A 144179-nucleotide genomic window follows, 5' to 3' on the forward strand; every position below is an offset into this window, starting at 1 on the left:
CTTTACTCCTCGTGTGATTCTGATGTGCACCCTGGGTTGAGAACCCCAACCCAGGTTAAGTTTAGGTTGTTGTCACTTAATTGAATGTTAGTATACACAAGGATCCAAAGAAAAGTGTGATAGTGGTGAGGGGATGTAAAAAGACAGTAGCACGTGAAATTGAAGAGATGTGAGACAGTCAGTCGTAGAGAGAAGCACAAAAGCTTGCAACTTCACCATTCTCCCAGGGCCTTGCCTGTAGAGATTATAAAGGAATAAGATGTATGAAAATATAAATATACCTTTTGGCCAGGCACGATGGCTCATGCCTGTAATCCTAGCACTTTGAGAAGCTGAGGCAGGTGGATCACCTGAGGTCAGGAGTTCAAGACCAGCCTGGCCAAGATGGTGAAACTCTGTCTCTACTAAAAATACAAAAAATTAGCCAGGTGTGGTGGCACGTGCCTGTAATCCCAGCTACTCCGGAAGCTGAGGCAGGAGAATTGCTTGAACCCAGGAGGCAGAGGTTGCAGTGAGCCAAGACTGTGCTACTCCACTCCAGCTTGGGCAACAAGAGTGAAACTCCATCTCAAAAAAATACATATATACCTTTTAGGGTGTTTCAGCTTATCGAGGCAATGAAACCACCATGTCTAGGTCTCAGAGAGGTAAAACACAATGAAGAAAAAGAAAGAAAGGGTTTGAATTGCCTGATGAACAATGTAAAATCATCTTGAATTTGTCTCCTTTTTGAAAGCTAATTTAGGACTAAAAGTCATAAGGGGGTCACTGTAGGTATATGCAGAGGGTAGGATCTGGGTGTCTCCAGATATCATTAAAAATTGAGACTATAACTAACAATAATTTATTGTATATTTTATTCAAAAATGTGTTAAATTATCACATGGTAGCCCCTAAATATGTAAAATTATTGTGTGCAAATTTAAAAAATAATAAAAGCCAAAAAGAAAAAAAAAAAAAGGAAAAAGCAAACAAAGAAAAGCTGTGCTAAAAACAATGAGAGATGGTGTTAAATACAGGGTACCGCTTCCTCATGCTATTTAAGGGACATACCTGGGGGCCATCGCAGTTTCAATACAGAGCCACATTCTGTGCCATGGTTTTTATAAACAATTCCCACTACAAATGGTGTGTATATATGTCAGGATAGGTCATAGTCTCCATCTTTGTTTCTCACTGACAAAGGAAGGTAACTATACAAATCATTTTCTCTTTTATATCTTGCTAAAACAAAAGAAGATCTGTCATGGGCCCTAAATAACCAGTGGTTTATATTGATAATTTTTTGAAAGCTCTTAAAGCTCTACATTCCATTGTGTCCCAGTAATTTCTTCCTCAATTCTTAATTAGAGTATTCCTACTTGAAAAATGAGCATATTTTTATTGCAAGAGGAATGATAATAAATCTTATAATTTTAAACCAGAAATAAAAGCCCCTCTGAGTGAGGAGGAAATCAAAGGACTGTAAAATGTATTTCATTCGTTTTCCCCAGGCGGTCTGATTCTTCTAATGTCAGACTCTGCCTGCTATCTTTTCATAATGGGCTGAACTATGCAGATATTCAAGATGAGACATTACATTTGTACGTTACTAATTATACGCATAGAATTCTGATGCTTACAAACATTTAATGCATCGAAGGGGAAAAGTATCTTATTACACACTTTTGAGTTTGTGTCAGCTTCTAGGACTTAACATCCTCTTGGATTTAGTTTAGAAAGCTTTAGCTAACTGAAGAAGTAATTTTTTAAAAAATCAGAGTTAAAGAATGCTAAGGAATTTTCTAAATCCAACGTGATGAAACTTAGAATTCCTTGTGGGAATGGGGACTGATTCCTTAGTGTCCTGGTAAGCCTACGTATTTTCCTTTACTCATCCCTAGAAACGAAAGAGAATTACCTCACAGAAAAATGGTCATTCTCAATTCTATCCAGAGAAGTAATTACCATATTAAGTATTTGTACAGCACAGAGCACTGTATTATTGCTGTTACGTGGATATTTTACTTTATTCTCAGTAAAAACTAAAATCTTTTCCTTGATAGAAGCACCAAATTAAGTATTTTTTAAAAATCACAGAAAAGCAGGTTTTTTTGTAAGTGCAAGAAAGAGCTTTGTGTTACAGACTCCTACAGAATACTGAAAATGGTCCAATGTGATTTTTTGGAGGAAAACAAAATGTACTTTCTCCAGTGGCAATTCTTCCCACAAAAGGAAAGTGAAGAAAAGGTTGTAGTCTCACAATGAATCATTGAACGCTAATACGCAGTTACAGGTTTTATTGCTGTAATCTCAAAAGGCCAAAGACCAATATCATTTCCTACCACATCTGTAGCCAGGTAACAGCCTTTCCGAAAAGATCATGGTCTGAGAACACAAGCCAAAATAACCGATGTATTCTGCAAAAAGAGATAGTACTCTGCAGTGCCCATCAGCAATCCTGGAGAGGGATAAATAGCCTCACTCAGCCCATGCCACCACTTCTTTTTTTTTTTTTCTTTTTTTGAGATGCAGTCTCACTTTGTTGCCCGGGCATGATCTCAGCTCATGGCAACATCCACCTCCTGGTTTCAAGCGATTCCCCTGCCTCAGCCTCCCAAGTAGCTGGGATTATAGGCATGTGCCCCCGTGCCCAACTAATTTTCATATTTTTAGTAGAGATGGAGTTTCGCCATGTTGGCCGGGCTGGTCTCAAACTCCTGACCTCAGGTGATCTGCCTGCCTCGGCCTCCCAAAGTGCTGGGATTACAGGTGTGAGCCACCACTTCCGTCTGCAAAGCAAGCTCTGCTATGGTAGGGCACCCTGTATAATGATACCCAGCTAAAGTTACACATTAGTAATCACTGATAGTCTTTCTTTTTATTTGTTCATTAAAAAATGCTAAGTGTGTCTCTTCTTGAAGCTATGAACAATTTTGTAGTTTTCAAGAGCTATCAAGCTATGTAATGTTTTTTCATCTCCAATTAAATAGGTGTGTCCCAGAGTCATGCTACAGCACACTTTGCCTGCCTAGCACTGTGCTGGGTACATTGCTCAGTAAGTTCTCACTGAAGGACAGTTCAATGACTGTGGTGTGGTGGCTAATGCCCAGTGAAGGATAGTGACCTCACTTTGAACCCTCATTGGCAGCTAACCAAGGAATTTATGTCTCACCCGTTCCAATTTCTGCAAGTTATTAATATAATGAAGCACTTTCTGAAACTCATTAAAGTGAGAAAATACTTCGATTTTTCTCTGCTGGCATTGCCGTTTTCCTTTGCTTCCTTTTTTCGTCTCTTCCTTCTTTTTCACTACTTCCCTTCCTTTTCCTTTCTCTTTACACTCATAAGCATTTATTGTTGCGCACTGAGCTAGAAACTGGGGCATATACAAAGAAAAAGATGTGGGTTTTTTTTTTCCATAGCCTGCCTTAAAAGGATTCCCAGTTCAGTGAGTTGCCATTTATAATAACGATAGTTCCATTTATTCCCTATTCACTTCATTCAAGATACACTTCATACATTGTTGCATTTAATTTTCATAACAGTCTTGAGAGGAAATTGTTATGGCCACCCTATTTTACAGATTAGGGAAAAAAGCTCAGAGTGGTTAAGTAACTTGCTAAAGATCACACAGCCAGTAAATAACAGATTGGGATTCAAACCTAGGTCTGAATCCCAAACCTGTGCTTATTCCACAATATTTCATCTCCAGAAAGGAAAAGATGAGTTCCAAGTTGCCGACATATACCACTGAACTAACAAGGTATCTTTCCTCTTCTGAGACAAAATGTCCTTGAAAAGGTTTGCATCTCAGTTTGATTTCAATGTATCCAAGCATATAAGGATAAAGGCAATGGTTCAGGTCCTGTTACTTAAAGCCTGACCTAGAAACCTGCACCAGCGGGTGAACTATGTCTCTGTCATGAAATAAATACAGAAATTGAGAGTAAATATTTGAGAACTTTTATAGGAATTTAACACAGTATAATAATAATAAATGTGGCATCGTACTATGAGCTTTTAAATTTTTAATTAATTAATTAATTTTTATTTATTTATTTATTTATTTTTATTTTTTTTTTGAGACGGAGTCTCGCTCTGTCGCCCAGGCTGGAGTGCAGTGGCCGGATCTCAGCTCACTGCAAGCTCCGCCTCCCGGGTTTATGCCATTCTCCTGCCTCAGCCTCCCGAGTAGCTGGGACTACAAGCGCCCGCCACCTCGCCCGGCTAGTTTTTTGTATTTTTTAGTAGAGACGGGGTTTCACCATGTTAGCCAGGATGGTCTCGATCTCCTGACCTCGTGATCCGCCCGTCTCGGCCTCCCAAAGTGCTGGGATTACAGGCTTGAGCCACCGCGCCCGGCGTATTTATTTATTTTTAAGGCAGGGTGTCCTTTATCCCTTTGTTGCTCAGGCTTGACTGCAGTCCATACATGATCATAGCTCACTGCAGCCTCAACTTCCCAGGCTCAGGTGATTCTCCTGCCTCAGCCTCCTAAGTAACTGGCACCACAGGCACACACCACCAAACCCAGCTAATTTTTGTATTTTTTGTATAGATAGGGTTTCATCATGTTGCCCAGGCAGGTCTCGAACTCCTGGACTCGAGCAATCCACCTGCCTCTGCCTTCCACAGTGCTGGGATTACAAATGTGAGCCACTAACCGTGCCTAGCTTCTTTTTTTTTAATTTAATATTTTTAGTAGTTCATTTTCATTGTGTTTTATGAAAGTATGAGTGTACAATAGATTGGGCATTTTTAAAACTTGTCCTTTTCCACAAGTAGTTTGTGAAGCACTAGTTTATATAAGTATGTAACATTTAAGTAATGTTAATAAATTGCCAATATGATTTTCCAGTGATACCACTAGGATTCCCAGAATAGATAATTTCCTTTTCCTGGGCCAGCTACTGTTGTTCTTGAGAACTCTAGGAAGCACATTTGCCCCAGAACTTCTTTAGCATGGAACCTGAAACAAAGGCTCTGTTTTCAAGAGGTGTTTGATGAATGTTGAGTGGACCAATCAGGAACCAGTGACCCCTGAGATAAAAATGTTTCCTGAGTGTTAATGTATATTTCTCAGTGAAAAAAGAAATAAATGTGGACACATTGGTGCACCTTCCAGTAATTTTGATCACGAGACTGAGTGACAGACGTTGAAACCAGTTTTGAGTGGTGTAATTTACATACAACATTGACCCAGAGTTCTGTCCTTTACCCTACCACGGTGGAGTATGTCAGGGAATAATACACAGTGATAAGATTATCTCAGGGCTCTTCTCTGAGCAGAATATAGAGGTATAATTTGGTACTTGGAAGAGACATCCCGGACAATTTGTGTACCCAGGAATCAGAATTGGCTTATTCATGACTTCTAAGGGAAGTCATGCATTTAAGGAGTTAGTTATTGCAACTGATGATAAAATGCTGCTGCTGGCAGAAAATGTTATTTTATGAAAGCTTCTAACAGAATTCTTCCCCCAAACCCTGAATGATAATGTATTTAAGATTTCAACTGCATGTGTCATTTCCTTATTTTCACAGGCGTGTCCTGGCTGTGAAAACATCTTCTGCCTACAGTGACACCTTAACTGGAGTTGATAGGGTTGATTTTCGGCTGGTTGGTGACAAACATGAAACCATGGAAAAATCCGCAGTTGCGTGGCTGGCCCTGCCCCCAGAGACCAGCAGTGAGAGCACAAGACTGCTCTTTCATCTGTGACTAAAGAAACTAACAGGATGACTCAGAGGCCAAGGGAAAACATGCTCTAGGGAATTCTTCTCTCAGACCCCTAAAATGGGAGGAAGATTAATGGCTGGCAAAGTCACACTGCAGATTATAATTCTCTTCCAGCAGGTTATAAAGGGACACTGACAAACTCTGCAAGGTGGGGGAGATGAAGAAAGGCAAAGGCTATATGGCTGCTTTCAAAGCCATTTATCAGAAAAGAAGATATCTCTCAATAAAATGACACCATATCTAAAAATGCTTGCCTGGCATCCCTATCTGTTATATGCTGGAGTGTGAACTACATGTGCCTTCATTGTAATCAGAAAATAAAGTGTATGCCCATGAAATATATAAATATCAGATATGAACGTGTGTTTAATACAACAAACTGGCTATAAACTTTGAAATAGATCAAGACTAAAACTTTATATATGAGCTTGCCCTTCTCTTTGATGAATTGTATAGACTGGCAGCTTTGTGCATTCTATAGGTATCCCAGCTTTCTCATAAAATGTGGAATCTTTATTATGTAATACAGACAGCAAGCTATTAATATTATTCTAAAAACTACATACAAATGATCCTTGACTTATGATGGGGTTGTGTCCCAGTAAATCCATCATAAATTGAAAAGATCGTAAGTCAAAAATGCATTTAATATACCTAATTTACTGAGCACCATAGATTAGCCTAGCCTACCTTAAATGTGCTCAGAACACTTGCATTAGCTTAGAGTTGGGCAAAAGCCATCTAACACAAAGCCTATTTCATAATGAAATGTTGACTATCTCACGTAATTTATTGAACACTGTACTAAAATTGAAAAACAGAATGACTGTGTGTATATTTGAAATACAGTTTTTACTGAATGGCTATCTCTTTTGCACCGCACCACCTCTTTCTTTCTCTCATATATATGTGTATATATATGGTGGGGCGGGGGAGAGAGGGAGAGAGGGAGGTGGAGAGCGGGGAGAAAGAGAGAGAGAGAGAGAGAGGGAAAGAGAGAGAGTTGTCCCCCCTGGAATAGTTCTTTGTTATCAAAGATAAATTTGTTAGGTGGGATATACCCTTTAGCAGAACAGGATAAAATAAATCAGTTCAGCTATTGACTGAGATGTTATGACCAATCACAAACCAGATATGAACTTTAAGTTCCCATGGTACAGATTAAGAAACAGATCAAACCCCAGGAACACTGAGTTTTGAGTGTGGTCTATAAATGAACTAAGAAAGTTCTTTCCCTTTAGAAACTCTGTAAAGTAGAAGTAAATAAGTAAATTTTATTTCTGAGGCAATAAAGGATCAGGTGTTCATGGTTAATTAGTGCTGTTGAAAAGTAGGAGAGTAGAATATAAAAGAAATCAGAAAATAACATGTATTGTGGATATAAGATGTGAGTGTAGGTCAGAACTTATTCTTGAGTTTCCTATTATGAAGTTCATAGAATAATAATCTGCAATCCAATGTGAAGAGTAAAAAGTAATTTTAGGGTTTGTAATCAAGATTTGCTTTTTAAAATATTTTTCTCTACTTACAGCTAACCATAAAAATCAAGACACTTAGGCAGATATGCCTTGGCTCCAAGGATGAGAACATATTTTTTATTTTCCAACTTGGCCAAAACATTCAGATGTTTTTTAAATTGTGGAATAGATACTAAATCAGATTCGAAGGAACATATCCAAACCTTCTCCAGCCAGCACCCCCACCCCCATCAATTTTACATTTAAAAGCCTCTAAAATATTTAAAAAGAAGATCATGATTTTCTAAATTCAATTAAGTAGTAATAGGAAAGGTTGAAGCTTTCAGTTTTGAGATGAAAAATGACAGAGGGTAAAGCCTGCTTCCTTGGTTCGCCTCTAGGCATAGACAATGCTAAATAAAAGGCTTTTCATTCAACCTGGTAATGGGAGACATCCATCACCTCTGTCTCTGAAGCCAGCCTTAAACCCTTCCTCAAGTGGAGAATATTACTAAACGTTTAAAGAAAACTGAAGTCACAGAAGGACATTTCCCCAACCTATGACAGTGTAGATTAATCAAGGAAGACAATTTGTATGTTATCTTCAAAATGTGAGTACGAAATGGTTTTAAATATTCCAAATCCCCAGAGCCTACTTAAAAACATATTGATAGCACTTCCCCAAACTGTTTATAAGAATGCCTCTGTTTGCAGCAGTGCTCAATATTAAAGTTATCTCAGGTGTCCATTTCTGAGCAAGTGCATAATAAACATTTGTTATGCAAATAAATGTTAAATAACATAAAAACAGTCATAGCTACTGTGTTACTTTGGCAGCATTAAAGACAACATTTGACCAATTCCAGAGTAGTCTGTTCTATTGTATTCGTAATGTATTCAACATATATAATCATACATATTTAATATACTTATGTTATAAATATTTATATTAATGCAATTTAATAAAAATTCAATATTTGTAATTGTATATATCCATTTCATTTGAGACTTTATTAAATGCCCTGAATGTCCCTGTACAACATTCTGTACATTGTAGAGAATCAATTATGCCCTGCGAATGAATGTTCTGAGGGCTCAGGAGTAATTACAGGGATTTCTTTATGGACTAAAAAGGAAAAAATTCTAGTACTCGTATTTGCATATATTGTAAAATACTTTCATCCTCCCAGGCCTCTGCATCCCGTACCCTCATTTCCACCTCTTTGCCCTTTAAAATGTTCACATTTGTCTTACTCCAAACTCCTAGGTTGAGGGCGAGAGGACATGCTGTCTCTTTTTGCTTATTAATGTGAAAATGTGCTGTATACTTTTTGATAGAGAGGTGGTGCAAGCCAGCGAATGCACTGGCAGGTGGACTAGTTTTTGCTGCCAAATGAGTCAGCTGAGATAGAAACTGTAATTTATTTGAATGGACATGGGTTGACAATGCCATAAAGAGGTACTGGTATAGCTTAATGGAAGAAACTGTCAAGAAAATGTAGGTTGGGCTTGGTGTGATTCGGCAAGCATCAGAATGTTTCCACGTCCACAAGTGTCTGCCCTTCCTAATCCAGGCCACTGTCTTCTGAATTCCTCGGCAAAAATGCAAATACCCCTAGAGGAGTGACACATCAAATGATTATCAGGTGTTAATATTATGTTGAAATTACTAATATTAATTTTTTTTTTGAAATGGAGTCTCAACCTGTTACCCAGGCTGGAGTGCAATGGCATGATCTCGGCTCACTACAACCTCTGCCCTGGGTTCAAGCAATTCCCGTGCCTCAGCTTCCTAAGTGTCTGGGATTACAGGTGCCCGCCACCACATTCAGCTAATTTTTTTGTATTTTTAGTAGAGATAGTGTTTTACCATGTTGGCCAGGCTGGTCTCAAACTCCTGACCTCAGAATCCTCACACCTCAGCCTCCCAAAGTGCTGGGATTACAGGTGTGAGCCACCGTGCCCAGCCAAGATGGCCTCTTTAACAAAAGTAGAGGACAAGGCGTCTTTGAGACAGAGAAAGACCTGGAATATGAACTGTTGCAGAGAGTCAGCCATGTTATGTTATCAGGACCTGATAACAACGCCCTCATTCTAGACGTGGTGATTCTGTTATTGCTGTCAAGATCACATGAGCTGCTCTGGTGGCCATTTTATATTCACACAAAGGTATATTGCACACATGTAAGGCTCATTCTGGACTGAAATCCTCAAGACTTTTCATTTAGGTTGATTCTAACCTATATTTTCTTTTTTTTTTTTTTTTTTTTTTTGAAACGGAGTTTCGCTCTGTCACCCAGGCTGGAGAGCAGTAGGGCAATCTCGGCTCACTGCAAGCTCCGCCTCCCGGGTTCAAGTGATGCTCTTGTCTTAGTCTCCCGAGTAGCTGGGACTACAGGCATGCGCCACCACGCCCAGCTAATTTTTTTGTATTTTTAGTAGAGACGGGGTTTCACCATGTTAGCCAGGATGGTCTCAAGCTCCCGATCCGCCCACCTTGGCCTCCCAAAGTGCTGGGATTACAGGCTTGAGCCACCGCGCCCGGCCGATTCTAACCTATATTTTCTATGACCTGATCTTGAAAATTGTTTTTTAGCATTCACATGTGAGGGCCTAATGGTCGTCTCTGTAAAAATTCAGTTGCATGTGGCTAAATGAGTTGTGCTAATCACCACAGCTGACATATGCTAGGTGCTCAGAATTTACCATTCTGGAAGGTCTTTCTGTTCTCAAATGTGCTTACTCTTTTTTCCTAGCTTCTTGTCAATGGAAAATGATGTACACATACTTTCTATAGCTTCATCCAAGTCGACAATACCTACATTTTTGGTCAGAACAGGGCCCCAGATGCTGCCCTGTTACACACTACCAAAAATCTCTTTTGAGTGACATTAATCCATTGAACAGCATACTTTCCCAGTGGTTAGTCCATGTAATTTTTCCTACAATGCCCACATTTCATCATCTTGTTCTTAGGAATATCATTATATACCTTACGAAATAGTTTGCTTAAGTGCCAATAAACCATACCTACTGATTTCCTTCACTTACCAGTCTAGTGAACTTATCAAAGAAGGAACTGTGTTGGTGTAACACGACTTGCTTAAAAGGAGTTCTGAGGGCAGCAACTTTTCCTTTTACATCTAGCACAGAAGCTCAAAACACATTTGCAAAATTCCAAACTCTATACTGCTAAATCCCCAATGCTTTATACATAGTAGATTCTTGATAAATGTTTGTGGAATTAATAACCCATTCTGGTTTTTTATGACCACAACTTCCTTTCTATACAACTATTCTTTTTTCTTTTTCTTTTTTTTTTTTTTTTTTGAGACAGAGTTTCACTCTCGTCCCCCAGGCTGGAGTGCAATGGTGTGATCATAGCTCACTGAAACTTCTGCCTCCCTGGTTCCAGCAATTCTCCTGCCTCAGTCCCCTGAGTAGCTGGTATTACAGGCACCCGCCACCACACCTGGCTAATTTTTGTATTTTTAGTAGAGAGGGGGTTTCACCATGCTGGCCAGGCTGGTCTTGAACTCCTGACCTCGTTATCCACCCGCCTTGGTCTCCCAAAGTGCTGGGATTACAGGTACGAGCCACCAGGCCCAGCCTATACAACTATCATATAAGGAACTTATTTTGGAATTTTGCCCAAATTTATTGCTTGTAGTTCACTGAATCTGGCTTCAATTCCTTTTGAAAATTGAAATATTTACCCTATTTGTGTCTTCTGCAATTACTCCAGAGGCAATTCTTCATTTTTCCTCTAAGATCTTTGGCAGTGGATGTAGCAGGCTTTGAAGGATTTGGAAGAGGCAGGGGTTCCAGTGCCAGCTTCTTTACTGTGCAGTAAAGAGTTAAGGCCGTGTGATGGTTAATATTAAGTGTCAACTTGATTGGATTGATGGATGCAAAGTATTGTTTCTGAGAGTATCTGGGTGTTTCTGGGTGTGGCCAGAAAAGATTAACATTTGAGTCAGTGGACCTGGAGAAGACTCACCCTCGCGAAGCCCCACCCACACTGTGGGTGGGCACCACCGAATTGGCTGCCAGCACGGCTACAAAAAGCAGGCAGAAGAAGGTAGAAAGAGCCAACTTTCTGAGTCTTCCAGCCTTCATCTTTCTCCCGTGCTGGATGTTTCCTGCCCTCAAACATCAGACTCTACGTTCTTTGGCTTTTGGACTCTTGGACTTACACCAGTTGTTGCCAGGGCCTCTTGGGTCTTTGGTCACAGACTGAAGGCTGCACTGTCATCTAGAGAACCCTGATTAATACAGACAGTAAGCTTGGGGTACTCAAGTTTTGCACATTTAAAAGAAATGACCGACCCTTTACCAGCTCCTGGGAGACAACCTCTGAGCCTATGGAGTATCCTGCCTGATAAAAATGTTTTTGTGTACCTTTAGGCCCTGAGCTACTGCTGTATCAGTTTGATCTCTAGGGGACTAGAGACTGAGTACCTAAGGTCAGTCATGGAGGCACTGTGTCTACATGACTGATCCCTAATAAAATTTCTGGATGTCAAGGTTTAGGTGAGCTTCCCTAATTGGCAGCACTTCATACACCTTTGTCACACTTCAGTGCTGGGAGAATTAAGCACTGTGCATGTGTCAGTTTAGAGAGGATAACTGGCCTTTGTCCCACATGCTTTGCCTTTTGCTGATTTTAATCTGTATCCTTTTACTATAAGAAACTATAACCATGAGTATTATACCTTTTCTGAATCCTTGAGTTTTTCTAGTGAAGTCGGCCAGAGATTGGTCTTGGGAACTCCTGACATATCCACTTACTGTACGTTATCAATGTGTCCTTGGTCATATTACCTAATCTCATTTAGTTTCAGTTTCCTCACCTATAAAATGGGGATAATAATAATAACATCTACCTTGTAGTGAAGTTCCAGCACCCAGCCTACACTTTATTTTCTCCACAAGTATAACTTGAGAATTACTGTAGAAATTATAAGAAAATGCTATGTCAGCACACAGTGTATGTTTAGCAAAAGTCTGTTTCCCTAAGCAGTATCTTTTGTAAGTTCTCATATTTCCCCTCTCCCCCAACCCTAAGATATAATTGTTGAGACCAGGCGATCTCATCTCAGCTAGTCTAGGGAGATGTCCTCTTCCAATCTTTTCACCCTTATGGACACCATTCTCTTTTTATTAATTGTTTGCTTTTTCCATTTCCATCCAAAAACTGTTCTCTTTGATGAAGAGTACAGGAAAAGTCAGAGCTTTGCTTGGCGTTTGTCTTCCATCACCTTTATCTTACTGGCCTTAAGCAGTAAATCTATCTCTTTTTCTATCTTTTTTAAAAGTTCAGTTTTGTTTTATTCTACTATCTCTGGAATGTTTTCCTATTCCCAGATCAATTGGATGTCAGCTTTTCTGGCCTTACTCCTACATGTTTGTGATGATTCCTAGTATTAGTTTTTTTTTAAATCTAACCTTCCTTTTTCAAAAAAATAAAAACACATTCTTTGCTTAATTTTAAGATTTATTTTGTTGCTATTATTTTTCCTAATTACAGAAGGAATGTATGGTCAAAATCAAAACATTACAGATATTTGTACCTTAGAAAGTAAAATTTTCTAGACGCCTACTTCTAAAGATGTCATATTTCCTTTAGACTCTTCAGTTCATATCAGCGTTCTTGTGCAACCAGCCACTGGTTTCTTTAATTACCTTACCATTTTCTTCCCTGTTAGGAGAATTTTCAATTGCATAACAGAAGATATTTTTAAAAGCGCTCCAGCTCTCTCAAATTTCATTATGGAAATCCTGAAAAGATGGAACATCTTTTTCTCTGGACTTTAAAACTATGTCTTTCTCAAGTCTACACACAGGTTTGAGCATACTCAGCTTTCTCTCCCTGGTTTTTAGGAATACCTTTTCGTGCTTTTTTTTTTTTTTTTTTTTTGAGACAGAGTCTTGCTCCATTGCCCAGGCTGGAGTGCAGTGGTGTGATCTCAGCTCACTGCAAGCTCTGCCCCCGGGTTCATGCCATTCTCCTGCCTTAGCCTCCCGAATAGCTGGGACTACAGGTGCCCACCATCACGCCCGGCTAATTTTTTTGTATTTTTAGTACAGACAGGGTTTCACCGTGTTCACCAGTATGGTCTCGATCTCCTGACCTCGTGATCCACCCGCCTCGGCCTCCCAAAGTGCTGGGATTACAGGGGTGAGCCACTATACCCGGCCTGTACTTAATTTTTTAAATGAAGGACTTGGACTATGTGGTCTAAAAGCACTCATCATTGCTACTTTCTCTGATTCTACCATCCACAGAAAGCTGCAGAGGTGAACAACATTTGAATAAGCCTTTGTGAAGACCAGCTTTCCCAGGCATACATGCCTGTGACAGCAATCAGAGAAGTGCCCCAGGAATGCAGCCATGGGGGAGCTAGTGACAAATTTGGAGTCCCTAATTTTTGAATCTTATTAATTAACGAATCTTTGAGGTACATGGGTGGTTGAAGGTCTAGAAAGGTGGAGTCTTATTATATGACTTTAGGTGATTTTATTCTCTTTACCTCTGTTTCATATGTGTAAAATGAGATAATGGAATTTGAAGTCAGGTGTGGTAAGCTACACTTGTGACTCACATCTGTTATTTTATGTGTTCAGCACTCCACTTTTCTGGGAACAGGCACTAACTCGCTGTTTCAGTCAGAGTTCTTTCAAGGGACAGAACTAATAGGGTAGACGTATATGAAGGGGAGTTTATTAAGGAGTATTAACTCACAGGATCACAAGGTGAAGTCCCACAACAGGCTGTCTGCTTGGCTGAGAAGCAAGGAAGCCAGTCTGAGTCCTAAAACTTCAAAAGCCGACAGTGGAGCCTTCAGTCTGTGGCCGAAGATCTGAGAACCCCTGGAAAACCACTGGTTTAAGCCCAAGAGTCCAAAAGCCAAGGAACATAGAGTGTGATGTTTGAGGGCAGGAGGCATCCAGCACAGGAGAAAGATGAAGGCTGGAAGACTCAGCAAGGCTGCTCTTCCATCTTCTGCCTGCTTTATTCTAGCTGTGTTGGTAGCTGATTAGGTGGGGCCCACCCAGATGGAGGGTGGGTCAGTTTCTCCCAGCCCACTGACTCAAATGTTCATCTCCTTTGGCAACACCCAGGAGCAATACTTTGCATCCTTCAATCCAAGCAAGTTGACACTCAGTATTAACCATCACACCCGCCTTTATAGAAGTTTCATTCATTCATTCATTCATTCATTCAACAATATTTATTGGCTGGGTGCAGTGGCTCATGTCTGTAATCCCAGTACTTTGGGAGGCCGAGGCAGGCGGATCATCTGAGGTCAGGAGTTCAAGCCTGTGCCAACACGGTGAAACCCCATCTCTACTAAAAATAGAAAAAAAATTAGCCAGGTGTGGTGGCAGGCACCTGTAATGCCAGCTACTTGGGAGGCTGAGGCAGGATAATCGCTTGAACTTGGGAGGCGGAGGTTGCAGTGAGCAGAGATTGTGCCATTGCACTCCAGCCTGGGCAACAAGAACGAAACTCCATCTCAAAACAAAACAAAATAAAACAAAACAACCCAGTATTTATTGAGTGCTATGTCTGACACTATTTTAGGCCTCGGAGATATAGCAATGAATACAACATTCCTGTCCACATGAAGCTGATATTCTGATAGAGGGCATCGGACATTAAACAAAATTAGTAAAATATGTGGTATAAATTAGTCCATCTATGTTACTCTAAAGGAATATCTGAGACTGGGTAATTTATAAAGAAAAGAAGCTCAATTGGCTCATGGTTCTGCAGGTTGTGGAGGAAGCATGGTGTGGGCACCTAATTCTGGCGAGGGCCTCAGGAAGCTTCCAATCATAGCAGGTGAATGGGGAGCAGGCACATCATACGGCCGAGAGTGGGAGCAAGAGAGCAAGGGCAGGCAGGTCCCAGACTCTTAAACAACCAGCTCTCACATGAACTAACTGAGTGAGAACTCACTTGTCACCAAGGGGATGGTGCTAAACCTTTCATGAGGGGTCCACTCGCATGATCCAATCACCTACCACCAGGCCTAACCTCCAACACTGGGAATCACATTTCAACATGAGATTTGGAGGGAACCAACATCCAAATCATATTCATGGTATGTCAGGTGAGATGTGCCATGGGAAAAAAATAAAGCCAGAAAGTTAGCTAGGAAAGTGTCATGGTAGAGGGACAGAAAGAATGAGGTATTATGTTCTACAGGTGGTCAGGAGTGACTTCATCCAGACGATTTTTGGAATTGGATCAAAATAGGATGGTTTAAAACAAGGATGTGGAATGAAGAGTTAGAATAAAAGGCCTGTTAGAAGAAGGAAAGAGGAATAAAGACACAAGTGGACCCGGCACAATGGCTCGTGCCTGTAATCCCAGCACTTTGGGAGGCTGAGGCAGGCGGACTACCTGAGGTCAGGAGTTCATGACCAGATTGATCAACATGGAGAAACCCCGTCTCTACTAAAAATGCAAAATTAGCTGGGCGTGGTGCCACATGCCTGTAATCCAAGCTACTCAGGAGGCTGAGGCAGGAGAATCCCTCGAACCCGGGAGGCGGAGGTTGTGGTGAGCTGAGATTGCGCCACTGCACTCCAGCCTGGGCAACAAGAATGAAACTCTGTCTCTAAAAAAAAAAAAAAGATACAAGTGAGTAGCATAAAAGAAGGATGTGCAGCCAGAGACAGAGAACTTTCTAGGTTCTGAATGGTGTACCAGTGTATTTCTGATAAATCATCTCCCCCTGTGCCCCCCAAGCTGGTATGAATCAGTTTTCTGTTGCTTCTAACCAAAATGCCCAAACTCATACTTGTATTGGAGCAAGAAAACCTGTGAATTCAAGGCATGCCCAATGTGGGAGATGTTGGTTACCTTAGAAAAACAAAACTTGGTGCTTCTGATCCCAAGAATGCCCATATGATAGCAGAGTAGAATTAATTTAGTTGTGTCCTAGCATCCCAGAAATCAAACGTGCAAGAAATATCAATTTCTTCATTTTGTTTAAATCAAATTAACTCTGGTCCTACACTGGGCTGATGGAAAATTCGAATATAAGCATCATTTGTCACCCCTAGTTCTGCTCTCCCTCTGCATCCCTCTGCATCCTTCACCCCCATAGCCACAACAGAAATAGGAAGGCTTGCTGATGTCCGGACAATTGGGAAAAGGCCTCTAATCTCCAGGTCGTCATTGGTCAAGCCTTGCAACCTTCCCTGCAAGTCCCTGGCTCTCTGCTTCCATGCCACAAGAACAGAGAACTCTTTCCTGAGGCTAAAGGACACCATGCTCCTTGGGGTGCAGTCATCTCTTCTGAAGTCACAACATCTTCCTGGAAAAATGAACATCTTGAAGCAGGGCCAGGTGTCCACTAATCTTGTGATATGCCAATCTTTTCAGTTAGCTTAGGCTTTTATAATAGACCACAAGAGTAGGTGGGTGACTTCTAGGAGTTACAGCTTTCCGCCCTGAAAAAACTCCCTCAAATATTTTTTTTTTCCTTTTAATAAATTGTTCTGCCATGTGTTTGTTGCACGAATGGGTGCAAGTTCAAATGGGATCCCATAACTGGTGATTGTGAGCAGCTAAGGGGCATCATTAAAATACCAGATGTTAAAGTCCAAGAGTATGATGAGGAGAAAGAGTGGTTGTAAAGAAACCTAAAATCAATGAGGACAAACTTTATCTGTCTCACAATACTTATGATAGCATTTAATGTATCTGGTGCAAAAGTAATTTTTCTCCACTCTGCCTTGTGCTGGGATCAAAACAATATTCCTCAGTCTTGTTGGGGAGTGAATAACTTTTAGGGAGAAGGTCTCAAATGGAAAGTAGTTTAAAGTTTACGAATTGCAAGAATGCCTTTTGATATCTAAGCAATGTGTACTAAGGAATGCAACCTACAGAAAAGCTGGTATTCAAAATCGGAATTATTAAAAATTGTAGTGGAGGCAGTGGGGGCTTGGAGGGCGGTGAACAGGAGTGCATGAAGAGCACCAAAATAAGCCCAAGTGATTTACCATTGGCTTGGTTTCTTCGGGGAATTTGAAGAATTCATACTTATTTATACGTTTTCAAATATTTATTTAAGTGCCTACAACGTGTGAGGCATCTGGGATGTCTCAGTGAACGTGGTACTTAAGTTCCTTGCTCCAATAGAGATCACATTTGGATGTCTTCTAATTCTGAACCTGAATGCAAGAGCACAATACAGTCAATGAAGCAGTGAGTCCAGGAAGCCACGGATCTTCACAAGCCCCAGGAAAACTCAACATTTAAAACTTTCTATTTAAAACACAAGGGCACAGCAAGCTCTTGGTCTGTATGGGAAGGTCATGGACTACAATTCCCACAAGCCCTTGTGACCTCTCCGTTCTGCGCAGCTTCGCGGTATGAGGAAGAGGGTCCTGTCAGGCACACTCTTGTTGCATCATCAGCGTGTGCCTCCACCATGAAACTGGTTTGGACTACAAAAGTATGGCCGCTTCTGAGGCGGCGGTTATGTCTTCGTCGCCTTTGAAAACAGACACATGCCCTGTCCTTGAAACTGCAGGAACGGTCGCAGCAATGGCTGCGACCCCGCCAGCAAGGGCTGCAGCCTCGGTGGTTGCGGCCGCGGCCAGGACCGGATCCGAAGCCAGGGTCTCCAAGGCCGCTTTGGCTACCAAGCTGCTGTCCCTGAGCGGCGTGTTCGCCGTGCACAAGCCCAAAGGGCCCACTTCAGCCGAGCTGCTGAATCGGTTGAAGGAGAAGCTGCTGGCAGGTACTGCAGCCCGGGTGGGGACCAGGCTGAGGCGGTCGCTACGAGAGGGGAAGCACATTAGGCTTTTTGCGACGCTCGTGATTCAAGAGACAAAAGGAAGGGAAAGGGAGAATGACCATTGAATTAGCTCTGGACAGAAATCTCGGGCATCTCGGGCTTGGACTTGCCCTGGCACAAACTCTTGTAGCCTACTTGGCAGTTGTAGTTCTCAGTGGGAGAAAAAAACCCCATACTTACACAATAAAACGCTGCCCTTGGGCGTGCAGACCTATTTTCTGTAATCTGATCCCTCAGGAGGCTTTTGTTGGGTTCATGTGGATGAACCCCAAAAGGAAGTACTGGCACTTACCCCCAAAGTTGCATTCCTCAAAATGTATTGGAAGTGCAGATATACTTCGTTAACCAAGACTTAATAAAGTCGTTTTCATATTTTAGTGGGCCTAACAATTACTTAAGAGTCTCTTGTACAAATACAGATTCCTAATCCCTGCCCTGTCCGAGATTGTGATTCGGATGGTTCGGGGTATTTTTAGGAAACTGCAATTCTAAATAGTTGCTCCAGGTGATTCCAGTGTAAGTGGTTTATGGACCACGTTTGAGGAACACTAAAGATAACTTGGTCACTAAGCTGAGAGTGTTCTTTTTATTGATTCGTTTATTCACGTATACTGGGAAAATACTAGAAAAGCCTAAAGAATCACCCCATTAATCAGCTCGGATGATTTCACACATAAAGCATCCAGGATCCTTAAGTTCATTGGACGTATACACTAAACCAGGTCTGTGCTAGCCTATAGAGACTTGAAGATAAAAGATACTGTCTCTTACCTTAACTGAGCTGACAGCCTAGTGATTTCTGCACCCTGTGGTGGTAAAACTAGTTAGCTAGGGCCCTCCAGAGTTTGGCCGTATTCTCTCTCGCCATTAAACCAGTACAGGGACTTTCTTACATTGTTTAGTGTCCCGTGGAAAACTTTACACTTAAAAAAAAATGCAAAAACAAATTATTCTCATGGGAATTATAACTGACAGTACAGATTTAAATGTTTACGGGCAAATAGGCATGCTCCTGCAGATGTTTCATTCCAGTATCACGACTACTCATTCTTTTATTAAAGTTTTGCTTTGTTGCCTGAAAGGATGACTCATTCAGAGGACATCAAAGTGAGGAATTGCATCAAGGATATGTATTGTGGTGTCATCACAGTTGTTTAGTTTTCCTGCATAGAACTGCTGCTTTCCTGATTTGTTAGCTAAACTCTGGGTTTCTCTTTTTGTTATTCTTAAGGTAATGATTCTTTCAGACAAGTTTCTGACAAAGCCATATTCTGGCTTTCTGGCTAATCTCTCTAAGAACTGAATTTTCTTGTTGAATCTTGGTTAAAATGGTTGTTTCAAGGCTGTTGCTAGGCTAGAATCTTTAGCTAGAGACATTCTCATTATCCTTGATTTCTATATTGCTTGTGATTGGCCTATTCTGTATTTATGTTAGTTAGGCTATGGCTTTTCAGATGTCATTATAACTGGCTGTCAGAATTACTTGGGAAGTATTTGAGACGGAGTTTCGCTCTTGTTGGCCAGGCTGGAGTGCAATGGCGCGATCTCGGCTCACTGCAACCTCCACCTCCCGGGTTCAAGTGATTCTTCTGCCTCAGCCTCCCAAGTAGCTGAGACTACAGACATGCACCATCAACTCTGGCTAATTTTGTATTTTTAGTAGAGATGGTGTTTCTCCATGTTAGGCTGGTCTCGAACTCACGACCTTAGGTGATCCACTCGCTTCAGCCTCCAAAAGTGCTAGGATTACAGGCGTGAGCCACCGTGCTCGGCCTTGGGAAGGTTCTTAAAGATACCTACATTCTAATGCTAGCTGTGTTGGACAACCACAGTCAGTGGTTGTGTCCTCTAATACCATTCCTTGTCTTTCTTTGTGTTGATTCCTGTTATACTACAATCCCTAATCTTTGTCTGTTGGGATCCTTCAAAGCCCTAAGTGTACCAGAATTTTATAGCTAGAAAATACTTTAATAAAAATCCACAAATACTTAGTTCAGTGGGGTGAACCAAATTCCCCACTTTATATAGTAGAGGCAGTATGTCTGCAAGTTAAAAGGAGGTATATTTGGGCACAAAGGGAAGATAGTATATTTATGGGGCCTTCTTACTCCAAGGGGTGTCAAGTTGAAAATACAAAGAGTTCCCCAAAAGGTTTCTGTTAATTTATGGGTGAGAGATCCATAATGGGTTGCAAGTGACAGGTCAAGGGTTTGAAACCGAGGTCTGGCCTTTGAAGTTTATGTCAAAGCAGACAGCCATACCCTTCTAAGTACAGTGATGTCATAATTAGAGAATGATGCCAGGGTGTTCCAGAGACCATGGTTCTGACTCAGTAGAGTGATAATTTTGTTGGGAGGCCAAGCCATCCAGCATATCCTTTTGTCCATTTAATCTGGCTTCTGCATTTCCATTGTTGCTTTGATTTCCCTCCTGCCTTGTCTGTCCACTCATTTCGTTTTCTTTCCTTTATTTTCTTTCTACTCTGCGTCAGTGTTGATAAGGAAGGTTTAATGGGCTTGGGGGCAGGTATAGATCAATATAGCAGTTCCTGCTTTTCTCTTCTTTCTCACTTGATGTCTAATAGCCAGTACTCTCTCAATATGTTATATACCATCATCAAAACAATTTGCATTTACCCAGAAGGAAGCACTGGCCCTGTGTCCCCAAAGTACTTTCAAGTAACATTATTTTGCCTTATTTATATTTATTTATTTTTTTAAACAGGACAGGATCTCACTCTGTTGCCCAGACTGGAATACAGTGGCACAGTCTTGGCTTACTGCAACCTCTGCCTCCCGAGCTCAAACAGTCCTCTCCCCTAAGCCTCCCCAGTAGCTAAGACTATAGGTGCACGCCACCATGCCCAGCTAATTTTTGTATTTTATTTTGGGTAGAGACAGGGTTTCCCTGTGTTGCCCAGGCTGGTCTCAAACTTCTGGGTTCAAGTGATCCATCCATCTCGGCCTCCCATGTCTGGGATTACAGACATGAACCACTATGCCTGGCTCACTTTATATTTACAACAGGAATATGAGATAAACCAGGCTGGCATCCTCTTTTTAAAGATCTAAATGCTTAGGAAGTTAAGGTGCAACTTAATCTTAGCTGCTTTCCACATAACGTTTTGTTGAGATTCATTTCTTTAATGAATTGAAAATTTTGGTTAGGAGAGGGAGACAGCGAATACAGGGAGTTTGGGAATTTGGTGTATTTAGAAATAGCCCTGCATGAGATGTACTCCCAGTGTTAGGTGCTGGAGATACCAGCAAAGACCATGGAAGAGATTTAGAAATGGAAATTGAGGACTTTTAAAAGTATCTTTGTATATAAAAATTAACTTCTTTTCATGATTCTCTAAGAGCCCACCACTACCAAGAATTTACTAGATTTTTGCAGGTTAGTTTGGATATTTACCCACCTTTTAAAAATGCCATTTTTCTCTTAGAGAATGAATTCTAGTGTCTTGATAGCTAATTTTGGAATACTCTTTCTTTATAATTTAGGGAATATACCTTTTAAAATCTTTTCATTACTAGTAATGAGGTCATAGTCTCTTAACATGTAAAGTTTGTATAATACTTTTTGTTTGTTTTGAAAATGCCATTCCCTCTTCCTGCCAAGTTTATGGAAATCCTACTTAATTTGTCGTGGTAATCACCTTTTTTTCATCCCCATTACTCTCGTAGAAGCTGGAATGCCTTCTCCAGAATGGACCAAGAGGAAAAAGCAGACTTTGAAAATTGGGCATGGAGGGACTCTAGACAGTGCAGCCCGAGGAGTTCTGGGTAAGAGATATGAAAGGAAATTAAGTGTCCACTGTCACTTAATATCAGAAAGAAACACTGGTTGAGAACAGATAGATTGACTAAAGCCTTGTATTTTTCACTCCACTTTGGAATGTTTCATATCTAATGGATATATATAGTGCCGTCTTTTAAAGAAGCCTTTAAATCGTACAAGGTCTATAAGGCTGTTAGAAATAGCTACTTTTATGTGTGGATGGGACTTTGAAAAAAGGTTTCTCTCTGTGCAGAAAAGAGTTAACATAGCAGGCCTGAAATTACTATCTTTAGAAAGGTCTGCTTGCACAGCTTGCCCTTGGCTGGTATCTGGAAACTTGGATTTTAGGAGTGTTCCCACCCTTCTCTGTCTGATAAGGCTGGTTGGCTGTGCCTCACATGTTTCTGAGAACACCAGCTTTCCTTCTAGGAATCTGGAATTTTGCTCCACTGCTAAGGCAGAGGGTGCCTGAGTGATCATCCTCTCAAGTCCCCAGTAAAAGCTGTGGGCACTGGGGTCAGGCATGGTGGCTCACGCCTGTAATCCCAGCACTTTGGGAGGCTGAGGCAGGCAAATCACGAGGTCAGGAATTCGAGACCAGCCTGACTGACATGGTGAAACCCTGTCTCTACTAAAAATACAAAAATTAGTCGAGTGTGGTGGCATGTGCCTGTAATCCCAGCTACTTGGGAGGCTGAGGCAGGAGAATCGCTTGAACCTGGGAGGTGGAGGTTGCAGGGAGCTGAGATCACACCACTGCACTTCAGCCTGGGTGACAGACAGAGACTCTGTCTCAAAACAAAACAAAACACAGCTTTGGGCACTGAGTTTCTAATGAGCTTCCCTGAGCAAAACATTGCACATGTGTTACCGCTTTTTTTTGTTGGAGAAAGCAGCATGCTCGAGCATCCCCTCACAGGAGGGAGAGAGGATAAGGAAGCTTATGCCCAGATTTCTCTGTGTCTTTATCTCTTATCGTCCAGCTGTGTATTCTTACTACATCACTGTAAAAATCTGAGCTATATATCAGTCTTTGAATGTGGGCTGGTCTTGGGGATTCCTGAAAAGGTAGAAGGCTCTGTTTGTCTGCCTATCTCTAATCTAATCTCTGAAATCAACTCTCTTGAGAAGGGGAAGCTTGAGAGGAAGTCATTTTCTGCTAGAGATGTATTAGTTGACTATTTTATTGCTTGTGAAGGAAAATTAGTAGAATTGATCAAAGGGAATAAAAATATTTTATCCTTTTTTATTCCATCTGTTTTTTTTTTTTTTTTTTTTGCACCTGGTGGAGATTCTGAAGTGCAAGTGTGTTATACACAGGCTAGGGTATATTTTACTCTGTAACTGCATCCTTAGTCACAGAACTACCTGCATACATTGGGATCCCTCTCAGTGCCCCCTTCCTCACATACGAGAAACAAACTTTTATGGAACAATACTCATCTTTTTACATGCTCTTGTATTTTATATTTTATTCAGTTTCATTTACAGCAAAAATTAGGTACAAAGGAACAACAGCAAACCTTGATCTAAGCTATCCAAAGTAAATGAGGATAAAATTGGTGAAGAAAATGGTATGCTTCAAGAACATTATAAACTATATGATTTTTGTATTTTCTAAAATTACAGATTTATGTTGGTGATAATATTTTTACTTGAGGTTAAAATAGAAAAAATCAGTTCGAGACCAACCTGACCAACATGGTGAGACCCTGTCTCTACTGAAAATACAGAATGTAGCCGGGTGTGGTGGCATGTGCCTGTAATGCCAGCTACTTGGGAGGCTGAGGCAGGAGAATCACTTGAACCCAGGAGCTGGAGGTTGCAGTGATCTGAGATCCCACCATTGCACTCCAGCCTGGGCGACAAGAACGAAACTCCGTCTCAGTAAATAAATGAATAAATAAACAAACAAAATAGAAAAAATCAGGCTGGGCACAGTGACTCATGCCTATAATCCTAGAAATTTGGGAGGCCGAGGTAGTTGGATTGCTTGAGCCCAAGAGTCCGAGACCAGCTTAGGCACTATAGTGAAACCCCATCTCTATAAAAAATTTAAAAATTAACTGGGTGTGGTGACACATACCTATAGTCCCAGCTACTTGGGAGGCTGAGGTGGGAGTATCACTGGAACCTGGGAAGTTGAGGCTGCAGTGATCTGTGATTGCACCACTGCACTCCAAAAAAACAAGCATAACAAAACAAAAACCCCAGCTAATAAGCATTTATTGAGCACTTACTGTATATAAGGTCTTCAGTTTTGGGCATTCATAAGTTCTATAGTTTAATTCTCATTGTAACCTGTAAGAGAGGTTATTACCATCCTAATTTTACAGAAGAAGAAAGGAAGACCCTGAGAGATAAAGTAACATGTTCATTGTCATAGAATTAGTGAGTGACAAAGTCAGGATTTGAGCCAGATCTGCTCAGTTCCAAAGCATCTGCCCTATTGTGGATGGCAGATACCTGGCGCTCCTGCTTTTGTTCCTCATGCCCTGTGCTCTTGGCAGAAATTGGGGCTTCATGATTCTTATCAGCTTAGCACTTCAGTAGCCTGTACCGGTTGATTAGAGTTGGCTTCTGAGTTGAAGCCTATGTTCCTAACCCTTCTGCTTTACTGTATTCCAGGCATAGCACCACAAATACAAGAAAAGAGAGGATAAGATCTGTTGCTTGTTTATGAATAGATCAATTCTATTAATTTCTAGTGGCGGTTCTTCATTGGCATGCAGAAAATAGTCATATTCAAGGCAGTGAATGAAAGTTTATTTTTTACCCTGAACCTAAGGCTAGCTTGTCCAGCCTTTGGCCTGTGGGCTGCATGTGGCCTAGGGAGGCTTTGAATGCAGCCCAACACAAATTTGTAAACTTTCTTAAAATATCATGAGTTTTTTTGTGATTTTTTTTTTTTTTAAACTCATCGGCTATTGTTAGTGTGTTATGTGTGTGGCCCAAGACAATTCTTCTTTCATTGTGGCCCAGGGAAGCCAAAATATTGGACACCCTTGGCCTAAGGGATCTTGTTGAAGCTACCATTTTAGTATTATGAAGGGGCTGAGATTTGTATGTGTGGAAAAAACTGTATTGGAAACAGTTTTCTGGTTGGAGGCTTAATTTATATTTGATCACACAGGGACTTTTATGATGATATAATATGTTCATATGTCAGATGTATTAATTTTTCTTCTAATGCATGTGATTTCCAAGGAGAGAGAAAGTTTAAAAAATTGTTGGTGTTTAGTCACAGAGTAAGGGATGTTTGTTGTCCAAGTTAGCAGTTCTGGAAACTTATGAGAAGACGATTTTTGATTGTGTGGTAAAATAAACACTGGACTCTAATCATACTTCGATTTGTACACTGGCTACTGGCTGCTTTAATTACTAACTTATATACATCCTAAGAAAATCCCATAACTTCACTGAATGTTTCTTCATCTCTTAAAAGAGGATAATGTCTACCAAAACTGAGTCAAAAGGTTTTCAAAAATATCTTACAAAATACCTATAGTATATAGATGTATACTTTATCCTGTGAAGTGTTGTATACAGGTCTTTTTTATTTTTATTTATTTATTTTTTTGAGATGGAATCTTGTTCTGTCGTCCAGGCTTGAGTGCAGTGGTGTGATCTCGGCTCACTGCAACCTTTGCCTCCCAAATTCAACTCCCAATCCCTGACTGGCTGGGATTACAGGTGACTGCCATTACGCCCGGCTGATTTTTGTATTTTTAGTAGAGTCAGGGTTTCACCGTGTTGACCAGGGTGGTCTTGAACTCCTGATCTCAAGTGATCTGCCCACCTTGGCCTCCCAAAGTGCATGGTGAGCCACCATGCCCGGCCAAAAGGTCTTTTTTGAAAACAAACAAACAAAAGAAAACAAACTAAAACTGGACCTGTGCAAAAAAAATACATTTTTACTTTCAACATTTTTTTTTTTTGCAATATTAATGGTGCAGTTAAGAATTTAGCTGACAATTTAAGATTATAACCTGAAATTCAGGTTTATAATTCTATAGCATGATTGCTAGAGGGTTCACAAGTTTCTCAAAAATACACGGCAGGCAGGCCGGGCGCAGTGGCTCACGCCTGTAATCCCAGCACTTTGGGAGGCCGAGGTGGGTGGATCACGAGGTCAGGAGATCGAGACCATCCTAGTTAACATGGTGAAACCCTGTCTCTACTAAAAATACAAAAAATTAGCCGAGTGAGGTGGCAGGTGCCTGTAGTCCCAGCTACTCGGGAGACTGAGGCAGGAGAATGGCGTGAACCCGGGAGGCGGAGCTTGCAGTGAGCTGAGATTGCGCCACTGCACTGCAGTCTGGGTGACAGAGTGAGACTCTGTCTCAAAAAAAAACATGGTAGGCAAAATAATGGCCCTCTAAAGGTGTCCGTGTCCTAATTTCCATAACCTGTGAATATATTAGGTTACATCACAAGAAGCATTAGGGTTGTAGATGTAATTGATGTTGCTAATCAGCTGACTTTAAGATAGATTATCCTGAAATTTCCAAGTGGACCCAATGTAATCATAATATTCTTTAAAAGTGGAAGAGGAGGCAGAAGAGAGAGAGAGTCAGAGGAGATGTGGCAGTGGAGGCAGAGGTTGGAGTAATGTGGGTTGCTGGCTTTGAAGAGTGAAGGGGATCACAAGCCAAAGAATGGGACAGCCTCTAAAAACTGGAGGAGGCAAACAAACAAAAACATGGGTCCTCTAGGGAGGCTCTAGTGAAGGATTCTCCCCTAGCACCTCCAGAGAAGAACACAGCCAAGCCAACCCTTTGATTTTAAGCCTAGTTAAACCCGTTTCAGGCTTCTGACCTCCGCAACTGTATGATAAAAACTTTGTATTGTTTTAAGCCAGGTTGATAATTTGTTACAGTAGCAATAGGAAAGGAATACACTTGTTTATCATAAATCACTTAAAATGTAAATAAAATTTCTATATACCATTTCAAAAATTATTTTTTTAACTTTAGAGGTTATAGAAACAGTGGGAAAATTTAGAAAATACAGGAAAGTTGAAAATAAAATAAATAAATAAAAATTATCCATTTTCCACCTTTCATCAATAGGCAGTTAAAATTTTTGCCATACTTCCTTGTAGCTTTTTGTCTATGCAGATTTTTAAAGTTGAGCTCTACTTCACTGTGTGTACTTATATATCCATTTTTTAAACTTAACATTGTAACATAAACATTGTTCATGTTGATAAGCTCTTTGTAAACTTTATTTTTAATGGCTATAAAATGTTCCATCATATGGCTAAAATACAATGTTAATCATTTCCCTATTTGAGGTCACTGAGGTTATTACCAGAGTTTTATCAGAACTGATTTTGTGAGAGATGTCTTTGTAGATAGAGCTTTTTGTTTGTTTTGTTTTTAGTTTTTATTTTTTACCCACACATCTGTATCAGCCAGGTGTTTCAGATTCTTAAAATAGATTCCTACAATTGGAAAGACACGGGCCTTGTAAGATGATCCTATAGAAAGCTGGAAATACATGTATGTAGTCCATGCCTGTCCTAGAGAGACTCTCATCATAAACAAATTCTATCTTTTTGATTTGAGAATAGGATACTAGGACATTGGATAAGTTTGGAGATAGTTGTTTTTGTTTTTGTTTTTTAACAGAGAAGACATTTGAGTGAGCACAGAACACTTGGGAGATAGAGTAGGAGAGTAGTGATTGTGCAACAGTGCATGGAAAACCCTGTCATTCATCCACTCTCTAAATTTTCCACACCTTTTCAAACGTGGTGCCTTTGCTCATATTTTTCTTTTATAAGCTGCTCATCTCTCTCAGCACCTTTGGTTGTAGAGGTCCTACTGGCCTTTCCAGGTTCAGCTGAAATGCCATGTCCTACCTTTGAAGCCTGCCTGCTTGCTCTTCTATACTACTAATGTAAAATTTCATTTTGTTCTCCTGGTTTTTGTTAATATCTGTCTCTCTATTAGATTGTTAAATCACAGCTGAAGCCAGGTCTTATTTATTTCTGTACCTACACAATAAGTATTGAATACAATTTTGAATGATTGAAGGCAAAAAATGCTAAGTAAAAATTCTGTCCGGGAAACTAACCTGTGAATGAAAAGCTGCTGGTTGGCTAGGTCCCAACTCCAGATAATTTTTCTATATGCCACCACCATATTAGTCTTCCTAACATTCTGCTTTCACTAATCACCTCACTTCAGTGGCACTTGGTTATTTTTAGGTATAAAATGAGAGGATTAAGCTGGGTAACTCTAAGATGCCTTCTTTTAAATTTTATCCTTCTGGGTCACTAAACTAGCTCAGAAACCATCGTGAGTTCAGGATTTCAACCATGTTAAAGTCAAACATGTCAGCCTGCTTCTAAGATACCCTGTGTTCAGTTGATAAACCCACTGTTCTCATGCTTGTATCTGAGAGTTTGTGCAATTATTTTCTTTTTTAGAACATGCTTCTCTTCTCTCTGTTGTGTTTCCTATACATCCTTCAAAGGCCTAATACAAACTCTGAAATGCTTGAATGAAGCATTCTCTGGCCTCTTTAGTCATTTAGAATGCTCCCACCTTTGCCTTGCTATGGCAACTGTTCTCTCTCTATTCATTTTGACACTTAATCATATACTATCATATTGTTATTTAGCATTTTTCACTCATTAGGCAACATTTCTTGAGCACTGTATTTTTCTGTTTTTAATTTTCCTGATGAGATTATAAGCTGTTTTGAAATTAGGAAATGTGTCACAAGTTTCTTTGCTTTTCCATTGGAAGTATTCCTCTTGGGATTATGTTCATAGTAGTTGTTCAAAAAAATATTGTTTGGGGATTTATTTGATTGGAATCAAATTGCATTGAATCTTTCCTGTTTGCCTCATCAACAGCAGTATCTACAAGTTCTGTCATTTGAAGAGCATTATGCTCTTCAGAGGATTACTGAGGGCAGACTGTTTTGATCTTAGACCTTGAACTATATGACTTAGAAGGATCAATACAGATGACTGTCATAGAAGTTTCGAGGGGGTTGGAATAGACTTTATGAATGAGTTGGGGCTTGAGCTGGGCTTCAAAGGATTGACTTTGAATACTTTAATAAGGAGTTGGTACCGTAGGCACTGGGACCCTACTAAGGATTGTTTGGGGGGCTTTGTAATGTGAAAAATAGGGTTTCAGAAATGGTTAAGAAGTGGTATGAATTGGAAGAGGAAGGGATAGGATGTAGAACTGTCAGGTTTGCAGTGATGTAGGCTGTTGGCAGTGAAAAGAAAGCCTAGGTGAGTTAAGGTGGCAGAGGGAATGGAAAGGAAGGGGGTCAGCTCTTAGACCATTTGGTTTGAATTTTACCTCTACCAGGTACTGGTTGTGAGATGCTGGACAAAGTTCTTAGTCTCTTATTCCTGTTTCTTCATCTGTCTCATCTGTCAACGGGGGTAATTATACTATCTTTTAAAGTTTTTTTTTTTTTAGATGGAGTTTTGCTCTTGTCGCCCAGGCTGGAGTGCAGTGGAGTACAGTGGTACGATCTTGGCTCACCGCAACCTCTGCCTCCTGGGTTCAAGCAATTCTCCTGCCTTAGCCTCCCGAGTATTTGGGATTACAGGCATGCACCACCATATCCGGCTAATTTTGTATTTTTAGTAGAGATGGGCTTTCTCCATGTTCGTCAGGCTGGTTTCAAACTCCTGACTTCAGGTGATCTGCCCTCCTCAACCTCCCAAAGTGCTAGGATTACAGGTGTGAGCCACCATGCCTGGCCTTTTAAAGTTGTTATAAGGATTAAATGGGATAATGAAAGGAGAGCATTTAGAGTAGAATCTGATACATGGTAAACTCACTGAATGATATTTGCCGTATATATTGAAGATATATTTTCCAGTTTGCCAATCAGTACTCCTTGTTTGCTCTTATAATTCTGAATTGTGGTGGTTGTATTGTGTTCTTATGCACAGTTACATCTGTTGATGACAGATATTTCACTTCTTACAAAAATGTGGCTTCTTACAAAAAGAGAAGTGACTAAATCCTCTCACCCTCACCGAGTGAAATGTGTTGTTGTGTGAATAATGTTTGAAATTTAAGAGAAAGGTAGGCCATTGTACTTTATATTTGGTCTCTGTTAAAATACATTCTTCAGCCTTCATTTTACCTTGTATTCTTCTGTGTGTTAGACTGAGTTGTTATGTTTCTCTTTTCTTGATTGTATATACTGCTGGGTGCTAATCATCTTTAAATGGTTCATTAGCTATGATAATGGCTTTTGCTTTGTTTAATAATGAATTCTGTCAAAAGACTTTATCTTACCCACTTGAACATGGTTAATTGTGCCATGTGTTTTTCACTGGTGCCCATATAAAATTCCAGTGTGTCCTTTGAGATTGTTCTAAGGCTTCATTATCTAATGGGCTGGGTTGAGGTTTCTACTGAGTTTAATGCTTTGAGAATGGGGAGAAAGGTCTTCTCATCCCTTCTTTAGAGTTTCTTATTTGCATGACAAATTCAACTGTTTGGAGTAATAGGAGCCCTGAAATTTTGCTAAATATATGCTCTTTCCCACTTCACATTACCTAAGCCGGGAAATTATGACCAAAATATATAGCTATTTTAAAAACCTAGTTTTCAGAACAGAGTGTCATAATATTTCTTTCTTTGATTTGTAGTTGTTGGAATTGGAAGTGGAACAAAAATGTTGACCAGTATGTTGTCAGGGTCCAAGGTAAGAATACTGAAATAGTTCTGTTTTTCTTTAATGTTCTTAATGACTTACATGTATTGGATTTTTATCAAATAGAAAAATAAACTGAGTAAACTGCATGAATGGGTATCATTCCTGAGTATTAATTATGTCTATAAACATATCTGAGATTGAAAATATCGAGACCGAAAATTGGAAATTCTTAATTGAAAACCAATTAGACTTAAAGAAACAATGCTACAGTGCTCATCATTTAATAAAATTATATTTGGACTTTTAAAATATCATTTCTTAGATGATTGGGACTTAGAGATCATAAACGCTAGTGGCAGACTTTTACACTTTGGAATTTTTACAGAAACAATACCATTTTGTAAACCTGCGCCCTTTTAGCAAAATTATGCTTTGTTCAATGGTTATAAAATGTTTATTAAAGAAAAGAGTAGGGCCTCTTTAAGATGATAAAGTATGTTCATCTATGAGAGTAACCTTGAATAGATCCAAAAGCACTTTTCCAGGCACTTGATAGAAGAGAGAAGGGGTTATTTGGAGGCAGGAGAGGCTGGAAAGCTGTGAACTGCTGGTAGAAGGGGTCTCTTCCACCTCTCAAAGAGATAATGTCTGTATCCATATGAGTAATTAGGTGCTGGTTATAAGTGCTGGGACTAAGGGCCAATGAAAATGCATATGCAAAGAAGATTAGTATGCCAAGAAGTAGCAAAAAATTTCATTATGTTCCTGGAATAAACTTTGTTTTAAAACTGTTGCTCTAAATGTAATATAAATTAATTGATAAAATGACTTTTGTTTCTTTAAAAGAATCTGTAGTCAAAGACCATTTAAAACAATTTTCAGTTCATTGCGGACTGATTGATGACTTTTGTAAAATATAATTAAAATATTATGGCAGTGTAAAATTGCTAAATAAGTTTCTACGCAATCTCATTTTCTGAACTTATTGTAGATACTGGCCTGTGGAAAACACTTGACATAGTAGTGGTTTAAGTATTAAAATAAAAGCCCTGGCCGAGCATGGTGTCTCATGCCTATAATCCTAACACTTTGAAAGGCCTAGGTGGGCAGATCACTTGAGGTCAGGAGTTTGAGACCAGCCTGGCCAACATGGTGAAACCCATCTCTACTAAAAATACCAAAAAAAATTATCCAGGCGTGGTGCTGCACACCTTTAATACCAGCTACTCTTTAGGCTGAGGCAGGAGAATCACTTGAACCCAGGAGGCAGAGGTTGTAGTGAGCCAAGATCATGCCACCGCATGCCAGCATGGATGACAGAGTGAGACGACTCCATCTCAATAAATAATAAGTAAGGTAGGTAGGTAGGTAGGTAGGTAGGTAGGTAGGTAGATAGGTAGATAGATACATAGATACATAGATTGATTGATTGATAGATTTTAAAAAGCCCTGGAGAACATCCTGCATGTGATATCTCATTTTGGTTATCAACTGGCATAAAAATCTGTGTGCCATTCACTTGGAAGGAATCTTAGTACCTCTGATAAATGAAGTGTGGCTTGCTTTGTAATCTTCAAAATATTGGTGTTGAAAAATTATAGTGTAAACATTGCGTTAGAATGAAGGCGTTTGACAGTTTCTCATTAATATGTATATTGTGCTTAAATACTGACACACAGAGTTTAGAATCTGTTTCTGATACTGGTTTTGGCAGTTGTTTAATATTTGTTTCTGTACTCCCAAAGATGAACAATGTTTATTTTAATATGGGATTGTGGATGATTTTTTTTCCACATTATTTGATATTTTCTAAAATCTATACAATAAACAAGGCACTTTTATGTTAATAATAAAAAGGTTATGTTTACATTAAGGAATTTATTTGGGTTTTTTTTCCCAAGGTAAAATATGTTGAGTTCATTGAGATATTCATTGTTCACCCCGCCTTCCCCAAACCACAAACACAGGCGCAGTATATATTACTGAAAGATTTTACTTGTAAATTTCAGGCATATTTTCAGAAATACTATGACTGAAAATGTAAGTACATCACTGACTCAGGAATAAATTTTATAACAGCCAATTTGCTGTTCAGCTACAACACCTGACTGTCATACAGTGAAATCACTGATCCTCAGATGACTGTAACATAAATAGAATACCACAGGTGCATCTTGTTACAGACACCTAGTTCTTAGGTATTTCGTATTTCAAAAATAGGCATCATTGTCTTGTTAGCTATTTATATTTCTTATCCTTTTAGTTTTATGTACATGTTAAAAGAACTAAATCATTAAGAGTTTAATGATGAAGACTATTTTTTAATAAAAAGTAGTTAAAAACTGTTAATATTTTTTTCTTTTTTTAAAAGCGTTGGAAGGAATCTTAGAGATCATCCTACCTTGTGACTTTCAAAATTTTTTTGACTAAGACCCATAGTAAGAGACATATTTTATGTAGTGACCCTATAGATACATACATTTATGAAAAGGAAAAATTTCATGAAACAACTTTGTGTTAGTCTGTTTGTGTTGCTGTAAAGGAACAGTCGAGGCTGGGTAATTTATAAAGAAAAGAGGTTTATTTGGCTCATGGTTCTGAAGTCTGTACAAGAGACATGGTGCTGGTATCTGCTTCTGGCGAGGGCCTCAGGAAGCTTACACTTGTGGCCATGTCACATGGTGAGAGAGGGAGTGAGAGAGAGAGAGGCGGAGGTGCTACGCTCTTTTAAACAGCCGTATCGCGCATTAACTCATTGCTGCAGGGAGGGCACCAAGACATTCCTGCAGGATCCGCTATCATAACCCAGACAGTTCCCACCATGCCCCACCTCCAACACTGGGGATTACATTTCAACATGAGATTTGGAGGGGACAGACATCCAAACTTTATCCAACTCTGACCCTATGTATGATGTATTCTTGATACTTTCCCTTCTATTTCATTTAAAAAAAAAAAGGTGGCTGCAGCCCCTAACTTGGCCCAGATCTAATGTCTACTTTTTCTTCACTTCCTGTTTTGACAGATGAATTTTTATTTGCATCACAGTGCAACTAATAAAATTAGACTTCTGGTATGTGTAGGATGGAGTTACATCAAGAGTAGAAATATTTAGTTCTAGGATGGCAAATATTCAGTGTTCTTGTTACGGCCGTATTTACAGTACAGCCTTCTCTCCCTAGCCAGTCCTAATTGGAGATATGCTAATTGAACATGGCCTAACATTTCTTCTTGCTGAATCAAGAAACACCCTTAGAATCTTCTTCAGCATCGTGCCACTTCATACAACTACTGTCACTTAATAGGTGAAATTCTGGCCTTTTAAATAAAATCTTTGGGCCATCATATTATTTTGCTTCCATCTATGAAGACCAGGCACTCATCAGACCACCCAAATCATTTCTTGCGTTTCTTCCCATTCAGATCAGGGTAAGAGTTAAGAAAAGAGCCACTGCCCTGTGTTCCTCATTGTCTTCCTCTCTTGCCTTGGAGTGAGCTTTGTTCTGCCAGTGATCATATTTCTCAAGTCTTTTTTTTCCTCTGCCTGATCATTTAGTATTATGTGTATAATATGTAAGAAAAGCATGTAAGCTTTTATACAGTGCCTTGTATACAGAAATTGCTCATTAAATACTGTTATTACTATTCCCAAGTATTTTACCTATCCCCCAATCTCTCTCTTGAGGTCCAGGCCTGTTGGAGCTCTCTAGCTACGTGTTCTGTAGACTCCTGAAATTAATTTTACTTAGGCAAGTTGTGTTGGAACTCTTGAATACAGTTAACTTCATTTTTTTTCATTGCTTTTTGTGATTACTGGTGACGTAGGAAAAATAGTGCACTCATCAGAAAGAGAAAGCATGCCAGTTCTTTAAGGGAGAGACAGACTTTCCTTGGACATTAAACTCAGAAAGAAGTTTCTGACAATAAGGGATATTAAATGACAGATGGCGATTTTCAAAAATAGTTTTACAACAGATGTAGAAATGGAGCTACATAAAATACAGTTTAGGTAAAATTATTCGGAGAGGTTAGTCTGATGTGTTCCTTTGGCCTAAGTTGATCTAAGTATAAAATGTAGCTTACCTAGAGAAGGGCAGTAGTCCCTCTCCTATCATCCCTAAATTACACTTTCTTTGAGCCAGTCGTTCAGCAAAAGCTGGATACCAGATGTTGTACTTTGAAGGAACAGACTTTGATGAGGTTTTGGAATGCTGTCTTTATTAGTTTTCTATATTGTTAATCAAAGTTGGTTACTTTATAAATGCTTTAGAAACCAGACAGAAAGGTTATGAAAACCCAAAGAATCTAACTAGTATGTCCAGATATAAAGGTACCTCCATATCTCTGTGCAGGTAAACCATAGTGGCACCTGCAGGCAAAGCCAGCATTTCCTCAGAAGGCAACTTTGTATCCGCCTCCAGTAATTAAACAAGTGTTGTCATTGGAGTGAATGAAGTTTCCCCTTCTTGGTGTGGTCAAAGGATAGTAACTTTCCCCAAGAACACAGTAACATTTTTAGGTTAACCAGTTATGAGAACTCTATAGTGTGACTTGAATAATGCTCCTATGAAACTTAGCCAACTCTTGAAGATTTCAGAATTTCTAATCAGTTTTCTCCAGAGGCTAGTCCAGTTTGTACCTTTTCTGTATACTCTATTAATATTCATATATTTCAGAAATATTGTATTGAAAATTTTAAAGGGCTTATACTTATGAGCTATAAAAAAGAACTGTTCCTTCTTAATGAAGACATTCAAAGCCACATGTTTTTGGTTTGATAGGTTTTTAAAAAAGTGTTCTTTCTCATCCTCAGTAATATCCCTCTTTTGTTGGTGAAGTTTTAAATCACAAGGTTTCAAAATCACACCTCAGTTGAGATCCAAGGAAATGATTGTGTATACTTTCTGTAATAGAAACATTTTTCTTTCTCCTAAACAGTACAGAAGCTGATTTGCTGCTAGAGATGTCTAGTTCATATCTGCTGTGGGGTTCAGGGAGCTTGAAGATGAGTAAAGTAGAGAGTAGAATAATACCAGTGAGAAACTATGAGTCCCACAGAGTACACAGGTCAATGGAATGTTCTTCAGGACTTCTCTTTGGTGCAGTGGAATTACATTGTAATGAATACAGTAGTAGAACTCACAATTCCCAGATACACGTCTTGGAGAATTAACAGCTCTAAAGCACAGACTCTATGTAGAATTTAAGCCAGTGAAAATAAGTATTTTAGACTCCATAAGATAAAATGTTAGGGTTGAATGTATACGTCTCCATGTCTTTTTTCTTCTATCCCAGTATCTTTTTGGTCGTGAGACTTTGTTTCAGCTGGAGGCTTAACTGTGTGGGTGAATTTTTCTAAGTGGTTTGTGGATAATTGAATAAAATTGAAGGATAATTATTACTAGATGCGAGGACAAGGGAAAGCTAGGAAACAGCTATGATTTCAGTCATCGGTTCACAGGGTGTGGTCTAAGGACTCCTGAGGCTCTTTCAGGGTGCCTGTTGGAATTGAAAGTATTTGCCTAGTTTTGCCTTTTTAACTTGCAATCCCACGAATACATGACAGAGTTTTTCAGAGGTTACTAGATGTGCCATGGCATCATTGCTGTGATGGCTAATGGAAGTTTTAAACATTTTCAGCTTTAATTTCTAACATAATAAATCTAGGCAGATGGATTTTTTAAAAAAATGTATGACAGAGTTTCTCAATGAGTTTTAAGTGTGTATAGGGGCGCTGAAACCAAAATGTTTGAGAACATTTTGATTTGATTTAAGAATGTTGATTTAGATATTGTCTCCCCTAAAAAGAATCCAACACATAGCTACATACAATATAATTGCAGACCCTGGAATGGGTTGAGACTTAGCAGATAAAATCTAGATATTCAAAACTATGGTGAAATGTGAAGAATTGCACACATAGGCACTTCTCTAGCATGTGTATCATTCTGTCAGCAACTTTTTATTAAGCTGCTACTGTGTTTCTATCTAGTAAAAAACACAATAGAACAGCAGTGGGAAACTCTAGCTAGGAGTTCATGCTTCAAGAAAGGAAGGATCAATAAAATATACTTGGAAAACAGTGAACATCTCTATAGGTCGTCATGTGCTAAGCCGTGTGATATGAGAGCTCAGTGAGATAAACCAGAAATGTCTGTTGTTGCCATTATACCCAGTCCACTCTGCAGTAGTTGTCTTTATTGAAGTCTTCCCGTTACACCATAACCTCTTAGAGGGAGAGGACTCTATCTTATGTATCTGTGTGTCCTTCCCTAGCACTTAGAAGAATACTTTGGACATTCATAGTCCTTAAGAAACATGATTGAATTTGTGGATTTGATATGGGCCTTCCTTCTTTCTATGTACGGAATTTGTATCGAGCACCTACTCTTAGTCATGCTGTGGAGATGGGTAATTGGAAGTTGGGATGGATTAAGGGGTGGCTCTGAAAGCTGAATAAGGTTTGATCCTTAGAGAAGAAAGGGATTTCAAGGCAGGGAAGTGGCATATGTGCCCCAGGTGCATAGAACACCAAGAGTCCAGAGACTAGAATGGGCATTGCATACTTGGGAAACATGTTAAGGTTCGTAGTTGAATCTTGTTACAGAGCGGGATAGTGCAGATACTTTCAAGGCTCAGTCTGCAAGATTGCACTGTGGTTTTCTTATGCAACTAGACTCTAAAGGCAAAAAAAAAAAAAAACACATTTTGATGCTTTGCTTTCCTTATGGGAGCTCACTGTAACCAGATGAGTCAACTGTAGCCAGTGTTACTGTGAATCATTCAATATTTTCTTTCTTAGAAAATAAAAATGGTGATGATATTATTACCTGTTATTTACCAGGGCTAGATATTGTTGCTCTAAACTCTTTGCTTCTTCTCATGAGGCATTATTATTTTCCACATTTTAAGATAAGGAAATTAAGCTCCAGCAGGAAAGACTAGCTTGATCTACAAATTGTGGTAGAGTCAGAATTCAAACCCAGCCAGTTGACCCTGGGCCCGTGCTTTTACCATTGTTGTACTTCTCTCGTACTTCTCCCTGTGGTATGCTTAATCAAGGTTGATTGTCCCAAAATACAGAAGCAGGAATGGGTGTCTCAGGTGATGAGACTGTGTTTATTTACAAAAAACTAATTTTTGTCAATACCTATGAAACTTTAAAAAAATTAATTCAAATGTGTTGAAATATTCCCTTCTGTATTATATTTATTTTTTAAAAAATCTGAGCTATATAATATTAAGGTGATTTCATCAAAGACCCCTTAAGCTGTTATAAAATGTCTGCATATTTAGGAAGTCTTGAAGTTTTAATATTTTTCTCATTTTTGTGTTGGGTCCCTTCACTAGCCTAATAAATTTGTAATTAATAAGCTTGTATTTCTGCAAAGTACTTTGAACTTTCTTTTATAAAATTGCTCACATAAATACAGATTATTTTCAGTGGGAAATAGAGTTCTTGCACTTTTTTCACTGCTTCATGTGATGCCCCAAATAAAATTTGCGTTTGACCAAAAGAGAGTAGTGAAAAGAATATGTACTACAAGTGTGTCCTAAGATGAGAAATAAGACAGTCCTCATGTAACTAAGAATGATCTAATTCTTCACTTGTGAATAAAGATCAGTTCTTAGAAATGATTCTTGTTCCTGAGATCTTAAGTAGTAATTTATCTTTATTAAGAAAATACATGGCCGGGCGTAGTGGCTCACGCCTGTAATTCTAGCACTTTGGCTTTGGGAGGCCAAGACGGGTGGATCACCTGAGGTCAGAAGTTCAAGACCAGCCTGACCAACATGGTGAAACCCCATCTCTACTAAAAATACAAAAAATTAGCCAGGTGTGGTGGCGGGTGCCTGTAATCCCAGCTACTCCACAGGGTGAGGCTGGAGAATCGCTTAAACCCAGGGGCCACTGCACTCCAGCCTGGGCAACAAGCAAAAACTTCATCGCAAAAAAAAAAAAAAAACCCACATGTAATAGTTAAGTCACTAACTCTGTGACTATACTGGTTTTGCTCTTTTTCTACAGATCTAGCTTTTGTTTAAATGCATGACCTAGTTACTAAGAATTGTCTTAGTATTTCATGTAAGAAGTACTAAGTTGGTTTATTTGAAGTTAATTTTAATTATATGTGTGGGAAGATTCTTGAAACTTAACATGGCCATGGGGTCAGGGCTATTGTACCATTCTCTCTACTCATGGATAGACTTGAAAATTTTCCTTAAACAAACTTCTTAGTATAAAGGTGGTTTGAGAAATTTGTTTACAATAATGACGGTCATAATTATTAAGCCATAATTATCAATAAAATCGGGTTTTTCTTTCTCGTATTGGCTAGTGTGAGACGTTTGTGAATGCTCTTCAGTTTACACAATTGCTTTCCACATATTAAAAACAAAACCATTTAGCCTTTATTTTGTACCAGGTTGGTAGTATTAGTAAAATTCTGTATAAACTTCAAGACATGCATAACAGTATTTCTTTGTCTCATGGCCCATTTTCTCTCTTGTTTCCCTTCCTCTAGAGATATATTGCCATTGGAGAACTGGGGAAAGCTACTGATACACTAGATTCTACGGGGAAGGTAACAGAAGAAAAACCTTACGGTATGAAGCTCATCTAATGTAGGCCTGTTTTCTAACATTTACGGAAAGTTTCTGTGAAGGTAGAATTTTAAAACAGATCTAAGTGTTCAGAATTATTCTTCCAAATAACCTTCTTGCTTGCAAAAGCACTTACGGCTAGGATTTACGTTGTTTTCCCTAGTAAATGAGCAACAAAGCGGAGATACTCTGTTAGATTTTATCTGTCTCGCCATTAAAAAAAAAATTACCTGTCAGCTGTTGAAATAAATGTACCAGGCTTAGTACTTTAAAACTCATCATGTTTTTGTGCTTTTGGACTATGTAAAAAGAGGACAGAGGGTGAGCTATTTCTCTGAAAGTAAAGCAGAACTCACTGGGGCCCACCCTAAGTTTCCTACTATCCCTTCTTTCACTACCCTAAGGAAGGATAGATAAATGAAATGGTCTCCTAGCAGCTTTCACAGTACTTATGCTGTTTATAATGCAGCAATTGCAGTTTTCTTTTTTTTTTTTTTTTTTTTTTTTGAGACGGAGTCTCGCTCTGTCACCCAGGCTGGAGTGCAGTGGCCGGATCTCAGCTCACTGCAAGCTCTGCCTCCCGGGTTTACGCCATTCTCCTGCCTCAGCCTCCCGAGTAGCTGGGACTACAGGCGCCCACCACCTCGCCCGGCTAGTTTTTTTGCATTTTTTGGTAGAGACAGGTTTCACCGTGTTAGCCAGGATGGTCTCGATCTCCTGACCTCGTGATCCGCCCGTCTCGGCCTCCCAAAGTGCTGGGATTACAGGCTTGAGCCACCGCGCCCGGCCGCAATTGCAGTTTTCTAAGTCAGTTCACCTGTATGATTATGTCACCAATTTGTGGACTTTCTGGGTTTTTTTTGTTTGTTTGTTTACTGTTATCTCTTAGTCGTAGGCAAGCCAGCATTTGGCCCCCTCATAGTTTTGTGTTGATTATCTTTATTACATATTGCGTATTGCCCCAGTAGTGAGGACAACCTTTTTATTGTTCATAATAGCTTCATTTATTCTGTTAACATTTATATGTAGCTTAGTATCTTGCTCAATTAATCAAGCAACATAATGAAAAGAAAAATTGCTAATTTATTTCAAGACTTTTCAAAAACAGATGTTGAAATATTCTTGGGATTATTATTATTAGCATAGCAGACCCTCACTTAATTGAAAACCAGCTTTAACCTTCAACCAGAAGACTTGTAAGATTAAGGAGACATAGGGCAATAAGAGGACATCAGAGATTTTCAGAGTATACTAAAGTATTCATGAGGACTTATGTAATTAAGTTTCCTGTATCTCTGACTCTATTTACCAAACCATAATAAGGAGAATGATTATTATTCAGAAGAGTAGTCCTGGGGTAATATAATTAAGGCTGGGGGGGTACCACGTGGTGAAAAATATAAGGCGCACTAGAGTAAACAAATCTGGGTTTAATTTCTAGCTCTGCCCTTATCTAGCTGCGTAAATTTGAAATTTTCTTAGTCTCTTTATGTTGCAGTTTTTTCATCTCCAAAATGACAATAATGATAGCAACCTCATAGTGTGATTATGAGGATTGATTGGAGGAGAATGAATTTGGAGGTCTCATAGACAAGTCATGAGGCTCTTACAGTAGTGCAAGCAGAGATGATGGTAGGTTGGACCAGGGTGCCAGTGGTAGAGACAGAGTTTTCCTATTAGAAAAATTTCCCATAATTAGGAAGTAAAACTGGCAAGACTTGCTTTTTAGTTGATTGGATGGGATAGTGAGGAAGTTGTCAACCATGATCTAGGTTTTGGGGTTTTAAAATTGGTTACGTGATGGTGTAATTCACTGAGGATGCTGAAAGTGGGGGACCAGGGTGACAAAAATACTTAAACATAGCCTTTCTTCCTATTCTTAAGCATTTTAGAATTTTAAAAAGCTCTATGCTGTGTTAGGTAATTTGTAACCTTATTTACTTATCTTAAATAAAGAAAGCTCAGTTTGTTAAATCATCTCATTGTAGCGACGCAGTAAATCATAGCAAAACTAACAACTTTTTTCGACTGTGAAGAGAAGAGCTTCCTACAGTTTATTGAATAGTATTTGTAGTCCCGGAAAATGAGAGCTCAGAGAATTTTGCTGATGGGTGTGATTTTTCTGTGTGCTTACAGTAAATCAACAAATATTTTTTTATTTGTTGAAGCTGCTATAGCAGGTACCAAGGGAAAGATAGATAAATGTAAGACCTAGCCTGTGTCCTTAAGGAACTTACTGTCTAATGGAGAACTCTGATCAATATTCTCAACCTTCTGAGACCTAATACAGAGACCTATGACCAATATCTTACAATGCCTTCTTTACTATACTGAAATAAAATTCAGAGATACTTGAATTTACTTATACATTTAGAAAAATCAATATGATATTGTAAATGGAATATAAGTAAGAAATAAAAGTAATTTATAATAAAGTAGGTGCATTCATATGTAAACACACAGATACTAGCACACTAAAAGTCTTTTGGCTGGAGTGCAGTGACGTGATCTTGGCTCACTGTAACCTCTGCTTCCCGGGTTCAAGTAATTCTTCTGCCTCAGCCTCCTGAGTAGCTGGGACTACAGGCATGCGCCACCATGCCTGCCTATTTTTCGTATTTTTAGTAGAGGCGGGGTTTCACTTTGTTGGCCAGGCTGGTCTTGAACTCCTGATCAACACTCAAACATACAGCATAATTGTAAATAGTGAAAAGTGCTATTTAGGAATAATAGAGTGTTATGATAGAGAACAAAGGGAAAGGCCTTGTTACATGCTTTGATGTTTGAGTCTAAGCCAGAGACTCATTTTCTTACTCCTCTGAGATAGCTTTCAGCTATCTGACATAACAGTTAAAAATAGTATTTGTCTAGATAGGACAAAATGACTTAACATTAATTTGCCATTGACTGCATACTGAGTTACTTTATCCAACATCAGTTGTTCTTGACAGGTCAATTAAAAACTGTGTTTCTAGTTGTTACAATGACTGGGTGTGGTGGTGACACCAGCTGCCTTCAATGGGTGGAGACCAGGGATGCCAGATGTCCTGTAACACAGAGGATCGTAGAACACAATGAAGAATTGTCCAGTGTACTGCCAGACTTCAGGATGTCTGCCGGATAGTCATGCAGGTGTATTTCTGCATGACTGAAACCATGGGGCTGAAACCATGTCTGTTTTGGTCCTCAGTGTATTTGTGTTGTAGTATATAGCATACAGAATGACATATATGACATATAGAGTTTGAATAAAAAAAAGATAGGTAGCAGAGGCATTCTCAGAAAAGATCATTGCAGTTAAGCCGGGAAAGGCACAGCATCTTCCTGCCTTTTGCTGCTGTCTTCTCATCCACGTCTAGGTATTAAGTGTCTGCTACTATTGCTGGTGTCTCTGAGGACACACAGCTTCAGTGTGCTCATCTGTTCTCCACTGAGCTCAGGACACTAGGACCATAGTTTCTCAGGCTAGATGTGGACCAAGCGTCTGGGAAGGCCTAACTGTCCCTGTAATGGGAGTAGTTTTTTCTGTCCTTCCCATGAGGCAAGAAAGGCAGAAAAAAAAAGTGGAATCTCATGCTAATCTTTTATTCTAAACGCCACCACCCCTTAGTCCTGAGATCAGATGTTACCAAGGACTTCTCAAATGGATGTAGCTAATGTTGTATCTAACAGTACTGGCTCCTCTTGGACTGTATATGGTTTGGCTGCTGAGACTTATCCTGGAGTAAGCTCAAGAGTTGAATTTAGTTTCAAATTGTGATGTAAACCAATAGGGTATATGCTATAATTGGACTAGTGTGTAGCTGGGTATAAAAATTCTTACAGAGCTGTTTGTATTTAAACTTTTCATTATAAAATGTTGTACAAGTAAAGAAAATGAAACAAAAAATAAAGGTACAGCTCTATCAATTTTCACAAAACAAATATCTGTGCAGCTAGCTATCACCCTTAGTCAAGAAATAGAAGATTTCTAGAAACCACACTTGTGCCCTATCTGTCATTACCCTGTCCTCCTTTTGCAAAGATAACTACTATTCTAACGTCCAACACTATGGAGATGATTTTAAAACTAAGGCATAGTTTTGCCTGTTTTGAATTTAGTATAAATAGAATTAAACACTATGTGTCCTTTTGTGTCTAAATTCTTCCACTTAGTATATTTTTGAGATCCATGTTGGTACATGTGTAAGTATTTTGGACTTTTTTATTGCTATGTAGTATGCCACTGTGTGAATATACTACACACATACTGTCCCAGTTTGGGGCTTTGTGAATAAAGTGCTGTGTATATTTTATACCTGCCTTTTGGTAGACATATTTCTACCGTCATTTCTCTTGGGTATATACCCAAATCGAATATAGGTCATATATTTGTGTGTGTGTGTGTGTGTGTTTGTGTGTGTGCGCGCGCATGTGTTCCTGGGTTATAGAATGGGTGTATATTTAACTGTACTGGAAATTGCCAAACAGTTGTCCAAAGTGATTGTACTTGGAACACTTTGCATTTCCACTAGCAGTGCATAAGCATTCCACTTGCTCCACATCCTTAGCTATTAATAGTGTTTTTAATTTTGGCTGTTCTGGTGAGTGTGTAGTCGTATTCCATTGTGGTTTTGATTATTGATGAGATTCAGCACCTCATCAAGTGTTTTTGGCTTACTGGCCATTTTCTTTTGTGTATTATCTGTCTGTTCGGGTCTCTTACCCATTTTTTATTTGTTCTTTCCCTTTTGAGTTGCCTTTTTCTTATACATTTGTATGAGTTTTTGTTTTTTATTAAGCACCTTCCATTCGAGATGTGTAGGTTCTTTATATACTCTGGATATGTTCTCTTCTTTTGGCTATGTGTGTTGCAGATATTTTCTCCTAATTTGTGGCTTGCCTTTTTCCTCTCTTATCTTTTGAAAACCACAAGTTCTTAGTTTTAATTTAGTCCAGCTTATCAGGCCTTCTCCTTTATGGTTGGTCCTTTTGGTGTCCTGTTTTAAGAAAACTTTTCTGACTCTTAAAGCATGAAGATATTTTCCTATGTTCTAGAAGCTGTTATTGGTTTGCCTTTCATGTTCCCTCTGCAGTCCACCTTTTTTTCCTGCGTGGATGTCCAGTTGCTTCAGCACTTTCCCAGTACTCTTGTGTACTCTCCTTCATTACACTCAAGTACCCACTTAAGCTATTGTTTAAAAAAAAAAAATCTATTTTTTTTACGTTGATCAGTTTGTTTATACTTGTATGTACACCAGACTATATTAATTGCTGTAGTTTTAGACTGTCTTGATATCTGGAAGAACAAGTCCTTCCTACCTTATTTCTTACGTATTTTTTTCTGTAGGTTTTTTTTTATTTTTATGTTTTGAGGCGGAGTCTTGCTCTGTTTCCCAGGCTGGGGTGCAGTGGCACAATCTCGGCTCATTGCAAGCTCTGCCTCCCAGGTTCACGCCATTCTCCTGCCTCAGCCTCCAGAGTAGCTGGGACTACAGGCGCCCGCCACCACACCCGGCTAATTTTTTGTATTTTTAGTAGAGACAGGGTTTCACTGTGTTAGTCAGGATGGTCTCGATCTCCTGACCTTGTGATCCGCCCACCTCGGCCTCCCAAAGTGCTGGGATCACAGACTTGAGCCACCGCACCCGGCCCTATAGGTTTTTAAAAATAATTTTCTTATCAAAGTAAAGAAGTTGCCTTTTATTCCTGATTTGCTGAGTTCTGGTTTTTTAAAATCATTAGCAGACATTAAACTTTATCAAATTTTTTTTCTGTATCTCTTGATTTTTCTCCTTATTTACATATTAAACTAACTTTACATTTCTGGAATGAACCCAACTTAGTTGTAGTGTGTTATCCTTTATATAAATTGTTGCATTTATTTTGCTAATATTTATTTTAGGATTTTTGCATCTGTGTTTGAGTGAGATTACCCTGTATTTTTCTTTTTATGTCCTGGACTGGTTTTGATATCAAAGTTATGACGACCTCATACAAGAGTTTGGGTGGTGTTCTCATTTTTTCTATTCTCAGGGCGAATTTCTGCTGTTTTTTTCCTAATGTTTGGTAGAATTTACAGGGTGACATCTGTTCTTGAGTTTTCTTTGTTAGGAAGGTTTTAAACTATGGGTTGGATTTTTTTCTACCAACTATTGGTTATACTATTTTTTATTGCTTATATCAATATAGATAATTTTTTCTCCTAGGAATTTGTCATTTCATGAAAATTTCAAAAATATTGGTATAAAGTTGTTTATAATAGTCCCTTATAACCTTTCTTTTATTTTGAAATATCAAACTTGGAGCAAATAACTTTTCCTAAATTACCCAAGAGCAAGCTCAGCCATGATGTCCCACCACCCCAAATACATTACCACAATTCAGTTTGAAGACCCTATTTATTTTTTAAAAACAGCTTTCTAGAAGTATAATTGGCATACAGAAATACTGTATTTAAAATATATAATTTTAAAAATTAATATACATTCACTTTTAAAATCATAGCTATAATGAAAATAGTGAACATATTTATCATCATAAAAGTGTTATACCCCTCTCTCCATTGTGAGTTAATTTTTGAATATGATTTCAGATATGGATTCAAGGTCATTTTTTGCATATGTACATCGTTTTGTAACCATTTTTTAAAAGACTATCCTTTCTATGGTTGCCTTTGGACCTGTGTCAAAAAACGGTTGTCCATATCTGCATACTTTTATTTCGAGACTTTTAATTCTATTCCATTGATGTATTTTATTTTCAAACCACTACCACACTGTCTTGATTATTGTAGCTTTATAAGTCTTTAAATTAAGGAGTGTTAGCCCTCCAACTTGTTCTTTTTCAAAGTTGCTTTCTTGGTTCTTTGCATTACCATATGGATTTTTGAATCAGCTTGTCAATTTTTATACACACACACTCAAAGCCTACTGGCAGTTTGATTGAGATTGTTTTGAAGCTGTAGATCAATTTCAGAAGAATTGACATCTAAACAATATTGAGTCTTCTGACCCATGAAATAAGATATCTCTCTTCATTTATTTAGGTCTTTTATAGCCATAGTTTTGTAGTTTTCAATATCAGATCTTTACATCCTTTGTTTATGAAATCTCTGAGTACCTCAAATTCTGAAGTTTCGGTTTCTAGTAGTTCATTGGTAGTATATAGAAATGGAATTGATTTTTGTAGATTGATCTTGTGTTTTTCAACCTTGCTAAACTCACTTATTTGTTCTAGTTGTTTTTTGTATAGATTTTATATTAGAATGGCTCTAAAGTAGACTTTTTCCCCAGGTCTAGATTAGCTCTGCTCCTAAAGCATGACTTTTCTGGGATGTCTGTCAAATGACCTGTGCATTCAGCAAAGTTTCTTCATTCTGGATGGTTAAATTAAAACATCCCCCAGCCTTGTAGGAGCTTTGGTAGTACTTCTTTAGTTAATTTTGTAGAGACGGTATATATGTATGTGCAGCTTAGAATTTAGTCAGAGTATCGAGGGGGCCTTCATTAACATTTCTTTCTCTGTGTGTTTTCCTCAAATTCCAGCTGCCATTACTTCCTCAGATTCTGATCTCTGTTCAGTGAGATCACTGTGCTTTGACTATCCCCCTGTCTGTCCCACAGTTAAGAAAGCACCTCCAGACAAAAGCAAGTGATCATGGGACTTGCTTTGTTTCTCTTTCCTCAGGGATTACGGTCCTTGCTGCCTGTTGTCTGTCTAGAAATTGTTGCTTAATATATTTTGTCCAGTTTAACAGCTGTTTATGGTGGCAAGATTTGTCCAGTCACAGTTACTCTATCATAGTCAAATATGGTTTTTAACTCAATCATATTGGTTTTAGCTCTATAGTCCAGTTAAGTCTCAACTATCATGTTGTGAGTTCACTGGAAAAGTAAAATTTTAAGGAAATAATGATGTATAACATAATCTTGTATATATTCATTTTATGAAAATGATTTTAAAAAGTTAATTTCAAATGAATGCTGTCACTTTGATGGCTTATTAATTTGCTAAACAAAAAATAATTACCCAAGTCCTACAACACTTGTACCTCTTTTACCAAATATATTTATTCTGCCTAATTATTGGATATATTTACTGTGGACATTTTATTCTGTTTCTTTTTAAATACTTTGGAAGTAGAGTCTTTATTCTTATGTTATAAGAACAATTATTATTATTTCGATTGGACTTATATCATGTTTTGGATATAGCCATTTTGTACTATATACTCATGTACCACAAGCTTAGATTTTATTATAAGATAACTTGCTGTGTAGGCTGCCTAGTAATTCAAACATCAGATGGATGATTGGCCTAGGTGACTTTTAAATGCCCTTCAGCCTTGAGATTCTATTATTCTTCAGCAAATTAAATTCAGTAGATGTCCTGAGTGCCATTTTAATAGTGTATGTTATATAAGAAAAATTATCTTTGTCTTTGAGAAGCTTAGAATTTCATTAGTGAGATAATACCTACGTGTGTGTATGTGTGTGTGTGTAGAAATAGAATATGTAGAAAGAAGAGAGAATAAATGTAGAAAGAGAGAATAGTTAAAAATTATGTATGATTAATTACAGAGTGAACAGCACAAACCACAGATGCTTGACATGTTCAGTCAGAGAAAGAGACAGTATGGCAGAAGTAGAATGAGAAAGAACACATCTTGTCATCATGTGTGTGGTGATATCAGCAAAAGAGGGCCACCAAAGCAGCACAAAGGAGTACACAGTTGCAGGAGTGTCAGTAAAGAGACCAGCTTAGCAGAAGTAGAAAGTTGTTTGGCCTTGTTTTAAAAAATATGTGGCTAAGTTGTGAACTATTGCAATTTTGTCAACAGTGGCATTTCCTTCAGCAAGTGCCAGCTTGGTGACAGCCTTGGCTGTCTAGATCTGGAAATCTTACATTTGTATAACTAAGGTTCCACTAGTAATAATGTCTTAATATTGCCATAGACTAAAATTTTTTCATAGAAAAATCCTCATCTGTATCATGAGATATATCTGAGAAACAGTATGCTATCTGAGGTCTGCCTTTTTGGATTCTTTTGAGTTTTATAGCTCTTCTGTCTGTTTGAGTCTAGTAGATTCTAGTCTTTTGTTTGTGTTTAGCTTTTAAGGGTCAAGGTCATACTGAGGTTAAAACTGTCTTGCTGGATTGATATTAAAATCTGGACATAGTATTCCATGCTGACTTTTAATTCTGGTATTGGAAGAGTAATTCAAAGCATACTCGTTTTTATTTAATATTGTTCAAATAAAATCAAATTTAATACACATATACCAGAATAAAAAATTTAGATAAATTTTCTACAAAATGGTAAAAGCACTGAAATTTCTTATCACTGGGTGTGAACTAAACAGATAATAGAATACTTCTGTGATTTAGTTTATTACTAAATAGGAAATATGTATGAAGACATCTTTGAGTATGAAAATTCTGAATTTCAATGTATCATAGGTTTTAGTTTTTAAAATTGCAGAAGTGTACTTTTTGTCTTTTTTTTTTTTTTTTTTTAAAGTATGGAACACGGTCAGGTACGGTGGCTCATGCCTGTAATCCCAGAACTTTGGGAGGCTAAGGCGGGTGGATCTCCTGAGGTCAGGAGTTCGAGACCAGCCTGGCCAAAATGGTGAAACCCAGCCTCTACTAAAAAATACAAAAAGTAGTAATGTGTGGTGGCACACGCCTGTAATCCCAGCTACCTGGGAGGCTGAGGCATGAGAATCACTTGAACCCAGGAGGCAGAGATTGCAGTGAGCCAAGGTCACACCACTGCACTCCAGCCTGGGCAACAGATTAAGACCTGTCTCAAAAAAAAAAAAAAAAAAAAAAGAATAAAAATAAAATGTGTAAAATATGGAACACTTCACTAATTTGCATGTCACCCTTGCTCAGGGGTCATGCTAGAACTCTGCTTTAATATTGCATCATTTTGTTTGAAGCAATACCAAACAAAAGCTGAAAACATGACTAAGTAACAGATATTAAAAGCTTTATGCATATGTCTTCATTCACATTTTCTAAAATCATTGTTTAAAAAATGCTTGTTTAGTAAGCATGCTAAAACCCTTGCTTACGTGTGTTCTTTTTTTGCACTGGCTTATTTTTGAGGCTGGCTGTGAGTGTTCATGTAAAACGAGAGAAATTCCAACAATAGAGAAGGGGGAGGTTGGGGGGGACAGATAAATGCAATTTTACTTGACAACAGAGTTGAATGTGAGTGTGTAAAATTTCTGCCATAACATAAAACAGATTTGAAATCTTACCAGGTAAAACTGAAAATGTGGATAATGCCTGTTAATGTTAAGTACCACATTAAGTTATTTACAATATTTGATCCCTAGAGAAACTTAGAAAAGAACTTACGGGGATTATTTTGCTGCTTTTATTCTGATCACTTCATTATTAATTACTGCAGGATCATTTCTATAGCTAATGTGGGATTTTCCTCAGATCTTCTTAAGGCCATAGTCAGAACCAACTGAGTATATATATAAGATGATTGCATTATTTTTATTGGAGAAAAATTGAAGCAAATGAAATTGTTTTAATAAAGAATATAAGACTTTCTCCCTCTTTTATCTCATTAATGTATATTTTATTCTTTTTAACAAGGTAGAATTTTGGCTATAAAACATATACCGTAATACATGCTTTTTTGGAAAAAATTGTAAATGAATGTTCAGGGCTGTTGGTGCTGTGAATATAGTACATGTACTTCTGTGGTTGTTTTAGTGTCTTTTTTGTTGATTTTTGGCAGATAAAATAACACAAGAAGATATTGAAGGCATTCTACAGAAATTTACTGGGAATATAATGCAAGTTCCCCCCCTGTAAGTTCAATTAGTAAATTTGGAAAAATGTTTTCTTTTCCAATGGGTAACATGACTCTAGTTAAAATACACGAGTTTCCTCTTAGCATATGGTGAGGCAGGTTTTAAATCTGATGTGCCAAATGTTCAAGTAAAGGTGAGACAGGATGTGGAGCTTTTAACACCCTCTAAGAGGGAGTGGAATGTGGTCTCCTTTGTTTCTGAGTGTGGCCACAACCTGGCATCTGTACTATTACAGTGTTTATTGGCTTTTCTGATTCTATCAACAGACATCAGGGCAGTTCTGGAGCCCAGAGATGTCTCTTTTCCTAGAACTGTTGTGGAGGGACCAGTCCAGTCTGGGAGGGAATTCAGAGCTGTGAGTCAGAGTCCTAACGAGCACTGCATGTCAGGTGCTGAGACCATTCCTATTGGGCACGATCTTTTGCTTCACTGTTCTCTGTAACCAGCAAAACCGATGAGAGTTACAACTTATTAAAAATATAAGTAGATTGCTTTACTGCTTGTCTTAGTTTCTTTGGGCTGCAGTAACAAAATAACATAAACTGGGCAGCTTATAAACAACAGAAATGTATTTCTCACTGTTCTGGAGGGTGGGAAGTCCAAGATCACAGTGCAGTAGGCTCAGTGTCTGGGGAAGGCCTGAGATGCCTTCACAGATGGCACCTTCTTACCGTATCCTCTCATGGTAGAAGGGGCAAGGCAGCTCTCTGGAGCCTCCTTTATAAGCATACTAATTTCTTTCATGAGAGCTGCACCCTGCGACTTAGTTACCTCCCAGAAGCCTCCACCTCCTAATATTATCACCTTGGGGGTTAGGATTTCAGCATATAAATTTGGAGGTTTGGCATTCAGATCATAATACCATGTAGCCATATTTTCATGCACATTACCATTTCAAGCAAATTGCCTTTTTTTAAAAAAAATGGCTGAATTGGTTAAAGGATATGTCAGGATAAGTTTCTGACTTTTTTTTAGATTTTAGTATTTATTTTGTATTTAAAATCTTGGGGTTTTTTAAGGAACATTAAAATATCTCTGAGGAGATGCTTTTTCATGATTTTTGCCTCAAATGTAAAAATTTAAAAATTTTGGCAAGATCTGCATAAATATTATTTTGGATCATTGTTAAAATAAATTAAACATTTATATTTATGTATAAGAATTGTTTAGTATTTTCTATGATTATTGCAAGGATTTTGTTTTCTAGTAAAATTTTATGAAAAGCTAAGGTACGCTAAGTAGATTATTTGCTTATTAGCTTCTTAGAAATGTTTTGGTAACATATAAAAATGAATATTATAGTAGAGATTGTTTCAAGGAAATATAGCTGAGAGTATTATGACCAGAGTCTACTAAATTCCTTGTGCCTTTAACACAGAATGAGGACTTGTAAGGACAAGACATGAATAGATCATCTCCAGAAAAATGATTGAAGAATAAAATTGGTTACACTGCTTATTGTGTGCCAGGATGAGGTTATATCAGCCTTAGAAATATTTAGAAACTCTATCCATGACAGCATTATGGAGTAGGTTAGAATTAAAAATTCATTCATTTTTCAGAAGGATTTTCATTGTCAAGCACTGCCAGTCATCCTTCCTTTCCATGCCAAATCTGGAATTATAATCTCTCAATCTTTCCAAATCCCTCTCAATTCTTGCTCTCCTTTCGTTTCCTTTCTCCTTCTCTCATCTCATAAGCTATTCTGCATTAAAGAAAGATGGACAGAGACTTTCGACTTTGATGAAGAGAGGTGAAGTTGTAGAAGCAAAACCTGCCAGGCCAGTGACTGTGTACAGTATCTCCCTTCAAAAATTCCAGCCACCATTTTTCACATTAGGTAAGATGGAGAAATTTGAAATCATTTGTATTTACATGTACTTTTGATTTGTATTTGGCTACTTTTGTGTCATTTTAATAGATCTGTAGGATGTTGGAGATTTTTTAAAATTTGAATTTAAGGAAAGTTAGGATTTCTTCATACTTTTTTGGTAACACATTTAATGAGACACCTGTAGCTATATGGAGGTTCAGAAATGCCTTTCTAACTAGGCTGTTTCATGTATTGTACTATGTTATCTTACTAGAAAGTTGAAAGTAACATACTTTAGATCTCTATAGAGAAGAGTAGGTAAGGAGTATATACTTTTTAAATTTTAGTTTTTATTATCTTTTGGATGCTTTTCCTTGGCGAGTACCCGATACATTCAGTTTTAGAATTGACGTTAGTTTTCCATTGAAAACAAAGCATTTTTAGTTTTTGGACAAGAAACCCCTCACCCCCTTCTTCACCACCTATAACTTATTAAAGATCCTGCAAATATGGAAAAAACGGGTAAGTCAGAAATGTATTCTTGAATACATGGTCACACTTTAAATTCAAGTTATGAATTTTAATTTCTAATACATATTTGAAATAAATGTAAACACTAAAAGTTCATTTCTGTTGTTTGGAAATTTTATGATCTGACTGCAGAAAGTTATAAACATGTAAGATCTGTGAAGAATCCAAAGCTGTAGTTCTTAATCCTCAGACTCCTTTAAATTGGTCCTACCCTTAATTTCACAGTGGATTGAATAGGATTCCTTTTAAAAATAATGTCCCCAAATCTTTTAATCTAAACTGTATTGCTTTTTCTGATTGGCACTATTGTTTTATCTGTGTTATGTTTCTGAAGGATATGGTTTTGTATCATTAGAAAAAAAAGTCACTTTGTCTCTTCAGGTTCCTGCTTCTAAAATATTTGACAGATAATGAAAAAAACACACTTAAAAAGGTTGTGCTCCATTCCATGAAAATGAAGCAGCTGGTTTGGCAGAGTAGATATTCTCTATGAAAGCAAGAAAAACTCAGATTTTTCAGATTGCATTTAAGTCAGAAATACTTTATTGACTAGGGAGAGCGTAACAGGCCAAAAGAGCTATCTTTTCACTCAAGTCAAATATCATGCAAGAATGCTAGCACACCTGCATTTCATCCCAGTGCCCACTTTTAATCTCAGCCGTGGCCCCCAACCGTGAGCTGACTGAAGAAAGCGGGGCGTGATTAAAATCCCCAGATGGTGAGTTTTGATTAATTCCCCCAAATGACTTTATTCGTACCAGTAAGACTTGAAGCAGCTAGAATGTAGTCCTTTTGTGTGGAAATGTGGCAGCTCTTTTCAGGAAGATGAATAAAATAATTATTCATCTTGTTGCTGATGAATAAAAATAATGGAGAGCCCTGTTCTTAACCAATAAACTTATGTTAAGAAGATATTTAGATTTACATTCAGTTCTGGGACATTGTATAATTTTAAGTTGTTTTATGATTTCTTCAGGAGTATTTCCAAGAGAACATTTAAATAAACTGAGTTCTTCATGTGTAGTGCAGTACCCCGAACATAATTCTTGTCACTGTGAAAAGGGGTTTTTGGTTGGTTGGTTGGTTGGTTGTATTTTTTTTGAATGTACAAATCAGAAAATATTTTAAAAATCTACAGCTCATGATGGCAAAGCTACCATTTCTAACCGTTTACAACCTATTAAATGAACAAGGCATACAGATCTGAAAATATTTTTAAAAATCTACAGCTCATGATAGCAAAGCTGAGATTTCTAACTATTTAAAGCCTATTAAATGAACAAGGCTGAAGTATTAAAGTGGTATGACTTGCCAGTTAATTTAAAATGTGTTCATGAGTTTCTGCTGTTTGCTTTCTCCACACTCTGACTTTTCAGTCTCACAAACACATATGCTACTGGATGAATAATTTATGTTTTAGTGCATAAATATTTTATCACTCAATTGTTTGCATAGTGCATTTTTACATTTGTTTAGGGGCATCATTTCTGTGTAAAGTGGATTTCATAGGAGGTTAGCAATTTACTATGTCACTGTTAACATTCCAGATGTTGAATGTGGAGGAGGTTTCTATATCAGAAGCTTGGTCAGTGACATTGGAAAAGGTAAGCATAAAAATGAATTATGAATTATCATTTAGAGAGCAATACTCCTTTACAATGGGAAGAGGGAATTTTCCGTTTTTCTTATTTCTGAGTACTGGCCTTAGGAACTGAACTCTTGCTGCCTTCAGCTTTAAAAGCATTGTAGGTTTCTGGCTTGCAATTATCAGCCTCAGCAGCTGCAGTGAAATGCTTGTAATGGGAAAGAGGAGAAAGAGAGAACAGAAAATGAAGACAGGAATAATGAACTTAGGGCCAACATCTTTTCAAGTACAAAAGATTTTAACTCAAACTAGGGATAGGAAAAAAAAAAGATTTAACCTTCTAAAAGTTATTTTCAAATTGTTTTAAACTGGAAGCCGTAGTCTTTATAAAAACAGCCAGAAGGTTTCGGTTCTGGCTGTGCCATTTACTGGCAGCTGTTGCACTGGACAGGTCATACGATCTCATCTGTGAAGTGAGGGTTATCTTCATGGGATTGCTGTATGAATTAAATAACAGAAACGTGTGCAAGTTCTTTGTTGATTTTAAAGCAGCTTATAAGGTGGATTATTAAGTATTATTTTGCTGTTTAATCATTTCTTTATCTCAGGGCTCTTGGTTCTTGGATTATTATACTCGTGCTTTTAGGTGATTTTGAGAGATTTGAATTGAGTACGGTCATTTGAGCAATTATAGACTATGAAATACTGAATCAATTATCTTCTGGATTTTTTCTCCACCTTTTGTTGCCATAGAACTGTCTTCCTGTGCCAATGTGCTAGAGCTGACCCGAACCAAACAGGGACCATTTACGCTAGAAGAACATGCCCTTCCTGAAGACAAATGGACAATTGATGACATTGCACAGTCTCTTGAGCATTGCTCATCTCTTTTCCCAGCAGAGCTGGCACTTAAAAAATCAAAACCTGAGAAGTCTAATGAACAGGTTTTGAGCTGTGAATATATAACTCTAAATGAGCCAAAGGGAGAAGATGATGTAATTAAGACGTGTTGAGATGACCTGGGAATATCATCATTTTCTAGTTGACATTTGAATCCTGTGTGCAGATGCAGAATGACAAGCTACATTCAAAAGACAAACAATATTTCTAACTTTTCTTTTTTTTGCATGAAGAAAAACCTCTATCATTTACAGTTTCAATAGCATATAATTTATTTGCTATGCATTATAAATGGCCTTGCAGTTGCTCAGTTGTTTGCTGTGTTGTGGAATGTTCTTTTAGGATTTTTTGTATTGTGAAAATATGAATATGATTAGATTCAGAAAAAAATTAACTTTCTGAATTTGATCTGGCTTAAGTCTTGTGAAAAAGTTGAACAAGTTTCTAATCAAAGAAAAAATATGTGAGCTCCATGTTTCTTTAGTTTCACAAAAATGAACATAATTTAGTGTTATTTTTACTTTATTTAGGCTTCCTGGTGGCTTCATTTTATTGAAATTCTTTAAGTTGTTTAAACTGGCCATTATTGATCTCTTTCTTGTGTTTTGGAGAGTTTATTATTAAAAACATTTCTTTGATAAAATGGCCATCATCTAGTAATACCTGTGTTAGTTTAGATCTTGGAAATGAATAAACTTTGATAATATTTGTAAATGAACCAAATTATTACTGCTACCACTAACAGGTTGTAAGTAGAAGACTAATAATTGAAGTCATCTTCCTACCGTTAGAGCAGAAGACAGCTCCTATAGTTTTGTATTTTGGCAGCTATGAGATATGTTCATGGTAATTTCAACATGGTTAAGCACTTTGTACCAAGTTACTAACATCATTTTTAAAATGTAAAGAATGTGTCTTCAACTAAAAACTTTATTCTTTAGTATTTATTTAAATCTCTCTATAGGGCGTTATCCCTGTGACATTGTTTCTTTTGTTTGCTCTGTCCAGAGATATTTATAGATGTTGAGATGGCTGCCCTGCATTTCCAGCTAATCTCTTCTGCTCTAAATATTTAAAAACAGTTCTTCTCAAACATTTTCATTCAGATAGCTTTCTGAAAGTTCCCTATCCCTCTTTACCATAATTTTTTAAATGCAGCCACATTATAATAGTAAACTTCATATATAATGAGTGCTTCATATTTTTGTTGTGGGAAAGCAATGCAGCCAGTCTGTGGAAACATTCTCCCTCTTCCTTTACTCAAATATGGTTTCAAAAGGAAGACTCATGAGAAATTTCATAAAATACAAGTTTTTAGATGTTTATGCTTTGTCTTTCTTTTTAAAGGTGTTTTCCTGCTTTGTCATCTCTAACTCTGAAATTTAAAATATGTAAACTAAAGTAGTTTTATTTGTGCTTAACCCAATTTAAACTCAATGTAAAATAGTATATATGCATCAGTACAGCATTTTCAGCATATTGGCAACATATTTTAAATGAAAACATTAAAACAATTCTTAGTATGAGACAAAATTGTAAGGAAAAAGAATGTTAATACCATGATGCATTAACATAACATACCAAACACACAACGTCATAAAATGAAAATGTGCAGTTTTAAAACTGTTCATATCTGGTGCCCCACAGTGTGTGTCAACCAAAGGTGGCAGTGGCTGCGCCTGCCTGTTGGAATGGTACAGGTTACAGTATGTCCTCTTCCATTGCAAGTTAAAGTCCAAATAGAAAAATATTTAGGTTTTAGAACGCATCGGAGGTATTTCTGCTGTATTTTTCAACTTAAAAATTGACACATAGAGTTTACTAATAGAGGAGTAGAGATTGTTGACAATTTTTAAAAAATGATAGTCACCCTTTTTCTTTTATATTTAAAACTGAAGGAAATTTTGCCAAATGGGAAAATTACTCTTATCTCTACCATCTTAATGTAGTAACTTTAGAATTTAAATTTTTGTATTACTATTTTCCTTTTTGTTGTTCACATAGTCTTAAGGCACCTATACTTTTAAATTGACTTTTTCATTTGGTATTATCTATATGTATTTAGTTGTGATAATGATTATTTTAATTATATTACTTCATACGCTTAATTTATTTATCTATTGCTGAATACTTAAGTAGTTTTAAATTTTATTATGATAAATTCCTGGGAGGGGGATTATTTAGTGAAATAATATGAAGAACGTTATGACTTATGTTTGCCTTATTGCATTCCCAAAGAGTTGTAACATTTTACAGTGTTACCATTTGAGTAGGGGTTTTATATGTTGTTTCTAATTTAGTAAATATAGGAGAAAAATCAAAAGTTTTTCTGATTTGCTTTTATGTGATTTATATGTATACTTTGTTCATTTATATAAATAAATATCTTAATGATTTCTGTACATATTTGCATGAGTTATTTGTGTTGTAAATACCTGATAGAAGAATTTTTCAGTCTGTTGTCCTTTTAGTTTTAATTTTCATTTTTGCTAACTAAATTGCTAATTCTAATAATTCTTCCCCTTTTATCGTTGTCAGATTAATAAGTATGAAAAGTTTAAAATTTATTGAAACTTTAAAATCTTATCAGCTCTTATAAGCAGTTGAAACTGATTTGAGATACTCTGAAAAGTTCAAGACTCATTCATAAAACAAATTAGTTTTCCCTGATAGTCTGGTATTTAAATACCAACTCAATTTTTTTTTCATTTTTGTCAAAATATTCAAGAAATTTCTGGGTCTTATATTTTTTTAGGTCTAAACCTTCATGATGTAATAAAGTTGTTTTACTTGTAAGAAAACGGTAAAAGATTTTAAAAATCTGAAAATGTTTCAACCTGGAACATACCAAATTACTTCATTTTGACACTTTAAGTTTTTTATATTTGAAAAATATTGTCTTAAAAGTTGTTAAAAGTCATAGAATTATTTTATTTATAGTCTTAAAATCCAGGACCTTTATGTAACAGAGATTTGCTCTTTGCAAATTCAAAGTTTTGAAATGCAAATAAAGGCTAAACATACTTTCCTCTACCTGTGCTGACTAGGTCCTTTTTTTCTTAAATACTTGAATTAAAACAGGCCATTGACTCATCATCAGAAATGATTTACTGTATTAAATAAGAGTGCTTTGTATCAGATCTTCAGTACATTTTGTGTCCCCTGACCAGTTTGAAATTTGTATCAGAGTTACAATGAACGTTTTGAGGTTCAATTAGATGGTGAATTATTCTGTTTCAAAGAAAGTAATTTACCTTATATCATGATGTATATAATAGAAAAAGATGTAATTCAAAAGCACTGTAAAATGCTGAAACATTTAAATAGAAGAAAAGATAATAGATGCGAAGTTTATGCACTGAAAAGAGTATAATGGCCTTGTAGTTAAATTTAAAGAGGGATTGTCTTGAAACAATTGCTTTCTCTAAGGTATGTATGGGCAGAGCTCTAGTTTGTCCTAATTCTTCATTAAGTACTATTTATTAAGCAAATTTGTTAAGGCAGTTGAATCAGCAGTGCCTTCAATTGTTAATGTGTGGGCTAAATTCTCTTTATGAACAGGAATATCTTCACATTACTGCTATAAATAGTGATACTGGTCGGAAAGTTGAAGTTGGGGAATTATTTTGCTCTTGTTATCCATAACCCTTAAAATGCAGCATATTGATTTCTATCTTTACCATTAGTCAACTTTTTGATCCTAGGTGAATCACTTAATCTGTTTGGGTCTCAATTTCCTTATCCTTACAACAAAGGAGACAGACTAGTCCATCTCAAAGAATCTCTCCAACACTAAAATATTAGGCTTCCAAGTGTAGATAATTAGTAATTATTTTGCTGAGGAACTCATTCCTCATGAACCTGAACTTTTATATTTATCAGTTCTGGAGAATTCCCATCCTTCATTTCTTTGGATATTGCGTCTCTTCCAGCTAGTAATCCTATTTAAGTCTTTTTGTTTTATTATATCTCTAATTACTCTTTCATATTTTCCATCTCTTTATCCCACTATGCTGCATACTGGGGAATTTCCTCCAAGCTTTTTTCCAGATAATGAATGCCTTTTGCTATTTTTATTTACTGTTTAACAATCATATATTTATTCCAGTCACTCTTGTGTTTTATATGTATATATTTATTTATTTTGAGACAGAGTCTCACTCTGTTGTCCAGGCTGGAGTGCAATGATGCAATCTTGGCTCACTGCAACCTCCACCTCCCGGGTTCAAGCGATTCTCCTGCCTCAGCCTCCTGAGTAGCTGGGATTACAGACGTGCACTACCATGCCCAGCTAATTTTTTTATTTTTTATTTTTAGTAGAGGTGAGGTTTCACCATGTTGGCCAGTCTGGTCTTGAACTCCTGACATCATGTGATCCTCTCACCTCAGCCTCCCAAAGTGTTAGGATTACAGACGTGAGTCACTGTGCCCCGGCCTTTTGTTTTTATTTCTACACCAGGTTTTTTTCCTCCAAAATCTGCCTCTTCTTTTTTCGTGTGTTGTCTTACTCTTTAAGGTTTTAGAAAAATGTATTTTTTTTTTACTTTGGTATTTAATATACATACAGAAAGTCACACATAACTGTATAGCTTAGTGAATTTTCACAAACCAAGCATGTCTATAATCAAACAAGTCAAGAAACAGAACATCACTAAGGCCTCCAGAATCCTCTACTGCTTCATTAAGATTATAGATGAGTGTTTCATGTAACAATGTAGATTAGTAGTTTTGTCTGTTTTTGTGCTTCATATAAATAGAAGTATGTGATATGTATTCTTTTATGTCTGGCTTCTTTTGCACAAAGTTACAATCATGAGGTTCTTCCATATTTTGGCTGTCTTAGCTTGGGCTGCTATGATAAAATATCATAGATTGAGTGACTTCACATACTTGTTTCTCAGAGTTCTGGAGGCTGGAAGTCTGAGATCGGGGTGTTAGTGTGTGGTTGGGTTCTTGTGAGGGCTGTCTCCCTGGCTTGGAGAGGGCTACCTTCTCATTGTGTCCTCACATGGCGAGGGAGGAAGCTTTGTCTTTCTTCCTCCTCTTGTAGGGATGCTGACCGCCATCATGGTGGCTCCAACCTCATGACCTTGTCTAAATTTAATTACCTCCCAAAGGCCCCACTTCCTGTTCATTGTCATTGTTTAGTATTATTCAGTTATTACCACTATCGATCTATTTTACTGAATGATGGACACTTGGTTAGCTTTAAATTTTGGCTATTTTGAATAATGCCTCTATGAGCAATCTAGTACTTGTCTCCTGGTAAACATGCAGACATTTCTGTTGGAATTTTTTTTTTTTTTTTTTTTTTTTTTTTTTTTTGTAGACAGAGTCTCGCTCTGCTGCCCAGGCTGGATGGTGCAATCTCGGCTCACTGCAACCTCTGCCTCCCAGGTTCAAGCAATTCTCATGCCTCAGTCTCCCGAGTAGCTGGAAATAAAGGCACACACCACTACACCCAGCTAATTTTTTGTAGTTTTAGTAGAGACAGGGTTTCACCATATTGACCAGGCTGGTCTCAAACTCCTGACCTCAAGTGATCTGCCTGCCTCAGCCTCCCAAAATGCTGGGATTACAGGCATGAACTACCATGACCTGCCTCTGACGGATTTTTCTAAGACTGGAATCTAGGTTGCAGAGTATACATATGTTAAACTTTAGTAGATACTGCAAGCAGTTTTTCAAAGTTGCTGTACCACCAGTGTATGAGAATTCTGATGGTTCCACATCCTTATCACCACAAAGTATTTTATGTTTTCGTCTTAACCATTTAGGCACATGTTTACTTTATCACTATATGGTTTTAATGAGGTTTTCTCTGATTTCTTAGAGTTTTTCTTTATGTGTATTTTTTAGTCTCATTTTCTATATAGTCTATTAGTCTATTTAGTCTTATTGTCTATTTAGTCCTAATAGTCTCTGTTAACTCAGTTATCTGGAATTCTCAGGGAGTATGCTCTAATATTGCTTGTTGAATCTCCCCATTCTCAGCCAAGGAAGATTGTGTCCTACCTTGTGTTCTTTGTGTTGCAAACTTGGATTATGAGTTAATTCAGTGAGACTTTATGGGAGTGTGTGTGCATGGGTTGAGAGTGTCCTTCCAGAGAGATTTTGGGATTGTTTCTGCTGGGCACACCAGAGATAGTGCTGTTCCAAAATCCTTATCGTAAATGATCATTGCAGAGATGTTATTGTTGTGTTGTATTTTGTTTAGTTTAAAGCCTAAGTCAATAAAAAAAAGCTTCCTTGTTTTTGCCCTATGTTTGTGGTCAATTGTATTGTAGTCTACCATTGTATTAAATGTATAGTCCTTTAAGGGTACCAGTTTTATGTCTGTGTTTGCGAGTATCACAGTTCCAAAACCTACCTCTCAAGATCCACACTTCATTTCCATCCCCACTTAAAATGCAAACCCTTTGGTTACAGAGAGGAGTAAATCTTGCCTCCCTTCCCCACTACTTGGATTGCTGTAGCATCAACAAGTGTGTTTATCACTCTGGTTTTCAGAGTGTTCTTTATTTTGGACCCTGGTGAATTTCCTTTTAAGTTCAATTATTTTTTAAAGGAATTTTTTTAACGTCACATTTATAAGCAATGGAATTCACCATTTTAAGTGTATAGTTCAGTGAGCTAGCTTGAGGTTTAACTTGCTCTTTTTCTAGTTTTAAAGTAGAGGCTTAGGTCACTTCTTTTCAAACTTAAGCATTTAATGTTACCAGTTTTTCTTTGAGCACTGCTTTAGCTGCATCTCATAAGTTATAATAAGTTGTCATTCAATTTAAAATAATTTCCATTATGATATTTCACTTTACCTATTACTTAGAAGTATATCATTTACTTCTGAATATTAGAGGATTTTCTATATAAAATTCTCTAGTTGATGTTTAATTTCATTACAGTGAGAGAATATAAAATACATGAACATAAAATATGTGATTTCCATTCTTATAAATTTGTTAAGACTTGTTTCATGACTCAGAAATGGTCTACCTTGGAATTTGTTCCATGTACATTTGTTAAGAATGTGCTTTCATGGTTGTTGGGTGGGTCATTCTGTAAATATCAATTAGGTCAAGCTTGTTGCTTGTGTTATTCAGGTCTTCCATAGCCTTAATGCGGGGTTTGTTTTGCTTTGTTTTGTTTTCTGTTTTTGGTTTACTTTGCCTATCAGTTACAGTGAGAGGAGACCTGCAACCTCCAATTACAATGTTGGACTTCTTCAGTTCTTTTTTTTTTTTTTCCAAGAGGGAGGCTCACTCTATTCCCCAGGCTGGAATGCAGTGGCGTGATCTCGGCTCACTGCAACTTCCTCCTCCTCCTGGGTTCAAGCGATTCTCCTGCCTCAGCCTCCGAAGTAGCTGAGATTACAGGTGCCAGCCACCAAGTCCAGCTAATTTTTGTATTTTAGTAGAGACGGGGTTTCACCATGTTGTCCAGGCTGGTATCGAAATCCTGACCTCAAGTGATCTGCCTGCCTCAGCCTCCCCAAATGCTAGGATTAGAGGCGTGAGCCACCGCACCCAGCCCTTCTTTCAGTTCTATCACCTTTTTTTGCTATATTTGTATGAGAGCTTTATTATTAGGGGCATATACATGTAAAATTGTAATGTCTTACTGATAGATTGATCTGTCATTATGAATGTCTGTATTCATTCCTGATAGTATTTCTTTTTCTAAATATTTTTCTGGATGTGTCTGCTATTAACATAACCACTCTGGCTTTTTAAAATTAGTGTTTTTATGGTATATATTTTTCCTTTTTTTTTTTTTTTTTTACTTTTAGATGTTATGTTTCCTTATGCTTAAAGTCGGTGTCTTACAGGCAGCATATGTCTGGGTCTTAATTTATTATTTAATCTGATAATCTCAATCTTCTCGTTGGAATGTTTAGGCCATTTACATTTAATGTAATTATAGACATGGTTTGATTTGCTATACCATCTTTTCATTGTTCTTTTTTCATCTTTGACCATTTTCTTTAGTACTGAATACTTTTGTTGTATTTCATTATATCTATTGGCTTTTTAGTTATACCTCTTAAACATTTTTTCTGTTTTATAATAGGATTTATAATATACATATTTAACTTATCACAGATTACCTTCAAATAGTATTTTACAACCTCATGTGTAATATAGAAACCTTACAATAGTGTATTTTCATTTCTGTCTCCTAATTTTTATGTATTGTTTTTATACATATCATTTTACATGTTAGAAACCCTATAATACATTGGGTTTGTTGTTGTTTGTTTTTACCTTACTGCTGTTGGCTGGGGTCAGCAAACATTTTCTGTAAAGGGCTAGCTAGTACAGGCATACCTTGGAGATATTGTGGGTTTGGTTCCAGACCACCCCAATAATACAAATATGCAAGAAGTGGATATCACAATAAAGTGAGTCACACAAGTCTTTGGCTTCCCAGTGCATATAAAAGTTTTGCTTATACGACACTGTAGTCTATTAAGTGTGCAATAGTGTTATGTCTAAAAAAAAAAGTACCTTAATTTTAAAATGCTTTATTACTAAAAGATGCCAACAGTCATTTGAGCATTCAGTGAGTCATAATCTTTTTGCTGGTGGAAGGTCTTTTCTAACTGATGACTGATCGGGAGTCAGGTGCTGAAGCTTACGGTGGCTGTGACAGTTTCTTAAAACAACAGTGAAGATTGCAACATCAGTTGACTCTTCCTTTCATGAAAGATTTCTCTATAGTGTGTGATGCTTTTTGATAGCATTTTATGCACAGTAGAACTTCTTTGAAAATTGGAGTCAGTCCTTTCAAACCCTGCTCTGCTTTAACAACCTAAGTTTATATAATATTCTAAGTCCATTGTTGTCATTTCAACAATTTTCACAGTGTCTTCAGCAGTAGATTCCATCTCAAGAAATGAGATGGAATCTTTGCTCATCCATAAGAAGAAATTCCTCGTCTGTTCAAGTTTTATCATGAGATTGCAGCAATACAGTCATGTCTTCAGGCCTCACTTCACTTTTAATTCTAGTTCTCTTGCTATTTCTACCACATCTGTGGTTCCTTCCTCCACTGAAGTCTTGAACCTCTCCAAGTCATCCATGAGGGTTGGAATCAACTTCTTTCAAATTCCTGTTAATATTTATATTTTGCCCTCCCACGAATCATGAATGTTCTTAATGGCACCTAGAATGGTGAATCTTTTCCAAAAAGGTTTCAGTTTACTTAGTCCAGATCCATCTATCCAGAGGACCCACTTTTGATGCCAGTTATAGCCTTATGAAATGTATTTCTTCAATAATAAGGCGTGAAAGTTGAAATTACTCCTTGATCCATTTTCTGCAAAATAGATGTTGTGTTAGCAGGCATGAAAGCAACAACCTTTTTGTACATGTCCATCAGAGCTCTTGGGTGACCAGGTGTATTGCCAGTGAGCAGTAGTACTTTGAAAGGAATTATTTTTCTTGGCAGTAAGTCTCAACAATGGGCTTAAAATATTTGGTCCACCATTCTGTAAACAGATGTGCTGTCATCTAAACTTTGTAGTTTCATTTATAGAGCACAGGCAGAGTAGATGTAGCATAATTCTTAAGGGACTTAGGATTTTCAGAATGGTAAATGAACATTGGCATCAATTTAAATCACTGGCTGTATTAGCCCCCATAAGAGAGTCAGCCTATTTTTTGAAGCTTTGAAGCTAGGCATTGACTTCTCCTCTCTGGTTACAAAAGTCCTAGATGGCATCTTTTTCCAATATTAGGCTGTTTCATCTACATTGAAAATCTGTTGTTTAGTGTAGCCACGTTCATCAATGATACTATCTAGATCTCTTGGATAACTTGTGCAGCTTCTACATCAGCATTTGCTACTTCACCTTGTACTCTTATGTAATGGAGTGGCATCTTTCCTCGTACCTCATGAACCAACCTCTGCTAGCTTCCAACTTTTCTTCTGTAGTTTCCTTGCCTCTCTCAGCCTTCATAGAATTGAGGATAGTTAGGGACTTGCTTTGGATTAGACCTTGGCTTCAGGGAATGTTGTGGCTGGTTCAATCTTCTATCCAGACCACTAAAACTTTATCCATATCAGCAATATGGCTGTTTTACTTTCTTATTATTTGTGTGTTCACTGGAGTAGCAATTTTAATTTGCTTCAAGATATATTTCTTTGCATTTACAACTTGGCTGACTGGTGCAAGAGGTCTAGCTTTCAGACTACCTTGGCTTTTGACATGCCTTCCTCACTAAGCTTAATCATTTCTAGCTTTCAATTTAAAATGAGAGATGTAGGCCAGGCACAGTGGCATACGCCTATAATTCCAACACATTAAGAGGCCAAGGCAGGAGGATTGCTTGAACCCAGAAGGTGGAGGTTGTAGAGATCACACCACTGCACTCCATCTTGGATGATAGAGCAAGACCCTGTCTCAAAATAAAATGAGAGGTGCACTTCTTTTTGTTTGAGCACATAGAAGCCATAGTACAGTTATTAATTGGCCTAATTTCAATACTGTTGTGTCTCAGAATAGGGAGATCTGAGGAGAGAGAGAGGTGGGGGAATGGCTGGTCAGTGGAGCAGTCAGAACACACATAACACTAATAAATTGTTTGCTGTCTTATATAGGTATGGTTTTTGATGCACCCAAACAATTACAATAGTTACAGCAAATATCACTGATCACAGATTACCATAACAGATATAATAATCATGGGAGAAAGTTTGAAATAGTTTGAGAATTAGCAAAGTGTGACACAGAAACAAAGTGAGCACATACTGTTGGAAAAAATTGGTGTTGATAGACTTGCTCCATGCAAGTTTGCCATATGCCTTCAATTTATAAAAAACACAGTATCTAGGAAGTTCAGTCAAGTGAAGTGCAATAAGATGGGGTATGCCTGTAAATATTTTAGGCTTTTCAGACCATAGGGTTTCTGTTGCAACTGCTCACCTCTGTCATTATAGCATGAAAGCAGCCATAGAAAATACACATAAATGAGGACTGTAATCCCAACACTTTGGGAGCCTGAGGTGGATGGATCACTTGAGGTCAGGAATTCGAGACCAGCTTGGCCAGCATGGCAAAACCCTGTCTCTACTAAAAATACAAAAATTAGCCAGGTGTAGTGACGCATGCCTGTAGTCCTAGCTACTTGGGAGGCTGAGGCAGGAGAATCTCTTGAACCCGGGTGGGGGAAGTTACAGTGAGCCGAGACTGTGCCACTGCACTCCAGCCTGGGCAACAGAGTGAGACTCTGTCTCAAAAAACAACAACAAAAAAAGGGAAAACAAAATACACATAAATGAATGTGTGTGGCTGTGTACCAATGTAACTATATTTATCCTCATGCTCTAGCTTGCTAGCCCTTGCTTTACACTGTCAGTTACCTTCTAAAGAGGTTAAAAATCTTAACAATATCTATTACATTTATTCACATTCTGGTGCCCTTTCTTCTTTCTTTATGTAAAATCAAATTTCATTCTGGTATCATATTTCTTCTTTCTAAATAATTTCCTTTAATATTTTTTGTAGTACATGTCTAATAGCAATGAATTATGTCAGTTTTTATTGTCTGAAAAAGTGTTTTGTTTTTGAAATATACTTTTGCTGGGTATATAAATCCATGTTGGATAACTTATTTTTTCTTCAGCACTTTAATGAAGTCACTCAGTTATCTTCTGGCTTGTATAGTTTCTCTGGCTGCCTTCAAGATTTTTTCATTGTCTTTAATTTTTAACAGTTTGATGTGTCTAGAGTGATTTTCTTTGTATTTATCCTTTTGGGGGCCTCTTAATTTCTTTGATCCTTTTTTTCTTTTTTTATTTTTATTTTTTTTATTTTTTTATTTTTTATTTTTTATTTTTTTTTATTTTTATTTTTTTATTTTTTTTTGAGACGGAGTCTCGCTCTGTAGCCCGGGCTGGAGTGCAGTGGCTGGATCTCAGCTCACTGCAAGCTCTGCCTCCCGGGTTTAGGCCATTCTCCTGCCTCAGCCTCCCGAGTAACTGGGACTACAGGCGCCCGCCACATCGCCCGGCTAGTTTTTTTGTATTTTTTTTTTTTAGTAGAGACGGGGTTTCACCGTGTTAGCCAGGATGGTCTCGATCTCCTGACCTCGTGATCCACCCGTCTCGGCCTCCCAAAGTGCTGGGATTACAGGCTTGAGCCACCGCGCCCGGCCTCTTTTTTTCTTTTTTTAATCAGTTTTGGTCTGTCTCCTCAAGTGGGCTGCAAAAAAAAGAAAAATAAAATCATAGTTTAAAAAGTTAATTTTGGAAAATTTTTAAACATCATTTCTTCAAATATTTATCCTACTCTATGCTCTCCTCATCCTCTTTTCCTTCTGGGACTCAAATTACAGGTATATTTAACCATTTTATTTCTTCATGGCACTTGGATGCTCTGCTTTCTTACTTTTTGTGTTTCATTTTGGATAATTTCAGTTGACCTATCTTCAAGTTCACTGATTCTTTTCTCAGCCATGTCTAGTGTGCTCAACGCCTGTTGAAGAAATTCTTTGTCTTTAATATCATGTTTTTTATTTCTAGCATTTTCATTTAACTCTGTGTTCTGGTTTCCATCTCTCTACTCAATTTTTTTTTTTTTTTTTTTTTTTTTTTTTTTTTTTTTTTTTGTGATGGAGTCTTGCTCTGTCACTTAGGCTGGAGTGTAGTCGCAGGATCTCAGCTCACTGCAACCTCCGCCCCCTGGGTTCAAGTGATTCTCCTGCCTCATCCTCCCGAGTAGTTGGGATTACAGGTGCCCACCACTGTGGCTGGCTAATTTGTGTATATTTTTAGTAGAAACAGGGTTTCACCATGTTGGCCAGGCTGGTCTTGAACTCCTGACCTCAGGTGATCCACCTGCCTTAGCCTCCCCAAGTGCTGGGATTACCGGCACAAGCCACTGCGCCCAGCTCTGCTGACATTTTTTACCTTTTGATGCATTTTGTCTACCTTTTCCATCAACTCCTTTAACATATCAGTCATAGTTACTTTCAATTCCTTGTCTGACAGTTCTGACATTCAAATCTAAGTCTGTTAATAGCTTTGTGAGTCTATCAACAGCTTTTCTTCATTCTTGTCTGTGGGTTTTGTATTTCTTGACTGTATGCCAAATATTGTCTTTGAAATAAACTTAGATAAGTCGTTCTTCTATCCAGAAATAGGCACATTTTTTGTGTCCAGTCATCAGTGTGGAGGGAGGTTGGGGCAGTCTAGTCAGTGGCTGAACTAGGTTTGGATTTGTTGATGCTATACTTACAGTGCACCAGACCTCCAGTCGCTGCAGGAGTGGGCTGCTGCTGCTTTGTGCTTCATGTGAGGCCTGAATTGCGGAAGGGTTTTTCCTTAGTGTTTCCCCCCATGCTCAGATTTCAGCAAGTCTTCATATCTGTGCCACAGAAGGAATCTGACCCATGCTCTTTTTGACCTTCCCTGGTGATCGACTGTTGCTTGTTACAGCTCATCATGGAGTAAGAGGGTGTTTTTTAGTTTTCATCCTCCGGCCTCAGTCTTGGGCCTGAGCTCCTAGACTCCAGGGGTGGATAAAATCCAGTGATTTCTCAGTAATTTGGCCCCTTCCCCAGTAGTGGCAGCTCTCTGCTTTGTATCAGTGCAATATCCTGAGCTGAGCTCATTTTCTGACCTTCCTCGAGTGGCAGAGAGCTCTTGCTTTCACCCTTCTACCAAAGGCAGGGCATCTTTTCTTGGGCCTCTCCCCTAGCAACTTATGACTTTCACGTAAGAGCAGGGCTCATGTATGAGGGAATTCTCTGCCTTTGTGCCTCATACAGTCTCTCAGTTCTCCTGCCCTGCCCCAATGTTTTTTGTGAGCACCTAGTAGAGACCCTTGGAGAAGAGCAAGGAAGCAAGTATGGGCTTCTCTTGTGTCTGTTGATCACTTTGTTTCTCAACTGCTACTCCTGGACTTTAATTATTCATTACAATTTCAGCTGTTTTCTTCTTTCTTCTTTTTTTTTAGACGGAGTCTTGCTCTGTTGCCCAGGCTGGAGTGCAGTGGCATGATCTTGGCTCACTGCAACCTCTGCCTCCCGGGTTCAAGTGATTCACCTGCCTCAGCTTCACGAGTAGCTGGGATTGCAGGCACCCGCCACCTGCCCGGCTAATTTTTGTATTTTTAGTAGAGATGGGGTTTCACCATTTTAGTCAGGCTGGTCTCGAACTCCTGATCTCATGATCTGCCTGCCTCAGCCTCCCAAAGTGCTGGGATTACAGGCATGAGCCACTGCGCCAGGCCTCAGCTGTTCTCTTTTTAGCTGCTGGAATGGTTAATTTTTCTGTGTCAACTTACTGGGCCATGGGATGTCCAGACACCTAATTAAACAGTATTTCTGGGTGTGTCTGTGAGGGTGTCTCCAGAAGAGATTTGCATTTGAATTAGTGAACTAAGTAAAGCAGAGGGCCCTCCCTAGTAGGGGTAGGCATCATCCAGTCTGTTGAGGACTTGAATAGAACAAAAGGCAGGGGAAGGTTGAAATTACCCCTCTCTGCTTGAGCTGAGACATCTATCCTGCCCTTGGCACTCCTGGTTCTCAGACCTTCAGACCTGAATTCCAGCCTCCTATCTAATAATAAATCACACACACCAACACACACACACACACATACACACACACTATGTATCCTTCTGTTTATCTGCAGAACCATATCTAATACACCTGCTTTTATGGATTCAGTTGAAACTTTATATACCTAAGTGGAAACTTGTTTTGAGGTTATTTTCTCCACTTACTTTTGCTAGAAATGGAACACTCTGTATCTAGTTAAGACACATAAACTTACTTGTGATACCATAATGTTGTGTTGAATTTTATATTCTTAGAATATCATCTGTCAAGGTGTTGGCTAATGGCAAAGCATTTAATAAATCCCCATTCATGTATTCAGGTGCTCTGAATTATCTGACTTTTAAATTCTTACTTTATAAATGAGAAAATTGGGTTATGGAAAAGTAAACTCCCCTAACCCCAAATTATTACATTATTAAGGACAAGACTTAGAGGCCAGTTATCTTAAGTCATTAATATTCTTTTGGCTCACAGAATTGGCAATATAATCTAAAGGTAACAACTAGGTGATTTTCTTTTATATCGGTTAAATATGTTAGTTTTCAAATATTCACAAGTGCCTACTGTGCAGGGAAAGAATGCACGCCATACAAAAGATGTAGTCTGGGCCTTTAAGAAACTTCCATTTGATGGGAACTCAAGAAGTGTACCTATAAGAAGGTAAGTAGCGCCCATGCGTGGTGGCTCACACCTGTAATCCCAGCACTTTGGGAGGCCAAGGCGGGTGGATCACAAGGTCAGGAGATCGAGGCCATCCTGGTTAACACAGTGAAACCCCGTCTCTACTAAAAATACAAAAAATTAGCCGGGCGTGGTGGCGGGTGCCTGTAGTCCCAGCCACTTGGGAGGCTGAGGCAGGAGAATGGTGTGAACCCAGGATGTGGAGCTTGCAGTGAGCCAAGATCGTGCCACTGTACTCCAGCCTGGACGACAGAGCAAGACTCCGTCTCAAAAAAAAAAAAAGTTAAGTAGCAGTGAGGTGCAAGACAATACATACATATACGTATCAGTGAATGATATTGCCAAAAAGTGCTACTGATAGAGCAATAATTCATTTCTGCAAACATCTGCTGATCTCCTACTGAAAACAGAGGAGGGAGAACAGGACGCCTGGTGGTCAGGATAGAAGAGAAAGACCTTGAGTTGAGCCTTGAACAGTATTTAATTTTCAAAGGGTTAAGAGAGGAGAGCAGTTGAGGAGGGGAGAATAGTTCCAGCACAAATGACGGTGTACAAGATGAACACAGTAAAGAGCAGACTGGTCTGGATGGAGAGGAGGATTTGCATCATTTGGGATTACGTCATTTAGACCCTTGAAAGCCAGGATTGAGTAAAGCGCAGCGAAGGGACTGGCTCGTATGGAAGGTTTATTTTAAGAAGATTAATCTGGTAGTGACATGTGCCAAAAACTGAATAGGTAGAAATGAGATGCAGAGAGCCCAGTAAGAACTGAGTCTGGTGCAGTAATGCAGGATTGAGGCAATAAACACCAAACTACAGTATCACCAGATAATGGATGTTTGAACGGACAGTTTAAAGGAAAATTGATGGTATTTGGTAATTTATTAGATAATCCAGAGCCATGGAATTAGAGGGGAAAAATGACTAGCCGTAGTCATCAAATGGTTTTTCTTAAAAACAATGAATCTGAGTTTTGGTGTAAGAGCAGCATTTTCTTAGGCCTTGCCTAGTTGGTACTGTTGTCTATGATAATGACTCCCACTATGCTTGTTCCTCTTTTAACAGCTGTGAGTCCCTCACCAGCCAAATAATGAGCCTCCTGAAAAGGACAATGCCTTTTCACTTCTCTCCACGTACTTGGCAAATAGGAGGCCTTTTGCAGCTACTCTATAGTTAGGGGTTCCCAGTTAGTGTTTGAAATACTAAGTCATGCCTGTGGTTGACAGCATGGGCTCTCGTGTTGTAGATTTTCCTGGCCCTACTGCTCATCATCAGCTATTAACCTTAGGCAAGTTAACGAACTTCTCTAAGCCCCGCTCTACTCATTTATAAAGTGGGATTATTAATAATGTCTACTTCATATGAAGCCTGAGTTAGGTCATTCAGATAGTGTTTAGTCTAATTGTTAGAACCTAGTAAGTAGTCAGTAAACAGAAGCAAATGCCACATGCCTGATTTATATCCAAGAGGAGAAAGGTAAATCTAAAATTTTCATGATTTATGGATTCAAATTATACATTTCAAAGATGCTTTATAAGCTATTGTTTTGGTAAGAAGAATTGAGCTGAAACAATTTTCTGACAGCAATGATTATGAAATGGTGAAATAGGCTATTGATGTCTTTAAAGAATATAGATGTTCACCTTTTGCATGTAAGTGTACAAAAATAGACTAAGTAGATATATCTGTCTACACAGAGAGAGAGAGAGCATTAAAATTAGTAAACATTCCCTTCGCTTTTTTTTGGTTTGAGACAGGGTCTTACTATGCTGTGCAGGCTAGAGTGCAGCGGTGCGATCGTGGCTCACTGCAGTCTCAACACCCTGGGCTCAAGTGATCCTCTCACTCAGCCTCCTGAGTGGCTGAGGTGTGCACCACCACACCCGGCTAATTTTTTAATATTTTTTTGTAGAGGTGAGGTTACCTTGTTGCCCAGGCTGGTCTCAAACTCCTGAGCTCAAGCAATCTGCTCACTTCAGCCTCCCAAAATGCTGGGCTTACAGGCATGAGCCACCGCGTCTGGCCAGTAGACCCCATTCATTTACATCATCTTATTTGTCCCTCCACCAATCCTATAAAGTAGGTAGGATCTATCTTTATTTGTTATTTAGGTGAAGAACTTGAAGTGGTGTTGAGGAATAGGTGTTTTGCCAAGCGTCACGCAGCTGGAGTGGCAGAGCTGTATACGCTTTGGGTTCTGCCAGTGCTGTTTACATCACATCTGGAGAAAGGTGCTCTGAGACACAGATGTTTAGTGGGAAGAATGAGACACAGGCTGCGATGCCAAAAGATAACCAGGAATAAAATCAGAAAACAAGACGTTTGTTTCTGTTAAAATGAGACAGAAAATAAGGCGTTCGTGGTTTGGGATTGAGCACTTGGAGAAGTGGGGAGCGATTTGATTTGGGTGAGACTGCTCTTGGAATGCTGCGTCTGGTTCTGGGCTACTCATTACTAGGCTTATAGAAACTAGCTGGAGGAGGTTCAAAGAAAAGCTCCAAAATGGTTAACGGGCTGACAGGATTGGTTTATAAGAAATATTAAAAGAATTAAATGTGTATAGCTCAGCTAAGCCAAGATGAAAGAGAGACCAGCTAAATGTATACAAATATCTGAAATGTGTAAACTTTAAAAAGAGGGATTAATTATTTAACTTGATACACGGGGGTACAATATGCAGTCATAGGGTGAAAATTCAGCTGAGTATCTAGAAGAATTCCCCAATCATGAATCTGTTAAGGCTGTCTGTAGCATGGCCTTTCCCTGGAGAGGCCATAGAAATTTCAAGCCTCACGATTTTAAAACTTTCTTGGGAACTGGGTATTAGATGATGTTAGAGAATTATTAATTTGGTCAGGTATGATAGCGGTATTGTAGTTCTATAAGAACAATTTTATTTTTTAGAGTTACATACTCTGAAATATAAGCATAGAATATGATGTAAGAGATTTACTTTAAAATACTACAGTAAGGACAGAAAGGAGGGAGGAAGAAAAGGAAGGAAGGGGAAGAAAGGGGAAAAGAAAGAGGCAAAGAAGGAGGAGAAGGTAAGAGAAAGAAGGAAGGAAGAAGGCCGGGCGCTGTGGCTCATGCCTATAATCCCAGCATTTGGGAGGCTGAGTTGGGAGGATCACTTAATCAAGCCTAGGAGTTCAAGGCTGCAGTGAGCTGTGATTGTGCCACTGCACTCCAGCCTGGGTGACAAAGTGAAACCCTGTCTTTAAAAAAAATAAGTTAAAAAGAAAGCAAAGGATAAATGAAGTGTGGCAAGATGTTGGTAATGCTGAACCTGAAGGAAGTTAATATGTAAGTTCACTTGCCTCTTCAATCTTTATGTTTGCCAACTTTCATAATAAAAAAATTTAAATTATATTTTCCTGATCAAAATCTAGTAGCAATATTAGTCCCTGGGCTTCATGACTAGAAAAGCCTCATTACCACATGGGCAGAGTTCTGGCCGACCAGGGACCACAGTGGTTCACCATCTTGCTCTGGTAATGTAGTCTGGGCTGAAAGGCCCTCTCCAAGGTTGTAAATAGAAATCCAGGAAACTTCTTAGAATTGCAGACCTCTCAGGGTACCTGCAGGGGGTGGGTCTTCTAAGGTGAAAAAGCAGAGGGCAGAGGTCGTGATTAGCAGCTGACCCCCCTGCTTTTCTGTCCCTCATTGATGGAAAACACTGGACATTCAGCAGAGCTCTAGGTGTCTTTGGAATAGCAAAACACTAGTTTTCTTTCTCTTTTCTTTCTTTCTTTCTTTTTTTTTCTTTTTGGAACAGAGTCTCGCTCTGTTGCCCAGGCTGGAGTGCAATGGCGCGATCTCGGCTTGCTTAACTCCGCCTCCCGGGTTCAAGCAACTCTCCTGCCTCTGCCTCCCGAGTAGCTGGGATTACAGGTGCCCACCACCATGCCCAGCTAATTTTCATCTTTTTAGTGGAGATGAGGTTTCACCATGTTGGCCAGGCTGGTCTCGAACTCCTGGCCTCAAGTGATCCGCCTGCCTTGGCCTCTCAAAGTCCTGGGATTACAGGCGTGAACCACCATGCCCAGCTGCAAAATCCTATTTTTCTTGAATGGAGCAACACTTTCCCCTTATTTATTGAGTATGGGAAGCAAGAAGAGGGGTAATTCATTAACTGAAAGCTTCCCAAATCCAGAAAACATCGATAAAGCTGAGGCTTTATTTTTTTAAGGAAGAATTTTTTAAACTGTCTTCTTTTGAGCCTCTTTAGGAAGACCTCACATCCTTGCCTTGAATGTTGAGAGTGGGAAATCCAGGGAGGTTTTGGAATGCATGCCTTATGTCTGCTTTTTTGTTTGTTAGAGAAATATAAATATTTTATCTAGATGTTGCTGATGACAATCAAGCATGAACACAACCCACTGTTTGAGGAGCTGTCATTTCTGAATTTCTCCAGAGTGCATATCTAGGCCAGCAAATGGCAGTAAGAGTGAGGTGGATTTAGCTCAGTGAAAGGATGAACTCCGGAACTGTCAGCGCTGACTGAAAGTGAAGCAGCAGCTGCATTGTGGGAAAGCTGGCTGGAGTCTCTCTGATAAGCAGGCATTCTTTTTCTCCAGCCCTTCACTGTGTTGGTTCTGCCCACGGTAAGCCTCCTGGCCTCTAGGCTGTAACCCCACCATCCTCCTCTGATGGCCTCCAGAGTGATTGTTCTGAAGCACAGCTGGGTGTCATTCCCCTTCCTGAACTCCTAGCACCTACAGGGACTCCATCCCTTGTGCCCCACACCAAGCCCCACACAGAGACATTCCTAATGAAGATTTGATTGAATTCTCATAACTCAGTGCCTCCCACTCTTCTAGCTGCCTCTCTGCGTGCCTTTGTACATTTATTTATTTATTTATTTATTTATTTATTTATTTATTTATTTATTTTTGAGCAGAGTCTTACTCTATCACCCAGGCTGGAGTGCAGTGGCACCATCTCAGCTCACTGCAACCTCTACCTCCCAGACTCAAGCAATCCTCCCATCTCAGCCTCCTGAGTAGCTGGGACCACAGGCGCGTGCCACCATGCCCAGTTAATTTTTTGTAATTTTTGTAGAGATGGCGTTTCATCGTGTTGCCCAGGCTGGTCTTGAACTCCTGGACTCAGGCGATTCGCCCACCTCAGTCTCCCAAAGTGCTGGGATTACAGGTGTGAGCCACCATGCCCAGCCGCTAGCACTCACCTTAATCATACGTTTACTTGTGTGTCTTTCCCACCAGACTGCGGGCTCTTTGAGAGTAAATGCTATGTTTTCACCTTTATTCCCCCCGTTTGTGGCACATTCTAGACACTCGCCATCATCAAATAAACCTCTGGAGCTGTGATATTACAAACGTGGAAAGATGATGTACACTCAACAAGTTTCAGTGAGTAAACAAAGGCTTTCATTCAGCACATATTTATTGACTGTCCTGACTCTGACCTGCCTTCCTCTCTGTGGCTCAAGGAGAGCATAGTCCACAGAATCAGAGACCTGGCTGCTCTGGAAGTTAGACTTAAGCCCACCCCTGGTCCTTGAATGGGGAAACATTTCCCTTCATTCCTGTGTTTTAGGGATGGAAAGATGAGTAATGCAGTGATACATGCTGGAAATGTTTATTCCACTACCCTAAGCTGCCTCTCAACTTGAACAATCCATGAAAGAAACAAGATGATATATAACTTATTCTGATTTGTGATGCCTTTGTTTATTTGTTTCCAGTTAAAAGAGGAGGTGGCATTGAATTGTTTGTTTGGTTTGGTTTCTTCTTCAATAAGAAGCATCTTAATATAACTAGTCTGGACATCTGTCCCATTTTCAAAAATTACAAGTTTCGATCATTGCTAAATTGTACAGATCCCAATCTGTCTGCTCTGCATACATTTGCATTTATAAAAGCAGAAGCAGACTAGCAGTCTTTCTAATGCAATCCCCTAAATGCATGAAGTAGTAGATTGCTTCTCCCTATTGGTTTATGCATTGCTAAAGGCTTAAAAGGATCATTGATTTGAATTATTTAATGTGTACAGCAGGCTGAGCTTCCTTTCTTTTTTAAGAGAAGAACCTTCAGGGGCATTGCTTTAGTTTTTTAGTGTTAAATCTCATTTTTCTTTGAAAATAAGAAGTTAAAGCTGTATTCACATCAGCTCCCAAAGTGCCAGATTTTCATTGTGTTTTTAAACCATCTAGGAAATGTTTGATTCTAATGAAACATTACTGCTGAAAATTGGGCTGAAATTGCTGGGCTGAAAATATTGTTACAACTTCACATGATTCCAAGGTTGTATTATTATTTTTTCTTTTTCTTTTCTTTTTTTGACCTGATATAGATGAAGCAAAGAGACAAGGAGCAATCCAACGTATAATAAAAAAAGGCAGCCTGGATTGTTGTTGCTGTTTTTGAAATTTAAGCTGGTTTTCAATTAAATTCAGTAAATGGTCCAGGACTGTAAATGTTGAACATTTTTTACTGTGTAATTTAAATTTTAGTCTTATTGTTTTTTGTTTTTTTTTTTGATGGTTTACATTTTCCCCATGGAAAGCAGCTATGTCATATCAGCACGATTCATGGTGGTAACATCTGGGGGTATGGGCTTATTTTGGTTTGTGTTATGTTCAGAAAGCAGGATGCCAAAAATAAAGAGAGGTTTGTGATGTCTAGTGTGTCTTCCTTTAACAAATCAAAGGCTCTTATTTAATCCACTTAATGGGACACTGCAGAAGTTTAAAAAATGGAAGTTCCATCCACAGAAGGCAGTCCTATGATGTAAAAAGCTTAGTGGGGGGATTAATAGAGTGATCATATAATTTATGAACTAAACGGAGACACTTTTTTTTTTTTTTTTTTTTGAGATCGAGTCTCACTGTTGCCCAGGCCAGAGTGCAGTGACGTGATCGCAGCTCACTGCAACCTCCACCCCCCGGGTTCTAGCGATTCTCCTGCCTCAGCCTCCTGAGTAGCTGGGACTACAGGCGCCCGCCACCACGTCCAGCTAATTTTTGTATTTTTAGTAGAGATGGGGTTTTACCATGTTGGTCAGGCTTGTCTCAAACTCCTGACCTCAGGTGATCTGCCCACCTCGACCTCCCGAAGTGCTGGGATCACAGGCGTGGGCCACCATGCCTGGCCCAGAGACACTTTTGAGAGTGAAGAGGAAGCATGAAAATAATTCATTGATCTACAACTAGGACCATCCAGGGCAAGCCAGATGCCATTACCACTATCTAGAAAGCTTGCCAAGGTCTCACTTACCTTGGTATATAGCAAATTCTTCTTTGAATTCTGGAAATTCTGGTAAGTCATTGAGGTAGCTCTGTACCAGGAGCAATATGGCAGAATTCTAATATTTCAGACAGTACAACACTTTCCTGAATTTATAGCAGGTAAAGGGAGGCACAGAAGACAAAACCATTGGGACTCGACAAAGGGCATAAACGTCTAATGATAAATCTGATGTAGCTGATGGTAAATTGTTATCAGCTAAAGATCTTTCATAATAAATAAACTTATCATTTGTAGGAGGGCACAGAAATCATGGAAAGCTGGGATTCGGGTTGCCTGTGGCTTTAATTCTGGAATCAGAAATATTGGTCAAGGATATCCGTCCATGAAATAAGTTTTCAATGTTATATGCCACAAGATGCAGCTGTCCTATTTTCACTTCCAGTAATTCTTTCTGAATTAATATACCTTAAAAATAGCTGCAGCTTCTCAAATCTGTGAGAATCGTATGTGCTGCTTGCTACACTTTCCTTTTTCCTGAAGGTCTCTTTGAGGTCTTTCAAGAACTCAATTCAATTCAGCAACAATTAGGGGGTCTAAGGTATACAGACGCTGTGCAAGATGCTCCTGAGACACAAAGAGGAGGTCAAGCCCCTGCCCTCAGGCACCTCTCTATAATATAGGAGGAGAAAGAGAAGAAACGTTAATACAACGCTACATAGGTAGGTGCAATTCAAAGGGTACATAAGTTAAAGCCAGGTGGTAGGTGTAAGAAGATTTGTAACAGAATTTTCTGCATGTTTGAAATATCTTAGAATTTTTAAAAATTAAAAAGTGAAATACAGATATGTATTTATGTATGTATATATGTGTGTACATACACGCACATATATACATATTTGTGTATCTATTTGTATTATATATCTGTAAGACTTTAGAGGACTGAGAAATCACATCTGATTATGGGGATCTGTGATGGCTTTGTCTGCCCTGTTCTGCAACACACCATTCACTTTGTAACCCATCTTCCCTAAAAACTGTCTCATAAAGAGTCTTCTTTCCCTGCACTTATGCAATGGTAAGCAGCAAAACACACGTTCTTTTGGGTCCCTATAACATTCCCTGTAGTTTACCCTTAACAGTCTTTGATGTGAAATTTACTCTTTCTGTCTTAACCTTGCCTGTCTCACGTATGTGGAGTTTTGGCTCCTGGCTTCTAGTCTGCATCTTCGCCCCATCCCTTGCCAAAAGAATCTGGTTATGTGACCACTGCTCATCTTTTCCGCTGCCACAACTCCAGTCCAAGCCACAAACCTCTGTCGCCTGGACTCCTGTGGAGAGTTCCTTTCTCTCCCTGCATGAGTCGATTCTCCGGCCAAACAAATTAATAAAAAAAGAAGGAGCCACCTGAGCTAGCAAATTAGGAGTTGTTTAGACAGACGTGAAAAAGAAAGCAAGGAAGAGAGAAAGTCACTGTACAGAAGAGAGAGACCCATGACAGCAGAGACAGTGAGCTGGTAAAGTGGCTGGTGATCTAACCCTTGAAAATACGTCCAGAGAGGCCAGGCATGGTGGCTCACGCCTGTAATCCCAGCACTTTGGGAGGCCAAGGTGGGCGGATCACCTGAGGTCAGGAGTTTGAGACCAGCCTGGCCAATGGTGAAATCCCATCTCTACTAAAAATACAAAAATTAGCCCGGCATGGTGGCGGGCACCTGTAATCCCAGCTACTCAGGAGGCTGAGTCAGGAGAATCGTTTGGACCTGGGAAGTGGAGGTTGTAGTGAGCCAAGATCGTGCCACTCCACTCCAGCCTGGGCAACAGAGCAAGACTTCGTCTTTTTTTTTTTTTTTTTTTTGAGACGGAGTCTCGCTCTGTCGCCCAGGCTGGAGTGCAGTGGCCGGATCTCAGCTCACTGCAAGCTCCGCCTCCCGGGTTTACGCCATTCTCCTGCCTCAGCCTCCCAAGTAGATGGGACTACAGGTGCCCGCCAACTCGCCCGGCTAGTTTTTTGTATTTTTAGTAGGGACGGGGTTTCGCCGTGTTAGCCAGGATGGTCTCGATCTCCTGACCTTGTGATCCACCCGTCTCGGCCTCCCAAAGTGCTGGGATTACAGGCTTGAGCCACCGCGCCCGGCCAAGACTTCGTCTTAAAACAAACAAACAAACAAAAAACCAGGAAGGAAGGACGGAAGGAAGGACGGAAGGAAGGACGGACGGATGGACGGACGGAAGGAAGGAAGGAAGGAAGGAAGGAAGGAAGGAAGGAAGGAAGGAAAGAAGGAAGGAAGGGAGGAAGGGAGGAAGGGAGGGAGGGAAGGAGGAGGGAAGGAGGGAGGGAGGGAGGGAGGAAAGGAAAGGAAACAAAGAAAGAAAATACCTCTGGAGAGCCAGGTCTCTTAGGCCTTCTGAGAAACTCACATCCCTTTTGATGAACACAAATGCTTCACACTCTCAATGTTATTGGTAATTCAAGTTATCAATATGCCTAAATCACTTAGTATTGAATCTAGCATATAGTAATCACCTAATGAAGAGATTAGAGTCATGGAGTATTCTGCGGCAATTAGAATCAATAGACTCAATATACACATAGCAACAAAGTTGGATCTTAAAAACCGACCTAAGTAAAAAAGGAAAGGGAAAGCTATATAACACAGTACCATTATGTAAATTGATAATAGAGGCTTACACAATTTGTAAGAACATATACAAATAAATACATGTACATTAAACATACTCAAATGGTTACCTATGGGGTAGTGGCTGGAGTGGGGGATAAGTCCATAAGCTGGAATGGAATCTAAATAAATATACGAAACAAAAGTAGGAATTGGAAGGAGTAACAATAAAAATGTGCCATGAGCTGAGGAGTGTAATTAATCAACTCACTGCATCTGAGGTTAAAAACAGAAAGATAATACTTGTTGTTATTATTACTCCTAGGCCTTCCACTTTCTTTCAGCTTTAGAATGGTGGACTATCCTTCAGATGGCACCCTCTTTGCACTTGCGCAGGCCGGGGAGCTTTTTCCTTCAGCTTTCTAGGTGATTTAACATATCAGGGAATAAGTATAAAAAAAGGCACGGTGCTCCCTGGGTAGCCTTTCTGGACTTCAGAGCTAAATTGCAAAGTCAGTTTTACACATGTGATTTCATCTATTAAATTAGGGCAAGGTAGAAAACTGGCACAGAAAAAAATGTGATTTATTATGGTGTTACTGTCGCTTACAAGCGGAGTATCAGCTGCCTCTTCTTCTCCACTGATTTAAGGCAAGACGAACTGAAAGTGGCTATGATCACGTTTACAAAAGCACACTCTGGCCCCTCGGCTGCGGGCGCCCTGCACATTCGCCAGCTGCATGTCTGGTGGTGACACTGTGCATAATTGCGGCACCTTCATGGTGCAAACTCTCTCACTTAGCTCCGTCATGCTGGCACAGCAGAAAGGAAGAAATCGAAAATGTTTGGATTTCAAAGGTAACAAGAAGCTGGAAAACAACTACTGGCTGAGCTTGAGACTTTCAGCGGAGACTGGTGCAGCCTTGTGTTTTTCCACTGACAGCTGAAAATGAGCCCAGCTTCAGCAAAGCTTGTTTCCTTCCTTCCTTCCTCAAGGTTACCCACAATTCTTAGTTCTCTCAGGAAAGCCAAAAAATGAATTTGAGGGTTTAGGATTGTTGTTCTTTTATCTATTATAGGATTGATAATATGTTCCTCCACCCAGTGTTCTGCTTGTAGCAATACTCACTTCCTGACACTGTTGAATATGCAGGAGCGTTACTACCAAGGTAAACACAGAATTGGCTGCCCAATTCCAAATCGACGACCTGAGTGAGAGAAATCAGAATTATAATAGGGAATTCAACAGAGCTGGCCACTGATGTGCCAATGGTCAGGTACTTTGCTCATCATGTGCAGGGGCTGCTGCTCTAGCAGCTGCTCACTGCTTCATTTCGTGCCTTGGTCTTTAAATACTGCTTTTCTCAGCTCAGTTGCCTTTCTTCCCTCTGGCAGTCATGTTCCTTTGGGTCAAACAGCAAATGATTCTTTGGAATCACTTCACACTCAAAGGAGCTACAACAAGGCATTGGGCATCCACATCCACTCTCTTGGAAGAACAATTTGATGGAAGCCAAGGTTGCCATAGTGCCTCTTGAGGTTGTTTGCTCAGCCAAGGTCCAAGCTTTGTGCTTTAAACATGAAATTAGAGAACTTCAGAACAAGATCCACATTTTCAAGGGCCTCACCCGATTGGATAAAAGAACAATTGCCATAGTTATTTCAGTGACCACCTTTTCCCAGGTGAGATGGTAGATGCTGGAATGGGTCACTGAGCATTGCCCAACCAAACTTTGCACAAAAGACTGGAGGCTCTGACTGGGGACCCTAAATATGCAAAAGTTAATAGGCTCTTCATGCAGAATATGAACCCCGCGTATGGATATCGCTAAAGGGTTGGCCTTTATGTCTCTATTCCTCCACAGACCTGGTAGAATAGATATGCTTTTTTCCCTTTAAAAAATTGTCAACAATTGCATTTACGATGCTATGTACAGTGACTCACAGATTATGTTCCATGAAAATGCTTCAGAACCCAATATAGGAGATTTTTTAGCCATGTGTGACAAAAGAGAGGCCATTTCAGTGTTGAAATTCTTCAGAGATGTATTTGATTACGTTTTCTCAGATCTTTTTATTTTTTAATTTTTTTTTTGAAACAGTCTCACTTTGTCACCCAGGCTGGAGTGCTGTGGCTGCGATCTCGGCTCACTGCAACCTCTGCCTCCCAGGTTCAAGCGATTCTCCTGTCAGCCTCCCGAGTAGCTGGGATTACAGGCGCGTGCACCACCATGCCTAATTTTTGTATTTTTGGTAGAGATAGGGTTTCTCCATGCTGACCAGGCTAGCCTCGAACTCCTGACCTCAGGTGATCCACCCGCCTGGGCCTCCCAAAGTACTGGGATTACAGGCGTGAGCCACTGTGTCCCGTCTGTTTTCTCAGGCTGTTTCCTATATTTTGTTTCTGAAGCCTTCATTTCTATCTCCTTATTCATTTTGGAAGTAATGCACTTAAGTAAGGTTTTTAACAATCAAATATTTTTGGAAAATTCTCTGGTTCCTTTCTTATTCCTAGAAAAATATGTTCCGTATAGCTGATGTTATGTTTCTCTCAAATTATTCATTTCTTTAACTCAGAATTTGTCTTATGCCTAATTGTTATTGAATAGTCTTCACTTCTTGTCATCCAGTTTCTGATCTCTTATTCCACTCTAGGTCTAATTGGCTATTAGAATAAAGAGCTTGTAACAGATTCTTTCTCCAATATGTCTTATCTTTTGACCGCATGCCAGTGACAAACTGTTAACTGTTTTGATTCTTTATAACATTCCACAGAACATGCTGACGCCTTCTCTCTTCCTGAAAGCAATGCCCAAGCACAGCACTGTAAGATAGTATGTACCCAACAGGGATATGGGTGCATAGCAAAAATTAGAAGGAAGGAGGACCTTCCTTAGCAGTGGGTAATAGAGTTCCTGGACTTAGGCTCCAAAGGGTCGTGAGGTGAAACACACATCATCCATGCCCAGGAAGCACAGAGGTGGGATGGAGGAGCTGTGCCTAATGAAACTTCATCCATACGGAGGTGGAGGAGGCTGCAGCTACAAGAACTCAGAGCTGCCTTACCCAGACCAGGGACCAGGGAGGGCTTTCTGGAGGAAACAACCTCTGAACTGCCAGCTGATAGAGGAACTCTACCTCAACTCTTCTGGTTCCCCAGGGCTGCTTTTCCACGTCCATTTATTGGCACTGAAGTTTCAATACCTTCAGGGGCCTGAAAGCCTGCCAGGTCCTCTTCTCTGCAGAGCAATCACACCAACCTGCAAAGGGCTAGGAAAGGACTGTCATCATCTCCTACTCAGAAACTGGTTCACTGGAAGGACGCAGGGGCCACTGAATACATCCTGGCAGCTTTCACAAGAAGGGCTTCTGACTCAAGGATGTTTCCATCTTTGCCAGGTCGCCTTTTCTCCTTCTCTTAGACTTAGAGTTTGGAGGACGCAGATATGCTGAGAAGTCAACCTTTCCTGCAAGGTGAGACACAAGGGCCTGTTCCAGCAGAAAGAAGAGAGCAAATGGAAGGTCCATCTTCTTCCAGTAGAGGATGGACTCTGTCTGGCAGCCATCCAACAGGAAAAGCACAATGCCTGCCTGCCTGCTTCCCGCTCTCCCTCCCTCCCTTTCTCCCTCTCTCCCTCCTTCCTCCCTTCTGTTCTCTTCCCTTCTCCTCCCCTTCTCCTCCCCTCCCCTCCCCTCCCCTTCCCCTTCCCTCCCCTTCCATTCCCTTCCCATCCCCTTCCCTTCCCCTCCCTTCCCCTCCCCTTCCCTTCCCCTCCCCTCCCCTTCTCTTCCCCTCCCCTTCCCCTCCCCTCCCCTTCCCTTCCCCTCCCCTCCCCTTCCCCTTCCCTTCCCCTTCCCTCCCCTCCCCTTCCCTTCTCCTCCCCTCCCCTTCCCCTCCCCTCCCCTTCTCCCCTTCCCTTCCCTTCCGTTCCCCCTCTCCTTCCCTTCACTTCCCTTCCTTCCTTCCTCTCTTCCCTTCCTTTCCCCTCCCTTCCCCTCCCCTCCATCCCCTTCCCTCCGTTTCCCTTCCCTTCCTCCCTCCCCTCCTCCCTTCCTTCCTTCCTCCCTTCCCTCCTTCCTTTCTTCCTACCTTCCTGCCTTTAGGGCTCTATGTCTTTGGAGCCTATTCTAATTATGCTGTAATGTCTGCCCCTTCCTCTTCTCTGTTGAAAAAGGAAAGATATGGAAGCCACTTGCCTTTTACTGAATAAAAAATTAGTAAAAGAGCTAAAAATTAATGGTTAAAAATGTACGCATAAATTATGCAGTATACTAACCAATGAAAAGATACACTTCTCTTAATTAAAAACTAACAGGGAGGGAAAAAAGAAAAGAGAAACACAAAACAATACTCTAAATGACCTATTAATTGGAAGAACAACATCAGAGAAAATAGATACTGTGTATAGTCATGTGTATGTCTATGGAATAACATTTGTAGAGAAATCTGGACTGATCCTTTCTGAGTAAAGAGAGCTGTGGGTAAAATTAAGGGGAGATTGAAAGGAATCCAAAAGCATAGCAGATGCTGTGCCTCACTGGAATGGTTGCCGATCTCCTCCAAACTATGAAGTGTTTGAGGCTCAACTTTAATATAATTAAGATACAAAGACAGAATGAAAGAAAGAGAGCAGGGAGCTCACTGGAAGAACCCTCAAGATTCCTTACTACTCATTCTCTAAAATTACAATTGTTCTAGATGAAAAAGAAAAAAAGCTTCTCTGTTAAAAAAGGAGCTTGTGCTATAGGAGGTTTAAAATATGCTTCTGACCCATCTCCAACATTCTAAATCCTTCCCAGAAAAGCATGGCAATCCCAAGAAATATTCAATCAAATTGCTGGAAAGAAAAATACAAAATATTAAAATGTATTATGAAGCGACAGTAATTAAATCCGAACTGGTGCAGGAATAGACCAGCAGATCAATGAGACAGACATCAAGTCCTGGGATGTGGACTTGCAAATGCAAGTAATTTGATATGCAATAAAGGCAGCACAGTGAACCAGTGGGGAAAAAAATGATCTTGTAATAATTGATATTGCAATAATTGTCTAGTAATTGCGGGAAGAATTAAGCTTATTCCTTATCTCATTTCTTTTTTTCTTTTTGAGACAGGGTCTCACTCTGATAGCCCAGGCTGGAGTGCAGGGACTCAATCTCTGCTCACAGCAACCTTGCACTCCTGGGCTCAGGTGATTCTCCCACCTCAACCTCCTGAGTAGCTGGAACTACAGGCGTGTGCCACCACTCCTGGCAACTTTTTTCCCATTTTTATTAGAAATGGGGTTTTGCCGTGTTGCCTGGGCTGGTCTTGAACTCCTGGGCTCAGGCAATCCACCCGCCTTGGCTTCCCAAAGTGCTAGGATTACACGTGTGAGCCACTGCACCTGGCAGTTCATTGCTTATACTAAATAAATTGGAGATGGCTAAAAGATTTCTGTGTATGCTAACTACATTTTTTAAAAGTTATTTTTAAGGATATCTGCTGGAACCAATCATGCCACCAATCAAAGATGTAAGACTATAAAACATACCCAGTTTTTCAAAGCATTTAAAAATTATTCTAAAAATAATTTTTCACCAGAAATTTTGCATTGATTCCCTGAAGAAGCATTAATATGGAACTTGACTTATAAAATGATGAACTCAATCTCCCCACTCAATGTAGGAATCTCTCAGATTTAAAAAATAAGCAGCCTGGTCCTCTTGTCCCTGTAAAAGTTAACCCTTATACCTGAAACACCAGGAAACTGGCAATTCTTTGCATAGGGATTACAATTAAATTTGAGCTACCTCTGACATCCATTAACACCAAAATTAGTAAACTATACATGTATGGAGACTTTTATGATTGAACTTGTTTATTGAGCCAAGAGATACAGTTTATAATGAAAATTTGGGGCATATCAAAATGACCTTGGCTTAGCCTAGCAAAATAATATGTTTTGCTGATGTTAACTATTTTCTTCAATGGGCTGATTTTAGCTGCTTAGGAAAAATACAAACACACACACTTTAAAATTATATTAAAATGCAGTCCTAAACCTCAGAGTCAAGAACCACATCCTAACACCGGCCATGCATGAGATGTTTATATTTTGGTGCTTTAAAAACTAGAAATAAGGAATGTATTAATAGTTCCACAATCAATGGTCAGTTAGCCAAGGGAAGATTAGCAATGGTTAAAGACTCAAAATGGCCTAACAACATATATCAAAAGGACAAAATAAAGGGAACAGAGTCTAGAAATGAGGAAATTGGGACACAGGAAAAAAAATGAGGGCTGGGACGTGAATAACGCAAGGGATAAGACTAATACACGAAACACCCCCAAATAAATAGCCAACATTTGCTCAGCTCTTACCGTGAGCCTGTTCTAAGCACGTTAGGTATATTAACTCATTTCATCCTCAAGGAACCATCTGAGGCAGGCGCTATTATCATCACCATTTTACAGATAGGGAATAGACCCAGAAAGGCTGAGCAACTGGGCCAATTCCACAGCTATCATGGTGGGGCTGGGATTTGAATCTAATTATTGACTCCAGAGTCCGTGCACCCAATTGCTGCACTAAGTGAACGCATGCGCTGTCAACATTGCCAAAAGTGGGCCACGACTCGGATTCTGCGTTTTCCAGTAGCCAAAGCAGAGAGAGTGTGATCAGACCTCACTTTAATAAGCAAGTCTCAAGCCAGAGAAAGGTGGTATCAGGAAGCACACAGGCTGCTCGTTAAAATCCCGCTTCTTCTCTGGGTGGTCATACAGTTTTACTCTACTTGCTTCCAGAATGAAAATGGCCGAAGTTCAGGTGTGCTTTCTATGCCCTGTTGTCAGGATTGGGCTTTTCAAGTTTATTTTTTGTTGCTGTTTTTAATAGACTGTAGTTTTTAGACAATTTTTGGATTTACAGAAAGATTGAGAGGATAGTACAGAGAGTTCCCATGTACCTCACATCCAGTTTCTGCAATTACTAACCTCTTACATTCGTCCGGTACATTTGTTACAATTAAATGAGCCAGGGCCGGCCGGGCACGGTGGTTCAGGCCCCCTAATCCCAGCACTTTGGGAGGCAGAGGCACTTGAGGTCAGGAGTTTGAGACTAGCCTGGCCAACATGGTAAACTCTGCCTGTACTAAAAACACAAAAAATTAGCCAGGCATGGTGCTGGTTGCCTGTATTCCCAGCTACTCAGGAGGCTGAGGCACAAGAATTGCTTGAACCGGGGAGGCGGAGGTTGCAGTGAGCTGAGATTGCGCCACTGCACTCCAGCCTGGGTGACAGAGCAAGACTCCATCAAAAGAAAAAAGGAAGGAAATAAATTAATGAGCCAATATTGAGACATTAGTATTACTAAAGTCCATGCTTTATGCAGATTTTCTTAGTTTTTACCTACTGTCATTTTTCAGTTCCAGGAACCCATTCAGGATACCATACCACATTTAGTTTTCATGTCTGCTTAGGCTCCTCTTGGCTAGACTGAGTTTTAATCTACTTTCTGCAGAGCCAGAAAACTTTAGCATAATTTCCTTGAAATTACAGCTCAATATTTTCAAGCACTTATACAAACAACCTAATGTTATGATGGCCCATAGCAGTGTTTCAAGGTAATAAACTTCTCTGTTTTCTGTGCCGACTAAAAGAACTGCTGCTTAGCCTCCTGCCAGATGACGAATTGGGTACACACGAGCATTTTTCCAGGTAAAGCGTATTTCAGGGGACTTCTTAAACCACAGCCTTATATGCAATAATTGTCCATTTATAAGACTTATGTTCGAATTTCAGGCACTCTGTTTTCACTAACCATATCTTCAGCTTTGATAAGTACAGCTTTAATCACTCAGAAAATTTAACTTGACTAATGTTTTTTCACCATCAGTTTTTTTTTTTCTATGGACTCTTTCTCCTTTGTCTGTTTGCCCAGAAACATGCTTGGGATTCTCTCAGGCTTTAAAAAATGAAAAAAGTTTCCTGCAATCTAGTTACTCCTTGATTCTCTTGTTCTATTTATTGCTGGAGATCTTGAAAGCTTGGTGGATTAGTCTTTTTTCATGCTGCTGATAAAGATGTACCCGAGACTAGACAATTTATAAAGAAAAAGAGGTTGAATGGACTCAAAGTTCCATGTGGCTGGGGAAGCCTCACAATCATGGTGGAAGGCAAAAGGCATGTCTTACATGGGGGCAGACAAGAGAGAATGAGAACCAAGGGGTTTCCCCTTATAAAACCATCAGATCTTGTGAGACTTTTTCACTACCACGAGAACAATATGGGGTAAACTGCCCCCATGATTCAATTATCTCCCACCGGGGCCCTCCCACAACATGTGGGAATTATGGGAGCTACAATTCAAGATGAGTTTGGATGAGGACACAGCCAGACCATATCACCTGGCCTATAGCATTATTTCCATTTCTTCCCCATCCTTTTATTCCTCAAATCACTATAACCAGACCTCTTTTTGGTTTTTACTACTTGAAACTGCTCTTTTGAGGGTAGCTGGTAAGTCCAAAATACTGTCACCTTTTCTCAATTCTGTTCCTTCTTATGCCTTTGGAGCAATCGACTGTGTTTGTTGTCCCCTTCTTTAAGGTGTCTCTCTCTTGGTTTTTATGACTAATGATCATGATTTTCTTTTTCCTCTCTAAACATTCCACTATCTATTTAGCTTCCCTTCCCCCCCCCATCCCCTAAATGTCCTTGTTTCCCAGAATCTGCCTCACCTCTTTGACTTCTCTATGACATCTCATCCACTCATGAGTCTTTATTACATTATTGCGTCTGTGTCAATAACTCTGGTTTTTCTCCTAAGTTCTAGTCTCCTGTTTTCAAACGTCCCTAGACATTTCCAATTGAATATCTCTCCAATGTATTTAACCTGCTAAATATCTAACACATAATCTTTATCATCAAATCACTTCCTCTTAAGCTTTTCTTATTTCCTATTAGTACTCCTGTGCTTCTCCCAGGAGCCCAGACTTAAAACCTTGAATTTCTCACCATAACCTCGCTCTTGTCGCCCATAATCAATTAGTAGCAAGTGTTATCAATAATTCCTTGACAATATCTTTACCTGTTTCCCTCCCTGCTATTATCATTCATCTAGCAAGAACAGTTGGCCTTTTGTATCTGTGGGTTCTGCATTCCTGGATTCAACCAACTGTAGATAGCAAATATTTGAAGAAAAAATCATCTATACTGAGTATGAACAAATTTTATTTCTTGTCATTATTCCCTAAACAATACAGTATAACAACTACAGCATTTACATTGTAGTATATAGATCTTATAATCTATAAATGATTTCAAGTATACCATTATATATAAGGGACTTGAGCATCTGTGAAGTCTGGTATTTGTGGGGCATCCTGGGACCAATTCCCCTGTGGATATGGAGAGACAACTGTATTTACTCAGTGCTTACTAAATACCAGTTGGCCAGTCTATTTTTCTTTTTCTGTTTTCCTGTCTTTAGTTTGCCCCTTGCCAATTAATCCAATAGTGCTGACAATGCCAGGTATGTCTTCAGAACATTCTATTCTAATTTTGTAATCTCCAAGCTTAAAAATATTTAATGGGCCAGGCTCAGTGGCTCACACTTGTAATCCCAGCATTATGGGAGGCCAGGGTGGGTGGATCACTTAAGCTCAGGAGTTCCAGACCAGCCTGGCCAACATGGCGAAACCCTGTCTCTACAATAAAAGTGTAAAAATTAACCAGGTGCTGTATGGTCCCAGCTACTCAGGAGGCTGAGGCAGGAGAATCACTTGAACCCAGGAGGTGGAGTTTGCAGTGAGCCAAGATCTCTCCACTGCATTCCAGCCTGGGTGACAGAGCAAGATTCTGTCTCAAAACAACAACAATAATGAAAAACATTTAATGGCTGCACCTTGCCTATGCAAAATGCATTTCTTGGCCAGGTGTGGTGGCTTATGCCTGTAATCCCAACACTTTGGGAAGCTGAGGCCAGGAGTTTGAGATGAGCTGGGCAATATAGGAAGACACAATCTCTACAAAATTCCACAAAATTAGTCAGGCTTAGTGTGCATCCCTGTAGTCCTAGCTACTCAGGAGGCTGAGGCAGCATCCCTCAAGCCCAGGAGTTCAAGGCTTCAGTAAGCTATGATGACACAACTGTACTCTATCTTGGGTGACAGAGCAAGGTCCTATCTCTGGAGAAAGGAAAAAAAAAAAGAAGGCATTTCTTGCAGAATTCTTCTCTTAAGAGTCCTAAGGGTTCCATGGAACTCCTTAAAAGCATCAGAGTATGTGAGTGTGATGGGAGGAAGCATTTTAGCCAGAGCAGTTGTGCTCCCATTGCATACTAATTTTTTAAAAACAAAGCTATAAAAAAAAAGTTGAAAACCACTATGTTAGCATCAGCCTGACATTTAATGGCCTCTTCAGTCAAACCTTAATTGACTTTTTAGCTCGATATGCTACTAGCCAACTACAGACAACCCACTTTTTAACTAAATTAGACTAATAGTTGTCATCAGTGGAAATCAAGCTTGCCACCCTTCCATGCCTTTGCTCACGCCATTACCTTTTCTGGAATGTCCCGTACTCATCTTCCTGTGTTGAATTCTATACCCAACTTTAAAAACCTAGCTCAAAGTTCAGCACCTCCATTCCATTACAAAAAGAGCTTTCTTCTTCCTAAAAGTCTAAGAACTCATTTTCACGAATCTTTTTGGCATTTATTGCACATGTACTTGCTTTGTGTTATTTGTGTTCATGCCTCATATGCCTCCAAGGTGTTTTAGACTCCTTAAAGGCAAAAATGATACCCTAAACACCTTTCTATCTTTCATAGTGTCTTAGTCTGTTTGTGTTGCTATAAAGGAGTACCTGAGGCTGGGGAATTTATTTTAAAAAGAGGTTTATTTGGCTCACAGTTCTGCAGGCTATATAAGAAGCATAGTGTCAGCACCTGCTTCAGGTGAGGGGTTCAGGAAGTTTCCACCCATGGTAGACGGCAAAGGGGAACAGGCATCACATGTCAAGAGAGGAGGAAAAAAAGGAAGGAAGAAAGGAAGGTGCCATTCTCTTTCAACAATCAGTTCTTGTGGGAACTAATGGAGCAAGAGGCTGGGCACGGTGGCTCACACCTGTAATCCCAGCCCTTTGGAAGACCAAAGTGGGTGGATCACCTGAAGTCAGAAGCCCAAGACCAGCCTGGCCAATGTGGTGAAACTCTGCCTCTACTAAAATTATAAAAATTAGCTGGGCCTGGTGGCATGTAGCTGTAGTCCCAGATACTCAGGAGGCTGAGGCAGGAGAATCACTTGAACCTGGGAGGTGGAGGTTGCAGTGAGCTGAGATTGTGCCACTGCACTCCCGCCGGGCAACAGAGTGAGACTGTCTCAAAAAATAAAAAAACTTAAAAAACAATAGAACAAGAAAGCACCAAGCTGTCCATGAGGGATCCACCCCCCATGATTCAAATACCTCCCACCAAGGCCTCACCTCCAACTCTGGAGATCAATTTCCACATGAGATTTGGAGGAGACAAATATCCAAACTATATCATGTAGTAATGAACAAAGTACCTTATCTATAGAAAGCAAAGGCTAGACAACTGTTGAATGGCTAACCAAATCTACTTTCCTACAATCTCACTCTGGAGGGGGTCAGTATGAGTGTCTGTCAAAATGAGAAAAAATAAATGTATAGTCAGTTTTTGTGTGTGTGTGTGTGTGTGTTCATGTAAAAGAGATCAAGAGAAAAGAACAAGAGAAATCATGAAAAGGAGGGGTAATGTAAGAATAATACATAGAAAAAAACAAATTATCTTGTTTATTCAGTAATACCCAAGGAGGTAGAAATGGTAAGTAATAATCCTTCTTCACTTTGTCTGTAGTTCACCTTTTTGCACCTTTATTTTGGTGAATTCACATCAAAGACATTAACTCATTAAGGCTTCCAGTATTTTTGGAGATAAGAAGGGCTGCTATGCTCTTTATAGATGCAAAACTTGGGTCATTAATAACTCAAACAAGGACATAACAAAGAAATGGAGCATAAACTGCCAGGTCGTGACTGTAGAATTTGGATTCCCAGTTGGTGCCTTGTCACCCTTTGTTACTTTTCCTAAAGTTATGATCTTTTCTTGTGCATGGAAAATCATAGTGATTTCCCACCACTCTTAGGATTATCATAGCCCCTTTAAGTTCCCCTCTATGCACTCAATAACATCAACAGTAAGTGTTCTTCGAGCACTTACTGAGTGTATATCATTGTGTTCGCACGCAGCACCCACAGATCGCACCAAGAACCCAGCTGAAGCCTGTAGAATGAATAGGTAAGTATAGCCATGCCAATCTGGAGTACTCAAACGATGCAAATGATTCCTTTAATCATACTTTTGCAGGCTTGTCTGTTTTGCTCAGGGAGAAGTGGCTACTGCATCCGTGTTATATCTATGTAACGTTGGACTGCAAAACATCACTTGGCTTTTTCCAAGAAGAACTTATAGCTGATGACAAGCTGTTGCTGAGAAAATTGATATTTTTCTGAATTAAGTTCTACGTGGAAACAGCTGACCAGTTTCCATTGCTGTAAGGTGGCTCTTTTGCTCTTGGTTGATTTTGAGTAATAGCTTTACTTCTGTAGAAAGGAGATTTCATTTGAAGTCCACTCAGAGATTTGGTTCAACAAACTGGAGTACAGGTTTCAGAAAATATCTTTTTAATCCTCCAATAATAGATTTTCTCATCTATAATTCCTGGAACACTTCATCCTTTGCAGCCGAGCATATAGACAGTTTTGTTGTTCACTGTGTTCCGTTTGCCACTTTGACCTGCTTTTTCAACTTAGGTTACAAATAGAACAGAATCTCTCTGATTTTTCTCATTAATTGTTTGAATTCCCACTTTTCCTCATTAGCAAGAAGTCCAATATGTTCCTGAGAGCTTCCTTTTCTCAATCTAGGAACTTACTTGGTCCATAAGGTAACAGTCTTGTTTCTGACTATCAAGGAGAGAATGAACAGGAGCCATTATCATCTTCATGGTGTCACTTTTGAAAATTGGTCCTCTGTAGATCTTCAGATTCTTGCATTAGTTCATTCAGCTGCTGTAACAAAACTCCATAGACAGCGTGGCTTATAAATAACAGAGATTTATTTCTGACAGTTCTGAAGGCTGGGAAGATTAAGACACTGGCAGATTTGGTGTCTGGTGAAGGCCCGTTTGCTTATAGATGGATGATGACTTTCACTCTGTCATGGCACATGGCAGAAGGGGCAAGAGAGCTCTCTGGGTCTTTTTTATAAGGGCACTAATCTCATTTTTGAGGACTCTGCCCCCATGACTTAATCACCTCCCAAAGGCACCATCTCCCAATATCATCCCCTTGAGGGTTAGGATTTCAACGTATGAGTTTGTGGGGACAGAAACACGCAGTCCATCTCGCTTGTCCACTCCATAGTGGTATTCTTGCTGGATCAGTTTCCTCCTTGGGGTGCATTTGTTTTCCATGTCTAACTTGCAAGTTATAGCAGGCCCAATAGCAAAGTATTTCAATGTTGGTATGGCATGGACATTGAATAATGAGAATGAACCCAAGCCATAAACAGCTGGCAGAGCTGCAGAGAGTACTAGCTGATTATGAGTCCTGAGTAACAGTCCTTTTTAGTTCCTGTGTCCGTCAGCCCCTTTCTCCCACAGTAGCCCCACTGTGTTGAAGTGGCTGAATCGACGGAAGCTTCCAGCTTGGGCCACATGCCCACTGAATCAGTTCTCCTCCAGAGCTGGACAAGAGCTGGGTTGCCATTCTGGATACCCTCTGTCTTCAAGAAATTTTATTTCAAGGATATTTTTTCTTTTATCAACTACAGGGATTATCTAGAATCTTAGGGCAGTGGTCCCCAGCCTTTTTGGCCCCAGGGACAGGTTTTGTGGAAGACAGTTTTTCCATGGACCAGAGGCTGAGGGTGAGCATCTTGGTTTTGGGATGAGTCAAGCACATTACATTTATTGTATACTTTATTTCTATTATTATTACATTGTAATATGTAATGAAATAATTACACAACTCACCATAATGTAGAATCAGTGGGAGCCCTGAGTTTGTTTTCCTGCAACTAGACAATACCGTCTGGGGGTGATGGGAGACAGTGACAGGTCATCAGGCATTAGATTCTCATAAGGAGTGCTCAGCCTAGATCCCCCGCATGTGCAGTTCACAATACGATTTGCACACCTATGAGAATCTAATGCCACCACTGATCTGACAGGAGGTGGAGCTCAGGCAGTAATGCGAGGGATGGGGAGCAGCTGTCCATACAGATGAAGCTTTGCTCATTCACCTGCCACTCACCTCCTGCTGTGTGGTCCGGTTCCTAACAGGTCACAGACTGGTACTGGTTTGTGGCCAGGGAGTTGGAGACACCTGTCTTAGGGAGTAGGGGTGGAGTTCCTTCACTTCTAGAAGGCCCTGGATTCACATCCCAGAGCTGTCATAACACAGTATCACAAACCAGGTGGCTAAAAACAGACATGAATTCTCTCACATTTCTGATGGCTGGAAGTCCAAAGTCAAGGTGCTGCCAGGGCCATGCTCCCTCTGAAATGTGTAGGGGAGAATCCTTCCTTCCTCTTCCTAGCTTCTGGTGGTTTGCCAGTAATCATTGGCATTGCTTGGCTTGCAGCACTTCAACATCTGCCTCTACTTCAACATCTGTCTCATAGTGTTCTCCCCTTGTCTCTTCAGGTCTCTGTGTCTCTCTCTTTTTTATAAGGAAACCAGTCATATTGGATTAAGGGCCAGTCCTACTCCAGTATGACCTCATCTTAAGTGATTACATCTGCAATGACTCTATTCCAGATAAGGTCACATTCTGAAGAAGCAGGAGTTAGGACTTCATATATTTTGGAGGAACAATTCAACCAATAAGAGTCCCTGTACTGTTTCACAAATAGGTATTCCTCTCCTTCCCAAAGTTCTTCAGAGCAGAGACAACTCATACCAAAAGGCAAAATACCTTATTATGTAACCTTAACCTAGGATCATAGATCCCTACTTGCCTGGCACTTTGATAAGCCACAGAATCGCCCAGGAAACTCATTATTAAGGCAAGGAAAGGCCGGGTGCAGTGGTTCATGCCTGTAATCCCAGCACTTTGGGAAATTGAGGCAAGTGGATCACCTGAAGTCAAGAGTTTGAGACCAGCCTGACCAACATGACAGAACCCCATCTCTACTAAAAATACAAAAATTGGTTGGGCATGGTGGCATGTGCCTATAATCCCAGCTACTCAAAAGGCTGAGGCAGGAGAATCACTTGAACCCGGGATGCCAAGATAGCAGTGAGCCAATATCATGCCACTGCACTCCAATCCGGATGACACAGCAAGACCCTGTCACAAAAAATTAATAAATAAATAAAAGGATCTCCTTAGAAAAGAAGACCCTTCTGCTTTGCTAGTACAGAGAACTTTTCTTTGGAGAACACAAACACCCAGTCAATTAGCAGCAACATCAGGGATTGAATTCTTAGAGCAGCAGGCTGGGCATGATGGCTCATTCCTGTAATCCCAGCACTTTGGGAGGCTGAGATGGGTGGATTGCTCGAGGTCAGGAGTTCGACACCAGCCTGGCCAACATGGTGAAACCCCATCTCTACAGGAAATACAAAAAAAAAAAAAAAAAAATAGCTGGGTGTGGTGGCTTATGCCTGTAGTCTCAGCTACTTGGGAGGCTGAGGCAGGAGCATCATACAAACCTGGGAGGTGGAGGTTGCAGTGAGCTGAGATTGCATCACTGCACTCCAACTTGGGTGACAGAGACTCCATTTCAAAAAAAATAAAGAAAAAAGAATTCTTCAGGCAGCAGTCTTTCCTCCACCTCGTAGACCATGCAGGTGAGCCAGCTCTGAGAAACCATGAGAGCAATGGCAGAGGCATACCTGTAATGTAACTGGGACAAAGACAAAGGTGAGGAAAATGACAAGTTTGAGGAACGATGAGACCGGGCTGTGGGGAACACCGTTGGCAGAAATGATGGATGTTCTCGAGAATAACAATAGAGAAATAGACCACGGCCAGGGTCTAGAACCCTCCAGGGGAATGAGATGGGCTCCAGAGGCAGAAGACGACATTGAAGAGAATGGGGAGTGGGTGAAATATATAGACGATGGGGACCACCCAAGAGCCGTCGCTGTTGCAAAACTGAGAAGGAGAGTCCAGAGGGGTGGTGGGAAGCTGGGTCTCCTAAGGAGGTTTTGACAAAAGCAGTCCTGGAGCCGGGTTAGAAATCACAGCAGGGGACAGGGTAGAGTTCCTCAGGACGTAGAGGATGAGATTAGAAGAGGTTCCAACTAGGGTAGTGTGGAGAAAAGCACTATTGACCCAAAAAGGAAGGAGAATGTGGGTGGAGGTGGCAGAGAAGAGGGGTTTTAGCGGAGAGTGGAGATTATTCTAATGCAGAGTTGAGGGAGGCGGACTGCATGGAGCTAGGCTGGGTGGCTGTACTGATGTGGTTAAGCACTTACTTAGTGCCAGGCAATGGGCTAAGCACCTGAGATGCTTTGTCTGTTATCCCACGCGAAACCCCTCTGAGGCAGGTACAGTTATTATTCTCATTTCACAGATGAGGAAATTGAGGCACAGAGAAGTAACTTACCCAAGGTGACATAGCTCATATATGGTAAAGCAGGCTTTGAACTCAGTCTAGCTCCTGAACCTAAGCTTGTAACTACTATGCTTTCCCCAAAAAAAGGGGTTGGCACAAGAAGAGCTGAGGTGGGCCGGGCATGGTGGCTCATGCCTATAATCCCAGCACTTTGGGAGACTGAGGCAGGTAGATCATCAGAGCTCAGGGTTCGAGACCAGCCTGGTCAATATGGTGAAACCCTGTCTCTACTAAAAATACAAAAATTAGCTGGGTGTAGTGGTATGCACCTGTAGTCCCAGCTACTTTGGGAGGCTGAGGCAGGAGAATCGCTTGAACCTGCAAGGCAGAAGTTGCAGTGAGCCGAGATCATGCCGCTGGACTCCAGCCTGAGTGACAGAGTGAGACTCCATCCAAAAAAAAAAAAAGAAGAAGAACTGAGGTGATGGCCACCATCAGCATCATTCCGGAAGTTATAGCAGGATGCTAAGTTTCTCTAAAGCTCACTTTCTTAGGACTTGAAAAAGATAACTTGGGTTTGTATCCCATCTCTGCCATTAGTAGCTTACTGGCTTTGGATACATTACTTAGTCTTACTGAACCAACTCTGGATTTTTAAAGAGATACTGTAATGAAAGGAAGAAGGTATCAGTCTTAGCAGAGCATCCAGAGTGTTCCTATTAAAACCTAAATCATATCCTGTCATTGCTCTGCCCCAAACCATTCAATGGCTTCCCAACTCAAAGTTAAAAACTCATCTTTCCAGTGGCCTGCAAGAGCCTATGCTATCCGGTGTCTGACCTCATCTGTTGTTCCTTTCTCCCTCCCTTGCTTGACTCCAGGCACACTCTGGTCTCCTCGCTGTTCCTTGAATACACCAGGTACACTCTCTTTGTCTGGAACACTTTCCCCCAGACATCTTAGCTTACTCCCTGCCTCCCCCAATTCATTGATGAAATGTCTCGGTGAAGTCTTCTCTCTCTTCTATAGAATTATACTCTCTGTTCCCCTTCTTTACTGTTCTAGCTACTATTGCTGTGTAACAAATCACTTCCCACATTTAATGGGTTAAAACATCAGCCATCATCTTATTTCTCATGGTTTCTGAGGGTCAGGAATTCTGGAAGGGCTCAGCTGGGAGGTTCTGGCTTTATAATCTCTTATGCAGTTAGAGTCAGATGCTGGCTAAAACTGAAACAAAGCAGGGTTCTAGTAGCTGGGGTCTGGCTGGGTCTCTGTTATAGTTCACATCTCCTCCAGGTGGTCTGTCCATGTGGGCTAGTCTGAACTTCTTCACAGCGTGGTGTCCTCAGGGCAGTGGACTCTGCATAGTGGCTGAAGGCTTTGCAGCTGAGTATTCCAGCAAGCAAAGTGGGAGCTGTATTATCTCAGATGACCCAACCTTGGAATCCACACAGCATCACTTCCATGTATTCTACAGTTTGAAAAGTCACAAAAACCAATCAGTTTCAAGGAGGCGGAACATAGATCCCATTTCTCAATTGGAGAAGGGTCAAAGTCACATTGTAATCAGAGCCTGTGGGATATGAAGTATTGTGGTCAGGTATGAAAAATTTGATTTGCCGCATCTGCTTTACTTTCTCCACAGCGTTCATCATCCCCTTCTCACATGATGTTGACTTACATCGTTTCTGCATTTCCTGTCTTCCACACTAAAATATCAGCCTGTTTTGTTCACTGCTGTATCCCCAGAGTCTAGCACAGAGCCCAGCATGTAGCGGTATCCAATAAATACTTGTTGCATGAATGAATTCTGTCTTTTAATCCTAGCTGTAGGTTTCTAAGTTAAATATTACTATAATCATCTTACAGATGAGGGAAATGAGGCTCAAGAAGGTTTGGTAACTTATGCAGGATCACTCAGCCACATAATGGAAGAGACAGCATTGAAGTGCACGTGCTCGCTCTGTCTGCTCTTCCAAGCTGCTTGTCACACAGCTGCACCTCTGAGGACTTCCCTCCCCACTCCACCTCCACCCTTACCCAGAGACGCACACGGCCACAATCCACTTGCAGACCAAAATTCAATTTTTCCCCAGTTGGTTGCACTCAAGCTGAGAGCAAAGCAATTGCACTTTAAATCCCCTTACAGCAGATATTTCAGAGCATGTTCAGGGGAACCCATCACACTTGGCTTTTAGATCTTATTTCTGATTTGCTGCAAAAAGGCAATTAAATGAAAGGTTAGGTAGCTTTTAAATGGCCAGCTCAAAGTTTTGGCTTATTTCTGCCTTGCTGTCTTTATAGGCATTTTACCAATATTTATCACTATTTCCCTTAGGGAACCCTTAGGTCTGTGATATTTGAAATAATAAAGCCTCTCTGTTGGCCCTTTAAAGGGTTTGTGGTAAAACTACACCATTAACATCCGCAGTTCCTTATTTATGAGGCCTGATTGCACTTATTTCCATATTTCTCACTGTTTCTCCAACGAGGATTTCACATAATAGTGTTTGAAGGCTAAAGACTTCAAAGCAGAGTCTTTACTATTTTTATCTTGAAAAATATTCAATATTTGTATAATTAAAGTGAAGTCTTCCTAGAGAAAATGACAACTCAAATAATCTTAAATGTACCTCCAAGAAAAAAGCTGTCAAAGTGACATTTAGTTGTAGAGTCACATTCTCTAAGGCCTTTGCTTCCCCTTCTGAGTTCTTATAATCTTTGAAGGTTATGTCATGGCTGACTTCAAATCACTTTTAAAATTATTGTGGCCTTCTTTAAATGGGAGCTCTGAAGGCGAGGGGCTTTATCTTTCTTTTGCTCCAGATTTTTTCTAGTGTGTCGTTACCAGGCATCTTAAAACAAAAGCCAAAACCAAAAATCTTCCTTGACCTGGTTTTTCCCACTAGCTATCATCCTATTTTTATCTTTCCCTTTGCACTAAAGGTTTTTAAACAGGTCTTTATACTCTCTGTCTCCATTTTCTCATCTGCTAACTTATATGGCAAAGATTACCACTGCCTTTCAACATAATTGGCCAATCTACAGACAGTTTTCAAGTTCTCTTTTTAATTGACCACCTCCTTCCTACCTCCCCACCTTTGACATCTTGCTTCTTGCTTGGCACCTTACTCAGTGTTCAAGATTCCCTCATTTAGGATGTCTTCAGAGTAGCTAGACAGTTGGTACTATAATTTATGCATCCTTGTACACAGGGCTTACTGGGATATTGATGGAGAGGAGGAGGAAACTGGAAGTAGTTCAGGCCAGAGCTAGGGAAATTGGCCCATCTCCAGGTCTCAGGTCTGCAAGGGGAGCTCACAGCTTAACACATGCAGTCTAGAAAGACCTAGAAACTTGTACTGGATCTTGACCAACACCAGCCCATGGAGTCTAATACAGTGCTCAATAGGGATTTCCAGGAAATGGCTATATTCATTCAAAGAGAATTTACCAAGTGTCAACTATGTGTTGGGCATTGTGCTAGGCACAGGGGCCGCAAAGATAAGTAAGACATGGTAGCTTTCCTTAAATTGCTCACTGGGTAAATAGACAGAAAGGTAAACAAGCAAGTGCAAAAATACATACAATTCAGCAATAGTGTTCACAGTGGCTATGGAGAGAATGCTCACTAACTTTGTTTAAACAGCTGTTCTTTCAAGGATTTGACATGGATTTGATTGGAAAAGCATGATACTATTTTTCTCAATTAAACACATGAGTATATAAATAAAATGCATCGGTGTTACTTACAAATAGCTACTAGAAAACCTGGGAATTCTTAAAACCTTACCATACTACTTCCTCTAAAATATTTTATTTTATGTTATTTTGTACATTTCCTTACCCACACAAACACCACTGTTTTCTTCATTTCTTAGTCTATTTAAACCTCACACCCTTTCAGCATCTCTTAATTATTTACCACCATCTGTTAGTTCCCCTGTCCTGAACGAAACAAAAATGGCAGAATGTAAAACAAGGACGAACAGATTTTTGACAGGAAATATTCAGAAGTAGAAGGAAATAGTCAAGACACATATTGATAAACAAAAATGATAATAACTTTATACAACTTATAGCCACACATTTAAAAAATTTAAAATCTCAAGAGATATGTCTGAATAGATAGAAATAAAAACCATAATAAGTAGGAAAATAACAAGAACAGTGAATTTCTTAATGAATGGGATGTGGTCAAAGCTGTACTTATTGTCGAATTCATAATCTTGAATGTTTTTATTATTTAAAGAGACAACATGGGCCTTAAATCTGTTTGCTATTTGACAGACTTTGATGGAGTCAAATCCCAATGCTGCTGCTTACTGAATGGACTTAAATGTACTTAGTCTCTCTCAGCTCTCCTTCTGCATATGTAAGATGGAATAATGATGGCTTCAAGGAGGAATAAACCTATGAAAAATGTTGAGGATAGTGTCTGATATGAAATAAGGATTCCACAAGTAGTACCTGCTATTAAAGATTTAAGAGTTATTTATTACAACGATTTAATAAAGTTTTAAAAAGTAATACACTTAAATTATTCAAGAGCTTTGAAATGGGCCGGGCACAGTGGCTCATACCTGTAATTCCAACACTTTGGGAGGCTGAGGTGGGCGGATCACCTGAGGTCAGGAGTTCAAGACCAATCTGGCCAACATGGTGAAACCCTGTCTCTACTAAAAATACAAAAATTAGCCAGGTGTGGTGGCATGCACCTGTAGTCCCAACTACTCAGGAGGTTGAGGCAGGAGAATTGCTTGAACCTGGGAGGTGGAGGTTGCAGTGACCCGAGATGGTGTCACTGCACTCCAACCTGGCGACAGAGCAAGACTCTGTAACCACAAAAACAAAAGCTTTGAAATTGTCCAAAGAGTTGTACCTATCTTCATTTAAGAAATTCATTTTTGTTCATTTATTTTTACTTGACGTGAGAGCTTCCGGTAATTTTTAATTAAGCCCTCACAGATTTTATGTCACTGGCTATGTGATAAACAAATTATTTGCTAAAATAATATTCTTGCTTCTTTTTTAAGGAATTGTCTCCCTAGAAACAGTTTGTACAGAACAATACACTGAATCTGTACACAAAATCAGATCTGATTGGCAACAGTTGCAGATGTTTTCAAAAGATTTTCATTTGAGAAGGGGCCCATTTGGGTTATTTAGATTCTAAGAACTGAAACTGCTTTGTTCTGTTTTTCTGGCTTCTGGGAGAGGAGGAGACATGAATTCAATTAGCACCTTGGTATTTTCTCTATCCTTCATTTCAATAGAGGAGATGCTTCATATGCACAGTGGTGTCAGGTCACATCAAAAGAAAGAGAAACAGTTTCTTGGTTTTTAATTTTCAACCAAAAAGGAAAGGCATCCATTTTGTTCTGCTCTAATTAGCCAGTGCATGACTTAGAGAGCAGGCAGATGCTTTGAAGGCGTGGTAACACAGGTCTTCATTAATTTCCACGCAGGACTTGCACTTCTACTGTGCCTAGGCTGAAGGAAATGGCTCAGGAAGACCAACAATCTCACAGAGCCCTAACTCACTCAAGCCAGGTGTTATAAAGAACAAGTCAAGAGGGTGAGAAACGAATGTTCTTGAAATCTCCCACTGCTTTCTACATCAGAAGAGCCAAGCTGATTATTTTAGCTGGAATTTAGAAATTTTTAAAAATTATTCTAAAGTCATGAACAAGCCTAATTATAAAGATAGTTGCTGTGAAAGTGCTGAGATAACTCGATTTTACCAACCCCCTCTTCTGGAGGAAGCCAGAATGGAATCCTGCAGAATGTTCACTCTTCCAACAAACTCTTAATGAGGAAACGGAGGCCTACAGTAGCAAACTCTCTCAATCAAGACGAAATGACTAGTGCTCTGGTCCTTTTATTAAGCACTAAAATTTTGATCCAATAATAAATCTTTCCAGTAAAAGGAGTTACCCTAATGTACTGATTCTAACTTGTTCCCTTCAAGAGGCCAACGTCCCATACACACAGCTCAATGGGACTTCTCCTCAACTACCGCTAGGCTCAGAACCTAAAATGCTGTGAATGACATTCTGCTGTTCACATCTCAGCAGCAGTGTTGCATTTGAGCTTCTGCAGGGCCACCTAGGACCTATGTCTGCTCAGATGTTTAACCCATCTAATTCAGTGAACACTTCATTCTAGTTAACTGAGCATCTACTTTGTACAAGGCACTACAGCAGTTCAGAGATGAATAAAATCATGAGATCTCACTGTCTCCTACAAACCATCAGTTTGGGTAATTTTAGAAATGTGGGTAAGCTCCAGGGCTTCCTGCAGCGTAGAAGTCACAAACTCAAATGCCTGCAGAGGCCCAGCTGACAACATAAGTAAATGATTCCGGCTGGGTGAAAAACAATTACGGGTGGGTGGGTTTTCAGCTGGGGAGTGCACGCCTGTGTTAAAGGACAGCTGCTACTCATTTCCAGCCAACTGTGTTCCCATGTAGAACTGCAGCCCAGTGTAGCCAGTACTGAAGATCTCTCAGAAAAGGCCAGAAATCTCAATGTTAGTGTAAAATCTCTCAAATTTCCAAGAGGATTGTATGGGGCAAAGGTTCTCAGATCAGCTTGCAGTCTCTTAGCCCATGTGCAGAGCAGTCATAGAGGCTAGTGTGCAGTGCCCTACGTAATAATTCTTTTTTATTTTATTTTATGCCTTCCTCCTTCCTGTCTCTCTTTAACCTTTCTTCTTCCCTCAGCCTCCTCCGACCAAAGCCTGGGCTCAATGAACATTCAGTAAAGGAACACGGAATGTCAATTGCAGCTGCACTAGCGACAACCTTGAGACACATTCCTCTTGTGGTAAGCACTTCACTGTAGATTTTTAATTTTAAACAAGACAATATTTACGACTTCCTTCTTTCAGGGAAGAGCAATATCAATTTTAGTAAACACTTCAAGGCTGAGATAGGGTAGGAGAGTCGTGTAGTGTTGCACAGTAAAGAATTCCACTTTGAAGCGAGTGAAAAAGCAGCATCAAATGCCGCATGTAACTCACCGCCTGAAGGTTTACATTAGTATTAAACCTGGGTTTAAAAAGGGACCGAATAGGCGAGCCATTAAAAGACCTGCATACAACCTCTCTCTCTCTCTCTCTCTTTGAGAGCTAATGTGAGTATCTGGACAATAAACATGAACAGAGTGGAGTCTATCCTATTTAAAGCATTGCCACTGTACAGGCACCAGGAGCTGAAGGATCACAATATTAGCAGTGGGAACTTGATTAGAAGTTGGTGAGAGATGGGTAATAGGAGGAAGGAGTGAGATAGCGGAAGAGGACATGGGGGTTACCCATAAGTGGAGAGTAGAAAAGTAGAATCATTGGGCCATCAAAGGGCATGGGACTGAGGAACAGTATGGCATGTATTAAATACAGTAAGCGCTGACATTGGAGGAGAACTAGGAAGGTAAATGAAATCAATAGGGGATGATGGAGAATAGTTAGGTGTGCAGGGATTAGGGTTCTGATAGAAATACATGGGAATACATGCAGTATTGTCCTGGAAAATGGTTAACAGCTGGTTCTCCTGGGGGGTGAGGGGAAGCCCTGATTTGTAATATTTGCTTATTTCTGTGGTGCAAATACTCCCACCATGACCAGTTTCAAGCTATGAATGTGAAGTCACTGAAAGCAGGGTTGGCAGCAGATGTGCACATTTGTTTGCTGGCAAGGTGGAAGGTAAGGAAGGTGAAATCAACAAGGTCAAAGGAAACTCAAGATTTTGAGGTGCCTCAGGTCTGAGGGACGATGAAGTCTAGGGAATGGCTGTGCTGAGGTGGCTGAAATAGAGGTGACTGCAGAGGTCATGAAGCTGAAGAGGTGAAAACAGAAATTAGAATGGCAACCCCCCAACCCCCAACCCCCACCCCTGCAACCAGTTTCTGAGGGTGACCACAGAGGAAAGGGTGGAGATGGAGTTCAGGTCCAGGAGCCATAGAAGCAAGTGTGACATTGTGCTCAAGGTCAGCGCATGTCATTCTGGGATGTCACGTGATGTGAATCATCATTTATCGCCAGTTATGGAAGACCTCCTATGGGCATCTTGCCATGTGCATTATAAAGACGTGTAAGAAGACATTTCTCTCCACTTGGTGAGGAGAATTAGGGCTGTACACGGGTAGTCTAGAGTGCCATGTGCCTGGTACAGATAAGGTGTGTTAGAGATTAAAAGATGAGGCTCTTAATATTAATGGTAGATCCCACTTACCTGAGCCTAACTTACAATGAGCCTAGCATTAAGTTTTACCTGCATTCCCTTTGACCTTCAGAGCAACCCATTTTACAGATAGGGAAATTGGGTCAGAAAGTTTCAGTAAATTATCCAAGGTCACACAATTGGCAACTGCCAGAGCTGAGCCAGGAACTCGGGTCCTTCTAACACCAAACAGCTTGTCTCCCCAATCACTGTGCTATTTTCCCTCCCCTAGAAGATAATACTCTGATGGAAATGAAGGATAGTGTAATAGGAGATTTGGTGTTCCTTTAAAAAAAAAAAAAATCAGCCTGCATATTCCTAAAGAGTCAATTCATGTTTAAAAAAAATTTCCCTTGTGCTTGCATGTGACATGTATTTTTAGGATCTGCTGTTAGCAAGTGTATTTTTGTGTGATTGAGTGGGAGAGCGGGAAAAGTTTTGCAGAGCTGTTGAAGCCAGAATGCAGGGGGGTGCACAGCAGACACTGTAAAATCACTGCCATCTCAGGTCTTGGAACAACCACAAAGAGATGTGTTCTCGATTTATTATTCTATGTACATCCCAGATGAATGACTAGTTAAAGGTATTGTTAAAGCATTTTAAATGACCCACTTCCAGCAGCGAACAAAATCACTTGCTGTGCCAAGCCAACTGGCATTTCTGAGATGATAAAACCACAAAGTGAGGAAAACGTTAAAACTGCTAAAGCAAAAATGATACACAATAATGGAGAAGGAGAAAAATTGAGCTTTATTGTCTGCCTAGGCAGATGGCTGACCACTAGGTGGGCCTCGGCGTCACGTCCAGGGTAATTGGTTGCTGGGGTTTTTCTGGCGAGGAAGATTCAGGCTTCAGCTTGGTCCACATGATCCTGGCTCATTCTTTCCTAGACTCCATTTTTTCGCCTCCTCTCCATGACTAGGTCTGATGGTTGATCCAAATGGGCAATTGAAATCAGAAGGTTACCTTTACCTTAAAATGCTTTTCTGGAAATAAAAGGACATGAAAAGTAACTAAGAACCGGATTTCCTAGCTGTCTTTCTCTCCTGCATGTACAATTTATCCTCAGATATAAAATTGCCTGCTTTGATAATTATGCCCTCCAAATGAGGGGCAAGTGGCTAATTATGCTCACATGTGGCCGATTGCACTCTCCATTAGCCAATTATGTGCACAATTATTTGTGCACATGAATAATTGCACTCATGGAAAATAGCGGCCCTCCTTTCAAATCCTCCTGCTTGGAGTGGCTGATGGAGTAATTGTCACACTGGAAATGTACTTGGTGGGGAGAGAAAGAGTATCAGATACCAGGAAATGCATAAGTGACCAGAGCTCGCAGATGTTCACTGCCACATATGGTATTAGAAGCCAGAGAGAGCGGGAAGGACCACAAGATGGAACCGGCCAGCCTGTGAGTTAGGAAGCCTGCTTCTGAAGTTGCCTGGGCAGCTCATGTGCGGTGACCTTGGGCAAGTCATTAACTTTCCTTCAGGTCTAACTGGTTCTGCATACACAATGAGGACGGTAATAATGCCCAATTCCCAGCACTATTGTGGGATGGATCAGACCATTTAAAAGGATTTACAATCTGCTCGGGTAAAAGCTTTACATAAATATGAGACATTATCATGTTGCTTAGTGCATCTCCAATTATGAAGGAAGGGTAATGACCCTCCATAGCAATGCAGGACTCCTAGTTTGGAGGGAGGGAAAATTTGAGGACGGGAAGCTTGTTGCCCCAGCACTGATGTTTCTTTTTTTCTTTTGAGATGGAGTCTCGCTCTGTCGCCCAGGCAGAGTACAGTGGCCCAATCTCAGCTCACTGCAAGCTCCACCTCCCGGGTTCATGCCATTCTCCTGCCTCAGCCTCCCAAGTAGCTGGGACTACAGGCGCCCACCACTACGCCTGGCTAATTTTTTGTATTTTTAGTAGAGACGGGGTTTCACCGTGTTAGCCAGGATGGTCTCAATCTCCTGACCTTGTGATTCGCCCACCTCGGCCTCCCAAAGTGCTGAGATTACAGGTGTGAGCCACCGTGCCCGGCCAGCACTGATGTTTCTACTGAGATACCAGAAAATGTCATGTGGTCATACAGAATTCATTTACTCATTCAACAAACATCTGTCAACTGTTACACTGTCCTGAGAATTGGGAAAAATGATGAAAGACTCGGTCCTGCCTTAGGAGGTCACTGGCACATTGGCCCAGGCCCCTGTTTTGGGCCTTTTACTTTGACCTGTGCTGATTTGCAAATAGGGGGAAATTTTATGTCAAGTCTAGGAAATCTGGCATGCATTTTCACGGTTTGATTGCCAGGTACATTCAATGGCAATGAGTCTTATATGTTTGGTTACCTTCATTTACCTAAGAGCTGTGATGGTTGCTGTGGTTGCTGCTGCTGTTGTTGTTGTTTTTGAGACAGAGTCTTGCTCTGTCATCCAGGCTGGAGTGCAGTGGCGTGATCTCCGGTCACTGCAAACTCCACCTCCCGGGTTCAAGTGATTCTCATGCCTCAGCCCCCTGAGTAGCTGAATTACAGGTGTGCACCACCATGCTCGGCTAATTTTTGTATTTTTAGTGGAGACAGAGTTTCACCATGTTGGCCAGGCTGGTCTCGAACTCCTGACCTCAGGTGATCCGCCTGCCTCAGCCTCCCAAAGTGCTGGGATTACAGGCGTGAGCCACTGTGCTCAGCCAGAATTGTGATTTTGATGACAATGCTAACAAGTGGTATATGTCACAGTGTCAGGGGTAGGGCTAAGAGGCACATTTCTGCAGTGATCCATCATTGAGGTCCCACCATTCTTGCCTGGATTAGTGCAGCAGCTCCCAAAGAGGCACTTTGCTTTGACTTTCTTCCTCAAAGACATTCTCTGTGACCTGCCTGGCCCTTATTACCTCTCTAGCTTTACCACTTCCCTATGTCTCCATCTCCCCTCTCACATGCAGTAGAAAGAGATTCTCTACCTCATGGAGTAAGGAGAGGCTTCACAGAGGCAGGACTGCTGTTAGTCTTCAAAGATGAGGTATTTGCTAGATGAATGAGACACAGGGATTGGGGCCACGTTACAGAAAACTGAGATATGCAATAGCCTGGTGTAGCTTAAGAGTGTGGACTCTGAAACCAGGCTCAGCCTGGAATTGAATCCTGGCTGTGTGATGTTGGGCCAGTGACTTAACCTCTCTGTGCTTTTATTCACTCTTCTATAAAATGGGGATTATAGTAAACCTGCCTTATAAAGTTATTATAAGAGTCAGTAAATATAAAAATAGAAGTTTTTGGAATGATGACTAGCACAGAGTAAACACTTCTTTGCCATTATTTTTATTGCTTGACTAAAAATATACCAAAAAGACCATCCCAGAAAAGCCTTTAAGCTGCTAGTGCAGATAGATTCCCCTTGTGTGTGTGCTGAGGTGTCTCCTCTCCTGTGGCCCACTGGAGAGGAGACAGCTATGGCTGGAGTGATTCTTAAACTTTAACGTGTCTAAAATCATCAAATGGACAACTTATTAAGGAAAGCAAATACCTGGGCTCGATCCTCAGAGATTCTCATTCACTGGGTCAGGATAGAGCCCAGGAATCTTTACCTTAAAGAACCATCTCACCTTCTACCTCATATGATCCTTATGCAGGTGATCTGGGGCCCACACTTTGAAAAATAGACTCGGGTAGAGTTGGCTTTAACTGCATCTCGTTTCTTACCTGGCATATCTAATACTAGAGAAGAAGGCAATGCTAAGGTCTTTTGTCGAAGATCTTTTGCTGGGATTGCTGCTTCATTCATTCACCCATTTATTTATTTATTTAATTTGAAACAGAGTCTCGCTTTGTCACCCATGCTGGAGGGCAGTGGCACAATCTGAGCTCACTGCAACCTCAGACTCCTGGGTTCAATCGATTCTCTTGCCTCAGCCTCCCAAGTAGCTGGGATGACAGGCATGTACCACTATGCCTGGCTAATTCTTGTATTTTTAGTAGTGACGGGGTTTCACCGTGTTACCTAGGCTGGTCTCGAACTCCTGACATCAGGTAATCTGCCTGCCTCGGCCTTTCAAAGTTAGTAGGTGCAATTACACGTGTGAGCCACCATGCCTGGCCTGCTGTTTCTTTCAGTAGGGCCTCTTCTGTAATAGAGAGTGAGAATTCTGACTTGCTGCGATAGTCTGCTTTGAAGCAGGGCTGTGTTTACACTGTCCTGGTCAGATGTGGAACTGTTGGGCACACTTAGCAGCTTCCTTCTCTAATTTTTCTATATTTTCAGAAGAACGATTTTTAAAAATTTAATAAAAATGCTTTAAAAATTAACATTATTATAAGATGAATCCCATTTTCCTAATCTTGTAAATTAAAAACAATCATAAGCATATAAGTGTCTGCACTTAGGGAATCAAGGCGGCAAAACAGCATTTCCAGCTCTAGGTGATTTGTGGCAATACAAATGGAGCTGGACTTTGGCCACAGTGCAAAAATATTGATCTGTTGTTAGATGCTCTGAAGTTTTCAGAAAGAATATGTTCTGCCTGCTGTGCTTCAGTGCTAAAGGGAAGTAGTTCCTCAAAAATGTTAGCTTTTAAGCCCAGCTTTCTTAAATAGGAAGATTCTAATAGTAGCAAAAATATAAACTTCTTCTAGGTTTAAAAAGGACTCAGCACACAATGGTTATCACACACCTTTCTCCTCAAGTGATGAGTGGATGAGCGGCCTTGTATATTTCATAACATCTCCCAGGGTCCAAATGCTAAAGCAATTGCTGAAAAGATACCATGTATACCAGAACCTTGCAGAGGTATTTTGTTGGCATAAAAAGAAATATTGATCATCTATAGGAAAAATGGTTCTACTTTAATACTACTGAGAAAAGAAATTTTCTTTTGCCAGATCTGCATCCTGAATCTTCATGAAGACAAGATCCCCTAAACTTCCACTAACACCATAGTGTGTGCTGTCCTTTTTAATGTAGTCCACAGATCTCATGAACTGTCAGAAGTAGCAGAGATTGTAAGGTCATCCACTTCCCCTGTAAGGCCTGCATCCCTCACTTACATCCCTCATAATGTCCTCTAACCTCTGCTGGAGGGCAGATTTAGCTGCCAGCTGGGAAGAGCTCTGCCCTAGTCAACATTTTTATCTGTGGCTTTCAGATGAGAACACTGGGTGCTTGTCTGAAAAAAGCTCCTCAGGCTGAAGGGAGGGATTGGCTCTAACAAGATGCAATGCGATAAGAATAAAAGCGAAGCCAAACTCGAGGCCCAAAGACGCCAGCAACACACTTTTGAGAACCTTGGAGACGAGTTTTGGCTGATGCGAGCTTCTCTGCCTGCTAAAGTAGCCCGTCCCATTTGGACAGCTCCAGAGGCTGGCACGTTCTTCTCCACATTGTGTTAATGTACTCCACTTCCTTCCTGCCATGGGCTGGCATGCCCTGGCTCCTCCTACCTTCCCCACTTTAAGTCTTCCCTCCCTCCTTCTGACCTTCCCATTCCAGTCACACTGGCCTTTTCTCTGGTCCTAACAAACCATGCCTTTCTTGCCTCCAGGCCCTACACCTGCTATCCATCCCTCTGTCTGAGAGACACCCCCATCCCTTCACAAAACCTGCTTCTCATCCTTCCAAGTTCAGGTGTCTTCTCAGCTTGCCTCAACTGACCTCTTTCAGCTATTCTCACTCTTTGTACTCTGTTCATTTCCTTCCTGGCAGTCACCATAATTTATCTTTATTTTAATCAACTTCGTAGTTGTATTATTTAGTTATTTGCACACTATCTCTCTATGCCTTTCTTATTCACTGCAGGCCTTCTTATGTCAGTAATTCAGTAATTGATTTATTTAAGTTTTTAAAAATAATTTCAACTTTTGGCCGGGCACAGTGGCTCACGCCTGTAATCCCAGCACTTTGGGAGGCCGAGGCAGGCGGATCACCTGAGGTCAGGAGTTTGAGACCAGCCTGGCCAACATGGTGAAATCTCGTCTCTACTTCAAATACAAAAATTAGCTGGGCATGGTGGTACGCATCTGTAATCCTAGCTACTCGGGAAGCTGAGGCAGGAGAATCACTTGAACTGGGGAGGTGGAGGTTGCAGTGAGCTGAGATCATGCCATTGCACTCCAACCTGGGGCGCAAGAGTGATACTTCAACTCAAAAAAAGAAAACCAAAAAAACAAAAAACCCCTGATTTTCAGAGGGGCTGAACTGAATTCCATTCCCACCAATAGTGTATAAGCATTCCCCTTTCTCTGCAGCCTCACTAGCATTTGCTTTTTTAAAAAAACTTTTTAATAATGGCCATTCAGACTGGTATGGGATGGTATCCCCTTGTGGTTTTCACTTGCAGTTCTCTGATGATTAGTGATATTAAGCATGTTTTCATGTTTGTTGGGTCTTCGTATGTCTTCTTTTGAGAAGTGTCTGTTCATATCTTCTGCCCATTTTTTAAATGGGGTTGTTTTGTGCTTGTCGAATTAAGTTTCTTATCGATTCTAGATATTAGACCTTTGTTGGAGGCGTAGTTTGTGATTATTTTCTCCCGTCCTATAGTTCTGTTTACTCTGTTGATAGTTCTTGTTTTGTTTGTTTTTGCTGTACAGAAACTCTTTAATTAGTTCCCACTTGTCAATTTTTGTTTTTGTTGCAATTGCTCTTGAATTTTAATCATAAATTCGTTCCTAAGGCTGATGCCCAGAACAGCGTTTTCTAGGTTTTCTTCTAGGATTCTTATAGTTCAAAGTCTTGTATTTAAGCTTTTAATCCATCTTGAGTTAATTTTTATATATGATGAAAGGTAAGGGTCCTGTTTCATTCTTTTGCATGTGGCCAGCCAGCAATCCCAGTACCATTTATTGAATAAGGAATCTTTTCCTCATTTCTTATTTTGCCAACTTTGTCAAAGATCAGATGACTTGTAGGAGTGTGGCTTTATTTCTGGTTTATCTACTCTGTTACATTGGTCTATGTATCTGTTTTTGTATCAGTATCATGCTGTTTTAGTTACTATGGTCTTATAACATAAAGTTGGATAATGTTATACTTCTGCTTTGCTGTTTTTGCTTAAGATTGCTTTGGCTATTGAGGCTCTTTTTTGGTTCCATATGAATTTTAGAATAGTTTTTTCTAATTCTTTGAAAAATGACCTTGGCAGTTCGATAGGAATAGCATTAAATCTATAGATTGCTTTGGGCAGTATGCTATTTTAATGATATTGATTCTTCCTATCCATGAGCATGGAATATTTTTGCATTTGTTTGTGTCATCTACTATTTCCTTCAACAGTGTTTTTTAGTTTTCCTTGTAGAGATCCTCCTAGGTATTTCATTTTTTTTTGTGGCTATTGTAAATGGGATTGCGTTCTTCATTTGGCTCTCAGCTTGAATGTTATTGGTGTACAGAAATGCTATGGAGTTTTGTACACTGATTTTGTATCCCGAAACCTTACTGAAGTCATTTATCAGTTCTAGGAGACTTTTGCAAAGTCTGTAGTGTTTTCTAGGTATAGAATCTTATCATTAGCAAGGAAAGATAGTTTGACTTCTTCTTTTCCTATTTGAATGCCTTTTATGTCTTTCCCTTGTCTGGTTGCTCCGGCTAGGACTTCCAGCACTATGTTGAATAGGAGTGCTGAGAGTGAGCATCCTTTTCTTGTTCCAACCCTCAAGGGGAATGGTTCTAGCTTTTGCCCATTCAATATGATGTTGGCCATGGGTTTGTCATAGCTGGTTCTTATTATTTTGAGGTATGTTCCTTTGATGTCTAGTTTGTCAAGGGCTTTTATCATGAAGGGATGTTGGATTTTATTGAAAGCTTTTTCTGGGTCTTATGTGGTGAATTGCATTTATTGATTTGTGCATGTTGAGCCAAACTTGCATCCCAGGGATTAAACCTACTTGATCATGGTATTAACTTTTTGTTGTGCTGCTGAATTTGGTTTGCTAGTATTTTTTTAATTATTATTTTTTCTCACTCTTGCTGCCATCTTATGGTTTGCTAGTCTTTTGTTGAAGATTTTTGCATCTATGTTCATCAGGGATATTGGCCTGTAATTTTCTTTTTTCATTTCATCTTTACCACATTTTTGTATCAGGGTGATACTAGCTTCATAGAATGAGTTCAGGAAGGTCCCTCCTCCTCGAATTTTCTCTGTAGAATTAGTACGAGCTCTTTGTGTGTCTGGGAGAAATTGCATGCCAATAATTTAAACGCAGTTAATATTTACTGGACAATTTCCTCCAGATAATTGTATAAAATTTTTGGTCCACCCTGAGTTGATACATGTATTTTAATTGTATTATGGTATGAAAAGAGCAAGAGTATTTGGTCACCTAATGTTGCCTATAGATGTGCCTAGTGATTCAAAGTAGACATTTTGGGAGCCTAACAGGTGCCATGACTAGGTAGTTTCTGTTGTTGTTGTTTTTTTTTTTTTTTTTTGAGATGGAGTCTCGCTATGCTGCCTCAGTTGGAGTGCAGTGGCACGATCTTGGCTCACTGCAACCTCCACCTCCTGGGTTCAAGCAATTCTACTGCCTCAGCCTCCCCAGTAGCTGGGACTAATTTTTGTATTTTTAGTAGAGATGGGGTTTCACCATATTGGCCAGGCTGGTCTCGAACTCCTGGCCTCATGATCTGCCCACCTCAGCCTCCCGAAGTGCTGCGATTACAGGCGTGAGCCACCGTGCCTGGCTACTAGGCAGTTTTATATTCCCAAATATCCAACTCTTCTGACCCGCTTTCCCAGCTTGGGTGTGTCAGGCACAGGGCCTGTTCAAATTATGTGGTCTCTGAAGATATGGCTTTCCAGGGTTGGCAATGTGGATAAGGATTCACCTAGTTTAGGATTTACCCATTCACCTTTAATGTCTGTTGCACCAAGTAGCCAGTCCATCCCAACTTGGCCATTTGGTCAGAGCTGTAAGGAGACAAGGAGGTGGGCAGCCGCTGCTGTGAAGTGTTTGGACACAGACTGCCAAACAGCTCTCAGGCAGTGTTAACAACAGCTGATTTAGGTTTGAACGGGGCAGTCTCTTGGGCCACTTACTGTGCTGCATCATCCTCTTTGGAAAATGCTCTTCAAGTAACTGCGCAGCAGACTGAGAAAATGAAATGCTCACAGAGAGAAAAGACCCAGAAAGTCTGACTTCTCAGAACTCAGTGTTTAGGTGTGGAACTGGATTGTGAAAGGATTTTTAAATTTTTTATATTCATTGCAGGGAACATTCATGTATTCCATCCCTCTCCACTCCCACCTGTCTGTCGTTGTCTTTGTCTCTGTCTCCCCACCTCTCTCTCTCTCTAGACACACACACACACACACACACACACACACACACACACACACACACACACACACACACACCCTATTCATTGCCAACAGTAATAGAGTTGCTTCTTTACTTCTTGGAAAGAAAAGCCTCAATCTGAGGAAGCTGTGCTGACTAGCCTTGCTGTTAATCACGGAGACAATGCTTTATGTCTTTATCTTTGCACAGATGAAAGGCATGGCAGAAGCAGTCCTTTAAACAAAATAAAATAGAAAGTTTCCTGCTAAGTCCTGTCAAATGCAGCCTTCTATCCCTCCCCAACACTTACAGCTTCTGAGCAAGACATAGCTGCCTTTCAGGAGGCTGGGTGATGGGCAGTAGTGAGCAGAGCCATGTGAAGGAAAGATGGGTGAAGAAATGTATGTGGAGGTCATGTTGGCTGCACTGACCATGAAATAAAGGATCTACCCCTCTAGTAACTGCCCTACTCCTTTGGTAACTGTTCTGAAATTATAACTTGCCAGAAGTTCGGAAGGACCTAGTGCAGGTATTAGAGGAAATTCATAAGATTGAGCCATTTATTCCTGCACAGATACATGAGAATGGACACAGGCCATGGTGGCCAGCATTTTTGCTCTTGACCATGGTGAAGAGAAGGGTTGTAGGTCATGGCTATGCTCCCAGAATTATAATGAAAAGTAACAGCTCCTGAGTGTTCACTATGAGCCAAGGGTTGTGCTAAACGCTTTACCGTATGATGACATCTTTTCTTACAGGTATCAGAAGGGAGTGGGCATGAAGCAAAAAACAATATGACATACTGGATAGCTACAATCTTTGGGCCCCTGCAAACACAGTAATGTGTATTCTTTTCTTCAAATACATATTGCTACAAACCCTATGCCTGAGGCATATTCATTGTAAAATCAAAACATATAAAGTACTACTTTTTTTTGAGATGGAGTCTCTCTCTGTCACCTAGGCTGGAGTGCAATGGAATGATCATGGCTCACTGCAACTCCCTCCTCCTGGGCTCAAGCAATTCTCCTGACTCAGCCTCTCAAGTAGCTGGGATTACAGGTGCACGCCACCATACCCAGCTAAATTTTGTACTTTTAATAGAGACCAGGTTTCACCATGTTGGCCAGGCTGGTCTCAAACTCCTGACCTCAAGTGATCCACCTGCCTCAGCCTTCCAAAGTGCTGGCATTACAGGTGTGAGCCACTGCACCTGGCCCATATAAAGTACTACTAATGTAACAGGGTGCTAGTCCAGACAGTGACCACATGTGGTATTCCTTGAAGGCTGGACTAACAACTCCAGTCTCTCCACCATCACAGAGTGATGACTGCCTGTCCCTGAAGCAAAGCTTCTGGTTCAAGGAAAGGCCAGTAAGTGGCTGCTGTTTGTTGTATACATGTTAGATGATCAGGCCTCAAGAAAAGTATAAAAAGATCTTTGTGCTCTCTGGGACTCAAAAAGCCGGGGGAATGGTAGCCAGGTAAAAGTGGCCCAGGTAAAGAGGACCTGGTACACCTGGTTCTGCAAGATGGTAGACACGAAAATGAGAGCCACATTTGGAGCTTATGTGCCCCTAACTCTGTACATAACCTGCAAAATCTAATGACTAACAACTGGAATCTTGGAAACACCTGTAGTACATCCTTGACTAAGGTTAACCACAACAGAGAGGGCTCTCCTCTTATAGAGAAACATTACGTTTGCATCTTCATCGTAGACTACAAAAGGCATGATCAGACTACGAAAAAGACATCAGGAAAGGGCCTGTGACATCTGAGGGAAGTGGTGGTCCTCTCTGGGATGTTGGTTGGGGAAGAGGGGCATGGAGGAGTGCCTGCTTTAGATGGTCATTCAGGAATGCAGGCTGATAGAGAGAGGTGAAGCCAGCTGGGCTTCTGGGTTGGGTGGAGACCTGGAGAACTTTTATGTCTAGCTAAAGGATTATAAATGCACCTATCAGCGCTCTGTGTCTAGCTAAAGGATTGTAAACACACCAATCAGCACTCTGTACATGGACCAATCAGCACTCTGTAAAATGGACCAATCAGCTCTTAGTACAATGGACCAATCAGCAGGATGTGGGTGGGGTCAAATAAGGGAATAAAAGCTGGCCACTGGAGCCAGCAGCGGCAACCCCCTCGGGTCCCCTTCCAAGCTGTGGAAGCTTTGTTCTTTCGCTCTTCACAATAAATCTTGCTGCTGCTCACTCTTTGGGTCCGCACTACCTTTATGAGCTGTAACACTCACCACGAGGGTCTGCAGCTTCATTCCTGAAGTCAGTGAGACCACAAACCCACTGGGAGGAACAAACAACTCTGGATGCACCACCTTTAAGAGCTGTAACATTCACTGCAAAGGTCTGCAGCTTCACTCCTGAAGTCAGCGAGACCAAGAACCCACTGGAAGGAACAAACTCTGGACACATCTGAACATCTGAAGGAACAAACTCCAGACACACCATCTTTAAGAGCTGTAACACTCACCACGAGGGTCCACAGCTTCATTCTTGAAGTCAGCGAGACAAGAACCCACCGGAAGGAACCAATTCTGGACATATTCTGGCAACCCAGATGGGACTATCACCAAGCGGTGAGTACCATCAGACCCCTTTCACTTGCTATTCTGTCCTATTTTTCCGTATAATTCGGGGGCTAAATACTGGGGACCTGTCGGCCAGTTAAAAACGACTAGTGTGGCTGTCAGACCAAAGACACGGGTGTCAGGCTTTCTGGGAAAGGGCTGTCTAACAACCCCGACTCTTTGGATTTGGGAGTGTTGGTTTGCCTAAAACCAGCTTCCGCTTTTCCTGTACTGGGCTGAGCCGAGGGTCGACAGAGAGGAAAGCCATTCAGCTCTGGGGTCACGACAGCAAGTTGGTTGACCCTGTGGCCATGAGTGGAACCCTCAAAGTCATGTCACCCAAGCGAGACTCACCCATCTATCCTATCTATCCAGACCCTTGCCTCCTGGGTCCTAATGCCTGTCAGACAAAACTTCCTCTTGCTTCTCTTCTCCAAGGCTAGTCCCTCTTCTAAAAATTACTCCCTGTCTCTGGTGCTTTTCTAGTTTCTCCTATAAGAATGATTTCTAGTATAAACTCCAGGACTCTATTCCCTTCTTTAGGCATCTGGGCTCACCAATCAGAAAGCCATAATTTTTGCCCAAAGCCCCATCTTAGGGGGGACTATCTGGAATTTTAGGACCCCTCCTCAGACAAGCAGGCCTAACAAAAGCTATTCCTGAAGCTAGGATATGGGGAGCCTCAGAAATGATATCCTTCCTATTCAAGTGAGGACAGAAAGCATCACTCTTCCAACTTTGGAGATCCCTCCCTTCCCTCAGGGTATGGCCCTCCACTTCACTTTTGGGGCATAACGTCTTTATAGGACATGGGTAAACTCCCAATACTAACAGGAGAATGGTTAGGACCCTAACAGATTTTCGAGAATGTGTTGGTAAGGGCCTCTAAATCCGATTTTTCTCAGTCCTCTTTGTGGTCTAGGAGGACAGGTAAGGGTGCAGGTTTTTGATAATGCGTCAGTAAGGGCCACTAAATCCGATATTCCTCAGTCCTCCTTGTGGTCTAGGAGGAAAACTAGTGTTTCTGCTGCTCAGTGAGTGCAACTATTCCAATCAACAGGGTCCAGGGACCGTTGCGGGTTCTTGGGCAAGAGGTGTTTCTGCTGCTGCTTCAGTGAGCTCAACTATTCCAATCAGCAGGGTCCAGGGACCATTGTGGGTTCTTGGGCGGGGAGGGCGGGGGGAACAAACAAACCAAAACCATGGGCAATTTTGTCTTTCAGATGGGAAACACTCAGGCACCAACAGGCTCACCCTTGAAATGTATCCTAAGCCATTGGGACCAATTTGACCTGCAAACCCTGAAAAAAAGGTAGCTCACTTTTTTTCTGCACTACGGCCTAGCCCCAATATTCTCTCTCTGATGGGGAAAAATGGCCACCTGAGGGAAGTATAAATTACAATACTACCCTGCAGCTTGACCTTTTCTGTAAGAGGGAAGGCAAATGGAGTGAAATACCTTATGTCCAAACTTTCTTTTCATTAAAGGAAAACCCACAGCTATGCAAAACTTACAATTCACATCCCACAAGAGGACCTCTCAGCTTACCCCCATATCCTAGCCTCCCTATAGTTCCCCTTCCTATTAATGATAAGCTTCCTCTAATCTCCCCCACCCAGAAGGAAACAAGCAAAGAAATCTCCAAAGGAACACAAAAACCCTGGGCTATCGGTTATGTCCCCTTCAAGCTGTAGGGGGAGGGGAATTTGGCCCAACCCAGGTACATATCCCCTTCTCCCTGTCTGATTTAAAGCATATCAAGGCAGACCAGGGGAAGCTTTCAGATGATCCTGATAGGCATATAGATATCCTACAGGGTCTAGGGCAAACCTGCAATCTCACTTGGAGAGATATCATGCTTTTGTTAGATCAAACCCTGGCCTTTAATGAAAAGCATGCAGCTTTCGCTGCAGCCTGGGGGTTTGGAGATACCTGGTATCTTAGTCAAGTAAATGATAGAATGACAGCCAAAGAAAGGGACAAATTCCCTACTGGTCAACAAGCCATCCCTAGTATGGATCCCTACTGGGACCTAGACTCAGATCTTGGGGACTGGAGTTGCAAACATCTGTTGACCTGTGTTCTAGAAAGACTAAGGAGAATTAGGAAAAAGCCCATGAATTATTCAGTGATGTCCACCATAACTCAGGGAAAGGAAGAAACTCCTTCTGCCTTCCTTGAGTGGCTACAGGAGGCCTTCAGAAAATATACTCCCCTGTCACCTGACTCACTCAAGGGTCAATTGATTCTAAAAGATAAGTTTGTTACTCAATCAGTTGCAGATATCAGGAGAAAGCTCCAAAAACGAGCCTTGGGCCCTGAACAAAATCTGGAGGCATTATTAAACCTGGCAACCTCGGTGTTCTATCATAGGGGTCAACAGGAACAGGCCAAAAAGGAAAAGTGAGATAAGAGAAAGGCCACAGCCTTAGTCATGGCCCTCAGACAAACAAACCTTGGTGGTTTGGAGAGGACAGAAAATGGAGCAGGCCAATCACTCAGTAGGGTTTGTTATCAGTGTGGTTTGCAAGGACATTTTAAAAAAGATTGTCCAATGAGAAACAAGCTGCCCCCTCACCCATGTCCACTATGCTGAGGCAATCACTGGAAGGTGCACTGCCCCAGAGGACAAAGGTTCTTTGGGCAGAAGCCCCCAAGAAGATGACCCAACAACAGGACTGAGGGTGCCCAAGGTAAGTGCCAGCTCATATCATCACCCTCACTGAGCCCCAGGTACATTTAACCATTGAAGGCCAGGAAATTGACTTCCTCCTGGACACTGGTGCAGCTTTCTCAGTGTTAATCTCCTGTCCCGGACAGCTGTCCTTAAGGTCCATTACCATCTGAGGAATCCTGGGACAGCCTGTAATCTGGTTATTTCTCCCACCTCCTCAATTGTAATTAGGAGACTTCGCTACAGATAGTAAGTATGCTTACCTAATCCTACATGCCCATGCTGCAATATGGAAAGACAGGGAGTTCCTAACTTCTGGGGGAACCCCCATTAAATATCACAAGGAAACTATGGAGTTATTGCACGCAGTGCAAAAAACCAAGGAGGTGGCAGTCTTACACTGCTGAAGCCATCAAAAGGGGAAGGAGAGGGAAGAACCGCAGCATAAGCGGCTGGCAGAGGCAGCGAAAGACCAGTAGAAAATAGTCTACTATTTTCCCTAGACCAGGGAAAGAGAGAAAGAGACAGAAAGTGAGAGAGAGAGAGAAAATGACAGACACAAAGAGGGAGTCAGAAAGAACAGAGGAGAGTGGGGGGAAAGACAGAAAGAGAGAGACAGAAAGAGGAAGAGACAGACAGAAAGTCAAAGAGAGAAGGGAAGAGAGGAAGAGACAAAGGAGGCAAAGAGAGAAAAAGAGATAGAAATAGTAAAGAAAAACCAGTGCACCCTATTCCTTTAAAAGCCAGGGTAAATTTAAAACCTATAATTGATGATTGAAGGTCTTCCTTGTAACCCTATAACACTCCAATACCACCTTGTTGTCAGTGTAAGCAAGGGCATAGCCCAAAAGCATGGAGGCCACTGACATCCCATAGCCTTCTTATCAAAAATGCTTAACCCAGCAGGTTTCCTAACAGGGGATCTAAATCTTAAGGTCCAACAAGACATAGGAGGAACTCCCTTCAAGACAGGATGATAAATGGTTCCTCCCAGGTGATTAAGGAAAAAGACACAATGGGCATTCAGTAAGTGATAAGGAAACTCTTATAGAAGCAGAGTTAGGAAAAATTGCCTAATAAGTGGTCTGCTCAAACATGGAAGCTGTTTGCACTCAGTTAAACCTTAAAGTACTTACAGAATCAGGAAGGAGCCATCTATACCAATTCTAAGTTAATATGGATGGAATGAGGTTTTATTAATAGCAAAGAAAAATTAAAATCCCAAACTGACAAGGTTTTCAACTAAAGTTTGCTAAAAGTTAACAGCATAACATGTATTATCCTACTACCACACACTCTCAAAGGATTTCTCAGACAGTTTGCAAGAAATAATGAAATCTATCCTTACTCTACAATCCCAAACAGACTCTTTGGCAGCAGTGACTCTCCAGAACCGCCAAGGCCTAGACCTCCTCACTGCTGAGAAAGGAGGACTCTGCACCTTTTTAGGGGAAGAGTGTTGTTTTGACACTAACCAATCAGGAATAGTATGAGATGTCGCCTGGCATTTATAGGAAAAGACTTCTGAAATCAGACAACGCCTTTCAAACTCATGCCAACCTCTGGAGGCTTCTCCCCTTTCTAGGTCCTGTGACAGCCATCTTGCTATTACTTGCCTCAGGCCCTGTATTTTTAACCTCCTTGTTGAATTTGTTTCCTCTAGGATCAAGGCCATCAAGCTACAGATGGTCTTACAAATGGAACCCCAAAAGAGCTCAACTAACAACTTCTATTGAGAACCCCTGAGCCAACCTGCTGGCCTTTTCATTGGCCTAGAGAGCTCCCCTCTGGAGGACACTACCACTACAGGGCCCCTTCTTTGCCCCTATCCAGCAGGAAGTAGCTAGAGCAGTCATCACCCAATTCCCAACAGCAGCTGGGGTGTCCTGTTTAGAGGGGGAATTGAGAGGTGAACCCAGCTGGGCTTCTGGGTTGGGTGGGGACTTGGAGAACTTTTGTGTCTAGCTAAAGGATTGTAAATGCACCAATCAGCGCTCTGTGTCTAGCTAAAGGATTGTAAACACACCAATCAGCACTCTGTACAATGGACCAATCAGCACTCTGTAAAATGGACCAATCAGCTCTTAGTACAATGGACCAATCAGCAGGATGTGGGTGGGGTCAAATAAGGGAATAAAAGCTGGCCATTGGAGCCAGCAGCGGCAACCCCCTCGGGTCCCCTTCCAAGCTGTGGAAGCTTTGTTCTTTTGCTCTTCACAATAAATCTTGCTGCTACTCTCTCTTTGGGTCCGCACTACCTTTACGAGCTGTAACACTCACTGTGAGGGTCTGCAGCTTCATTCCTGAAGTCAGTGAGACCACGAACCCACTGGAAGGAAGAAACTCCAGACACATCTGAACATCTGAAGGAACAAACTCCAGACACACCATCTTTAAGAGCTGTAACACTCACCACGAGGGTCCACAGCTTCATTCTTGAAGTCAGCAACATCAAGAACTCACTGGAAGGAACCAATTCTGGACACAATAGGAAATCTGTATTTTTGATCTGTGGCTTCCAGAGTTACTCCAGTCACTGAGGTCTCCATTGCAGCCTTAAGGAAACAGAGGATGGTTTGGAGGAGCACATGTGGGAATTGTTATGGACCAGGCTTGAGATGTACATAGGGCATTTCTGATCAAACCTAGCTGGAAGCAGGGCCAGGAAATGTAATCTAAGGGAGACAGTTTTTGTAGACAGTAGTCTTTGCACCTGAGACATGTGGATTATCAAGCAAATTAATTAGAAAAAATATAGCTGGGCACGGTGGCTCACGCCTGTAATCCCAGTACTTTGGGAGGCCAAGGGGTGTGGATCACAGGCATTCGAGACCAGCTTGGCCAACATCATGAAATCCCATCTCTACTAAAAATACAAAAATTAGCCTGATGTGGTGGCACACTCCTATAATCCCAGTACTCAGCAGGCTGAGGCAGGAGAATCTCTTGAACTTGGGAGGCGGAGGTTGCAGTGAGCCAAGATCATGCCACAGCACTCCAGCCTGGGTGACAGAGTGAGACTCCATCTCAAAAAAAAAAGGAAAGAAAAATATAATCAAGAATATTGACAGCTAACATTCATTCAACACTTACTATACACCAGGCAATACACTAACTGTTTTACATGGATTAACTCATTTAATCTTAACAATAGTCCTATGAAGTCAGTGCTGTTATTACCTCCATTTTATAGATCAGGAAACTGAAGTACAGAGAGGTCAAGTAGAGAAATGGCCATACTTGCATTCTCAGTTTTTGAAGCAACTGCTACAGGAATCTGGTATGAGAAATGCTCTAACAAGGTGTGAGTCAGGGGTTGGGAGGTACTGAGTCTGAGTTGGGCAGTTGGGGTTGGAAGGATGAATGAGTTGAGCATGAAGAACAGTTTGACAGAAAACCTGGTGCTTGGCAACTCTGTGGGATCTTGTTAGAGGGACTTCACCAGAGAAACTAGTGGTCAGGGAAACGGGAGGGTCACGGCAAGGAGAGAAAGGAAACTGTACTACCACAGCAGAGAGTCTGTAGCTACTACAGTGTGTTCAGGGTGTAAAGGATAATTATTTTAAGGTAAACTTATAACCTCATGAAAATATAAAATGATCACGTCAAAGATCTTATTTAATTTATTAATTAATGAGGGAAACTGTAAGATGTTACAGCTGGTTCAAAGGACAGTTCAAAGAAATTCATGCACATATATAGGCAATAAGGAATGCTGAAATAAATTTAAAAATAGATGCAAACTGATTTATCCACAGAGAGATAATCAGTTGCATTTCACATGACAAAATTCAGTTGCCTTTCTACAGAAGGAATTGTTTGCATCATTACCAATTTTCTACAACTCACAGAATTATAAAATAACTCAAATACAATGAAAGGCATAGATAACCCAGAATGGTATGATAGATACAACATCCAGGATGTGTTTTTCTCGTTTCGAAGTCTTTCACAAGTTTTCCTGATAAGGGAATGTCAATCATACTGTATGGCAGGCAATAAGACTGGAAGGATGGCTGGGGCCAGGTTTTAAGGGGTAATACATGCCATTTAAAGGTATATGCATACTATGCGACATGTAGGGGAATCCCAGATTATTGGTAGAGTATGTAAGAAACACTTGTGGAGCTTGTTAATAAATTCAAATTCCCAGACCCAACACCTCAAGGGTCTAATACGGTTAGGTTTGGAGTAAAGCCTAAAAATCTGCAATTGTACAAAAAGCAACCCGGTGATTCTGATACACTCTGAGAAGCACTGGTGGAACTAATAGTCACTGAACATTATTGAGCAGGGGAGAAACCTGAGGACATCTATGTTCTAATCGAGTGGAAACTTGATTAGAAGTGGGAGAGGATGCATGGCCTTAAAAGCCTGCAAAATGACGGCTAATATTTGAGAGCTTATGATGGGCCAGGGGCTGTGCTAGGCACGTAGCACACATTCAATATGATGGAAGCCTGTACCAGTCAGTATTAATGGGGTATTTTAAAGAGTGACCAGAATTAAGGGGGGTTTTCACCAAAGCCTGAGGACTGAATCTCTTCCTCTCAAATTCAGACACAATGCTGTACCTATGCATTTGCCTCCAGGCTGTTCCTGGGCCTCCAGGGACTGGCCCGGGCTCCTAATAAATAGGGACTCCCAACAACATAAAGCCTGGATTTTGGAACTTCCTGAATGTTACTCAGGCTTTCTAGTAACTGTGGAGATCTGAACAATAACACAATTCTAAGTTCCCCTACTCATAAAGCTGCTCATCATTTAGATGGGGTAGAGCTCCTGAAATACAATGAGCATCACTATTTTTATTCATCCATGAAATGAACATTCCGGGGAGATATAGTAAGTTGATGTATCACCCTTGAACAGGGCAAAATGAATACTCACCAGGAATACGTGGTATTTTAAAAAGAAGGCAAAGGGAAGAATAGTGGGGGTGGGGCAAAAACTTTAAATAGATTCCCCAATCATATATGGCAATTGAAGATAATTAAATTATCATTTTAATTGAGTAAATACTCATGGAGCCCTCATTATCTGAAAGTGAATTGCCTCCTAATTGTTAGTGTGCAAATATGATACATTAAACTTAAGCTGTTTTAATAAAACATCAATTTTCAGAAGCCGTAGTAGGTTCTCCCAGGTCAGATTTGATAAGCCATGAAGAATGAATGCCAACTCCTATTTTTCTATGGTGCTGGGAAATAAGAGAGAAATGTGTAATTCAAAGCAATCATTTAATTTTATCCAATAGCTTGATTCTCCTCTCTCTTCTAGCCTTTTAGCTAAGCTGTTACCAAGTAACCACACTGGTTGGCTTGAGGCTTACCACTGTTTCCCTGACCCCGCAGTGGAGAGACTGCATCTGTTAAAGAGCAGTTATGTAACCATGACTATCCTGAGCTGGGATTCCCAAGGCTTAGGTTTTGGATCTTTCTGTGAGTGACCTTCACCAAGACACCTGAGGTCTGTGTGGAACCACAGGCTTGTCGTCTCTAAGACAGAGAGACAGAGTTGATAATTTCATCTCTATCTTGAGCCCACACTGAGAAAAAGATTACATGACTGCAGTTATTTGAATGCCTCATGGAAAGATGTCTTATAAATATTATAATTAATGTTATCATTAAGTATTGCTTCAATGCAGATCTTCCAAGTAAAAATATCAGCTGAGTAAGAAGTCAATATTCCCTGAAGCAAAATTGAAATTTGTACATGTGATTTCTGGGAGCTTATATTGTAATCATGATTCTGGAGTGTCCGTAACACACACAATGTCTTTTTTTCCCTACATGGGCTGTTTACAACAAAACTGGACTTACAATGTTTATTTCCAGGGATGACTAGAACTTTAATAACAAACCTTGGGCCAGGCATAGTGGCTCATGCCTACAATCACAGCACTTTGGGAGGCTGAGGCTGGTGGATTACTTGAGGCCAGGAGTTTGAGACCAGCCTGTTTAACATGATGAAACCCTGTCTCTACTAAAAATACAAAAATTAGCCAGGTGTGGTGGCACATGCCAGTAATCCCAGCTACTAGGGAGGCTGAGTTGTGAGAATCACTGGAACCTGGGAGGCGGAGGTTGCAATGAGCTGAGATTGCACCACTGCACCCCAGCCTGGGTGACAAAGCAAGACTCTATCTCAAAAAAATAAAAAATGAAATAAAATAATAATAATAAACCTTGATGAAAGGTTTCTAAAATGTTTTCATCTAATGGTTTTCTTGACAATTAAATTTTCTATATGTCAATTCATACAAAAACTCAGAATACCACATGTTATATCGACTGCTTAAAAGAAAATATGTATATTTACAAACATATATACAATACTGTCTTTTGTCTGGTTAGTTTAGAGGTTAGAATAAACTGCGGTATGTTGTAGTGGACAGAGCATAGAACTAGGAGTCAGGATGTCTGGATTCCTAGGAAGCAATGAATAGGTTGCACGGTGCAGCTCAAGGTTATTCAAAGTGTGGTGCCCAGACCAGCATCATGAGTATCCTCAGGCAGCTTGTTAGAACTGCAGATCCTTAAACTCATTGAATCAGAATCCCTAGGTGTGGGGCCCTGAAATCTGTATTTTAGCAGGCTCTCTGGGATTGTGATGTGCCTTAGAGTTTGGCAACCACTGGGTAGCTGACCCTGACTTAGACTTATCAGGCATGTGATCTTGAACAAGTCACATAATCTCACTGAGTTCAGTTTCCTCATGTTTAAAATAGGCTCAGTAATATCTATTTCACATGGACTGCTTTGAGGATTAGGCAAGAAGTCTGTAACAGACACTGTAGAATAGTGTCTATGGTCTACAGTTGACCTTCCATAAATGGTAGTTGCCTTGATTCTCTGCTCTGCCACATAATAGCTGGTTAACCATGAGCAAGTAATTTAGCTCTTCTCAGTTTAGTTTCTTCATCTGTAAAAGAAGGAAAAATAACTGTTATACTCTATTTACAAGTGGCTATAAAAATCAGTTGAAATTATGGGCATTGAAGCTCTTTGTATACTATATAAGGACCGTACATCTAAGGGAGTAATGAGACCAGGTTGATGATTTTAAGCATGGAGTAAATAGTAAGACTGACTCTATTCTATGACCACATGGAAACTCTAAAGAATATGGACATTTGAAACACAGGTATCATCTGGGGAAGGTGATCTGCTCACCCAAACCAGTTCATGAACATCAGTCTCCAGTGGTGTGCTGCTAGCTGTGCCAGCTCATGAGGGCCAGTTGTTACATTTCTAGGAATTTTATTTGCTGGTTAAAAATAGTCATTATTTAAAATTAAATTATGTAAACAAACATAATAATACTAGATAAAATAAGTTAAAATAAAAACAAAGGTACTAATTATCCCCAAACTCTTCCCTACCTAATTATTTTACTATCTGTGCCTTGGGATTATTTACACTGATTTTATCCATATGGTGAAAATACTATTCATGTGCAAGTGGTGTGCTTCTCTTCATAACTCTACAAAGCCCAATGTCAGGCTAGTAGCTTGAAATTGGCCACAGTGGGAGTGTGAGTATTTGTACCATGAGGCTTGGTCAAGGCTACAAATCCAGACTTTTTTTTTCCCTCCTGGAGAGTTGTCTGTTAAAAATTTACCAATACACCACTGGTCTTACCTTTGTAATTTACCAAGTCCAGGTTCTGACCTAGACTTAGAAACCTGGATTTGTGAGCAAGCTGAGAATAGAGCCATTATTTCTAAGAAGGATTCACATTACCCAAGTGCAAAGCCTGATATATACCTTCAGAATAGCAATTTATTAATTTACAGTGAAGAAAGCCACCCCAGGCCATTCCCCAAGTGAAGGCAAAAAGAGGTAGTTGCACATTTTGAATGTTTAATGACATTAGGGTAAGGTGACACAGAATATCCATTTCCACAACTGAGACACCTGCTGCCTTAAGGAAGGGACAGGCAAGTCCTTGCAGAGGACCTTAGATTGTCACGGTCCATCTTGCTCTAGGATTTTCCTTTCCAGGCATGACTGTGGCTGACTCTGTCCTCCTACCCTACTGATGGAATTATCCTTTCTTGACACATGGCAATGCCTCCAATCAGAGGCTGGTAGCTGTTTTTTGTCTTCAGGGCAGTATTTTTCAAAGGGAAGTTCATGGACCATATGCATTTGTATCATTTAGATGTATACTAAAATGCTTAGGTCTTCCCCAGTTCTACTAGATCAGAATCTCTGTTGGTGGGGCCCAGAAATCTGTATTTTCAACAAATCACTAGGTAGTTTCTGTATATACCATAGTGTGAGGACTACTGCTTGAAGGTTTCTTTGCATATCTCCAATAAGTACAAAAAATATTGACTTCTAGATTTAACTCCCAAAGCACTTGCATTTTTAAGTTTCTGGGGGCATTATATTGTGGTACCCCTATACCACTCACACTCTAGTTAGGAAGTAGATTATGGACTGATGGACTGAATGTTTGTGTCCCTCCAAACATTAGAAGTCTTAAGTTCTGGGGGCATTGTATTGTGGTACCCCTATACCACTCACAGTCTAGTCACAAGGGATATTATGGACTGAATGTTTGTGTCCCTCCAAAACTCATACGTTGAAGTCTTAACTTCCAATGTGATGGTATTAGGAGATGGTGCCTTCTGCAGCTAAAATCAAGCTCTCATGAATGGGATTAGTGCCTTTAGAAAGACAGCTCTGTCACTCTCTTTCCATCACGTGAGGATGCAGTGAGAAGTTGATAGTCTCGTATCTGGAAGAGGGCCCTCACACAACCTGACCATGCTGGCACCTGGTCTCAGACTTTCAGCCTCCAGAACTGTGAGATGATAAATTTCTGTTGTTCATACACTACCCAGGCTACGATGTTAGGTTGCTGCAAAGTATTTGCGATTTTTGTCTTTACTTTTAATGACAAAAACTGCAATTACTTTTGTGCCAACCTAATACTTCATTATAGCGCCTGAACTAAGGCAAGGGAGACTACATCAGACAATGTAGCTATGTAAGTACAAATGTATCCCTGTTTAGGAAAACTGTGTTCTAACCCTGACTTCAGGCCAGTAGCCACCTTTTCAATCTCTTTCATGAAGGGATCACTCATGGGGGCAAAAATAGAGGCACGAGAATGGAATTTGCTTTTCTGTGAAATCTCAATGTATACAGATTGAAGAGCAAGGGTTTGTTTTCATCTCTAAGAAGCAAAAGTGAGTAGGGACTGGCACATTATCAGAGAAAGAATCTTTCTAGCTCGGTGGGTCTTAACCAGGAGTGAATTTGACTCCAGGAAACAGGTGGCAATGTCTGGAGACATTTTTATTTGTTACAACTGGGGAATGAGTGGGTGGGTTGCTACTGGCATCTAGTGGGTGGAGACCAGAGATGCTGTTAAACATCCTGCAAAACACAGGACAGTCCCCCACAACAAAGAATTATCTGGCCCCAAATATCAATAGTGCCAAAGTTGAGAAACCTCATTCTAGCTTCCTTTTACCTTCTACATTCTAGTCAACTGCTGTCCTTTCAGCATTAGGATTCATCCAGCAGCCTCTTTCCCCAGCAATTTGTTGAAATTTTTTAAAAAATGGAATCATTTTAATGTCACAAGAAAAAAAATACATTCACATGAAAGGATGGGTCATTTTGTTTAATGATGTTTTGCCTTTCATATAGCAAGAGCTTAATAAAATATTTTTAAATTAAATGGTGAATAGATTAAAACATTAATTTCACATGTGTTTTAGTAAATAATGGGAAGATGGCTATATTATATAAATTGTTCTTGTATACGTCTTGAGTGGATCATCAAACACAAACGCAATCTACATGCTTTTTCCTGTGAATAGATCTAATAATAACGCTCTTCTGAAAACAAATTAAATGGATATTATTTGCTGAGAATGTAATGTTTGTGTGAATAGAAGCCAGCCCTGAATCCAAGCCACCAGATCTATTTAAAGAATTTGAAGAATGTCAGAAAAGCATGTGGCTTCAAGGTTAATGTGTAAGACTTACAGAAACTTGAAAAATCACTATGACTAAAAAGAAAGTATGAACTCCTTGCATACCTTTAAATTGGAATGACAGTCAAAACCAGTTAATTATAAAAACAGCTAATTTAACAGGTTTTCAAATTTGTTTCTTTCTCCAAGTAGCATATAGTCAATAATCTTTAAAGACAAAGCGAAGAAGGGGAAGCACTGAGCCAAATTTGCTTTTTTGTACCTGCTCAGCTCAAATGCAGAGTTCTCTACCTGTAAATTGAGTGCTTCCATAGTTTGATAGCCACAGAGAGATGGGAACGGAAGGAGAGGTATAATCCCAGACTTGATTCAGCTATAGAGAATGGCAATATTGTCAGAGGCCTTCCAACTAGAGCGACTCCATCTTGAACATGGGCTGGGTAAAACAGGGCTGAGACCTACTGGGCTGCATTCCCAGGAGGCTAAGCATTCTAAGTCACAGGATGAGACAGGAGGTCAGCACAAGACCTTGCTGATAAAACAGGTTATAAGAAAGAAGCCAGCCAAAACCCACCAAAACCAAGATGGCCATGAGAGTGACCTCTGGTTGTCCTCACTGCTCATTGTATGCTATTTATAATGTATTAGCATGTTAAAAGACACTCCCACCAGCCCCATGACAGTTTACAGGTGCATTGTCAACTTCCGGAAGTTACCCGCTATGGTGTAAAAAGGGGAGGAACCCTCAGTTCCGGGAATTGCCCACCCCTTTCCTGGAAAACTTGTGAATAATTCACCCTCATTCAGCATATAACTGTAAGTACCCTTAGGCCAGAAGCTCTAGCCCTGCTCTGCCTGTGGAATAGGCATTCTTTTATCCTTTACTTTCTTAACAAATTTGCTTTCACTTTACTGTATGGATTTCCCCTGAATTCTTTCTTGCAAGAGATCCAAGAGCTCTCTCTTGGGGTCTGGATCAGGACCCCTTTCCGGTAACAACAGTAGTAGGGGTCAGGGAGACTGGACAAAGAAGTTTAAAAGCCTTAGATAAAGAGTCCTCATCATTGTCATAACCTAAAATTATGGACTCCTAGAATTTTATAGCTGATAGGATTAGAAATTTCAAAACTCAATTTCATTAATTTTCATCTGGGAAAACAGATGGCCAGAGAGGTCAAACAATTTGTTAAGGACCACTGAGTGTAGACTGTACTGGAACGCAAACCTCTTAGCAGAGTATACAAGGCCTTTGATCTCCTCAGTCAGAATGAACTAGAGCTTTCCAGGGTACCCTTTCTGACAGTTTAGCATGTTTGCCAGTCTGACTAATTTTGAAGTTGCTTAAATATCTGTCCCTTCCACTGTATCATAATCTCCTCATTCATCTTCAATCTCCAATGCCTTGAACTCAGTAAGTGTTGGTCGAACAGAAGTAAATGAACCCAGAATTTCTGATCATAATCTGGAGCACTTTAAAATTGTCGGCTTACTGGGAAACGGGATAACATGTGATTTGTCTTTGATTTTTATTTTTCTCATGCTTTTTCCACCTACAGATGCTACACAAATGTTTTTAAAATCTGATATAAAATTAAAATTAAAAAATTAAAAATAGAAAATTTGATACAATGCTACATTTAGAGTGTTGTGATTAGATTTCTTAAGTGTATGTATCATGGTGAACTCTACATCACATGGTGATCAAATTGTTTTGGGTTTTAACACATAACTGACAAAGGCTTGGGGATATGTAAGATCCCAAATATATTTTTATTAATTTTTATTTTTCTTGTTTGTCCTCTTTTAAATAACTTTTTTTGTTATAAGAGTAATTCCTGTTCAATGGAGAAACCATAGAAAATATTGACAAGTGAAGGAATAAATTTAAAATGACCCATAATTATACCATACATTCTGATTTTTTTAAACCCTGAACAAATTAGCCTTGGGTAAGTACCAGGAATAGAGTGCAGCATTGAAAATTAAAGTTTGGGGAAGGATAGCTGACTTAAGAAATTATCTAGCTAGACATTTTCTTGATGGGTTAATTTTGCGGATGACATTAGTGAGAGAAGTGACTTGCCACTCTCACACAGCTAGTAGGGGCATGGGAGGATATTGGAACCAAATTTCAAATCTTCAGTGAAGAATCAAGGGAGAAGTTCTAAAACCTAAGAATATCCCTCTGGATGGACATTTATTTTATTACTACAATAAGCCACACGGTGAGTCATAAGGAGCATTTCATTCTTCTAATATGTCTCTCCTGTATTTAGAATCTGATAAAGCCCCTATTAGAATTCATCTCTTTAAGAATAAAAGGAGCTGAGGAACTAAAGAGAGGGTTGGAATAATCCATTAATTATATCCGTTAAGCTTCAGTTACGCTAATAAGGAATATCACATGACCATGGTGTGTGCTTGTTCTGAACAGTAAAGTACACGAGGAAAGATAAGATTCAGGGCTGAAATGTCCTTCAGCATATGTAGGTAGTGGTGATGAAAGTCGTTAAAAGAAAAATTGATTGAGGTATTTTAGTAAACAAAAGAACCCACCACTTACCCATCAGGAAGTGTATTGTTAATGCAGTGCTGTTCAGCCTTCTGGAAGAAAAGGTTTCTTCATGCTTCTCTCTTTAGCCTAATTCTTATCCTGTCACTTTTCAGGCAAAATAAAAAAAAAAAAAAAAAAAAAAAAGATTGAAAACGATGGTCCTATTTTATTTGCTTCAAAAGAAACAGGCTGTTGCATTGTGCTTGGAACAGTTTCCTCTTGGCCTTGATGTAAGTGTGAAAGGAAGCCCATGTAATTGACTAGGCAGATCTGAAGAAGCAGGAAATACAGTGTTAAGAAAATGAACAGGCATGAAAACCGTGGCTATTTGATAAAAGTATATAATTTCTGCAGTTCAAATGTTCTCAGCATATTTTCTCTGATACTGACTTGCTTAATATGACAACAGCAGAACTGTGGTAGCTTGTAGGCATTACTTTTCTTTTAATTTATTTTACATTTTGAATTTACCAGTACTCACATTTGTATTACTTTTGGGTTATACTGAGGATCTATAACTTTTACAGATCAAACACCTGACATATATGTGCATTCTCTGAAGTCTTAGGGCAGAACTAGAACATTCTTATGAACATCAGTATAAGATATTAAAATGAAAGTTTTGCTGAAGACTGAAGACAATACAAATATCATAGTCTAAAATGAATGCCAGAACACCATACAGGATTTAAATATCTATACATATATATGTGTATGTATTATATATATTTAACATATATCTGTGTGGGATAGGAGGAGGTAGGGGGAAATCAGTTTTACAATTAAGTATTTCCCCCTTGACAAGACTATATGTATTGGAAATCAGTTGGAGAGTATTTTTAAAGATAAATGTTGGTGTGCTATGAATGAATCCACCCCTACCACTGCTGAGGAGAGGCCTGTGCTCTTCAAGCATAGTTGGAAAAGGACCTCAACAAACCACTTCAAGAGTCTAATGTGTGGAGACTGTTGCTTAGGGGGGCATTATGGTCTAGCTTCTGACTCACAGCTAAGTCAGGGAGACAGGCTGCCTGCTGTGATGGTGGAGTCCAGAAGATGGCCTGCATTGAAAAGCCTCATGAGTGTTGACTTAGGTCTAGTCTAAGAGATCCCTGGAAGAACAAACACTCAGTGGGAGAGAAGCTGGAGGTACCTTCAGTGCTGAATTGGAACCTAGATTAATTCCCCCCCGGGAGCGAATTACATAGGAAAGATGCCCAGTGATGGAGAGTGGGGGTGTCTCTAACAATTACCCACCCACCTGCCCTGACCCCCAAGAAAAAGAAAATCACATACAACCAGTCAGCTGTAAACATATGCCCAGCCTAGTAAACTCAGATACTAAGTTACCAGGGTATCTGGCAAGTAAGAACGTTACTGATTCCCTTCCTTCCTCTTCCTCTTTGCCTTCCAACTTTAGTGGCTAGCAAGATGGGGAGAGGAGGAGAAGCCGTAAGTGGGGAAAAAAGAGCGGCTTTCTCTCCTTTGTCAGCTGCTGGATTCTCCCTCATCCTAGGCCTGAGCTGGGGAATCAGGAAGAAGGATTCTTTTTAAAACTGAAAACATAACAGTATCATTTAATTTTAAAACATTTTAAATGTTGACAATGTTGAGATTAGATATACTAATTATTAAACTAAGATCATGTTTTGCAGCTTGAAGTGATAAGAAAAATCTCTTATCTGAGAGCATCCAGGAAAGTCGGAGGCTTCATGAACGTCCTTTTAAATCCTTTGAAAGTCAGCTTTCAGAGAGGATTTAAAGTGCAGACTGGGCCTTCAGAAACTTGGTTAATGTAGGGGTTTCCTATGCAGACTGGGGGTCTATACCTTGTGTGGAAGACAGAAAATAAGCTTATCTTACATTTTTCCCATTCCTTTTTCAAAAAGAAAGCTCAGCTAGCATAAAAGTTAAATTCAAAACGTAATGGGTATTATTTGCATATTCAAGTCTAGTGCATATCATGTAAGTACTGAATTATGGTATTCATTATTTCAAATGACAAGGTGGATTTTTTTTTCTTTCTAATTTCACAATTAATTTTCCTTGGAACCTTTTGGTTTGGGCTCTAAGATTTTAGGCTTTCATCATGAAAACATGACAGCATTGAAGATTTAAAGTGTGTGGCTCTTCTCAAGATGTTCTTAGTCCAGCAAAGGATTCTATGCATATTTGGGCTTCCTTCTCTCTCATAACCTGTATTTCTTGATATTCTATTTATATTCCGTAAGATTTTTTTTAAAGGAAAAATTCTTCTGTGGTTGAAGGACATGTCAAAAATAGAGGATACAGTTTTATATCAAAGGAAGTTTCATGATATGACTTTAGAGGCTCATTTGACTTCAGACACATCATTTCCTCATGGAAGTCTGAAATAGATCTGTACAATAAGGTTGGCAATCTTTGTGTAAAACAGTTTTTTTTCCTCCTGCTCTAAAGAAAGTGTATATTTCAAAATGTGAATGTTAGCAGTCAGAAAATAGTATTTTTTTTTTTTTACTTTGTTTTCAAAGTCCTCAAAAACCTGTACCTAATCATGAATGTTTTTTTCCCACAGATTATTTCTTCTTCTCCCTCCCAGAAACTTTGAAATTTTTCTACATGACACCAGGACCAATGTCTTTTTTTAATTACACAGAGATGAAAGAAAGAAAGTGTGTTGTATCGTTAACCAAATATGTGAAATCTTGAAGCTGTATTTTTTTTTTTACTTTGTTTTGGGAAGAGGTCATTCTCTTTGGTTAAAGTAATTTGTTATTCACCAGTTTCCTTGTCCTCACGTTATCAAGGGAAAAATTGTAGAAATTTTAAAGGAAGCTCTAGGCAATGTTTTCATCCCTGAATCTTTGGGGAGTTATAAAAACAAACAGATTACTGAACCTGTAAGAGAACCATTCGTGAAGTCATTACATCTAAGCATAAGCAAAATCTCCTCTTGGATCATTAAGTTATAGAAGAATAGAAAGCCTGCATTTTGAAATTTAGATAAAGCTTGGTAACTCGTAAGTCAAACAAGTAAAATTTTACAATTCAGGAATATCTATAGCAGTTGAGTTTAATAGACTTCTCACATTCCAAATTTAAAGCTTCCTTTGCTGTGCTAATAGAGGTACAATAACAGTCGGCATTTAAGAAGAATGAATCAACAATTGAAAACGATAATGTGTTTTTTATTCATCTCCCTTATTCACATATATTTGTTTTGTTTTGAGAAGGAGTCTTGCTCTGTTGCCCAGGCTGGAGTGCTGTGGCACGATCTCAGCTCACCGCAACCTCTGCCTCCTGGGTTCAAGCGATTCTCTTTCCTCAGCCTCCTGAGTAGCTGCAATTACAGGTGTGCGCCAGCAACCCCGGCTAATTTTTGTATTTTTAGTAGAGACAGGGTTTCACCATGTTGCTCAGGTTGGTCTCGAACTCCTGATCTCAAGTGATCAGCCCGTCTTGGCCTCCCAAACTGCTGGGATTACAGGCGTGAGCCATCAAGTCTGGCCCTTATTCACATACAATTTAAAAATCATCACAGAAGGCTTGAAAGAAGGAAGGGGCAGAAAATTACCTGCTTTTCCTCTCCCCAGTGATCTCCTTCAAATATGTGCCTTTTCCTCAGGCCCAGGCCTCAATTTACTGAGCAGTCACACCTCACAGAGGGAGGTCTGGGCAATCCACTCTTGGTCACAGGAAAGCCATTGACCCTTCTGCTTCCTCTCCTCCACCTTGTTCTCAGTCCTTGACTTTTGGGCTTTGTTTCTGCTCAAGTCCTAGGAACTGGTTTCTTTTATCAGGTTAAGTGGTTAGTTCTCTTTCCCTCTAGTTGCTCTCACTCCCTGACTTTCGCCTTCTGTAACAACTGGAGACAACTCTTTCAGAACCAGCTCCAAGCCCCAGACCTCTCTCTGGTTTTAGTTTGTAAGGCAGGTGCCCTACTGAGTGAGCCTAGATCAGACAGAAACCTGGTTGTTGGCAAGGATTTAGGTGAATTTCCTTCCACTGTTTTTCTAATACCTTTTTTTTTGGTAAATACAACCATGCACCTACACACATATTTGAATATCCTGCCTTTTTAAATGACATTTGAAATGACATGATAGGGCCAGGAGTGGTGGTTCATGCCTGGAATCCCAGCACTTTGGGAGGCCGAGGTGGGCAGGTCACCTGAGGTCAGGAGTTCGAGACCAGCCTGGCCAACATGGTGAAACCCCATCTCTACTAAAAACACAAAAATTAGCCGGGCATGGTGGCAGGTCCCAGCTACTCAGGAGGGTGAGGCGTGAAAATCTCTTAAACCCGGGAGGTAGAGGTTGCGGTGAGCCGAGATCTTGCCATTGCACTCCAGCCTGGGCAACAAGAGCGAAACTCTGTCTCAAAAAATAAAAAAAAAAAAATGACAGGATAAACATTCTGGATAGTCTCTATAATGGTCATGATTGAGACAATAAAATAGTCTGAAATCGTTAAGATATATTAATAATAATTTATTGCCAAGTAGCAGACACCTGTCATTCTGCCCGCTCAGCACCTGTCTTTCTTTTAGGGAAATGCTACCCATTCTTTGCATGGGATCTGGATGGAACTATTGATCACAGTGTTTTCACTCTCCATTTTGCCTCACCAAGAGGTAAGCAGAAGACCCAAGCCAGGCCAGTTAAAACAATCTTCAAATAATTACCGTATTGATCACAGTATCACCCCACTCAAGGCTTGGTTGGAGATGAGCAGAAGATGACAAAAGCTGTGTCATTTTAATTAACACCTGTACCCCAAAGAAACACTCTCAGTGAGGCTTTTATACTGACATTCCTGGTTTACATTCTTCCTGATGCCATTCATTTGAGGAACTACCCAGTCTTTCCAACAGTGTCTTTGGAAGACAGATAGTCAGAAAAGAAGATAGAGTTGTTTTCTGTTCTTTGCAACCAAGGAACCCTGAATGATAGACTTGTTGCTAGGCACTTTGGTTATTTTTATTATCTTGAATACTTCTGTGATATACATCTTTGTGTGTGCCTGTTCGTATGGATGTAGCTTTTTATATATTTTATATAATTTCTCAGAAGTGGAATTACTTAGTCAAAAGGTATGAACATTTTTCTGATTCTTAATATAAATTGTGCAAATGCTTTTTAAGAGGATTATACCAGTTTACATTTTGTATTATATATAACAGAAAGTACTACTGAAAAAATATTACAAAAATTTGTCTCTCTGTTCAGAAGGACCTTGTAATAGATGATAAAGTACTTGAAATAAGAACATAGAATGTTTTCAGTTTAAAATAATGTCATTGGCTTATTTATGGAATCCTTAGAGTTATGGCCAAACAGACATTTATAGATGATCTGTACCAAACCTAGGTTGGTTAAATAAATTGCTTATTCAACTGGCTTAAATCTATAATAGAAAGATGACACTTACTGAATGTTTAATATGCACTTTGCCAGGGGCTTTGTATTATTCTATGACATCTTCAAAATGACTCTACTATTTTTCCTATTTTATAAGTAAGGACAGGAAGACTTCAAGAACACGACTGATTTTCCCAAGGGCTGTACCAGAGCCAGAACCCAAATCTACATGGCTTTTAAACCTGCATTCTAAAATTGCATCTCAGCCATCTTATTCCTACAGAACTTAAGGTTAGAAAGCTGGATTGGAGTCTCAATTTCACCACTTAGTAACCAGACAAACTTGACGAATTCACTCAACCTCTTTGAATCTTCATTTTCTAATCTTTAAAACTAAGACAATAATACTTGCTCTACCTACATCATAAGATTTCGTGAGGCACATAGAGATAATGTGGAAGAGTGCTATACAGATGTCAAGTCTTAGCATGATTACTTAGATCCCTAAACACCATGGATGAATGTCTCTGACTGCTATTAGAGGTCATAAAGAATATTGGGGCCGGGTACATTGGCTTATTCCTGTAATGCCAGCACTTTGGGAGCCTGAGACAGGAGGATCACTCGAGGCCATGAGTTCAAGATCAGCCTGGGCAACATAATGAGACCCCTTCTCTAAAAAAAAAAAAAAAAAAAAAAAAAAAAAAAGGCAGCCAGGTGTAGTGGCACACACCTGTAGTCCCAGATACTCAGGAGGGTTAGGTGGGAGCATAACTTTAGCCCAGAAGTTTCAGGTTGCAGTGAGCTGTGATTGCACCACTGTACTCTAGCCTGGACAGCAGAGTGAGACCTTGTCTCTAAAAAAATAGAAAATAATAATAATAATAATAACAAAGAATACTGGGATCTTGGGATACCCACTCCTCTCTGTCTGCTCTGAGTTGTGAAGCATTTGAGATATATATGCACGTCCAGTGGATGAGGTTGAAAATATCAACTGGGGCCGGGCGTGGTGGCTCAAGCCTGTAATCCCAGCACTTTGGGAGGCCGAGACAGGCGGATCACGAGGTCAGGAGATCGAGACCATCCTGGCTAACACGGTGAAACCCCGTCTCTACTAAAAAAAAATACAAAAAACTAGCCGGGCGACGTGGCAGGCGCCTGTAGTCCCAGCTACTCGGGAGGCTGAGGCAGGAGAATGGCGTAAACCCAGGAGGCGGAGCTTGCAGTGAGCTGAGATCCGGCCACTGCACTCCAGCCCGGGCGGCAGAGCGAGACTCCGTCTCAACAAAAAAAAAAAAAAAAAAAAAAAAAAAAGAAAATATCAACTGGATTGGAATGTGGCTTACTTGTGTGGCCACAATGAGCTTCCTAACACTTCCTGACTGGGTGAGAAGACAAAATTTCTCACTCAGTCACTGGCAGGGCTGGACACTCTGTGTCTTTCCCACAGAACAACCTCTTACTGCATGAAGGTGGACGAAAAAGTCAACCGAGAACAGGCTACTCCAAAAAGCAGAGCACCAAAGGCACCACCTGGTCAGGTCCCCCTTCCTAAGTAAACAATCACATAATTCATTCAGGACAAAGCCAGCGAGGTGGTGTGGAGAAAGAGAGGGCAGTTTCCTCCCAAGTTTTTCTGGAATTCTTTATGGGAATATGAGGTTTGGGGGAATAAGGCTTCCCTTTAATGGTGAAGAATCCCCAGCTCTATTAGTAATAGGAAATCGCTTACAAGGATGATGGGGAGTATTTCCTCAGCTCGTTCTGCCTCCTACTTGGCTGAGTGGAAGGGAACCATCTGTGGCTGCTGCAAATGATATTGTCAACTTTGTCATTCCACACCCACTCCTTGACGCCCTACCATGTGGTCATAAGACTCCCTTTAAAAAACAAAATGTGTTTTGTTTCTATAAAATACAGCTCAATGTCAGAACCCTTGTATTATTTGCTCTCTGATGTAACCCTCTCACAATGTTTGGGCAGCTTATTCTCTCTGTTTCCCTGTGGGGTACCATCCAGGCCAAAGTGAGTGCCAGCCTCATTTGGGCAGCAGATGCCCTGTGGAAGGGCAGGAGATGACGAGAGCTAATTGTAACTTTGTGATTAGCTGTCATGGATGCCTGGTCCTGTCAATAGCGCTCAATAAAGCCAGAAGGCCAAGCGTTCCCTTCTGCATACTGATTGCTGAGTCAGATTTCTCAGTGCAGAGGGGCTTTCTAGGCAGTCGATTTTAGAATATTATTCTTGGTTCCTAAGTGGTTAAAATCCCTAGCTGGTCTTTAATCTGAGCCTGGAGAATTTAGTTATGGCTGACATTCTGCTGTGATATTTTTGCCCTCAATATATATGTCTTTCCTCCGTCTCTCAGATCCCTGAATCATAGAGATACATATGTTATATAATCAACTGTCTCCAGTCTCCAAGAGTGATAAGTACACATTGTGTCAGGTTGAGGGGACGGCAGAACTTTCAAATGCCTTTCTTCTTGCCCCTTTTTCCTTCTCACTGCCTCCCACTAAGTCCAGCCACTTATTATTCAGCTGACACTATTATCATGACCACTGAGGTCTTTTGGAGCTACCCTGGTTCTGATCCTTCTGAAGGTTTGTTGCTGAACTCTGTCTTCAGTCCTATGAGCTGCCTTTTCAATAAGTTTCTATTTTGGCTAAAGTTGGCCAGAATCTCCTTGTAACCAAAGAACAAATAAAACACCAGCTTCTAATGTTCTATGTTGCTTTCGCCAAACTTATGCAGCACTTCCTATCTAATCCACATACTAGTCTTTTTTTTGTTTTGTTTTGTTTTGTTTTTTGTTTTGTTTTGTTTTGAGACAGAGTCTCGCTTTGTTGCCCAGGATTGAGTGCGATGGCACAATCTCGGCTTGCTGCAACCTCCGCCTCCAGGGTTCAAGCAATTCCCCGGCCTCAGCCTCCTGAGTAGCTGGGACTACAGGTGCCCGCCACCACGTCCAGCTAATTTTTTGTATTTTAGGAGAGATGGGGTTTCACCGTGTTGCCCAGGCTGGTTGCGAACTCCTAAGCTCAGGCAATCAGCTCTCCTCAGGCTCCCAAAGTGCTGAGATTACAGGCATGAGCCACGGCACCTGGCCCTGACCTACTAGTCTTTAACATTTGCTTCCTTCTATTGGGTAATTGTCAGTTTATATGCATGTCTTGTTTCCTTAAATAAAATGTGGTCTTCTCAAGCGTGTTGGCCCACGTTCTATCCATCTGCAGATATCACAGCACCTAGCAGTGTCTTTCACAGAGGAAGTACACAACTGGCATTATTGATTCATTGCTCCATTTTTTCCTTCTTTATCCCCAGCATTTCCCAATAATTTCAAACATTTCCATGGGAGTACCAGAGAAAGCAGGTAGCTTTACTTGCAGCAATGTTTCTATCCCCATAGTAGCTAAAAGAGGACCCAGAGAAATATGTTTAAATGCTGTCCTGTTATCAGGACCTCAGCCTTCTGATGCTCCACAGCTTAGGGGTTATTGCTTGATCGTCTTCTCCCCAACCTACACTGTGTACCTGTGCTAGACTTATGAGGACTAAGCCCCATAGTAAAAGGGCTAGATAAATAGAAAATCATTTTATGTAATTATAAGAGTGAGAATATTGAGTATTCTGGTGTTTGTTTAGGATAAGCACATCTTTATTTGTATGAGAAAAAGAAAAGAGTGAAAAATAGATTAACATGTATGTTATTCAGAACCCTTGGATTGCAAGAGACAAACTCAATTCAAACCAACATAAGTCAAAAGGAAAATATATTGGCTCATGTAACCTTCTCACAGAGAGGGCAGGATGGAAGGGGCTTTGGGAACAAGGGAATGAGATACTAGGACTAGTCCAGAATGGGTCACCTTCCTGTTCCTGAGGTGGTGGTAGCGATGGTAGTCTTATGGGAGGAAGGAGTACATGTTAGGATGAAGGTAGGGCTAAGCAAACAAGGGCAAGGGCCACTATATCATGCTAAAAATGGTTTTCTTTGATGTCTTCCTTAATTTCACAAATGCTTCCAACAAAGTAGCACATAGGAAAAAGAACACAGGGACTCTACTGGTGGGTGCTTGTATCTTAAGCCTTGTACTTGCTTTTCACAGCTTACTCACTGCTTGGACCTGAGGCCATATGCCCTGTAAACGCATCTGCAGGGTTTCTCCTAAGCTGGGTTCCTTATATGGCTCTCCCTTTTCTGTTGCCTCACTCTAGTGATCTTCTCTTTTCCTCACCTGTAGGACTGGTGGCTGTTTGCTTGGACTGCCTTAGCTTTGCTTTTGTTTTTATCCTGGGGACAATGTCTTCAGGTTATCCTAGACCAAATAAACTATAGCCACTTGGCCAGGCTTTTCCTCCTCCAACTGGACCATGTTCCCAGGGCTCTTCACCTTAGTTTAGGTCAAGCACTCTTGGAAAAGGAAAGGCCTAGTTAACAATAGACATTCTAGCAATTGATTCTTTTTGACATGTTGTAAAATCTATTCACATTTTGTAATTAAAGCATTCCCCTACAGAAACCAACACCAACTAAGCTGCTCCTGGAAGGTAGGGTGGCCTCCTAAATATGGGATGTTCTAGAGAGCTGTATTTTGGGCACTTAACATATTCTCCACTACTTAGGGCACAGCACTGAAATTAACACCACTAAGTTTGTCATGTCCATGGAGTTAGTCTCATGCAGTGCAGCCTCAGGAGTGGAACTGACCTCTTGTGTGTGTCCAGCCTTTCTTCCTTCAGAAGTCAGCTGTGTTTTCTGCTGAGTCTCCATAGGAATGTCAGTCCTGAATCCTCAGACCACTACCTGGAGTAGTAAGTGCTCCTGACCATCCTAGAAAGAGTCTACCACTGGATCTCCAAAGCATGTGACACACTGTAAGAGAGAAATGAGAATGCTGAGCTCTTCAGGAAAAGCCTGCTTTTTCACAAGCCACCTAATTTTACAACATAATTATTTTGAATTCACTGATAATTTCTACAATTTTCCCATAAGTCATCTACACGCAATTCCCTCTCATGCAACACTTGGCTTTGCTAATACATATCTATTATGAGAGCTGTGCTTCTTAAGCGTAAATGTTTTATATGCACTAAGACTCTTGGCTTACATATAAAAGGGGTATTGAGCAATGTGATACAGGAGTCTTTTCTCCACAGTTCTCATATGTAAAGAATTCATTAGATTGGCTGAAATAGACTGATCTGTCAATTTCTGTGCTGACTTATTATAAGGAAGTCATTAGCTAAGGAACAAAAAATACAACCTATGTAATTAGAAGAACAAGCTGGTTTTGCTCAATATAAAAATAAGAAAAACCATGTGAAAGTCAAAGCATTTGTTTAATCAGGTTATTGAGAATCTATTAAAAAGTATTTGGATTCTTTGTATTGAGAACTATCTTGACTCAAGTGGGCAGTGGTGAGCTTTTTGGCCTTTGGTGCCTACGTAGAAAAGAGGCTTTGTCATAAAGTCTTACATGGCACAGGTGTCAAATTAAGTGCCTAGGCTTGCTCTTAAAAGCACGCTGGATTCTGTTTTAGTCTTTCAGTGAACTGAAGGGGATAAACAAATCCCTCTGGGAGAACTTCTCCATCCTTGGTGAAGTCATTCTGCTAGAATTCTATCTGGTAGTTACCTTTTCCGATTCATTAAATGTTGTCCTAGGGCCCAACATGGGTAATTTTTCTCTCATTTGTGATTAGTTCCACTACAGGGAATTAAATATTCAACTTCTTGCCTTCTGGGATATACTCAGCCTTATCACAGAGTTCTTCCAGGGAAGGAACTTAGATTCTTTGAAGAACTTCCCTGCCCTTACCCAAACTGATTCAGTTGTTAATTCTGTCCATCTTGCTCCATTTTCAGTGCAGGAGAAAAAGCATCTGTGGCAAGTCTGACCTGACAAAGGCTCGTTAATGCTCGATAACTGTGAGGACCTGCTATAAGTCATGCCTTTTAAGAAAAAATACACACATGCACACACTCACAACAATATTGCAACACAACCGTGATGGCAGCTTGCATACTGAACCAGCTGTTTCCCTAAAACATTTTATTCAGCATCCTTTCTAGACAGTGACTATAAAAGACTTAGGTTGGAAAAGTGCATTAGGTTTTGATTAACGATTGGATGAGGGCCAGTTAAATTTTTAAATCTGAATGAGCTTGCTGACTCAGGAGCCTTAGTAGCATAATGGACAGACAGTCCTCAAAGCTTTCATTAAAGGGTTTCTGGTAACTGATGTCTAGAGAAATAAGTTGAAATACAATTCACTGAACCACTCAGCTTTCATCTAAAACAGAATATGTAATCTCAAAGAACTCAACCGGTCTCTTGAAATATTCAGGTAAAATTAAATTTAAAGAAGCTAGATCTTAAATATTTTGAGGAAAGGAAGCCTCCTGTAGCTTTGTGACTATATCACTTTATCCTTTTGAATGCTGTATTTAATTATGTTTATTGCATTTTAAGTACAGCTGGAGTCACCAATATGCTGATGACAAAGTCTAGAATGGTTTGTGGGAGGTGCTCAGGATGTATCCGAGACTGATTTGATTTGCATTTTATTTTTAACTTTAGTTCTTCTGAACTCCGCCTTCTCATGTTTTTGTTGTTGTTGTTGTTGTTGCTTAATACAGTCATGTGCCACCTAATGACAGGGATATGTTCTGAGAAATGCATTATTAGGCGATTTTGCCATTGTCCAAACATCACAGTGTACTTACACAAACCCAGATGGCATAGCCTTCTACACACCTCTGCTATATGGTAGAGCCTATTGCTTCCAGACTAAAAACCTGTATAGCATGTTACTGTACTAACTACTGTAGGCAACTGTAACACTGGTATTTGTGTATCCAAACCTATCTAAACCTAGAAAAGGTACAATAAAAATACAGTATTATAATTGTATGGAACCACTGCTGTATATGCAGTTCCATCATTGACTGAAACATTATGCGGTGCATGACTATAATAGGAACAAACTGTGCCTTTGCAGAAATCTCCCCAGAAAGCGTCTGAAACTAGCTTGATCTTAGAGGCAGTTTTATAAATCACGGCCAGTGATTCTCTACCTTTGGGCTGTGCCTGAGATGTGTCCGCTGTCCTTTTGCAATGACCCTAGAGGTAAAGGTGCTCTTTCTTCTGTTTCTCATGAAAAAAATGTAAATGTTTTATTTTAGCTTCTTTTCCCAGTCTAGTAATATCTTGTTAAATT

General features: G+C 40.1%; 1 protein-coding gene and 1 non-coding gene across 2 annotated transcripts; one reads left to right on the forward strand and one right to left on the reverse strand.

Moving 5' to 3' along the window:
- Positions 1-17602: 17602 nt before the first annotated feature.
- TRUB1 (TruB pseudouridine synthase family member 1) lies at positions 17603-57087 on the forward strand. The gene is made up of 8 exons (XM_010363197.2): positions 17603-17942; positions 21686-21784; positions 30421-30476; positions 38954-39035; positions 49777-49849; positions 51553-51692; positions 53744-53800; positions 54535-57087. The coding sequence occupies exons 1-8, from the start codon at positions 17657-17659 to the stop codon at positions 54792-54794; spliced, it is 1053 nt and encodes a 350-aa protein (XP_010361499.1). The 5' UTR covers positions 17603-17656; the 3' UTR covers positions 54795-57087.
- LOC115900562 lies at positions 48867-48974 on the reverse strand. The gene has a single exon (XR_004060239.1). It is a non-coding gene; the product is annotated as a U6 spliceosomal RNA (small nuclear RNA).
- Positions 57088-144179: the final 87092 nt, after the last annotated feature.

This window comes from Rhinopithecus roxellana, chromosome 11 (assembly GCF_007565055.1).
Source record: "Rhinopithecus roxellana isolate Shanxi Qingling chromosome 11, ASM756505v1, whole genome shotgun sequence".
NCBI lineage: Eukaryota > Metazoa > Chordata > Mammalia > Primates > Cercopithecidae > Rhinopithecus > Rhinopithecus roxellana.

Coding starts and splice junctions, on each gene's coding strand:
- TRUB1 (XM_010363197.2), top strand. CDS start 17,657: ATGGCCGCTTCTGAGGCGGCGGTTATGTCTTCGTCGCCTTTGAAAACA. Junction 49,850..51,552: donor ATAATGCAAGTTCCCCCCCT/GTAAGTTCAATT, acceptor TCATCTCATAAG/CTATTCTGCATTAAAGAAAG. Junction 53,801..54,534: donor GGTCAGTGACATTGGAAAAG/GTAAGCATAAAA, acceptor TTGTTGCCATAG/AACTGTCTTCCTGTGCCAAT.